A 144,179-nucleotide genomic window follows, 5' to 3' on the forward strand; every position below is an offset into this window, starting at 1 on the left:
AGTAAACTAGGCATCTTGGCTTTTTGAAAAGATAAAACAAGATGTTCGATCAGATGGCTGTAAGATATTGTAATGGATCTTTGAACACGTATATCACAGTTCCTGATGTGTTTGATGTTAATCTCTTGTTTGTTAAGTTTACTCTGGGTTGAATATGTTATTTAGCTGTCCTCTCCGTTTGAAGGTTTCAGGCTTATTTCACCTCTGACCACAACATCCCTTCTGACTCTGAAAAGATTCTTAGTTGACGATACATTTTAAATATGCTTTTTGTAACCTGTTTTAAGCATTTCCCAGTCGTGGGGGGATTCTGATTACCGTCAGATAGATTCAATGTGAAAGTACCGTAAAGCTGCAAAGTGTGTTGACAATTTGACTGAATTTATTACTGCCACTCTTCTAGCTGTTATCAACATTCTACATTTGGATGGTAAACACATTTGTTGATTAGCAAAGGACAAGCTAAAAGTAAAATCTAAAAAGTGTTGAAGTAAAATAGTTACTGATGTGCCTTGCAGATCTGTAAAGTGTAGTCATCACGTTAGGCATTACTAGTTATTGTTCCATTAAACGCCCAGTGAATACTGAGCTACACTCTAGTGACATCTGACCCTTCAAAGTAAAAAGTGGGTAATGTGAATGAGAGAGGATTTTCACAACTTGTTTGAAGAAGTAACGTTTCTTATTTCAGCACTAAATTTATGAATTGAATTCCCAGAACAGGATTAGTTTAGGTTAGTGTCCACAGAGTAAATAACACCATTGCTTCTGGCAGTTTAGAAATGAAAAAACTCAAATTTGAATTGGGTCAAATAATATTTTTAAATGGCTTGCATTCATTTGGCCAATTATTGTTTTTCTTAAATCCTTTGTGAAAACACTGTTTACAAACTCCCCCAGTTTAATACAACATGTCCCCTAAATGTCCCATCACACATATTTAGAAAACACTAGTATAAGACACTATGTGGCAGTGTTGCTCACAAATACACTGAACTGTTTGCTGCACAGTATGAGTGAGATATCTAACCTAACGTTTTCCATAAATTCTTCTATTAGAGTTAATTTAGTTTACTGAATAATTTAAATATGTTATCAATCTAACTAATAACTTGAGTTAATTTGAGTTTTTTTTTTATGTGATCACTGCACTTGGAGGTTCTGAGATTATCATTGTTTTTTAAAAATTGTAGATTTATTAAAATTGAGGTTAAAGAGTCAGTCTGCCAAAGTAGGACTGTAAAAGCTGCCATATATCCTACCTGAACACGGAAGTACCTGAAAAGAAATCAAACATGGATGACCTCACAATGGTCAAAGTCAGTCGTGAAGGTAATTAAATCCATAATTGAATACTCTTTTTGATATATTTTGCCTCTTCTGTCACACAGGTATACTGATTCCTATGTGTGAATCTGGTACATGTACTCTGAGGGAAGCCATCATCATTGGAAGCATACTTACAAAGTGCTCAATCCCTGTCCTCCACTCCAGGTAAAATTTCTTTTTACTGACATACACGCATCTGCAGGCGGATGTCAGCATCTTATTGTTAGATGTAGATTTGAGCCAGCAATCCTTGAATGCTCTAGTTTGTGGGGTGTTGGCAAGATACTTTAGGTTAAGATTGCATTACATACAAAATTGTACTTGTCTTTCAGTGCTGCAATGCTTAAGTTGGCAGAGATGGAGTACAACGGCGCCAACAGCATTTTCCTGCGCCTCTTGCTTGACAAGAAATACGCCCTGCCTTTCCGTGTCCTAGATGCCTTGGTGGCTCACTTCCTGTCTTTCCGCAATGAAAAACGTGTGCTTCCTGTGCTGTGGCATCAGAGTTTACTCACCCTGGCTCAGCGCTACAAGGCTGACCTGGCTTCCGAACAGAAGACGGCACTGCTGGAGCTGCTCAAGATACAATCGCACCCTCCGATCTCTATAGAGATTCGCAGAGAATTGCAAAATTCAGAGTCAAGAGATCTTGAAATTGGGCTCCCTGTTACTGTTGAGATGGACTGAGGAGAACGTCTTTATTCTTCCTAACCCTCGAAAAGACAGTTTCAAAGATGGTATTTTTCAGGAGCCGCAACTCTTTCCCCTATTTGGATAAATTTGCATATTTTAAAATCAGTTGTGATATAGTCGATGAAATTTCACATCAGGAATGTCTTTCCTGCAGTTGCAGTGCAGCAATTGCTTTGCAATACAAAGACTGATATTCGTGTTGGTTTGATTACAGCAATTTTGTTGTTCAAAAAACAACTGAGTCCATTAAAACATGGTCATTGAGAATGTGTTTTTTTTTTCAATTCATTTCTACTATTTATCTTTGTTTCCTTAAATGTTAAGGTGATACACAAGATAGATGGTGAGTTTTACAATAATTAACATTACTTTTCTGGCATCTTCATAGACGGAATACAAATGTATATTCTTGGTAGTTTTTTCCTGGAAATATATTTAGCCTCTCTTATGTCTGTTAATTCAAAAATTTGTTGAATTAGAAAATGTATACTCATTCATTAAACATTTTGAAAGTAATACAACAAACATAGCCTACTAATTTTAAACAAAAGCAAAACAATAAGCAAAAACCGAAAAATGAAAGTCAGTATTTTTAAGGAACCTCTTCTTTATGGGACAGTTCACCCAAATCATAGATCTATATATTTTTCTTCCTAGCACTTTTTTTGATCAATCAGTTTAATGTGAGCTGGCAGATTTTGTATCTATCAGCTGTGAAGATGTCGGCCTTTAGGCTATATTGAGGCTGTATTGAACTCTTAAGTATGCGTAATATCTGACATCTCTCTGGTCAATAGTTACTTATTTAGATCTAGAGTAATTAAACAGAGGTAACAGGAAAAATATGTAAATTTGATTTTCGGGTGAACTGTTCTTTGAATCGTTGTAAATGTAAAATTGACCCTTTAATGTGTTACTGATGCGTTCAAATTTAGCAGGTATTTATTTAGCTAACAAATGTAGTTTTCGTCGGCTGTCAGAAAATAAAGCTGAACTGATTCGGTCTTTTCTGATCCGACAATAGCAAACTAGATTAAGTTTTGATTTATTTTTGATAAACCTGAAAGAAACTGATAAAATTTAGTATGTAAAGAATACATCCGGTCAGCGTAATAGTTTGCTATTTTAAAAGGGACGCGTTTAAAGAGGGTTAGCATTGCTAGCTAACGTTAGCTCACTAACGCTGGTTAAGTGGACGCCATTTCCAACTGCTACTCTTGTTTAACTTCGTCGAATGGATCATTGTGAGGACAGACGGCTTCAAAGTGGACCCAATGACACAAACTCCGGTGATACGGAGACGGATGTGGTTCTCCGGGCGGGCAGCGACCAGCCCGTGACCGGGGACCTGCGGACGCTGCGCAACTTGACGGCCTTAGAGAAGACCAGTCAGGTGGCGCCATACTTTGAAAGAGTCCAGACGGACATCAAGCCGTACATGCGGAAGATCCTGGCCGTGTGGATGTTTCAGGTATGCAGGCCAGTCCAACTGAAAAACATCCGTCATCTAGCTGACTTGAAGTACAACTTGTGGCTGTTTTGTAGGTGTGCGAGGAGCAGAAATGTGAGGAGGAGGTGTTTCCGCTGGCAGTGCACTACCTGGACTGCTACCTGAGTAGGCTTGCTGTGGAAAAGTCCAACCTGCAGCTTTTAGGGGCTGTCTGTATGTTCCTGGCCTCCAAAATGAGAGAGACTGTCCACCTGACTGCCAGCAAGCTTTGCATCTACACAGACAACTCTGTTTCAATCTCAGACCTCCTGGTAACTTTGTTTTATCTTTGCAAAAACTACACATTGTATTGAGGATCAAATGATTGCATCATACCTTAACGTACAACTAAGTTCACTGTTCCCTCAGATGGCAGACATAGCTCTGTTGTAATGGTTTATAATTCAAAGTTTGAACATAAAGGCCTTTTGATGGTTGAGTGTGTTAAATTAAAGGGCCACGTGTGTTGCAGCAGTGGGAGGTGGCAGTGGTTTCCAGGTTGGACTGGTGTCTGGCGTCTGTGGTGTCGTCTGACTTCCTGGAGCCAGTGCTCCACGCTCTCCCCTTCCTTCGGCCCCAGCACCTTCCTATCATGCGCAAGCATGTTCACTCCTATATTGCTCTGGCAGCCACTGGTAAGTTACATAACTGGGTTCTAATATGTTTCTTTCCCAAATAAACACATCAGGACTGGATATGCTTTGGCAACGGATATGCATCATGCAAAAATATATTCTAACATTTTTTCTTGTGTTAAATGATTTCTGTACTCTATTCTGAAGCTTTTTTATTATTCCCGTGCAGTAAAAGAAGCAATTTTATATCCCTTGTTACTGAGCTCTAAACGTAACAGTGAAATTAAATGACTTTCCACAAGGTGAACAATGAACACAAAGCAGCCATAACTATGATTGCAATGTGTCAGCAGTTCATTTTGGAGACAAAGAGCTGAGTTTGTGTAATCCGGTATTGTCCACTGTGAAAGACCTCCGTCCGACCATTTAGCTGGCTGATTTCCCACGAATCTCTGTGGTGCTACCCGAGGCAACAGGTCACAGGGATACCATCAGTTTGTGCTGTTTTAGACAGCACACCATTACAGCCCATGCAATTAATACAATTCCTTGGCTTCCATTATTGTTACTCATTCAAAAAGGTGTCTCAGCATGGATTGAATGTCTGACTCTTTGTCTCAGCGTGTCTCCTGCCTGAAGCAATTAGGATATTCTACCAGCTTATCCTGTTTTGAGAAATGTCTGCTTTTGAGTGCTAGCTTTTGTGTCTGCAATAGTGGAATTGGCTTAATTGTCTACATCGAGTCTTTACTGACATTATCACTGTTGCAATAGGCTACAAGAAGTAAACTGTAAGTGGGCAAGCTTAATTAGGAGATCTGGTACTAGATAAGATTTTTTCCAATATTTTGAGGAAGTGATCTTTGTCTCTTATCGTCAGACTGCAGGTTTTCGGTGTTCTTGCCTTCCACCATTGCATCTGCCAGCGTGAGCATTGCCATGCAGAGGCTAAAGTTAATGGACGCTGCCGTCTCCTCGGATACGGTGATGACGTTTTTGGCCAACCTATTGGTCATTGATCTGGTAGGGGTAATGTTTAACTGCATTTTTTTATTTTATCTCTTTGACTTTGCACTGTTGTCAACATTGACTCGCGGGCATGTTTGTGATAATTTTCAAAGCTCCCTGTTTAAACAGTATTGAGCAAAAGAACAAACAGTCAGACGTACGTTTAGAAGAGCAACCATGCACATAATTGAGTCCCACTGATGAATTTATGGTTGTTTTCCCCTTAATCTGACCCTGAACAGAACTCTGTCCTCCTCTGCTATGACCAGTTAGGGAATGTGTTGGACCTCAGCCTGCCCTCTTCTTTCCAGGCCAGTGTTTGCAGATCAGGAGCACACAGGTCAGAGACCAGCTACACCCCTGCCGACGTTCAGGATGTTGAATTGACACCAGTGACATCTAAAAACACTCCTTACTGACATTAATGGCTAAACTGTAAATTGACAGCCGTTGAACAATGCCTTGCTCTTGGCAAATTAATTATTTGGGAGATCCCTCCGCGACATGCAAAAAGCCATTACAAACTGAGATTTGTTTTAAATATCCATCCTGTTGCTGCTCGTTGTAAAGTGTTATGCTTGGCAGCTTTAAAAGATAGGATATAATACATTAACTTTTGATATTGACAGTTGAATAGCACTAGATCCCATTTGCAATTTTTTGCACATTTTAAATGTTATATATTCTATTCATATGTATTGAGATAAATATATCTATATAGATATACCTGTATAAAAAAATCAATTATCTGGATTCCTTACATCATTTAAAATGGCTTTATCTGAACAGTTCTGATATGTTTGAATATACATTTTTGCATATTTAACACTTTACTGAATTCCCTGGCTTTAAACCAGTACCGTTAAAAGACATGACATTTGTATGTAGGTCATTAACAACATTAGCCAGCATTTAAGTTCTGTATTTTTTTTTATTTTTTATTTTCTTAGCCTGGTCATAACAGCATGGAAGATAACAATATGCCCTGTAACTTCAGCAAACATGATTTTTGTTGATGTTGCAGAAAAAAAAACATGAACACAGCCTGAAGTGATGAAATGCATTTCATATTGTACAAAAAAAATGAAATTCTACAATTTTACACCGCATCCTGTCATACTTGAATAATAAATTGTTTGCGACAGATTAGAAATTAATGACAAAACATTCAGTTGACATCGGCCTATTCTTCTTCTTTTGGTTTACTTTTGTCCATTTTTTAAAAATTCCTGATGAGCCCTATAATGTGGCAAGACCCCACAAACACCACAAGTAACTGTTTTTTGCAATTCCAGTTTTTTAACACCAGCATGGTTTTGCAGCCTTGGAACACCTTGTGCAACTTTCATTACAAGAACTCAAAACTTGATGACTGGTGTGGTTTGGATAGTCTGATGAAATGGCTTGATGTTCTACTTTAACGCCATCGTGACAATCCAATTAAGTAACTTCAGTGTGCAGCATGGCATTTCATAAAGCAGGAGTAAGAACTGGATAGCTTGTAAAACTTAATGATCATCATCGTCGTCTTTAGCATGTATGATTCTACTTTCAAACTTTTTAACTATTTAAATTTAGGTATGTCGTTTAAGGTCACCAGGTGCATTGTTCGCTTTCAAACGCACCTCACCGGTTTCCAAATTTGAATTTGTGACCTTCAAAAAGGCCTAATGAGCTCCACCTTTCCAGTGACACTGCCACCTGCACCTGTCCATGTGGATTAGTGCAGGCTGGAAAGCAAAATCAGGTTCTACTGGTTACGCTCGATGTGTCATATGTCAAGATCATTATTCAAGTCATTATCCAAACGAAGAATGAGTCATTTCAAGTGAAACAAAAATAAAACAAACAAAGAAACATTCTCTTGGCACTTTTTGCTGTTTTAAATATTAGAAAACGTACTCTTTGGTATCTGTGAAATGTCATTTTCCCCGACATCCTGAAGCACAATAAAAAGCGTAGTATACCTATACTAACATTTAACCTGTGCATTGTTACTTTTTTCCTAGATAAATATGAGACAGATGATCCGCTTCCGCACTGCTAGAATCTTAAAGAGCTGTTAAGTCATAAACACTTTATCAAACTGTCTGGTCGACAATAAAAGACACCAACTTCATGGCTATAAAGCCATGTTCAAACAACAGTCCTATTGGGACTGTAAATGTCAGTTTAGTTTATTGCCACTGAGCAATACGTTCAACAAACTTTACTTTGACATTGAAGACCAGAGTTTTGGTTTCAGGTTGACTTTAGATAATAAGCTTGCGTTAAATGAAGAGCTCCTATTGACCAACAGCAGCTATCTCTTCCTGAGGATCTTTGAAATGGACATTTTAAAACTACTGCATCATTTTTGTAAAAGACTGCAGTTTATTTTTAGCCCGTTAAACTGAAATTCAAATTATTCTTAGAGACATTTATCACCTAAAATACAATCTTGTAAAACAAGAAGCCTCCTGCTTTTTTGGTACTGTGCAGTTTCTTAAGTTCACCAAACTTATTATCACAACAGTGTGCTGGTTGTGTCACTTAATGCACTTTGGCAACATGTCTTCAGTTTGTGTCCTTCACCAATCGCAGGTCTTCAGCTTGCTGCAGAGCCTCTTATGACCATGGCCTGTTTGTAAGCCTCCGTTACATTATCACAGTCTGTGATAGAAAAGGAACTGTCAGCCACCCCTGACCTGTAGCAGTTCCAGGGCCTCAGCAGCCCATCCCCAAGGATCCCGCCTTCTGTGATGTCCAGCAGGTTGTCAGCAGACACGCTTCCTCTCATGCTAGACTTGACTGTTTTATCTATTTGTGCTGGAGGTCCTACATGGTCTGGCAGATCCAGCTGGTCAAAGGACTCGGAAGACAGAATACTGTCCTCGCTGATGGCCCCGCTCGGTCTTGGCCTGACGCCGCCGCAGGGTAAAGAAGCTGCCAGCTGGTCCAGAGAGCCAAACTCCTGCAGCCGACCTGAAGAGAACTTTCCATTGCGCTTCAAGATGCCTTTCCTATGAGTTGGTGCAGAAGGGCACTCTGTAGTTTGTGGAGCCCAGCCAGAGTCACTGTTTTCGGGAGAGGAGGAGTAGTACCCCGACTCCTGCTCTGATCGCTTCTTCAGGATACCTTTGCGAGGCAACAGAGCATCTGAAGGTGCGTTAGATGGTGCAGGCAAACCCAAAATGTTGTGTTGCTCCACTAAACCCACAGCAGGGACTTCACTCATTGCCTTGTGTTTCACACTGTTGCGTCTCTTCAAAATCCCTTTTGAGGGCCGACCGTCAGTGCTTACTTCATGACTGGTTTGGGAGACGTTATTTTCCTTTTGTGACCTTCGCAGGGACCGCTGCCGGACTACATCCCCTCCACCGCCCTGTGAGCGGAGCAGGCAGCGCACCTTGGAGCCGTTCTCCAGTAAAGGCCTTGATGTACGGCGCAGCCAACTACCAACAAGGGCCAGCCCGGCAGGATATGATGTTGATGGAGAGGCTGGTGGAGTTGTCTGCTCCACAGGAATGCTCTTCGTCTCAACCAGTAATGGCTGCTGGTAGCCCCAGTTGAGCCACCAGTGTCCTGCAATCTCCTCTATTGTGGCTCTGCGCTCTGGATTTACCATCAGCATCCAACGGATAAGCCCACATGCATCTGAGAGTGAGAGAAATAAAGACACAAACAGGATAACATTTACGCTTTTGCCAAACTAAATATATATATCAAAATAATATGTCAGAGAATAGTTGAGCTGAAAGACTCACCAGAGGGGTTGATGGGTTTACGATAGTTTCCAGTGCTTATCTGTTGGACCAATGCCTTGTGGTTGTTTCCATCAAATGGCATCGTACCATGAACCATAGTGTACAACAGCACACCAAGAGACCAAGTGTCCACCTCTGGCCCGCGGTATGGCCGTCCATTGACGATCTCTGGGGAAGCATACAGAGGGCTTCCACAGAAGGTTTGAAGTAACTCGTCACCATGAAAGAGGTTTGACAGCCCAAAGTCTGCGATCTGCAAGAACAACAAGTGGAAGTCAAGCTGAGCAACATTCAGATCTGCTGTATCATCAGATTACTGCAGAGAAGCAATAACCTCTGCAAAGATTCCTATATGCATCACTAAGTCCAGATTAGTCATAACCCATACGACTGTTATTTTAAAGATTGCAAGAAGCAATGTAATCATACATTACTTTTACAACCACCGTCTGCTTCCAATCATTATCCAAACCATACAAATATCAAATACCCTAAAACTCCAGACTTTATGCCAAAGAGCTGTGTGTGCGTGTACATGTTCCATATGCATACCTTCACATTGCCGTTGCCATCTAGTAAAATATTTTCCAGTTTCAGGTCCCGGTGCACTATTCCATTCTGACGGGGGTAAAACAATATGTGCTATTAAGCATAACAATTACACTTTACACCATTATGCATCAGTTTCCTGGAGGTAGTCTATATTTATCTATTATATAAAAGGATTAGTCTTTACTGGGTCAGAACACATTCTTTTACGAGTGCAGTTTTTTTCTAGTACGTCAGCTATGCCTCATTGTCCTCCTCTCTGTAGGGGGGCATGCCTTTGACCCGAGCAGTTTGAATGCGTTTTCAAACATGCAGGTTGACTATTACGTATTGGCACCACTTGGAGCAGTGGATACATTGATTGTAGGTTGTGTTATTTAGCATTCATTTATTGTAACGATGTAGTCAAGAAGCCATTGCGTTCAGTTCTTTAGAATTCTTCACTGCACCATACATAACCAATTTTTAAAGTGTTTCGATTGCCTCTTCCTGACTGCTGTCAACGTGGAAAATTAAATATTTAACGAGCATTAAAAGCATTAAAAAAAACAAACAGATGGTTAACACAGAATATGGCAGGGCAAGTCCCTCTGTAAATACAGCCCAGCAAACATTTTTAAAGGCGCTGCATTGTGCTGAACAGCAACACTAAAACAGTGTGCTATAAATGTTTGTAATTACACAGCAACAACTGAGTGTGTGTGTATCCTTCTATTCCATCACACCCTCATTAAAAGTGTGCGTTTATTGGGACGGCTGGCCTTTAGCCCCGACGCTAGCTCTCTACAGACCAACTGTTCAGAGCAGCAGGCTCACAGTGAATAATGCCCATTATGTAACTTTTGGGGTGCCAGCACTCTGGGAAAACAACGAGCGGAGCAGCTAGTATGAGTTGAGATCTGCGTCATTAGCCCTGACGTAGCAGCCATGAGTAAATGGGGCTGAGATACTCTACCATAGCTACAAAAAAAACAACCTTATGTCTTCTGTATGATGCCGTTGGATTGAGAGAGACTGCCTTACCTGGTGGCAGTAGTGCACAGCTGATACAATTTGTCTGAAGAAGTGCCTGGCCTCCCGTTCAGAGATGTTCTTCTTGTCACAGATGTAGTCGTACAGGTCCCCTCGGCTGGCGTACTCCATCACAATCACAATTTTGTCCTTGTTCTCGAATACTGCAAGACCAAAAAAGACATGACAACTTTTATTAAAAGGTTTTATATCCAACTAATCACCCAGAAAGAACTAAATTAGATCAGCTCTACTGTGCCTGCATGAAAACCGATTATATTATCGTCCTGTGTTCACGCAGATTAGATTAGGATAAACAGGGCCCCATGATGACCGTATTGCAAACATGCACTGAGGTGGATAAACACTGATGACCATCTCATCAGGCGTGAGGGACACTGGAAGACACAAGGCCCTGCACATTTTCGGGGTATGACAGGCCGTCAGAGCTTATGTAACATAACATCGTTTTTCAGCACAAAAGACTTGCGTGACCAAAATATGAATCGCCAAACAGAGGCCGATTGAGCGTTGTCTCTTTCCAGGTACCACTTTTCACTTTGCATGTCGGCGATTATGTCAGCTCTGAAAGGCGAACGACAAAAGTAAACACAAACAGACATTTTGAATACTGTACCTTCATATATGGTGATGATGTGCGGATGGCAGAGTGAGGACATGATCTCAATTTCTCTGCGAATATGAACCAGGTCTTGCTCATCCTTTATCTTTTCCTTTCTAATCGACTTTATGGCAACCTAAAAACAAAAGAAGGTTGACTTAATTCTTTTGTAAAGTGCGCTTAGAGACTTATCAAAAGAAGCTTGACAGTTGTGAGCAGAGTCAAATAGTTACTTTAAAGCAAGAAGGTAAGCTTAATGAACAGCAGTTGCTTCAGTGATAATTGCAGGACAATGGTAAATATTGAAACGCACTGGAACAGGAGAACCGGTTGAGATAAGTCTTTAAAAGTCAGTTAACCGACTCTTGTAATGTCAGTTATTTTCCCAGTTTGCCAACATTAGCTACCATAAGCCCTGGTTATACAAGACCAAGCGAGGCGGCAGCAAAGAAACCACTGAGTGTATTAAAATGTGCACGGGGCGGAGGGCGCGGGGGGGTACGACTTGTGATGAAACTTTTAATTTGAAAGAAAAATGTGTTAATCGTTTCAAGAGTTAAATAATCGTTCTATTGACAACACATTAATGACCAATAAATTAATATACTATATTATGTCTATTTAGCAGAACAAGTGAACAAAAAAAACAACCGAACATTAATAAGAATGTCCTTTCCTCTGACGTTTGTCTCATTGTGAGAGTAACAATGGGCAGTGAAGCGAACACTCTGCCATGTTGTTTCTAGCTGGTCAGAGGCATCGCCAGGTCAAGTATTGTCTGCTGTAAAGAAATCCGTTGGCTGCCGTTATGTCTGTGAGACCTGAGCAATAAGGAAATTGAAATATGAATACTATCTGTTGGGGACTTTTCACATACAAGCGTCGGACCAGTCTGAATACATGTCTTTATGTTCTGTTCGTCTATATGAAGCTCAGATGCCTGAGATTCCTCTGTGCACAGAGTGCGTCATCAGTCAACCCCAAGTTGAAGGGTGCTATGAGGCACCCGATAGCATTAGCTGGTGGGGTGTCTTCGTCTCTACTCCTCTCTAACCCTCAAGGCTACAGACACAGGGGAAGTGAGTAAAGCGGCGGGTTGTCATATCAGTTTCAACACACAACTGTCTCCCGTCATGAGTCACTGTCTGGCCTCTATGCTCCTCCGGGTCAACACTGCATTCACACTACACGGATTGATTCCGGGAACTGTGGCTTTCTGCGTTCGTTTGCATAGCTGTCAGATGGGCTGAACTCTCACTCGTAATGAGTTCACACCCCTGTGAGCTATCTGCTGGTGTGTGTAAAGCCTTTTTACTCAGTTTGTTCCACGCAATAGGCACCGAGGTTGAAATATCTGATATTTAACCTCAAGTTCCCCTTCAGGTGTTAATGTTTCATTGCCATCTGAAACACCAGACTTACATGGGACCCCTTTTGAGTGAAAAGCAAAAGTGGTGCGATGGAATAGTCTACACGCGACTTGACATTCCACAAAAACACAATATACCTTAAATGACCAAACATGTCAATATTGTTAACCTAAATGACCAAACAACATTAGGTTAGCCAACTTATTCATAACCGCATGAAAACTACTAGCTAGCTTTGAAACACTTATTCATTAAATACGAATGTATTCATTGTATTGATTAGCAGTTCTGTTTGTTTATGAAAGTTATACATTTTTTATGCTACAGTGACTTCTTATTAGTTCTTCTTAGTTGATTGCTTTTGACTCGGTCGACCCTTCAGTCAATGTGCTGAAACCAGCCTCCTAATGGGACTGTAATCAAACCTATGCATAATGAGAACAGCTGTGGTGCCACAACGCATGCAAGATGAAGCCATCCTTTGTGTTGGGTCACTCCCTGTGTCAGGTGACACATCTTTGTCCATTGTGTTGTCAATACCAACAGGCAGGTAGTTTCCATTGTATGCTCACTGCTGTTTGAGCTAAACTGAATTAAATACATACATTTGAAAAAATCTGTTTTTACATTTGAACATGGGTTTAAGGCACCATGAAGATGCCTGCAGGAATGAATTCAGACACCAATGCATACTCTTTAAAACGCCAAGTGTCACGTCAGACAGTGTCGGAGCAGAAATGGGTGTGTGGACAACAAGGCTGAACTTGTTTACTGCAGGTACAGAAGGGGAATTCCTGAATAACTTCCTTGACTTCCACTGTGTTATGACTTTCACTCATAACATCTATGATCTTTTAAAGCATTTCTGGTAAACATGGCATGGCAGTTGAGCCAGACTTACTGACAAAAAGGGAGTTCACTACTAGACCAAGTATCTGTGTTTATGTTTTCTGATGAATCACTATTTCTGAAGGAATCTATACCTGCATACAAACACCTGCACTACATCTACACAAAATGCAGTTCTACTCCAAGTGTGGGTTTTGTTTTTGACAACTGGCCTTTAGTGTATTGGTTAAATGTTGAATAAATTACATTATCGAAACAAGCAAAAAGCAGAAACATCTAGGCGGTGGAGAACACAGTTTGTAAAATGTGGACAAACATACACTCAGTTGTTAGTTTAGTAGGTGTACAACTTTGCAAACGGAATAAAGTCTAATGCAAGAGCCCTGCAGTTAACCTTTGTGAAGGTTATATGGTTTGTATCGCTTTTGTTAAAACTGTTTTAGAAAGTTGTTGATTCAACTTTATGGCCATTTTATAGGCTGTAGATTGTGGAGCAGTTAAATGGTATTGCATTACTTTCGATTTTTAGTCTATCAGCATTCATATAAACTGGTAAATAATCCATTTGCGGACATTTCATTTAGAATATAAACTACTAAAGGCATTGCCATTTGATCGTAAAATCATGTGCTCCTATTAAAATAGTTATCTCTGTCAAGCCTGTTAGTTGAGATACTGCACATTTTCATTTTAGGTCACAAGGAATCCACCTGAAAGGCCAGTGCGGTATCCCCCCTCCACCAAATTTAGACAGTAACCTAACTTTCCGGTTTTAAACTTCCTGCTGGGATAAAGTCCCTCAGTCTTTCCAAGGAAACACCTCTGCACACAATATTTTAAGCCAATAGGAGGAGACTTCGTAAAAAAGTCTTGTGTAAAGACTTACAGGAATCAATTTTAGCTTCAGTCTTTATAAAAGGATATTACATAAGTATTAATACTCTTGGATCGATAAACACATTCTTCATAGAAAAAGTTTCATCATAAGTGGGGAAAAACATAATTAGATACAGTAAGTGCTATATTTAAATTTAGTTTACAGAGAAGACTGCACTTTCCAACCCCGTCAGCAAACAAAGTGATACACCAATCTGAGACGGGTGGTGAGAATAAAATGCAATTCACAATAATTTAAAACAGTTTATTCAGTTATTTAACCAACTGCACAGACTGGACGTGATGTTCAGAAGACACACAAAGATAAGAGCAACCTAAAACAAACAGTGAACGTCTTCTGCTTAGTCAACTGATACACCAGCAACAGACACACTAACCTATTTTTACAATTTAGTAATTTAGGTTTATTAATTTCTTACAGAGACACACATGTGAGGCCAATCCTGAGAGGTAAGTGGCTCCGAATTAAAACCCGTATGTGGACTACCTGTGTGCAGACGGTCTCCTAAAAATAGCTCTCTATCTCTAAACAACAGGTGGCCGGTAGGTAGAGCCAACACAGATGTGGACACAGTTAATCGAGGCTCACAAATATAACGTGATAAAGGATTTTAGTATCGGTCCTTACCAGTCGGCCGGACCTTTCCTTGGCCTTCTTCACCTTGCCGTAGGTTCCTTTCCCGAGGGTCTCCAGGAACTCGTATCGGTGCTTCAGGTTGTGTTTGTGGTAGTGTCTCTTCACGGCTTGTCTTTTCACGGTCACCTGAGACGGAGCTTTCCCGACGGGAGGATTTTCTCCCGGTGAAACTGCCCCGGCAGACGGCCGTCGGTTTAACGAAAGACGGGAAACATTCACGCTCTGCATCCTCACACGACGTTGTTGTCCTTTTTGGCGTATTTTCTCACGCAGATAAAGTGCATTCCTCTGCGCGGAGCTCCGTTGCTGTTGGAGCAAAGTTGCTCCCAAAATGTGCTCAGATGCAATTGACATAAAAGTGTAAATATGAGCTGACTCCGGCTGTCTTACTACAACTAGTCGTTCAAGACAGAGAGCTAACGCGTGTCTATCTCCTCAGTTTTGCTGAGACCTTCCAGCAGCAGGTACACAACAGCCACACTCACAACTCAGCCAGCGGCCGGACACGTCAAGTAGTGGAGGGGGCGTGTCAGGTGCACAGAAGAGCGCTTGATTTGTGACACGAGACGGCGCCGTAAAGTGTAAGCCCATAATGGATTGAGATAATTAAGTTGTATTGTTACTTTCTTGTTGATGTTTGACCGTACTATAAGGTCATTGGTGTTTAGTAGTTGGTCAGCAAAGTTAGAACACATGATGCAGATCTCAGCTTTTGTTTTGTGTGACTGTTGGTAGAATCGGTGTGCACTGGTACTTACAACAAGCGCACCACAAAATGAAGTGTGGGGCAGATGTATTTTCTACAGCTTTGCAATATGTAGCCTAAAGATGTAATGTCATTTGGTAGTCTACACTAATGTACGACATTTAGATATGAGAGGTACTTGTACTTTACTTGAGTATGTCTATTTTTACTTGTACTCCAGGACAATTCAGAGGGAAATACAACTTTTTACTTCACTATTTTCATTTAACAGCTATAGTCACTTCAGGGTAATTTGACTTACAAAACGTATAAGCTTATATTATTTAAAGGAACAAATACATATAAAACAAATACATACAAAATCAAATTACCCCAAAGTAGTCTTATTTAAAAAATAAAACTTGCCCCACCATAATCAACTTTTCTAGCATGCTATTTACACATCAATAAATCCATCAGCGCTAACAATGAAATATATCACAGTATACCATTTTCAATCCATTGGTGTTGTGAATATTTTTTTTTTACCCGTGATACAATACGTTTTGCATGCTGCTGAGATGAATGCTATCAAGTTTTTGATTATTTTTATTTTTACACTGTGAATTAATTTACATAATAATAACAATTATGATGAACAGTTGACCCACATTATTTAATTACTCAGGCCTTTTTCCTCAATTATCTACTTGAAGAAAATACTGATTCATGAGCTGGAGCTACCTTTTTCAACCTAACCTAGTTATCTACCTCATTAAAAGCAACTGGAATAACAACAAAACAGTTGCATGCAATGTCAGAAAGGTCATTGGTGTCATCATGTGAAAGTACTTCAAACTAGATAACTATTATATAATTGTAATTTAGTTTATACAGACAACCAACTCCCTATTAACAAACATAGCATTATCCACATGTTTGTCGTCGGTGAGAATAAAAGGCTTGGATTATTTTATGGCCTATATGGGTTGCAGAGAAAAAGCATTTAAAATTCTAGCTGGATCTAGAATATGTCTTTGGGTTTTTAACCATTTGTCCAATTCGACCTAAATAGGCAGAGAGAAATACATTTTTAGAAAAGAGCATTATTAGTTTCAATACAAATTTAGGCCACTAGAGACCAGCAGGCATTCACCAATCAGTCACTATATGTGGACTGGCAGAAATCCTGAAAAAGCCAGTGTTTCTGTTCCAAGTGGAGCTTTGAACTGCATACTAATAATGAGCAAATTCTAGTGTGTTCAGCAATTAATATCCGAGGTGGACTGTAATATTAGTTCAGACTCAGCCAGTGAGTGTTTCTTGGTTAGGACAGGATGAGCAGACGCAATAGTTGACGGCTGAAATGAAATTGAACCTGCAGTTTAGATATGATTAAGAAAATAATATTACCTCGGCTAGGAGAAAAATGTGAGATCTAAGACTATTGAGAAAGTAAACCACAAAGATGTTGTTTATGTTATGTAATTAAGTATATCTGCCAGAAGATGGGACCCATTAGTCATGTGGAGTTCTATGGCTGAAAATGGTGTTTCCAACATAGATATCTTTATATCTCCTTTACAGGGGGGAACATTTTCCCATGTACTCTTCAATGCCATCGGAACTATTTGGATTCTAAAACGTTTAATCTAAATATTGAAGCACTGTTTCATCATGATTAACAGAAACACAATACAATTTGAATCATATGAAAATAAGATTGGGTAATACTTTGTAAGTCCCACAGATGGGAATTTGGCAATGTTTTAATGCAAACACCACCTTCAAACCGAGAGGCATTTTATTTAAATTGCATGTGGACCAAACTTGACAGCATTTATAATGTACATATAAAGTAATAGATGTTAAATTCTTTCAGAAAATAAACAATAGAACGACTGGCATAGTCATAATGAATCCTGATAATTAAACATATGAGTCAAAAGCTGACATGTTTCAGCTTAAAAATTATGAATTTGTTGCTGTGTGTCACAATTGTATCAAAGTTTCTATATGATACCGCACAACTTTATCATTTATAGTTAATTATTTTGCAGACCCTTTAATAAAGTGCCACAGTGTGCTACGGGTCCAGACCTGCAGTGAACCTGATTAGACTTCTTATGACCCCAGTAAGCCACAGAAATTACATTTACATGCTGATAATGTATAAAACCAACAGGATGGAGCATTCTTGTTCCTTTTCTATACATGTTTCATGAGAATTAATAATATTTGCTAACAAATTAGTTATCGCAGGGAACTAATAAGTTATTCAAGACTACCTAAAACTACTATTCTTTGTCCCCTAAGATTTATGATGGATGTCCATTACTGATATTATACTACTGTTTTCACAGGCTGAATAGTGTATCTGTGACAAGTAAACTGGTCTTTATGTGTAAAATCAGTTGGTTGCCTCTGTAACATTCTAAATCAAAATGATGAGATACTAAGTTCAAGTTTCATGTTGATACATATTGCCTGCTGTATCTTCACCTTCCAGTTATCTCTCTCACTGATTATACAATATTTAACACTGACAATGTTCAGCAGTATATATTTTCTCTTTTACATTGTACATAACCACCGTCATACCTTCCTTAAACATTTTGTATAGTTTGTTTATTTTGTATATATCACATGTTTACCCTTCTTTCTATCACTAGAGGACATTGGTCTATTATCCATTCTATACATTAGTGTATCATCATATGTCTCTATAAATGTACTGTTGCTACTGTTTTAAATAAACTGCATTTTTTCACTGATACTGTGTGTGATGAATAACATTTAATCTAAATTAATAATCAATCACAATTTTCAGAAAATAAGTTTTCAAAATGAGACGTCAAATTAACAACATTTAATGATTTCAATTATTATTATTATTTCTATTCTTGTCAACCCTTAACCCTCAATTTGTTTCTCTTTACTTGGTGAAATCAGTTTTCCAAATTGTGTCCATTGTAATTTGTTTGCGTTGGGAAACTTCCTAAAGTACATGAACAACCACCAACATTCTGGACAACAGCCAGCTATTGACGATCCAATTCCAATATTCCTACATTTCCCATGATGCCCTGTGTCATCCCGAACCCCGCCCTTTCCTCTCCCTAAACCCTGGCTGTGTCAACTTTCTGTTTTGCATTGATTTGATTGCTCCAGTCTCAGCGATGCGAGTTTGCCCGGACTGGACTCTCCTCTTCGTCTTCCTCATCATCGTCACCAAAAGAGAAAGTTAACTTACTTTAGTTGTGTCGCCGTCGCTCACTCCATGGTGGAAGATGTCCGCTGGCTTCTCCGGGCCTGACCCAGTTTAGGAAGAGCTTTTCCCCACGCAGCCTCATCAAGGAAACGCCAACTTGTTTTGTTGTCGCGCTCAGCTTGTCTTTTAGTTGGCAACTGTCAAAGTTGCACCCCACTTTAAACACGGAGCTGTATGGCTGTGAAACGGTGACCTGGATTGACGTGGAGGTGGTTGCTATGTCTGTTGAGCCAGGCCGAGGCGGGGACGGACAGGAGATGCCTTCTGGCTAGCAGCGCGGACGTTATCCGGACCACAGCCAGGTCGAACAACACACAATATTTAGCACGCTAGTCCGAATCGCATCATTGTGGTGTTATCTTTTTGCTGTTGTTGACAATCTGTTATCAGGTTGACAGTAAAGAAATATGCGGAGATAGCTGTTTTCTTTACTCTAACCGTTAAAATCTATCTTCGAGTCAACCGTTCAGTTAACTTGCACGCGAGGCTCGACATTATTAAGCTAGCTAGTCGGCTTCAACATCATAACAACTAACTTAAGTTTACTAAAGCCAAATGCCTGGCCTTTGCTCACGGACACGAACCACTACAGGGACCGCTGTCTGTCCAGCACAACACCATTCTTCGTGTTAAACTCCAAGTAAATTAACGCAGATGGGTGAACACACTTGACTAAGTAACGTTAGTACGCAAGGGGGGAAAAAAGGTGTGCAACAGGACATTTGAGAAGCTTAACCAAGACGTTACATTTGGGGTTTAAGCACCTGCTGAACCTTGAGAACCACCAAGAGGAGAAGACTGTTGACCATGGAGGGAAACGTACAACAACAGCAAAAAACGACACCTTTAGCCCGGGAACTGACGAGGATATTTAACAGCTACAACAAACACACCATACAACTGAAGAAAAACTTAAAGGAGACTAACGCGTTCTTCCAGGAAATAAGGCAAAACTACAGCAATGCTTGTGCATCAACCATGAGCTCGGATTCAGCTTCTTTTGAGGCAGGTAGGTTCCAACACACGCTGCAGCGACATCCCTGGGGTGCGACGAAATCAACCATTTTTAAAGCGTCCCATCTGTCTCCTATGGCTAAAAGAAAAGCCATGACGTTTCTGCTGCTAAGATATTTCTCTATCAACAAATAGAATCATTAATTCATTCGGGGTTGGGGAAACTAAAGGGATTAAACCCCCTTCTGAAAAGCATGAGTAGACTAAGTGCTCCAAATATGCTGAGAGATTTATACACTCTGCAGCTGACCAAGAGCCTGTAATTAATATCAGACATTGTACATTAGTTGTGTATCGTGTGAGTGCTTTGGTGACTATTTAGGTGAGTATTAAAATCTGTAAATCCTTTAAATGGATCATACCCCACCCCCCATAGATTTTGGATCTCACTTCTCCATTACAACCACCCCACGCTTTGAATGCTTTATAAAATGTGTATCACAACTCCACATATCCTAACATTTCATGAAAAATGATTTCACTGCACAGGAGTAATGGTATGAAATGCAATGTATCACATCTGCAGAAGTGGCTTCCTTAAGAGCCAGTGTGCTGTTTACAGAGATGGTTAAATGAACAATGTTAAGCCAAAGATTAGTTGTAATCATCAGGAAAAAAAAACCCCATAATGCTCCCTTTCATGGGCAAAGGTGAACACGTCTTCACCGGATATGTGAGCTTAATCTTTCAAATGTGCATTACATGATGCAGAGAGATCATTCAATAGTGCTTGATCTAATATGTTGGTAGAGATTATGCATCAGTATGCATTAACTGCCTATTTAGCCTATATACTGTGCAGGGGTCATGCAGTCAAATGTTCAGCACCTGTCTGTCTGAAACAATATGCTTTAGTTCGTCATGTTAGGTCAACGTGTGAATATTAGTAGAGGAATGGTTGATTAGAATAACAGTTACAGTAAAGCCATACGTTAGAAATAAATGCACTTGAAATAGGCCAATGCTGCTTTCTGTTCTCTTTGTTATATAACTGTTTTAGACTGTGACTCAGCATCACTTAGGATTAGGCCTGTATCTGATACCCTCAATAATAAGGTTGAATTGGTTCTTCTGTGTGTGTGCTCCACATCTTAGTGCTGGATCAGGAAATAATAGCCATGAGAATAATATCAGTCTATCAAATAAATACATCCCATGCATTGAGCGTTCTGTATATTCTGGAAATTATGCTACTGCAACGTATAGTGTGTCATTAAATATCTTATCTCTGCCTACAATCTCGACCAAGAATTCCACAAATAGCTCACTTGACGGGGTTGCTCAAGGTCCCTAAAAAGATCCACTTTCCAACATGATATACCTCTTTGTGTTCTGTCTGTTCCCTCAGGCCAGCTCAGCTGCATCTCTTTCCCCAGCCATGAGGAAGAGTTTCTGCGTAACACAGTGGGCGCTGCCCCGTACATCCTGGTACTAGGCCAGGACTGTGCCGCCCGCTACCAGCTGCTTAACTGCCTTCTGGGGGAGCGGTTGCTGCCACTGGGCCCTGAAGCCGGAGAGGCTTGTGAAGGAGTCCAGGGCACTGTCTGCAAGAGGCGGAAGCTGTGTTTCACCCATGGGAGACAGACACGGCTCAGCTTGGCACTGCCAGGCCAGTATGAGCTGGTGCACCAGCTGGCGGCTAACTGTGGTCGCTGGGACACGGTACCCCGGGAAGACCTGGAGATCCATGAGGAATGTGAGGACCCGGCTCACAGGCTAGCAGAGCTGGAGATCACTCTACATCACCCACTGCTACAGGTAGGCTGTAGATCACAGGCAGCAGATTCTGTGCGAAACCTATTGGATCAACTTTCCATGCAGTGTCCACTTATAGTCTAAATAAGGCATTTGATATGAAGATTAGTCATTACTTTTTCCCCTGGTCATGAACTTCTACATTTAAGTTCCCAGGCATTTACAGTAAGATAGAGCAATGTAGACTTGTTGCTCACTGCTGTATTTTTTTTAGGAGCTTGCATGAAAAGTGGATGTTGTTGATGTTGTTGTTTTATGGAAGAAAGCTCCGGAAAGCCCTCTGAAAGAACTTTTACCAGAACTGACTTGAGCAAAACTAAATTGATGACATCAAATGTTGGCATCAGGACATTACTAGTTTGTCTGATATCTTTTACATGGTGACCCATGGTATCCCATTCTGCAGTAAGTAGATTAAATTGCTATTAAATACACATAAGTGTTCTAAGATTTGACATTGTAAGATACTTTTTTGTTGTATATGCATACACACCCTTCCTGAGGCCAGTAGAGAGGATATCTCTGCAGACCAATGAGCAGCATTCAAATGAAAATGTGTACTTGGAGAGGAAACTTCAAGTGGACCTGAAGTCTTTGCATGGCCCTCCATTTACTTTTAACGTGTCTATGACTATCTTTTGACAAAAATGGATTAATTGAAATCAAAGCTATCGATTCAGAAAATTCACATTTTGATTTACAATTCTAATATGTTTTTTTAACATTTTTTTTAAATGAGGGTTGGCACAGTTTCAGGAATACTAATTGAGAAATGTTGAGTTTTGAATTACTGCTAGTTTTGTATAGGATTCTGATTTTGCCGGTCAGGTTGTGGTTTACTGTACCGGGCATCAACATGAAGAAGAAAATAAAACGGTCCTTTTTTGATATGATTGATCTAAACCTAATTTTATTTTGTCTGCTGGCATTTTCTCTTGTAGGACTAAACAAAAGGAAAGATGGATTGATTTTTTTCATCCTTGTCTCTGGCCTGAACTAGCCTTTGTGTTCACACGTGGTTTAGCTCACAAACCGATTACTTAGGAGAGCTGATTATTTTCTGTGTTGTACAGTCTTTTACTTTTCCTCATTTGTGCTACTTTTCAGAAATACATCTTCCCCAGTCACTATTCTCCCATTCAGGTTTTTTAATACAAAAACAGATTCACAGGTCACTGTGGTTATGTGAAAAAGGAAAACTATATAGTGGAACTGTGCTGGTATTCAACTTGTGCAAACCTGAAAACCACACAGTCTTGTGGGAGTGAATTGATCAGGCATGGTGTGAGGATTGTAGCCCTTCCCTATCATCATGTGTGACACGTGGAAATTAGTCTCTAATCCTTTAGACCAAGGCTCAGAAACAAGGCCTCGTTCTGCCTTGGGGCAGCCCACCAGCCCACCCCGTTACGTAATGCCACTGGTCTGGTGCGTTTCACATGACTAGGTCATGGTAAAAAAAAAAAAAAACTTCACTGTGATGAAGTTGCCATGGTTTCACCTGAATTCTGGGACACTGGTTGTTCATCTTGTTAGAAAAAACAATCTTGTGTTATTAATAGTAATAAAAGTAATACTTTTTTTACTTGTGTGAACTCTGCTATATGAAAAGACCCTTTCATCATTTTATTTCCTCAGCATCTTTCCTGAGAAAATCAACTTGTACTAATGTCGACACACATTTAAAAGAATAATGAATCCTCAGAAATCTGTGGCAAAAGCATTTGAAATTTGTGGCAGAAGCACTGCAGTCATTTTGTCTCAATCGTCTTGTGGAAAACTTAATTTGTGAGAATTTATATTAGTTCAAAATGTTTGACTATTGTTATTATATTTAAATGTGTGACTGAATATTTAAACATTGTTTGGTTAAAACACATGGTAAGGAATTTGCACTACTGTCTTCATTATCTTTAATATGTTGGTATTGTTGACCTAATTTATATTTTCAAAACCCTTTTCACTGCTGCATCGAGATCTCACAGTCTTATCGCGAAAACAGAAAAGTATAGTAGATGAACGCCTGCAAGGAAAATATAAGTGCTGGAAGTGAAGCAAGTCATTTCACACTGTTGTTCATTTTCACATGTGACTGAGAGGCGTGGGCTCTGCAGTCCCTTTTTTGGGGTCAAACAGTTGGTCACGCTTCACGTCAGAGGCGTTATTGTTCGGAGTAATAATACAAACATCACAGATGAGCAACAGAAAGACCAATTGTCATGTATTTCCAAGCTCAAATTAGATAATCTACAACACATTTTTGTATTTATCTATACTTTTGATAGTTTTATCACAAACTAAAGCATTGAGCCATTCCTCTTTAGGTTTCTGCTGAATGAATAAGACATTAACGTGTTTAAATTGGAGCTCACAAAGGTCCAGAATCTGTCTTCTCCCTGCGATATTCACACACTCATGCCATAATCACAGCAACCTGCTTTAGTGCCCAACTTGCTAATTATCCTTCTTCATCCCAGAGTTAACCCACGCTTCCCACCTTAACTTGAACACCCAGTGGACAAAAAGGGTGATATGCTATTGCCACGTTTAAAATGCTGTTGGTACATATTCGGTTATGTTTAAATTCTTGATTTCCAACATGACTGCTTGTCTTGACTGTTGCTTTGTTTAATGCTAACTCACACTGACACTGCTAATACTTCTAGTGCCTTTTTTAAAGCACTGTGCAAAATGGAACAACAAAATAGTTACTTCAAAATTGCCAACAAATACATTCTTGATAGGGTTTGTTCAACTGACTGTAATAAGTCAGTTAATACATTGTATTTCTTTTGATCAGTTGTGAACAAATGTTTGTAGGCTATCTTTGTTCTAAAGAGACTGCTTAGATGGGCTCTGCTCTGTTTCTTGGAGACAGGACTGACCGTCTCCTTTGTGTAGCTGTTGGTCATTTTTGCCTCTTTTCTCAGGCTGTGCCCCGCCCCCGTCATGGTCTCCCATGGTCTCTCAAGCCCTCTTCCGGACTATTTTTGTAAAAGTTGTTATTCATCAAGGGTTAAGAAAACCTATTACTTGTGTCATTTTCCTGCCCTGTCGCAGATATTCCCAGGACCACGACAAATATTGATGTGCCATTTGGTGTTCAGAATTAGAAGAAGCATGAGATACGTGTGGATTATGTGGAAGTGTGTTTTTTCTTCATTTTGCAGTGGAGGCTGAACATAAATGGCCTTATAAGCTGTGCTCCAAGTGTCTTAAACACTTTATGTAATGTGGACTGTCGTTTTCTTTACCTGGTATAAGCCGAATATTCACTCACCCTTTAGTCCTGTTTTTGGTCTACCCCAACTCTTGAAGTAAATGTCTGGCTCATTAACTAATAGTTAGCTCTGGATTTGTCCCCACAAGCAACACCTTTCACATGCACATACACATGTTATTAAATAAAAAGAAGAAGAGTAAAGCAACTAAATCTAGTGGTCTGAATAGCTGTATTTTAATAAGAGTAAATATGAAAATGTGTTTTTGTAAAATGTTGGTACACTGGCCTTTCTCACACAACCATATTTCCTAATTATGTCCTGTATTTACAGCAGTTAGCTTGACAGTGAATAAACATTTGTATGTTTTGTTGTATGTTTTGTCTTTAGGAAGCAAAGGTCATGGTGGTGCCTTGTCCGAGTGTCCAGAACATAGAAGAGGCCCTGGCTGACTGCACCCGCACTGTCATCCCCATCATCCTCTATGCCATCAATCAGGACTCCCTAAGCACAGACCATGTGGCTGAGCTATGGAAGGTCAAAGAGATGCTCTCCTTTCCTATCTGTTTTATTCGTATTCCTGACACGATACCAGCAGCCTCCCCTGAACCCGGCCGCCGTGCAGAGAGGGAAAAGGAGAGGGATAAGGAGAAGAGCGCCCTGCATAAGCAGCTGCTCTCCCTTGACTTCCTTAGTAGCCCAATAGGACACTGCTCCTGTGGCGCCCCTACACAGACAACCACCCCAGGTGCCAAGCCCCAGAGCGTGCTGGGAGAGGCTTTCGAAAGACTGCATCGGTTGCTGGTGCCTTTTACTCGCCAAGTGCTTCAAAACCAGCAAGTGGAGGCTGCAAACCTGCTTAATGGAGTTCATTGTCGCTGTCTAGATATTTTCATCAACCAGGTCAGAGAATGATGCACTTTAATCTGTGATTGAGTACTCCATACTCTTGACAGTTGTTGAACTTAGTTTACTTTGACCTTGTATCCCCATGAAAAATCCCCACCTGACTTTTATCTTCTCTGCTTTCCATCCCTGCAGGCCTTTGACATGCAGAGGGACCTGCAGATAACTCCCCGCAGGTTGGAATACACCCGGGAGAAAGAGGGGGAACTCTTCACCTCTCTGATGGCCATCGCTAACCGTAAACAGGAAGAGATGAAGGAGATGATCGTGGAAACGCTTGGCAGCATGAAAGAGCAGTTGCTGGAGGATGCTGCCAATCTGGAGTTTACAGGTTAGTGAATAAACACCCTGCATACGTGCCACAATGCAGGTTTTCTCTGCTGTGGTTTTGTCAAGACTTGTCATATTTGTTTACAAAGTTATTGTGTTATAAGTGGTGAGACTCACCAAAAATGATATGAGAAAAGTAAATAATGAATACATTTGCTCCTAAATTTAAACTTTCACCTAAACCAAAATGAACCACTGTTTCATAACACAGAGCGGGTTTGAGAAACATGTTGATTATTGCAACCTTTAAAGAATTGAGAGGTATTGAGGTAAATATTTCTGGGTAGGTCAAGCTTCTTTATATCACAATTATGGTTATAGTACTAAACACTACAAAAACAAAAGTAGTTCAAATGTGTGTTTTACAGCGTGCACATTATACTGTAAAGATCGAAAAGGCTCAAAATTATTATTTGGCACTGTTCCCCAACCAGATTCCTTCCATCTTTGTACTTTCAATCTGATTAGCTCTTTTTTGATGGAGTTTGTTCTCATGGATTGCAATAGATATTAGAATAATAAATAATGCTCTGAGATTATCAGCAGCTAGTTTATCTTGTCCTTTAGTTTGATCCATGGAGTAGTCAGTAAAAATTGGTTTGTACAATTCTGTGAGGTTGCCTCTGCTGCTGTCAGACTATTTATTAAATGCATGCGTTTAGAAAATAAGAACCATTAAGTTTTTGTTTGTTTATATCAAAAGTAGAAGTAAACTTGTGAAAATGTGTTCGGATTCAGTCCAGACGTGGACTGATTTTAGTGTGGGGAAAAATGTATTCCCTTTTCAGATAAGACCAAAAATGTGATCTGATCTATTAAATTATCTTAATTTGCTCTACTTGTGAGTTTAACTAAATTATAACCATGTAATTGGAACCATACTTTTATTTTGGATTATAGTGTCTTTGAGTACTTAGAAAAGTGCTTTAGAAAATTATATTATTATTATTATAGAAAGGGGGAAATGTGATTTTCTCTCATAGACCCCAGAAACCTTGTTTCTGTGGGTTCACATGGGCCTACTCGAAAAATGACTGCACGCGTGCCATGTTTTTCTTTCTCTCAAAATCTTCAACTTAATGAGAATTTTTTCCCTCTTCCTTTTTTTATTTTAAAAAAAGATGGCAGACTCGTGGTACCATTCAGATTATTTTATTTGAACCATTCTCTTTGTGTTATACCGTATACAACTGACTTGTCCTAACTGGCCAGGTTTTTCTTATCAGCAGCCTGAGTAACTCAAAGCGAGTTTCTTTATGGTCTTTAGACTCTAGTCAGACTTGCAGAGACTTTAGACCTGCAGAGACACGGTTTTGCACTTTCTCACTTAACTTGCCACTATCAGCCTTTGATAAGGATCGTCCGTAAAAACTGCAATAAGCTTTTTCCTGCTCCAGTCCATCGTTATTATATTGGCCTTTCATATATCCATTATCCACCAACCTCTAAAAGATGCAACCTTCCAAGTTTGAGCAGTATTCTTTTAATTCTGGCACCCAAAACACAGCAAGATGTACTTTACAGTGTGTGACTTTAGCGTACTGCTCTGAGGTAATTCCAGTTTGATGGCTTCAACATCAAGACTGTCTCATACTAATATGTGACATAATTTATTCATCAGGAATTCTGAGCTGTTGGCCACATGCACCACATATTTACTTGACAAACTATTTTCTTTCAACTGCAGACGTCATCGTAACAACTAATGGAGAGCCTGTTACGTCGAAGGAAATCAAGTCTTGCATCCACCAGATCCAGGAGCTGATAGTGGTTCGTTTGAATCAGGCCGTGGCCAATAAACTGATCAGCTCCGTGGACTACCTCAGGGAGAGCTTCGTAGGAACTCTGGAGCGATGTCTCAACAGTCTGGAGAAGTCACACATGGATTCCTCTGTCCACAATATCACTTCCAATCACCTCAAACAGGTAGGCAGTAATTTGTGAAAATCAGAAACCTTATTGATACTATTAATTATCATAATAATAATGATGATATTGATAGTAAATGTATTTTAGGAACGGTTATTTAAATAATTTTCTGACTGATCAGATTTGAGAGAAAATTTGAGGAACGTGTCACACAAGTCACCGGCCGTGTCTACTGTTCATTAAATCATTTAAACTTTAGTGTGCACAAGTCACCAACCACAGAGTCAAATATATGTATTTATTTATCAATTGTAGCCTTTATTAGATTTCGTCAACTCTGCTTGACTTCAGTGCCACAAGCCTTTAGGGCAGGGGTCACCAACCTTTTTGAAACCAAGAGCTACTTTAAGGGTACAAAATATTACGAAGGTCTACTTGTTTGATACAAACCTCCTGAACAACAAAGTTGCACAGATCACCTTTTAATCATAATCATATATGTGAAGTGACTGTCTGATCACAAATCAATGTTTATTATTCCTCACAATAATTATTAACAATTGTTCGACAACAATGATGGTACTTTGTTAGAAAAATTAAAATGAGGTTATATCCATGCAAAAAAATAACTAATATTGAGTTGCTACTAAATAGCTTATTGTTGGAAACAATAAGCTATTTTTTTGCAAAACAAAACAGAATGAGTGCAGATGTGTGAGCATCATGTTGTTCAGAATTAGTGGCTCAGTGAGCTGCTTCCCTTTACAAATCTTTTTAAAACAGGGTTTTAGATTTGATACGGCCGCAGCTCAGCTCAATGTTCAGATCTGTTTTCTGATGTGAGACGCAACAGCAGAAAAGACCTCACGGAGATCTCATAAAGATCGGCTTTTGGCAAAAGGCCAAATAATAATTGATAAATACGGACTTAAAGGAAACGTGGTGTTCATTTATTTTAATGACAACCAGAACGTGTGCAGGTTTTGTCACTGCAGTCCATTTTTGATAGTTTGACATAGAAATAGCTTAAAGCAGCAAATCCCATTGTGAAAAGCACGCAACATATTTTTCGCCTCTCTCTCTGTCCACTGTGTGCGTGCCCGTGTCTGTGCGCATCACATTGGGGCGGAACTGCGCCGCGCGATACAGAGAAGAGTTTTAACGCGACCATGTAGAGACCATGGCGAGTTGATAAAAATAAAAAAAAATTAGATTTTGTCTTTGTTGAAGAAGCTCATTTTCTTTCTCTATTTTTAGAACATGCCATGCGGGCGACTCACGTGGTCCCTGTTGGCACTGTGTTGGCTACCTTTGCTTTAGACCAACAGACGACATTCTGAGGAGGTGGATTTGCTGCATATTTACTTCCTCTTCTTATCTGCCACAGTTATTAAATGCTGCCTATCATGTGGAGGTCACCTTTCATTCAGGATCCTCTGTTTCAAGACTTTTCTGGGAGCAAATCAAACAGGTCGGTGTCTAATAAATTCAGCAATAGGCGTTTGAACCGCAAGGTGATCCGTGACTTCTGAAAAGGTGTTCTTACTCTGTGTCTCGCCCCTAGATAATCCACAGGATAACGTTTGTGAACCCTCCTGCCGTCACTTCAGAGTGGAAGCGGAAAGTGGCCCAGGACGCCATAGAAAGTCTCAGTGCTGCTAAACTGGCCAGAAGCATTTGCTCCCAGTTCAGAACCCGTCTGAACAGCTCCCACGAGGCCTTCGCAGCATCTCTGCGCCAGGTGACCTTTCTCTTTCTCTTTGCCCTTTTCTTTTTTTTCTCATCTTTCTCTCTCCAACCCTGTATCAATGCGCTTGATTCCTTTCTCACACTCATCTTGAATATAGAACTAAAAACATTAATTTTCACTTAACATATACTTTAATGCTTAAGTCTCTCACTGTCTGAGGTTTCCATCTAAAATACATTTTCAAGACCATTAGTGGATGTTATGTGAGGCTATGGTGGATAACATCTTCTCCATCTGAGCTGATTATAAATCCATGCACAAATTAGTGCAATATAATGTAGTTCGCTCTACAACTACTTCTTTGAGAGGACCTGCAATAGCACAATTGTAACTACTAAAGCCAAGATGTTTTCTTCGAGAGCTTTGCTCTCCAGCTCAGCTCTCTTCAAAGATGTAGCAGATGTTTTACCACATTGTTCTACTTCATCACTGCTGCACCAAACCGCCTGTCCATCTCATGCTCCCTTTTACCCTTGTGAACAAAACAAAGAAAAAAGATACTTTAATTTCCTCACTTGGAGCAGTGACTCACTCCCAACACGGAGGGCACAACTAATAATTTTCCAGCAGAAAATGACCCTGTTAAAGGACCTTTTATGGTCCACAAAACACATGTAGACTGGAGGGGCAGCTGAGCTAAGCCCTGCTATCCCTTTCTGAGTCGTCTAACGATTTGTCAAAACTTACTGAATGCCAACCAAAAGTTGCTTAACAACTGCAACTCCTTTAAAAAAAAAAAACTGTTGCTGAGATTCCTGGGCCAAACCCTAAAAGCCTCCTTCTTCAGCTTGATGACCTCCATTTGTGCCGGTGTACCGCAGCGTGTACTTGGGTTGCCACCACAACCGTCACTGATGAACTTCTGACCACAGCTCCTAGCAGCCGCCTCCACAATGAAGGCTTTGAACGTGGCCCACTCTGATTCCATGTCCCCAGCTGCCCCCAGAGTGCACAAACAGTTATTCTGACATTTAAGACATTACATAGAGGCGGGTATAGAAGGGGGCACTGTTTTTTCCCCCCTTTTGCCCGAGTGAGGTACACCAACTCTTTTGTGACTGATTCATATATGGTCTATGAATTGCACCTGGACTGGCCCATCCCCTTGTACTACTTTGCTTGGGGGAACCTACCTGGAGGTATTGTCCAGATAACACAGCTTCCGGGGTCACTTGTACAAACATATCCACCACAATAAAATAATTAATTCAAAATCTGTATTGACTAAATCAAATCGATTTCCATCTCTAAATGCCAGTGTGAGATACGGTAGGTCTTAAAGGTGGATGAAAAAACAGGGCTTTGTAAAAAGGTGACCACAAAACAATGTATGCAGCTATGGTGTATATATGTATTGACTCTCAAGCCGTGCACAGCTCGTGGTTCAGCAATTCATTCCCCTCCACTTGAATTGCTTTGCCTTTTAAGCCCCAGTGTGAAAATGGCTCTGACTCTGTCCTTGAAGTCTCCGACTCTGAGTAATCAGTTCAAGTTAAATTGCTCCGATGACAATTATCACATGACAGACAGTGTGGGTCACATCACTGACTACATTTCCGCGCTTGCTAACTCTTCACTCATACACATAATAATGTAGCCAGTTATATTGTGATTCTTTACGTTCAAGGCTTTTGCTAGAAAGAAATGTCCTAATTAAATTTTGTTTTTAGAGAGTGATATTGAGTGCAGGTCAAACATGTAAACTTCATAAAACATTACCATTGTTCTGTTCAATGTTTAACTTACCTGATAATGATTGAACAAATTCACAATACATGTATTGTTTGTTTCAAAAAGCTTCACAAACAAGTACAGATAAAAGAAAGCAGGAGAGCAATTACATACAAGATTACATTTAACTAATACAAGTGACAAGTAAAACAACATAACCAAAATAATGGATACAATTATACAAAAAGAAGAAAATAAAATAAGGAACAGATAAAATAATAGAGACAAGGATAAATAGCAAAAGTGAGTCTTGAGAGGTGATTTAAAAGACGTCAGTGAGTAATAACACTATCATTCGACAATATGCCAGACAACAGAACACAATCTTTAGATGTTGATTATTAAAAAACTAATAGTGACTCAATCTCACAAACTTTACAGCATGTTCTGATGTTTCAGCTGCGCACAAAGCAAACACCAGTGATGAGAACTCAACCCTGTACTGTCAGCCTCGGGTTAAAAATAAATATGAGATCCATTAAGGAGTAACTTTGTTTACCAGGCACTTCAACAAGTCTGATGAATGTCGACACGACCACAGAGGTTAGAATAACGAGCCTGTAGTCACAGAGAACCTGAGTGCAGTCAAAGTAGGAAAAGTAGGATGCGTGTGAAGTTTTTTGATCAACTGGTAAATGAAACCAGTCATTTGGCAGCAATTTTGGATGCTAACCAGGAGATATTATGTCATGTGTTGGTGTTTGAAGCTGGAAGAAGGGCACACTGGTCGGCTGGAGCGCACAGAGGACCTGTGGCTGCGCGTGAGGAAGGACCACGCCCCTCGGCTGGCCCGCCTGTCTCTGGAGAGCCGCTCCCTCAGGGACGTGCTGCTGCATGGTTAGTCACCACCAAATCATCCCATTGTTCACACCCAAAAAAAGAAATCCGATGCAAAAACATCTCTACATGCATAACAAAATAAAAAAATTGCCAAAGATTTAGTTTTCTTTTTTACCGTAAAAATAATGAGTGCGTTGTTTTATGACAGGCAAACCTAAACTCGGTCGAGAGTTGGGTCGGGGTCAGTACGGAGTTGTGTACCTGTGTGACAGTTGGGGAGGACACTACCCATGTGCCTTAAAGTCTGTGGTACCACCTGATGATAAACACTGGAACGACCTGGCTTTGGAGTTTCACTACACACTGTGAGTTTATGAGAGCGACTGGAAAAACATCACACACACAGACAGACTTGTGAAGACAGCTGCTTTGGCGTGATCACAACAGCAATCCTGTTTGTCTCAGAGTTATTTAATAGTTCACACCAAACTGCTGGTACAAATCTCAATACTCCTCACAGCTGAGGTGAGTATGGGAAATTCCAAAAACGCTGGAGCAGTTTCTGGAGCGGCAGCATTCATCAAGTGCAGAAATGTTTTCATTGGACATGACAGGTGCCTTATTATGAAGGCCTAACTCCACCCACCATATCAACGTTTTGACCGTTGAAGCCTCAAGGCTATTGTGTGCACGAGTCAACCTGTTGAACGAGTCTAATTAAGGAATGCAGGAAAACTTAATGTGGAAAAACAAGACGTACATAAAAAACTGACTTCAAGTTAGAGTGCGATTTTCATTTCCATTAATGTCTGTTTATTCTGAATCTATCGCTGCGGGAATAGTGATTGAGCCCAAGGCTCACTGATGAAAGTATTGCATAATTGATATTTGTAGTATTTTCTGTTCACTCAACGAGAAATTTAGATCAACCATGTGATCTAAATTTCAGGTCTCTACCCAAGCACGAGCGGCTTGTGGACCTGCACGGCTCTGTGATCGATCACACCTACGGAGATGGTTCCAGCATCGCGGTGCTGCTCATCATGGAGCGGCTGCACAGAGACCTCTATACCGGCTTGAAGGTGACTTGACAATGCAGAAACGTATATTTGATTTATCGGTCAAGTGTCATTCTTTACTTCCAGTTAAGTCCCCTCTCTCTCCTTTCCATCTCTACCAGGCCGGTTTATCCCTGAGGGAGAGACTTCAGATCGCCCTGGATGTGGTGGAGGGGATCCGCTTCCTGCACGGTCAGGGCCTCTTGCATCGAGACATCAAGCTAAAGAATGTTCTGGTGAGTTCTGTCTGTGTCTGTGTGTCTGTCTGTGGGTTACTCCAGGGATGCACTATACTCTGACCCAACAAGCACTTCCTACTCATAAGACGTCTCTTTTTTTTCCCAGCTGGACAAACAAAATCGTGCAAAGATCACTGATCTGGGCTTCTGTAAACCAGAGGCCATGATGTCCGGCAGCATCGTTGGAACGCCGATCCACATGGCTCCAGAGCTTTTTACAGGTACGATTACTGAGCAGTCATTCGGCGCATAATTTCATCATGAAATGACTCCTAAGGTACAATCAAATCTTTTTATACACACAGTGTTATCAGAACTGGGATTTGCCGTCACCTCTTTTGTCAAAATTGTACTTAAATTGCCAGCAGTCTTTTTAAGATTCCGTCTATTGTGACCCTTCTCTAACAGGAAAATATGATAACTCGGTTGATGTTTACGCCTTCGGGATCCTTTTCTGGTACCTCTGCACGGGTTCAGTTAAACTCCCAGAAGCCTTTGAGAAATGCTCCAGTAAGGACCAGCTGTGGAATAATGTTAAAAAAGGTAATGCACGCTTTCACACCTGCAGTTTGGTTTGTTTTTGGTATGGAGGTATGTAAATAAATATGTTGTTACCTTGTAGTTCTGGTGCAGTTTGTGTTCACAACGACATTTTTATACAAAAAAACAGTCGCAGTAAAACTGATGTTATACAAACTGATGGGAACTGGAATTGGAGCCTTTTGGAGATTTTGGGGGTATTATCTGGATCCATGCAGGGAAATTGTATTCCGGGGACACTCGAATGCTTCTCATGCGTTAATTTATGTTCTCTGATGTCGGTTACCCACAAGGAAATAACTGATTATGTGTATTAGTCAAGATCTCGTGCTATGACTAAGGACAAACGGGTAGAAAAAAGAATGAAGAGGAATAAAAAACAGTTGCCTCAAACAAAAATATGATGATTACTAAGGATCACTTTTATTTATTTTACTGCTCCAAATTTCTCTTACATCTATACTTCACCCACAAAATGACAATTTGTATAACAATTACTTGCCACGTGCTAACTTGAATTGTTGAAGATCGCATGAATGTTCTCAGACCGGCGTGCTACTGGTCAGCGTGAGTTTGCAGAGTTTTAAATAGTAAGGTTTTTAGCGAAGATGTGTTTGAGAAGTAGTGAGCCTACAACTAAATGGAGACTCATATTACACTGCACGAGTGCGAGTATAGTTCTGCTGTTATGAAAACGCGGCCCGTCTACTTCAATTCATCAACACTTTTCTCTGTTTTTTGATTCACCACGGAGGCATGCAAGAAAAACAAGTTTTCTTCAAGAATTCAAAGTCACATGGAGCAAATTATTGATTCCTTACGATGGTGTCCTTGATGATTCATGACCAGAAAAAAGATTTAAAAGTATTTTAACGTTGAAGTCATGTAAAAACCACATGCTGATTGTAAAACAATGTTTGAAAGCAGCGCAACGGTCGTCTCTATGACGTCGGGGCTTATTCACAACCTCAAATGTAATCAACCTGAGTCTGGTAAGAAGGTAAAAGACCTTCCCTGCTAGCGTGTCAGGCTTCGATGTTCACTCTCTGAGGACTGTCTGTTGTTTGTTGTGGTCTCTATGGTTCTGTCCATCGGCTCACTTGTGCCCATGTTGTCTCCAGGAGCCAGACCAGAGCGGTTGCCCACTTTTGATGAGGAATGCTGGCAGCTGATGGAGGCCTGCTGGAACGGGGATCCTTCCCAGAGGCCCATGCTCGGTATTGTGGAGCCAAGCCTGCAAAGCATCATGGTCCGGCTCTGCAACTGTGGCTCAGAACAGAGAAGCAGCAGCCTCGACAACTCGAACTGAAATGACTCCAGACAAACTAACAAATGTGTGACAGGGATTCTGATCAGGAAATTGTCTTTGTGGTATTTATGAAGTACGGAGATGAACAGGTCACAAATGAATAATGTTCGAATTGTCCTCATTTTGTTGGATTTACATTATTTATTGATAGTTGACAGATCTGAAGTTTGCAATTATGTGTTTTATTGTTTTGTGCATTTGTATACAAACGCTCCAACATGCTTCTGACGTAATTGCTGTGCTAATTGCTGCTTGGTCATAGAACTGTTAGTAGATGCAAATAGTTTTAAAAGTAGTCCATTCCCAGTGTTATAAAAAATATAAGTATAAAAAAATAATTTTAGATTGTATTTAAACTGAAAATGTCTGCATCTACACAAATACATCTTTTTTAAATAAAATTATCTGTTACATCTCAAGTATAACATATCAATGTTTTTTTGTAAATATGAGTAGTTAAAACATTGTTAACTTGCAACACCTCTTTACTGGTTGCATGTGTACACTAGATGTGTACCGGTTAAAACAATGAGCATTGATTTGTTGAGCAAAATACTATTTTTTTGTTTTTTTGTTTTTCTATCTTGTAAATTCTGTAGCGGATGTCCACCGAGTTTAGACAACTGAAATGTCTATGACATAACTAATAAACTTCTTTCAGGAGCTGCTTTCACGTTCTATAGGTCACTGTTAGAGGTCCCAACATTTACCATGTGCCTGGACAAATTGAGATATGGACTTGAGGTCATGTTTCACTATAAGACCGTGAAGGCGAAGTCTCTGACCCCGTCTGCGCTTACGATCAGCCAAATTCCTGAGACACGTCCACACAACCTTAATAAAACACTTCAAGAAACCTTTCCTCAATATCCAGGCCTATGCATAGTAGTTCCTTGTATTTATTATATAAATGTATATTGTGTGTGTGTGTGTGTGTGTGTGTGTGTGTGTGTGTGTGTGTGTGTGTGTGTGTGTGTGTGTGTGTGTGTAAAATACAAGGAACTACTAGGCCTGGATATTGTGTTTTATTTATATATATATATATATTTATATATATTTATATATATATATATATATATTTATGTATATATATATATATATATATATATATATATATATATATATATATATATATATATAATCACTTTTCTTCAACTGAAACTGCACAAATGGGAGGGCCAGGACAATATATATATATACATATATATATATATACATATATATATATATATATATATACATATATATATACATATATATATATATATACATATATATATATATACATATATATATATATATACATACATATATATATATATATACATATATATATATATATATATATATATATATATATACATACATATATATATATATATACACATACATATATATATATATATATATATATATATACACACACACACCACCGTTCAAAAGTTTGGGGTCACTTAGAAATGTCCTTATTTTTCAAAGAAAAACACTTATTTTAAATGAGGATAACATTAAATGAATCAGAAATACACTATACATTGTTAATGTGGTAAATGACTATTCTCGGTGGAAACGTCTGTTTTTTATCTCCATAGGTAAAGAGGCTCATTTCCAGCAGCTATCACTCCACTCCAGTGTTCTATTGGTACACTGTGTTTGCTAATCGCCTTAGAAGACTAATTGTGCAAGAAAAAACCTTGTGCAATTATGTTAGCACAGCTGATAACACTTCTGCTGGTGAGAGAAGCTATGAAACTGGCCTTCCTTTGAGCTAGTTTAGTATCTGGAGCGTGACATTTGTGGGTTTGATTATACTCTCAAAATGCATTTCCATTTTAAACTGCACACCCTTCCTCAAAGAGGTGAAGCAAGAAGACGTCAGTTTCTACACCTCTTTTCTTCATGCACTACTACTGGACATAGACACTGAAAGGTGGTTTACAAAACAAAACAAAAAATATTTTAATTTTATTTTGGAAGAAGTTTCAAGTAAAAACTTTGTATGTATCAATTCATGCACACATGTAGAGCGTTGTATCTCAGTAAGATGGCAAGTCTTAGAACAGCTTTTATACTGATCCATCTAGTTCAATACATACATTTTTCATTTGTTAAGAATTAATGATGACTTATTACTTATCAAGTTGTATCTAACATACTTTTACAGATAAAGACCAGTTGATTCATCAAAGATGAGAAAAATAGTAATGAAAGTAATCATTTTACACACTATAGCTTTCTTGAAATCTTGACTCCACATCAGAACCAGCTGGAGCTCAGAAAAGATAAAGACCAATGATGAAGTGATGAAGACCAATGAGCAGCTGTAGCGCCACCTAGTGAGTTTTTCATGCATCATCTCTCTCCTTGGTTAAATATGTCTGGCAATGTAAGCACCTTGTTGCTCGGCCTCCATTAGATGCATTGTTTTGGGTCTATCATTAGAACTGGTTAGGATTTTATGAATTACTTTAGTAGGATTTTTTATGCTTTACTTTACTAGGAGTATTTTATAGCATCTTTCCTGGCGTTCTATATAACCTTTTATATTAGTAATGACATACTATACTTTGACTTTTTATTATATTGCATGGCATTTATCTACTTTAACTTTATTAAATTTCTTGACATATTATACTAATACTTTTTAATGACATACTGAAACACAACTTTTGAAGACATTTTTTACGACCTCCTATACTATATGAAGCATAAATGTGAATATATGTACTTATAATAGATTCTTACAATACTAAACCTTTGCTTCAACCATCAGCTGCAAAACTAAAAAGTGTAATTACCTCAAGAGAACCCAAAGATGTAACCACGTCCCTTTTTATACTGAATCTTTGATTGTTTCACCTCCAGTAGTAGGATGTACATTTGATATCAGCAGAAAGCTGTGATACAAAACACACCACACAGTGAATTTCACTTGGCTTTGTAAAAACTTTAGGCAAGATGGAAATGGTAGAAAACATTTTAATCAGTAAAAACAGGAAGTGGCAGAGTAAAAGAGACAGTTCTCTGATGGGATACCAGAGTTGATATGATTGACCTGGTATGGCTGTTTCTTATGGCATCAAATACATTTAATTCATATAGTTGGTAAAATGACCTCCACAATTATCACATCATTTGACAGAAAGTAGTAACCAAGATAAAAGATATTTCCTCTCGAGGATCAAGAGTGATTACTAATTACAGGTTCTGAGTGTTGACATATTCACTTACATTTAAAGATTTGTCTTGATTCATTTACAGGCCACTCTGTACAGTAAAAATGGATTACAGCTCAAATATTATTACAGCACAATTTTGCATTATTTTACAAATCACAAAAGCTCCATAGCTAATCTATAAAATACAGCTGTTTAGTCACTGAACTCGAATGAATGCTTTTATCACTCCAGATAAAACGATGAAAAATGAGAGCGCTTTTAACGTCCATAAAAAAATGCACTCTCAGTGACTTACAAAAAAAAAAGAAATTCATCAAAAGTCCTTTGATTCATTTTTAGGTCTGCGCATGCAGCTTCACCCCTCGGAGGCCGAGTGGGCCGTCAGTCTGGCAGCTGTCGCCCTCATCTTTCATGAATGAGAAATAGCTTATACGCATCCGCTAACAGGCAGCGAGTCTTTCCTCCTCAATATGAAGTTCAGAAACCCAAGAAGAGCCTGCACCCGACCGCTCTGTGCCTCTTGGACATTTGAGACGTGTAAAGGAACTCAATAACCTGAGTCTGAAATCCTTAAACAAACACTCGAACAGTAACAAAAGCCGGCAAACCAGAAAGATGTCACAAAGTAGTTAATGCATGAAAAAGGGATTTCCCTGAATGTTTGCAAGTCTAAAACTAAATGACCCACTCCCCCCAAAAAACATGACCTATTATTGTTCCACGGTCTTCAAAACAACTTATGTATCCTGGAACAAATAAAACAAATTCCAAAAATAAAATAAAAAAATTGACCGCCAACAAATTTGGGCGGAAAATTAAAAAAAGTGCATTTCTTCAAGTATGTAAACAAAATGATTTCTTTTAAAGGGAGAGAGAGACTTGTTCTGTCGGTGTGCGTGAGCCTGGGCCAGTGCAGAGACTCCTGAGGTTTGGCACACATGGACACGCACAAATGCGCGCACACAAACTCACTCACACAAACACACATACACACGTACACACAGTCCTTCAGAGGATCATGATGACGAGGGGGGAATTCTTTCTTTTTCCATTTTTTTTGTTTATAAGTAGAAGTCCTTTGCTCCCGGTTTGCATTCTTTGTCGAGGAAGGAGGCTCTACGACCTGCAAAGACACACCCCTTCGTCAGCGCGGTCACATGGAGGTGTTGCGGTGGCTGTCGGGGATGAGGGGGGTGCATGGAGGTTTGACAACAACGACATGGAGAAGGAGGAGGTGGGTGGATTCAGGATGGATGGAGAGGAATGTGTTGGAGATTAATGCAGCACAACATGAGAATGAACACAAAAGACAAAGGAAATAAACACGTGAGGCGATGAAACACATAAACATACAAACACACTGTGAGAGGGTGACAGGTGTTAAAATTATGCACCAGGTTGAAGACCGTGATCCTGATTGTTTTGAATGAGGATCAACGCTTCATGGAATAAAATTAAAGTATAAAAATCTATGATTTTGGAAAGAGAGAAGGGGCAAAGAAGGTTAATTAGTTACCTACAAGTTATGTTTATATTAAAAGACGTGCTGTATTTCATTATTTAATTTCAAGAATTGAGCATCTTAAAGGGTGTTTTTTATATATATATATATATATATATATATATATATATATATATATATATATATATATATTTACACACACACATAGCTTTAACAGACTCATAAATATACACATGCATACAGTCGGTGCCTCCTGTGTCTTCAGCCAGTCTGGCTACTTTATGCTCACCACACATCATTAGCTGAGCTTCAATTTCATAGTGAGCCACCAATTTATTCATTTTGGACATCTGCAGCTTAAAGTGGGGGTAACTCCACCAGCAGTGCTAATTATTTATTCTTTTAAAACACTAAATGGTAACATTACAGTTGCATCAAAGTTTTAATAGCAGTGAAACAATGATAAGAAAGCTGGCGCTGCATGTCCACAACAAGGATGAAACAGCTGTTTCCGTGTGCTTCACGAGCAGCGAGTATAAAATAGAATCAGATGCAGATGACTGGATGGACCAGTTTAAGTAATAAATCCCACAATTTGTTCTTCAAATAGGTGTTCATGTCGTTCTAGCACTCTGAACTACATTGGGAGTCCCTTGTCTTGGTGCAGTGAAATCACAGTGCTCTTAACATTGTCTTCAGACTGTGGGTAATAGCATTACGGGTGCTGTTTTTATTTGGTTTATTAATAACATTTTAGAGTAATAGGTGGAAATGAGACAGACTACAAACAATGAAAACAACAATCACTGACGGCGGCACACATTGTGGTTTGACTCCGACAGAAGACGAAACACAAAATGACTTCTGCGACAACGATGGAGACGTTTACACGTAGAAAACAAGGCGTTTCTCTTGGATTTACTCTGAGTATCTAATAATGCTTTTCATCTTCCTCTGGCTATATTTGTGTTTTGTTAATACTCACTCTGATCCTGACGAGTCCCCGTCCACCGTCCCTGCCTTGATGCACACGGCGACTCCGTTCATCTGATCCGGCAGCCTGGCTTTAGCTCTGCCGGGTCGACTGTCACTCGAGGAGGATCCCTGCGGAGACGTCGTGCCGGATGCGTTTTCACAAAGTTCATTGTGGATGCGGTTGAGTCCATTTCGCTCTACAATAGGAGACAGCTGCTTCTTCTTTAGGATCCCTGCGAAGGATAAAAGTAAGATGAGATAGATGCGGAACAGATCTGAAAAAAAGTGAGTCATTCATGATAATTCCTGAAATTAAATGTATATAATAAAGTGGAATATGTTTTTGTAGTTTCACTACTGAGGTTTTCATGACCTACTGTACAATGACGTACTATACTATGCCTTTTAAATTAATTGACATACTACTAAAGTAGCATAATGGAGTCATACTAGATCTCTTTGTGACATATTTACAACAAACTATATTTAGACTTCATCATGACATTTGTTTTATGAAATATGTATGCTTTGATATCGTTCATATTTTAAGAGATATGATATTCAGACTTCTGATGACATTTTTTATTACTTTTTATAGTGTGATATTTTCATGATAAACAATACTATGACCTTTCTATGACATACTGTACTCCACTATGATTCTTAATGACATGTTGTACGACATAATGTTGTCATCAACACAAAGAGACGTAATATTGAAACATGACTAGACACAAGGTCATGATATTTTCTCAACAATATGTAAAAGAACAAACAGATGAAGTTGTACGTAATGACGAATCCCCTGCAGCTCTCAGTGTTGGGCCGCTGGACTCTACCTTTGTGATGATGGTTATAGATGTTTGGCAAACTGGGCAGCAGCACGTTCCGGGCGTCCTGCGTCTGCTCATCCGACAACGTCCGCATGTCGCAACAGAGACTTGGCTCTGGATTGGCCCGAGTGTCCGGCTTCATTCTGTCTGTACACGCAAGCTCGCTGTCACTCCCTGCCGCCGAGTAATCTCCTGGCCAGAGCATCTGACTCAAACTGTTGTCTGAGAAACAGAAACAAAGAATTCATGAAATGCGGTAACTCAGTTATTTTGAAATATTAAATACGAAATAGTTTATATCGTATGAACCTAATGAGGATTACGCTCCACCAGAGTACTAAATGAACATAAGTGGCGATACAATTATTGTTCCTGGTTTCGTGGTCCTTAGATTGAGTGTCATCAGCTTAGTCCTGTTTGTGCCACTCACGTGTTAGCATTACCTTCTAGCCACAGCGCTAAGCATGCTGCTGTTCTCAAAATATTTCTATAATCCTTAAACTATCTGGAGGAAAAATATTTCATCCATTACCAGGTAGCCAGACATGACGTGTATGCTATACCTCGTTTTTGAGAAACAGAAACACAATAATAGACATTATATTGTGATTAAATATAAGATACTGGAAAGAACTAAGAATAACTTCCAAAACTGTGCCTCACAGATTGATCAAAGATGCATGTCACTCTGGCTGCCTCTGAAATCTATTTGGAGACTAATACATTTTATGAAGTTTGAAAAAGTTGTTTTGTTGTGCCTCCGATTTCCATCCAGATGGTTTGAAGAGTCTTTGATGATTTTAGCAATACTTTCGGTAAATGTTTATGACATACGAGCGGCACAAAGTGGGGCTCAGAGGAGCATCTGTACCGGGTGCTTGTGGTCTCTTGGCCACATTAGACGCCATGTTTTCCCAGCATTCTTCCGGGGGGACTGGACCCTCCTCGTCATCGCTGTCAGAGGAGTGTGTAGAGGCATAGGAGCCGCTCTGGTCATCCTCCAGAGAAAGGTCGCTGTCTGAGTCGCTGTCATGATCTGCACACAGACAGAAGGGAGAGGTTTATGCAGTCTTAAGATCATTGCAGTTGAACTGAATAAGATACTGAATGAGAGTAATACCGTCCAGGTGCTCTTTACTTTCATGGAAGAGGGACGCGTGGTCGTTCAGAGCAATGTGCGCCTGACTGTTACTCAACCCGTCGTCCCTGAAAAGACCCAAGAAGTCTGTTTACAGCTGCTCCCATCACTGTCAATATAATACAGCGTATGTATCTTTATTTTTCTCATCACGTTTAATTACCTGAGCACAAACGGCACGTAGCTCTGCTGGCTCTTGCCGCTCTGCATGGTGCCGTTTAGAGACACGCTGGAGTCTCCAAAGGGAAGGTGGTACAATCTGCCGTCTATGTAGTTTGTGTTGCATTTGTAGCCCTGAAATCGACAAAAGATAGAGCGACAAAAGAAAGGTGAGTATAACTACTGAGTGTAACTATATAGAATGAACGGGGACTACGTTGTGTATGTGATGTTGTGCAGTTGATCTGCTCATAGAAACATACACTGTTGTTGTTGTTATCAACAATTGTTACAGTGAGAGGGGAATTTGAACTATTTTAACCAGCAGAGTAATATTAGTATATTATAGTATTTTACCTATAGCAACAGAGTGGCTCTGGGTTGTACTTAAAAAAAAAGTTTTTGGAAAACAATAGAGCTCTTTAACACAGAGGAACAAGAAATCTAAGGCTTTGGAGACACAAGAAGAACTTGTTAGTGGAACCAATTCATTTTTTTTTGGGAGGGGGGGGGTCAATATGAATACTACAGAATATCACCAGCCTTATCGTTTGAAGTGAAAAGAATATCTAAACATATTGCTATACTTCTTGTTGTTTATAATATAAAATATAATATGAATTATAATATCAACATCTTACCGACAGATGCAACTCAAGCTGTGTGTACATTTTAGAGAGTATTTGACTGAAAAGAGTAGTTTTTTAGAGTTTGTGACGAGGGACTCACAGAGGCCTTGGATTTGATCATGTGATCCGGACGCTTGCGGCTGCAGCAGTATTTCATAGCATTCCTTGCTTCTTTATTGAAGACGATGCGGAAGAAGAAAACAAATGGACCCTATGGTTGGGCAACAGCAGAGGGTCAGGAGAAGAAATACAGAAATCTACCATTTAAAGGGTTTTCAGGAATAACCGGGTGGCTCACCTGAACACAGTTGAACCCAGCGAACAGGTAGTGGAAGATTATCATGTCGCTGTTGACGGAGAGGAGCGCCAGAAAACATGTGACTGAAACCAGGAGGAGAACGCCACCTGAGGTCTTTAGGCCAGAGCTGCAGAATCACATGAGACCGTGGTAAGGTGCTGTGAGGAAGATTTCTACGCATTCATTGAGTTCAAACTGAGAAACAGAGCAGCACATTGTCTGAGGAAGAGCTGTGTGGAAACATGACCATGCTGTGAAATGCTGTAAAATGTAAAAGCGTGACAAATACCAGCGTAGCGCAAATTACATCAGGTCCAACTGAAAACTGTCCGTTGTGCAATGCATTGTTGTGTGACAATTATTTTCACAATAGATCAATTGTTTGGTCTATGAAATGTCAAAAGAATTTCACAATTATTATTATTTTTCACTCATCGATTAGTAGACTAATCAATAAGTCTTGTTTATCAATGTTAGCTTCTCTGTAATGTCGTCCGCCAACAGGAAAAGATTACTGAGCTCTTTTTGGAACAAATCAAAGGAACGGTTTGATTTGTTGTCATTATTAACCTTCTTTTAATGGAAGTTGGTCCAGTTTTACTGGTTTTGATTGGAAAGTTGAAAATTTCAGGCAAGGAATTCCCCTCCTCTGGTGCATGTCAACAGTGTTAAAATGTGATAAAACGTTGGGACACTCACACACGAGGCTCTTTCTTGTCGATGCTGTGGTGTCTCAGTGTGCAGGAGGCTCTGGACGACAGGATGTACAGGAAAACGTTCATCTGTGGACAAAATATCAAACTGCTTCACAACTTACAACATGGCAGGAGGTTTGTGAGAGTAAACATTAAGGGAATCTTTCCTGCCGAATATTTCCTAAACTGTTGAGTGAACGGAGAAGGCCGTGTTTTTCTGTCATAACATCTCTCGCCTCGCTCTGATGAGCTTATCATGAGTCACGTTCACGTTGAAGCGTGTTCAAAAAGGTCCCTTTTCAACAACAGTCTGGATCTCAGGGATCTGCAGGGACTCACCGACACCACCATGGCGATGGGTCCAGCAAAGCTCCAGATGAGGGTGTCGTACATAGACAGCCAACAGAAGTCTGGATTCCCGTAGCCTTCGGGGTCCAGTCCCACCGCCAGACCTGCAGACAAACCAGAGAGACAGACGGTAGCATCAACAACAGCTGCTGAGACACATTTACAGTATTATCAGTATGTTTGAGAGTGTGGAAACATTCTTCTGTCTCAAGTTATTTATCTAAAGTCGTCAGTTAGTTGGATTTTTTACTACAGATAGGCTGACAAGATAACATTTTACCGGAAGACATCTCACATTTTCCGACTGTCATTTTCAAAGCAGTATCAGGCATATCACTCTATACACCTCAATAAGACTGCTGGCGTGTTTAATAATAATTAATCGTCAGACAATTAAGCCCTGCTTTGAGTAAATAAAAAAATAAAAAGGGGAACACTTTATTCCTATATTTCAATTACATTGTATGTCTTAAAGTAGATGATCAGAACTGGCATGAAACTGGTGAGAATCAAGTTCGGGTCTGCAGCTAGAGAAGACACAGATGAGGGAGGGAACTTTCCAGGCGCCTCTCCTGTACAGCAGGTACATTTTTGTAAAAGTACGAGGGTTTAGACCTGTGATGAAGGCCGGCACTCCCCAGCCAATCAGGTAGTAGAATCTCATGGGTCCATAGTTGATGTCTCGCACTTCGCTGATCATGCGGTAGACGTGCAGACCCTCCAGGAAGAGCCAGGAGAAAGTGCAGAGATAGAAGAAGTGCAGCAGGATGGCGATGATTGTGCACACAAACTGCACGGACAAAAATAGGGAGACACAAAGAGGGATGGTTAAAATATGAAGAGATGATGGGGAATATTATAAATGAAGAAATGGAAAACAGAATTGATTACCGGGTTGTCGGCCTGGTTGATGCCCAGGATGAAGATGAGCTCGGAGAGGAAAAGAGCGACAGCTCCGTTGTTGATTATACTCGTCTTGTTGCACTGCATGGCTCTCAGACAGAGGAGGAAGATCGTGGTGAGGAAGAGGAAGCCCATCGTCACTCCCACTGTACTCCAGGTCAGGATTTTGATTGGCAGAATCTCTCCGTTCTGACCAAACGATTGAATGAAAGCTGTTTGAATGAACACAATGATATTTTGTGGTTTTAGTGAAGTTAGAGGTTTTCGCATCACTCACCTCTCTCCTGGAGATGTCCATGAGGACAGCGAAGCTGGTCATGTGATAACACTGACAGCTGATGTGGGTGTTGTTTCTGAAAACCACCTCACAGCCCTTCGCTGACCAGCCGCCATTCCCGGCCCTGACATAAAACACAAAGACCAGCAGAGAATATGAGAAAACCACAATGTAATGCTTCCTCACTAACTTGGAGTGCGCTGGTGTACTCACAGTATGTGGTGGTTCCAGAAAACACAGATGGGTTTAGAGCGCTCCTCGGTGGAGACCAGGCGGAACTGCACAGTGATGGGTTTGTCCAGCGTGTGCTGCAACAGCTCGTCGTTGTCGTGGACGGTGATACTGACCACCGGTGTGTTGATGACCGGACGTTTTGGCACCCTGAAGACAATGAAATGTGCACGATTGAAGGCATGAATAGGTTCCTCCCGAAGACTTGAATCTTAAAAAAAATTGTCAAAACTACAAAGTGTTCTATTTGAACACATTGGCACTAAAGTTATAAGTGTTACTCAGTGTTAGGGGCAATATACAGCAGTGGAATATTACATATTTGATCATTACAGCAACAGGAATGTGCATCTGGGACTAAAAATAAACTACAGTGCCCGTGTTAATAGTGTGGCTCGGTGATGTGACTATAATAGTTTTTGGATGACATAGAGGTCTATTGCGCGGCGGAATAACCTATAATACTTTTCTCCATACACAAATAATTCTTGGTTATTTTGGATAAAAGCTTTATTTTCAGTCAAGGATGTTAATCGACGACAACTTCTAGTAAAAAGCTACCGGCCTGATTTTGAAGGCGGTGCTTTATTAACCGTTCTTACCGCAGACTTCTCTTGTCTGGATCATAGCTCTCTGGTAGCAGCGAGGCCAGGCTGTGGAAGATGATCACGCTGGCAATGGCGTCCGGCTGACTGTCGTCTGGGTGGCGTTTCTTCCTGCTGGCTGAGCGGTTCTTTAGGGAGGACTCTGGAAAGACATCCAGGTGTCTGTGGCCCTTGGTGTCCACCGGTTGTTGGAAGACAGAATCGGGCAGCGTGACGGCCGTCTCAAGGTCTGCAGGACGAGGACCCCTCAGGGATTGGTACCGCGGGAGTCTGGCACCGGCAAAATTCATCTTTTTCAGACGATCCACAGAGATGACTGCGGAGAAAAACACACATGCAGAGAGCTCTGCTGCTGAAAACGGTCGCCTCCTTTACAGAACATTTCATTTAGCTGACGCTTTTATCCAAAGCAACTTACAATAAAAACTCAGAACAAGAAACAATAAAGTACAATTTCTTCAAGTAAGCCAAACTACAATGTACCATTTTAGTGCTACTAAGGGGCTACTTTCTTTATTCAAGGTGTTGTCGGAAAAAATGCCTTTAACCAGAGACTTGGAGCCCTCAAATCATATACATATGTTGTGTCAAAAGAATACGAATACTTTAAATATTTGTGGCTTAAGGATTATTCCTCGATATTTTGGAAGAACAAAGCCTAATTTGCTGAATGGTTAAAATTAACATCAGAAATTCTTCTTTTGAATCTCTGATTTAGACTAACAATTATCAAAGAAACCTCTTTTTTTAATTAATGTTAAAAAAGAAACGTAAAGGGATAATAATATTTTTACTATTCTTAATGGGAAAATATGCGCCCCATTTTTGTTTCATGGTGTATATTATTTGTACTTTACTTATTTGTGTTGTGTTTTATTAGCCCAAGTTTGTTCTGCTTTATGTTCTCAAATGACTTTGACAATGTTGTCATGATGAAAAACATTTAATAAACATACAAAAGAGCATATGCACTGCACTTTAATAACATTTTTGAAAATGAATCCCCAGTAGAGAAGCTGCAGAGCCTTTAGGTGTTGTGCTCCCAGGTAACACGCTCACCTATGTGTGGTGTGACGATGGTGAAGGGGCTGAGGTAGGTCTTCCTCATGTTCTTCGCCAGTGTGTTTGCGTATTCCTCGTAGTGGCGCAGCAGCGCCGCTGTCCCACCCTCCGAGTGCTGGATCAGCTCCCAGTGCGTCCGTGTTTCTGGGGACAGGATGGCGCTGCCCACACGGACCAGATTCTGTCAGAAAACAGCGAGAGTTTAGTGGAGAGTGAAGTGAGGTGTGATGTATTCTGCAGATACATCATGAAAGGCTGTGAAGTCTGGCTTGCTGTTAATGAACAAATTTAGTTCACTGCTCAAACTGCAACAATCTATCGTTCTTATTTAGTTTCAAGCTGCGTTATGGAGTTCACAGAGAGAGATAAACCCTCTATGGCTGTTCACCTCAGTGAAGTGGACGTCCTGCGTCGCTGTGAGGTTGAAGCCCTGCTGGTTGCTCTCGTGCTGCAGCAGACTCTGTGTGAGCCGATAAGCCACCTTCACATCGCTGCCGTAGTACTTCTCTGTGTGTAAGGTAGCATTGGCCAGCATGGCGGCCGTCTGCTGAACGTGTCCAGAGTCCAGGAGCGATGTGTTACGGGAAAACTTTTCAGACTGGAGGAAGGAAAGGATAATCATTTAGTACCGTATTGATGCTTCATTAGTAAAAATATATTTTTCAACTTGACTGAAATATCTAATTGCTGTAAAAAAAAAGAAGGAAAAAAAGATGCCCTAAGTGTTGTAATCGTCTTCTGCCTCCACATACTTGCAAACGATGCTATTTTATGTTATAAGACTGACAGGGTGAAGCTACACACCAGAGCTTTCAGCTTGCTGAAGGTGACAGAGGTGCAGTTGAAGAGATTGGGAGGCAGCCAGCCCTTGTGCTCGTCACAGTGCCGGATCGCTGTGCCTGAGAAGAGGGACAGAAAGTTATCACATAAGAGTTGAGGAATGGACCGCATGCCACAGAGGGCTCGAGGCAAGTTTCAAATATTGCCATTATTATATGATAATTTGATGAGCTGCCTGAAAAACCATCATACCGAGAGTTCCCTTGGGACAGTGAACTGCTGCAGGGAGCCCAAACTTAGTCCTGGGCCACCAGATCCCGGCCTCGATGGCCTGAGGGCAGCTGTCATAGATTACTGAGTGAGGTGGAGCGAGAAGGAGAGAGATGATGAGGATAAAAATTCAAAACTATTTAATATATTTAAAGCTATAATGAAGCAGGGATTATAAATGATAGTAACTTCACAGTAATCACATTTATTCTGACCTTCACAGCCGTTAGGAGAAACCTCGGCAAAGGGGTTATCGCAGCGGTCACACTGGCGTCCGATGACGCCGGGTTTACACTGACACTGGCCGCTCTCTCGGTCACACGCTCGGGAGAACGAGCCGATTGGGTAGCAGTCGCACAGCAGGCAGGTGTCACTGCCTTCAGGACGGTAGTGGTTGTCCTGGAAATGAGTTTGGAAGTTGTTGAATAATGATTTAACGAAAAAGCCTCCTTCAGCCTCACACATCTGTCCAACTGCTGCAGCTGCTTGTTTAAAAATTATAATAATTATGTCCTCCACCTATGTTGGCCTTGTCAAGCTTAAGGTTGTGTCCAAACGCTGGACGACACCCAGACTCTGAACAGAGGCCTGTTCCTCGTACGTGGTTCAACAAAGTCGAAATTCCACTTTAAAACACTTAAAATGAATGAGTTCATAGGTCCATTTTGAACGGCGGGAGATTGCTTGTACTACAACAAAAGTTAAGCTTTGAAAGCTCAGTCTGTTGTGATACCAACGTGTTTATCTTATGTCAGTGGGTTCACTTAATCTAAATTGGACAAAATAAACTTTTAATGAATTCAAAAAAGAAAAAAGAAAATCGAAGAGGACAAAAGTGTTGAAGAAAGGATTAACCTGATGAACAATGTTAGCTTCATGGAGAAAATTGAATTATAACATTTGTTGAGATCTGATTTATTGTGTACTGGAAATACTACCTATATACACAGAATACTTTGACAATTGTCGCGTGTTACCCACAGTTATTAGCAGGCTGCATGTTATTGACACACAGCTCTAAAGCTTTCAAACTATTTCCTTATTCATAAATTTCATTTAAATATTTTTTACAACTTTTATTTCATATTAGTTTTTTCAGCCCAACATCGTACTCCCTTGTTCTGCATGTATGCCTGTTTTTACTTGCCAGGTATTGAATTGCCTTTGATTATTCAATTGATATTGCATTTAATTAAATACGAAACAAAGAGATGAATCAAAGCTGCAGCTCGGCTCTCGCTCACCTTGCACCGACACTCTCCGCTCGTCTTGTTGCAGTCAGAGTTGAAGCCCTTATCGGTTTGACAGTCACAAGGGCCGCAGGTCTTGTGCCCCCACCAGCCTCTGGGACACGGCAAATCGGTCCTGTACACATCACACATAATCAATTTACCTGCAGAGTAATACAACAATACTACACAGGAAGAGCCACAATCGACACTCTAAAACATTCACAGTTTTACATAAACGTGGACAACATTTACTTTTTCTCGCAGTAATGGCCGAAGTAGTTGCTGGGACAGTCGCAGGTGTAACCATGAGAGGAGCTTGGCTTCCTGGTGCATTTGGACTCATGCTCACAGGGGTTTAGTGAGCACACATCAGTGCAGTTGCTGCCGTAGTAGCCTGTGAAACAAAAGGTGAAAAGACAAATAAGCTGCTGTGCTCTCACACCAAGGTGAACTGTGTCAAGTAGCGATAAGTAGAAAGTATTAAAGGATACTGGAACACTATCCTTGGTGTTGCTTTAATTAAATACGATGCATTTTGATTGAAACATTATTCTAGGCAGGTTGAAGCAATATTGACTCAGCGATCATGGTTTTGGGTTTGTGAACAGTAGGCAGACGAACCATTGAGGCAGGTGCAGGAGAAGCTGTCCCAGTCGTCGCTGCAGTAGCTGCTGACAGGACACGGGCTGGAGCTGCACGGGTCGGGCACGCTACAGCCCGGCTCCACATTCACCTTCCTCGCCTGAGACAGGCTGAGAGCCCCGCCCACACGCAGACCCTGCAGGCAAACAAACAAACAAGCATGTGTACGTAACCACAGCAACACAATGCGGTAATGCGTTTGCGAGAAACACTTTAATGATCAGAGTAAGTGAAAGGAATGTGCTGCAAAACACAGAGGTTGCTGTTTGGAGTGTGTCAGAACATTGTAAAGTGCCTGTCTGTGTTCGTTATGTGTGCTGTTAGTCTATCTGCACATCATAATCATCATAATCTGCACATCATAATCTAAAGAAGTTAAAACCTTTTTTTAAACACTGCTGACTGTGCAGGATTTTCATTTCAAGGGGATGAATCTAGAAGGTATAAAACAGCTCAAATCTGTCTGAAAAGTGTTTTAAATTTGTGTTTTTTTTATTATTGACGGATTTCAACAGATTTGTAATGATAATTTGCTGCTCCTTAAATTATTGTTATTAAAACAACATTTATTTGCTATCTACACTTTTGAATGTATAGATTTAATTCATCTAATGTGCGCATAAGTGGGTCTACAGAGGCGACGGACCTGTATACAGCCACGGAAGCCATGCTGAATTTTCCCATCAGGCCTTCCCAAACCACCAACGCTCACAGTCTTCAGCTTGGAGTCTCGAAGCTTCCCATCCACCTCCATACTGGCCTGAAAAGGTGCATGACATACTTCATAGCTGCTATACACTTCATTAATAGTGACCTAAGACAGCTAGGACACATCCACTCACCAGGTACAGCCCCTGATCTAAAGACAACACTGCTTTGTGGTGGCTCGCTGCTCCCCCCAGACTGCTGATATCCAGCTGCAAATGATGCCAGTCTCCATCATTCACCAGCACCTCCTCCACACGAGAGAGAGTTGAGTCTTCCCCTCTGTGCAGCCCCATCAACACGCTCCCCCCGCGCAGCTACAAAGGCAGGGAGAGAGCCGGGAAAAGGAAAGAAACAGCAGGAGGGAGATTGAACCAATGTTCAATAACAGAGGAGAGAAAAAAGACCACCAAAATCAGCAATGCATCACATGGTGAACAGAAACAGAGAGTTCTAACTTTCAAAGTTCAAACCTTGAATTGCTGGAAATAGATTATCGTACAGTTCTGCAACATCAAAGAGCCGCCACTCCAGAAAAGCTCAAAAATAGCCCAACACAGACGATACAATCAGAGTTTGATCATTTGGATTTTTGTCTCAACGTCCTCTGATATTCAGTGACGTGTTGCAACTTAGTTGGCCAACAGGTGGAGCCTCAATCCTAAAATGTTTGATCTGAAGGTGAGGACTACCTTCCTGCTCACACTACACACATACAATATAGGAATTATTCTTTTCACTCTGTGTTGAAGAACTAAAGTTATTGCTCTTTGCTGATGTAAATGACCATTGAGAGGAAATAACCAAGAAATTCTTCTATTCTTCTCATTAAAGTTTCTCCTTGAGGAGAAATTGACATTGCCGTGCATTGCAACATTTCGATGAGTGTAAAATGTGGAGATAAATGATGTATGAAGGAGGTCTTTGACTGTGTATCCATGTGCAGTGAGAAAAGGAGAAACTACATGTTGCTCTCACCTGCAGTGTGAGGTTGTGCTGCTGGCCGGCGGAGATATGCAGCAGCGTCGCGCTGGCCTGCCGTGTGCGGAACATGAGCTCCACGTGCCAGGGGACAGAGGACGCCGCCGCCGCCATGTTGTTCCACTGCAACAGACTGTTGCCCAGGAAACGCTGCGGGTTGGCCATAACTAGAGATCAGGAGCGAGGAGGAAATGGGAAGAAGTGAAGAAGATAAATGAGGAGAGAAAGTTTCGCAGTGAGTCATTACTGTCAACCAGCAAATCCAGCATGTTCTCTTCCGATCACTTCCAAGTTATCACAGATAAAAACTCCCTCTGTTTATCAGACAGTTGCTTCTTGTGTCTGAGATCAAATCAGGTGTTCCCAGAAAGATCGTTGGCTTTGCAAGCAAGTGTCTGTGCTGGAAATTCAAAGCAATATAAGACACAAGGACATTGAGATACACATTTAAAATAACAGTTGAACATATGTTTTTCTTCTTGTTCGTTCGGTAATTGTGATGTTTGAGCTTCACTGTGCAGAATGATGTCTGTACACAGTTTGACACGAGCAGGCTTTCACATTCATCTGCTGAAGGGGAAACGTTTCTCTGTGCTCCTCTAAAACCTGGAATTTAAGACAGACATCAGCCGTATTTAAGACAACTCACCACAGCTACTCGATATGTAAAACTCCAATTACACTAAGACTGAAACCTACCAGCACTTTTCCATTTGAAACATTTGCGTATTCACATATTGTGTATTTTTCAATGACGCAGGTAAAGTTATTAATATAGGTATGAATGTTAATTTTCAGAATTTTTAACAATGGATTTTTTCTTGTTGTGCTTAACGGGGATCTTTAATAACACCAATGACCACTCTAACTCTTTTAGTGAAGCAGTTGTTTTTTAATATCAAATCATTTAAAATACAGTTTATTTTGTGTAGTTTGAAAATCAAAAGGAAGTTATGGGGTTTGTGCACTCATGCTGAGAAGCTTCATGGCTCCTTCAAACGTGAAAGCAAAGTGACAGGAAAGGATGCTGAGCCTGCTGTGAAAGGTTTCCCTCTCATTACGCTGTCTGCGTACAAAGCGAAGAAAAGCACCTGATCGAAAGGATCGATTAGTGATGGCAATTACACCTGATGCACTGTGGCTGCCACTGTCGGCTGGAGAGACGAGTGAAATGCAAAGAGATAAACTGCAGTGCAATTTCAGTCAAAAGATTCCTATTTACTCAAAACGACACGAACAGTGCCCGATTATTTGATCTGTAAAAGTTCATACTGGAGATAAACCCCACCTCCTGTATAAGTGTGGCCAGAATACAGATCAGTATTTACACACACCATTTTATAATTTTCAGGACCAATTTTGCCTACCAAAGGACAAAAAAATATTTAAAAAACACCATCAGAATTTCACAAAGCTGAACATAAAAGATTTAAAATGCTTGTTGTGGGATGGTCTAAAACCCTCAAAATGTTGAGTTGACTAAGTGAGACAAAAGAAAAGCAGGAAATCTTCACATTTGAGAAGCTGGATCCACTCCCTTTATCAATTATCTTTTCTGCTTTACATTGTTCTCGCTGCATTTAAAAAAGACACTTGTGGTGTTGATGATTGCTCTGAGTTCTTGTTGATTATAATACGCTTATCAAAGTTCATTAAATTTCTTTCAGTAACATGCGCTCACACTGCATTGTGTCCCACTTCTTCTCTCCTATCTTTATCTTTTCCTCAGACTTTAAACTTTAACTTTCAACTAAACTTCTGCACTCTATGCAACACACTTGCCCTTATCTCGATGTCCATCTCTATTTCCTTTTCTATCTGATCTACAAAAGAAATTATCACCGACATAAATCTTTTTTTCCTCATTCTACGTCAAGACAAGAAGAAGAGTTTTACGTTGTCATTTACAGGGATCATTGTTCTTCCTCTGTCTCCTCTCAAATTGCTGTAAACCATAAATCAGCACAGATAACCGCTGCAGTGGATCAGGTGGGACAGAAACACTGACAACACCGGCACAGAAATATAAATAATGTACGGTTTGTCTTCAAAAGCCAAAAAGCAATTGGACTTTAATGGTTCAGCATCAACAAAGAAGAGAAGATTCAAGCTCAAACAGCTTGATTCTCCCAAAAGATACTGATTCTGGCATTAAAACTAATGCATGTTAACTGTGCAAGTCTGAAATAGAGTCAGATGTTCCCAAAAAACTGTGGCTGATTTGACAAACTCCAACAACTGCACTGCACACAGTAGCACCTGTTACTTTAAAATACAAATGCAGCCACTTCTGCTTAGAAGAGCCTCTGTTACTGTTTGGACTCTGGTTTTTTATTTATATTTGACCTGATGGATGACCGCTTCAGCTTCATACTTTATGATGAATTGAGTCTCACGTCATAAAGTCGAGGGACGGGCTCGGGCCAAAACGACAGATGTGTCTAAACAGCACTTTTTCTATGCACTCACCTCTTTCACAGTTTTGTCCACCAAACCCGAGTGGGCAGTCACAACTGAAGGAGCCCCACAGGTTCACACAGGTTCCTCCGTTGAGACACGGGTCATTGTTGCAGAAATGTCTCTTGGCGGAGCATCCTTGGAGGGAGAAAAATAAGAGGTTGATTTACTTGTTCCAACCTTATTATTTCATCAAAGAGTCAGAGGGTAATAAACTATTCATAGCAGCTACAACAATCATTTCCCACCGACTCTGCTTCCCTGCTGTGCTCATTATAGTCAGTTATTCTCTTTCTTTTTCTCTCTGACTTGTCTGGTCTAACAACAAGACATTGTTTGACTGTAAAACAGTCACCGGTTCAAGAGATAAAACAAAGGATAATCTTTTGGAGTCAAACAGCAGGTGAAAACGTACCTGACAGAGTGCCGTTGTTAGCGATGAAGCTAGCCATATCTATGTGCTGGTTGTCGATATGCAGGTTCTTCATGCAGCCCACGAACTGCCGGTTGCGAACAGGAAAGTCCTCTGGGAGTTTGGGAACCCCTCCGAGGAGCAGGGGTCCGGTCAGGTCCAGGGATCTGAAAACATAGAACGTGTGAACATTTACGCATCCAGGTTTTTTTTGCTCTGCCTTTACATCATCAACACATATGAAAAATTAATCACAGAGGGTTTTGCAGTGTTATTTTTCCCACTGGAGATGAAAACCGAAAAAATGATAAACATGCCAATGAAGGAAAAAAAGCAAAGCTGAGCTAACACCCTGGAGGTGTGGATCTTCATTTCAAAACAAGTTTACTTTCTCTCTTAATGAGCAAACCACGAAAAAAGTGATCAGTGACTGAAGTCAACACAGAGGTAATGAGGGAAGATGAGAGGTAAAGATCAAATGTTTTTTATGAAATGTCTGTTATCGTCCACGTCGCAACGACAGAACTGATAATCCTGTTGATGTCATTCTTGTCTGTGAACTCACTTTTTGGATCCTGATTGGCTGCCCTGAGCAGAGCAGGTGTAGTTTCTGATCATGTGACCAAACCGGAAGGCCACGGAGGCGTCACAGTTGTCCACCGTCACAACAACGACCTTCTGGTCCGAGGGGCCCTGCGGCAAACCGGCCTGGTTTAAGATCGGCTGTGGAGTGAGAGACAAACGCATGAATACCAAGATAAAGTATGGAGCGCCTTATGGAGGACCTTCCTTATGTTTTTGGAGAGGCTTTGCTCAAAACAATGAGGATTAAGAATGTATAGTAAAGGCCTTGTTGCCTGTGTTGTGTACACTGAAGTCTTTGTGTTAACTTGAGAACTTTCTCATGGTTATTTTTTTTTAAAATTTCTATCCAACTAAGGAAAAATTTAGTTTTTTACATCACAGAATATCACAGGTTTATGTTTTCATCAGTATACACAGCAGAAACTCTCGATTTAGATGGACAGAAAAACAAATGTATAAATGTCCTATAGTATCAAATTCATTTAAGATTTCACAGGTTTGTCAGCGTAAAGAGCAACAAAAAACTAGAAAACTCATTCCATGCTGCTAAGTATTTTGGTCACCAAGTATTTATAAATAAGATTCAGAAATAGGTTATTGTGAAAATATCTCATTATTCTGCTGAATTTAACACAGGATTAATCCATGAAGCAGTGCAGAAACTTCTGGGGAATCTCAGCCAGTGCTAAGCTTTATGAGCCCGATTAAAAACTGGAGCTTTGAAACTGGGAAACAACAACCAAATAAATGGTCTCGGTTCAATTCCAGTTCAGCTTTAGCTTGCTGTGGACGAACATTTATAATAATGATAATAATTCATATCATAACAGCTAGAGCTAAAATGTAGCGGCTGGCAAGCGCGCGCACACACACACACACACACACACACACACACACACACACACACACACACACACACACACACACACACACTCTGCAGGACATCATCCCCGTCGACAAAGGATCGTCTTCATTGTCTGAGAAATCAATGGGGGAAGCAGCAAAAGGAGGAGGGGACACGGGGGAGAGAATTATGATCCTGTCAATAAAAGGTCGTGACCTCTTTTCAAAATGGCCAGTTTCTCTGAGGTCACGTAGAGCTCATGTTAACCCTAAGTGTAGGTTCAAGCTGGTGTCGCGAGCAGTGACCGCTCCCCTCTCACGGCCGGCCGACTGGGCCGCCTGCAGGCGAGGACGGCCACTGAGCCGTCAGCTGGTTAGACAGGATTTAGCAGGAATAAGCTTGTCTCCTGTGTAGAGATGATATGAAGAGTTGGCTCATTGCTAAGGCCTTGAAAACACATCAAGTGGGTTTTCTTCCTCGCAGTTTAGTTCCACAAAGTTAAACTAAAATAGATCTCCATCACCGTCTGCAGGGGCATCAGGAATTATAATTTCACTGATAGGTTGTCTGATCCCTTGATTTAAAAGCTCATTCAAAACAACACCAGCTAAATATACTGTAGATCAGGTTGGCAGCTCTATCAGATGAATTTTAAGACAAAAGCGCATCAAGAAATACATTATGTACAAATATAATTTTCCCTGCACTTCTGCAATTAACTTTCTTGCGTAGATTAGATTAACTTTCTGAGGGCTTCTAATAATATGAGTGTAACTGAGAGGCTGCAGTCGGTTACATTCCTGCCCTCACTTTGCGTCTTGTGATCACAGTGTGATGAGTGTTCGTGATGTGAGACCAATAATAACCCCAAACCACCTGGTCTCACTTTATCATTCTTTTTGAAACACAAATATCAGTTCATTGATTTTAAAAATCTATTTCAATCCTTCTAACATGTGTTGAAATATACAACTACAACACTTATAAAGCATGAAAACAAAGAATTAAATACAAAGGATTGAGATGTGTCGCTCAGTAAAAAATGTGTTAGGAAAATAAAGATGCACGTTCAGACTGAGAAAAAACTATCAAGATGCTCATGGTTTTATTATAGGCCATTTTTGGGTTGGCCATAAAAAGTGAATTATGCTAGCAGCCAGCTCGCTCCTCAGTCTGCGGTTCAGTTGACTGAACGATGAAGACAAGTCCAATCTCTCTCGATCACAGTTTCCCAGATTCACAAGCCCACATGAAAGCTGTTGAGTCACATAAGTATTTTCAGAGACGCTCTATTGGCAGGGAGCTGTACAAAGATATCAGAAACATTCAACAAGTTTCCCAGTACAACTGGCCCTGTTGTCAAGCAATGTTCCCACAGGAAGTCTGATTATTTTCTTGACTGTGACACATTAACTCACCGTTCAACACTGAAATGTTAAGTAGACGGAAACAGAAGCTGAAGGTGTTGTTTTTCTTTTCAGTTGATGGTCTTTGAGGCCAATTTGTTACAAATTTGTTGATGATGAAACAAGTAAACATGCAGTGTGAATTGCCAAAGGTGAAATCACCCGACATGCTCTTTTCCACGGTTTTCCCTTCACTGTGAAAGCTCTGAAACAGGCAGCGCTCCAGATTGGACGCTCCTTTCACTGACCTCCGCTGTCATCAGTCACGGCTGTTGACTCTCGCATAATGACTGTCTGTCAGGACGTCTTGCTGCTGCACAAATCCACGTCCTGTCAGCGCTGATTGGAGAGCACATATTTGCTCAAGACCACATTAAAACACTGCTCTCACTGACCGTTACAGGGGATTATGGGAATATGAGTTCCCTGTCACCGAGGGGGGCAGAGGTTGCGCTGGAGGAGCATGGCAGCAAGCAGCACAAATATGGGATCTAAGATTGACTAGAAAAACCATAGCAACAAGAGGGTTGGCCCTGAAGCGCAAAGCCCGAGTCAATACTTCTCTGGGCTTTTCTTTACCCTCCTTTCGCTCTTCTTCTGCTCCGCTTTTCTGTCCTCGCTGGAGAACAGAGAGAGAGGGGCACCTTCCCCGGGGCCGCATCATTCACTGCCCATGGTCCCAAAGGAAGCAGAGCCCAACACAAAGGCAGCGGTCATTGCCATTCTCCACAGTCCCCCGCCATCCTGAAAGCCACATTTCAATCGAGAATGCCCCCCCACCTCATCCTGCCCCACCCCCCATGGACAGGGACGGGTCAGAGTGGGCCACTGTGGGATACCTCCAGAAGGAGGAGCCACGTTTCTACCTCAGCAGCTCACAGGATGAGGGACATTAGTGGAGGGCGGGAGGATTAGTTCAGGCACAGCCGGGGGTTGCCCCAGACACTTCTGGGACGTTTAGGGCTAAAAGTAAGATATGTATTCAATGAAATGAGTAAACTAGTTACATGTTATGATACAGGTACAAACCTATACAATCTAATATGATAATATAGATGATTCATTCACTGTTCATAATAATAGTTGTAATTGAATTTTGTCTATATAAATATATATATATATAAATTCATGAATGTATTGTATATGTGTATATATATATATATATATATATATATATATATATATATATATATATATATATATATGTATATATATATATATGTATATATATATATATATATATATATATATATATACATTACTATGTCTCTACTGCGGGACTAATAAAGGAATTTCAAATCTAATCTAAAAAGAATTCCTGTTGCTCACAATTATTAAAATCATACAGTTACGAAGCGTTTGTGTGATTATTTAATGCTTAATGGATCATCAATTAATTAAAGTTAACTTCATGCATTATGCGCCCAAATCAGCCTCAGAGCAGAACCAGGATTCATATTCTCACGCGAATATGAAGCAGTGTTTATCAAACTGGCCGTCGATGCAAACATCTACATGTTGCACAATTGAAAATGTCTCATTAATACAAAACATCTTCTTCGAACATGCAGCACACTTAAATATGTAGAAATACTGGGTCAGTGAAACGACAAAAGACAGTTTTGTAGCAAAATGATTAATGAGACTATAATGTCTTCTTGGCAGAGAAACAACTAGTTTTCACCCAAAAGTTGACAAGATTGCCCCCCTTCATCACTTCTTCTGGCTAAAATCTGACACGGCCGTGTTATCATAGACACTGAATAGAAAATGCAAGCAATGGGGGTGTTGCCTGGCAACATCTTTATGATGCAAAGTGACTTCCTCAATAGACTAAAATGTGACATCCTGTGTGTTGGTCCTGGGTGGTAAAGTACTGAGAGAGCAAAGACAACAGCTCCATACATTCCTCCACAGATTGAGTTGTTGAGATGTTCTTACACAGAAATGTATTAGTCAAAGCATATTTAGTCTGATCTGACCACGTCTGGAGAAACATTGACTTCCCACTCACTGGTGTTCATTCATTCCCCTCCATCCTCCATCCTCATCCTCCCTCCCCTTGTCTCTTCCTCCGTCAGTGTGTAGTTGGCATGTTGGATCCTTCTAGATCATCAGCACTCAAGAGGCAGTACATCTAACGTACACAACTAACTTGCATCCACGACAGTTCGTCCTTATGGACGTGCTAAAAACAAAGTGTTTTATTGAGAAAGCATGTCAGTAATCACCGCAGCTTTTTGTGTAATACATATGAACGGTTTGTCGTCTGTAGAAGATCAAACCAGTGACCTGATTTCACCCTGAATGTTTTCGGTAACCATGTCTGGTATTTTTAGCAGACTGATTTAACCGGAGGTATGTTAGCTATGGTGAAACAAAGAAAAAGAAGGAAATGAAAAACCTAATCAGAATAGATCACTCCTGAAATGCACTGGCTTTCTTAAAGCCAATTAGATGAGAAGACTGATAGCATTCTTGTATCTGTACGGTAAGTATACAGTGCCAACCTGCAGTCTGGTTAGCTTAGCTCAGCAAAAAGACTTGAAACGGGAAGAAACAGCTAGCTAGCTCCGTCTAAAAGCAACATATTCGGCACATGGCCCCGAGTAAGACCACAACGTGTCATTTTTCTATTTACAGTTTTTGCCATCTTAATAAACCAAAGAGATATAACATGTTATATGTGAGTTTTACTGGTGCTGGTAGATTCCTTTGATATCTCTGGACAGAGCCAAGCTAGCTGCGAGTTAAACTAACCGACCGATGTGAGACTGGTATCAATCTTATCACCTCATTATCTTCAAGAGAAAGACAAAGTACAGTTTCTAAATGTACTATTTATTTAACCAACAAACTTCCAAGTAAATTCCAACTAGATAAAGAGTTTGCACTATATATCTATTTATTTACTTAAAAAACAGAAGTATAGTATATAGTACATGCAAGGCAATGTTTTGGATGAAACTAAAATCCTCTATAAGAGTTTGACTGTCATCATGAACCAGGCTCATGAACACGTGGTATTTGAGGAGCACGTCGTCTGTTTGTTTGTTCCGTTCATACCTTGTTGTAGTAGTGGACCTCCACCACGTGCCACTGGCCGTCGCTGACTCCTCCGAGGATGTACGGCGAGACTGTGGTTTTGGTCTCACCTGGAAAACAACGAACGAGGTAAAAGACTGCTATGCACTCAAAATAGTATAACACTGAAAAAAATAAATGTTTAAAGTGAATCACAATGACAAATAAATAAATAACTGTCTCACCTGCAGAGAAGGTGAGCTGTATCTGCTCATTGATGATTTCCATGGCGAGGAAGTCGTGTTTCTCATTGAAGCGGCCGTTGTAGAGTAACAAACCGTTGGGCTCTTTGGTCGCAAATCTAAAAAAAACAGATAATATTTCAATTGAATTACATTTGTAACTACCTAATCCCATCACTACCTAGTTCCTGTAGAAAATAAAATCCATATTTATTCTATAAATTAAAGGTTAAGGCTGGTGATATTCTACATTGTTGTTATTGTCAACAAATTCCAGGCCAAAATAATTCATACTTCTTAATAACAAGAATAGTTGATGTAGTTAAAGCCTGATATAGCTTTTTCCTCTTTGCCTTTGACCTCAATATTTGTAAATGAATCAGGACATTGTAATTTACTTTTACTCAATTACACAAAGTATCTACTTGAGCACAGAAAGTGTATTAATCCACTGTGGAAAATAGTCCCAAATCAGTATTTACTCTTGTTCTATTAATGTTAGCTGAAAATGACCGTGCCCAGCTGTTTATGGAAATTAATGAGACTTAAAATTTTATTTTAAACATATTTCTAAAAATATATTGCGTCATTGGAACAAATGGGATTGGGACTGAGTGCAACAGACATGTAGAGGAGTTTTTGTTTTTGGTCTTTTCATGAAATTTTCTGAAATTAAGAAAAATATACTGTAACATTAGCCGTTAAACATTAGAATACCAAAAGACATACGTACTGACGTGGACTGTAAGAAAACATGCTTACCGTTAAAGAAAGAATGCAGTGACCTATTTATAAATATCCATACTATTCCGTCATATTCACCTTGCATACATTTCACACTGGCTACAGTAACACAGAGTGACGTGTCGCTCGCTATCATGAAGACGGGCTAAAGACCCAACAATGCAGAGGTTTGACAAAGATCACTGAACAGATAATGAGGTTAATCGTGAACACAAGGCCGAGTCAGGGGGAAGAGGGAAAAAAGTAATATTTGCAGCGTGGACAGAGTGAAGGAATACAGAATCTGCCTGCCATGAAAATACATCACACGGCCACATTACATGACACACTACAACACAGAGACAGAGAACTAGGGCAATGTCAGAGCAGCACGTGGGGGAATGCATTACTGCAAGTAAAGAAGGGGCACAAAAGAAGACGGTTCAGAGAGACGACAACGACAGATTCAACATATATTTCCTCATAGAGGAGAACACAGACAGCTGCCAGCGCCGTAACCACAGCCTCAGTTTCAGATTCCTGTTAGCAACCTAATGATGAAACCAAATCTCTCAGGGCCATCGTGTTGCATGATCCTCGCATATTAATGCACATTTCAGTATATCTGTGCACATGGTTCAAACTCGGGGACCAGATAGCCGACGGTGCCGCTCTCTATATGTGGGACCAAAGCATGTGGTGGAGCATATGGTTTAAAAATATCACGCTTTACCTGTCAACTGTGGTCTGTGGTGGTAAATCTGATCCTGTGGAAATGGGTCATTGGGATGTGGGAAACGGTGGTATGACAAAAAGGTTATTAATAAATCCAGCAATAACGACTGTGTTTATTCATTATCTGTCCCACGGGGGACCCAGCAATGAGTCTCATGTTCACGTCTGCCATCCGTGAGATATGTGTGGCTTACTGGCGTCCGTATTTTCTGGACATTTACTCCATTAACATGCAGCTTCCTTTTCTTAAAAAGGAAGAAAGAGTTCTTCAATATGGAAAACCACAAGGGTCGTGTGACTTTTACCCTAAATGGAGCTTTAGCTCTTTTTCTTTTTGAGGAAGTATGTTATTTATACATCAAATATCTATACATGCTCTCAGACAACATGAGCATCCGCCAACCCCCTTCTTTCAAACTTCAGGGTTTGAGGACATACTATGTATGATGCTATTTGTGCTGTATTCTTAAGCTAAAGAGGAGCCAGAGGGCACGGCACCACTGACCCGCTTACTGAGGAAAGCAATAATCACGACCTCAAAGGAAAGAGGATGCCGATGCTCCAGATGATAATAACAGCAGAGACAGAGCAGTCAGACGGTGTCTTTACATCCAGTGAAAAACACAGACTGTCATCTAGAATCATGATCTTAAGTCTCTAAACCTTCACTAGGCTTCCAGTCTTTGACGGATCGATTTAAAAGGCTTCTCCACATTGCCCCACTGAGCCCTCTGAACTATGAGAGTAATCAGCCGGAGCTAAATCCTGACTCAACTGGCCTCACTGCGTGTCACATTAGGCACCCATCAGTAAAAATAACAACCAGTCTGCCCTTATGTAGGGGACCGTGTCACGCTATGCTAACATGCTGCATTTGTGCAGTGAGGAGGAACAAAAAAAAGCACTTTATTTATTTTAAAGCCTAAAAGTGTGAAATGAAGAGATACACTATTTTGTAGATAATATACCTTATATGACTTGCTGGGAAAAAAAGAGAAGCCTTATTGAATTCATTATTTTAAGAATATGTTTTTGCTTTGAGGATGAAAGTGTCAGCAGGTTGATTCACTGCTTTCATTCAGATCAAAATGTCTTAACAATTACTGAAAGGATTCAGATTTTTGTAGACATGCATGTTCCCAAGAGACTTGACCGAATTTGACAATCCTCTGACTTTTCCTCAAACATGAGGTTTGTTGGTACTGTCATTACTGGGTGAATCTTAATTAAAACACGTTGTACCTTTCTGTGAAATCTCAGCCTTAATTGCGGAGCTCAACAGCCAGAGCTGTAATAAAAAGAGACCGAAAATTAACCGTCACTCAGGGAATTGGTTCCACATCCTGAGCCGTTCATCATAACAGAAGCTCTTTCTGGGGAAACCCGATCAGTGCAGGCTCAGGTAACAGAGCTACTTGCTGACCTCACCTGCCTCAGGCTCTTGGTATCGGCCCCTTTTACACAGCAGCCACTTCACAACTTCACAGCACAACTGCCGGTGAAATGAAGACTACTTTCAAAACTGGTTTGTGCAGTTTTCCATCAAAAAGAGCGTCATCTGAACCTTGTTTAAAGAAGGGCAGAGTCCATAAAGCTCACAAGGGGGATTTTATTTCACCGGCAGCCATTGTGAGTGTCAACTCCTAAACACGGCTAAGGTGACGGGTATCACAGTATCACAATGAGAAAAGCAAAATGGCAGTACATATTCCCTGTGATATCAATCCGAGAGGTGATACTTGTTGTCACTTGTTGTGACAGACATCAAACTGAATTTTATATCGTTGATTACATTTCATCACATGGAGAATTCATGCAGACTGGAGGCCCCACTGTTTTTGCATGTGTTCACGGCGCGTCTGCTCATTTTTATAGCTCCTCTCCCTCCACAAACCATCATCCAACACTCAACCGCACAGCTTCAGCTTCAATTTCTGGCACAAAGTAATACAGATATTTACCTACGGGACAACGATGTCAATGACTGACTGATGAAATGATGAAAACCCAGATATACTAAAACTAAAACTGACAACTTTTAAAACGAATCTGATAAAAATGTTGATGAGGTGCAGGTTTTTCTTTTTGTGCATTGTCGGAAAAAGAAGGAACCGTGGGCTCAGGTCTTTGCTATTTTTACTGAATGCTAATTGCGGCATGAGATGGCGCCTCCAGCTCTCAGAGAAAGTGCCAGCATTAGCAATGACATAGCTGTTCTCATCTCATCTCATCCTTCAGAGAAAAGCTCTGCACTGTCTCGTCTGAATTGAGATTTCTTTTCATTCTGGTAGTTAAATGAATAGTTTGATATGTTGGGAAAGAAGCTTAAACAATGTATTACCAAAGTAAATTAAAAAGCTTGTCGTGTCATGTCTGTAAGGTAAATATTTAGAGACAGTCAGCAGCCGGTTGGTATCATATGTTTTCGTACATCTTGTAAAGGCCTCAGATTTTAGATTATTATATAAAATTGCAAAAAAAATTTGTCCATAAGAAATACATTTTCTTAGGAATAAGAACAACAAAATATGAGCAGAAAATAAAAAAACAAACACTGAACATTTGGAGAGAAATAACACCAAAATGACCCTGAAATAATAACCTGAAGCCAACATTAATAATGAAGTTAGCAATAGCAATATTGCAGCTACAATGTTGCATACATTTATAATGACTGCACACTGCGATACACTAAAGACGACCTCGCTCGGACTTCACCTTAGTGAGGGAGAAATGCACAGACTCATGGTGACCAGTGACTCCGACTGCAATAGGATCAGACTTAGTCTTGGCTGCATGATTCACATCCTCATGTTATGCAAGTCTCTTCAGCTCACCTTTCAGACAATCTTTACTTCACAGTGCAGTTTGCACGGCTCTAATGTGCAGTGGTTCTGTATTTATGGCAAAGTGACTGTAATCGTACACCACCGTCGCTCTACAGAAGATGGCTTTTGTTCAGTGAGCACATTATTGCTAATAAACAGCATTATGGTTACATAAATGTGAGGTGCGGGGTTGGGGGGGGGGGGGGGAGCACACTTCAGTGGAGGGAATAGCTGGAGAGTTTGCAGAAGTAGGATGTGGGGGTGGAGGAAGAGTGAATCACAGATTACTGGAAAGCGATGGAGAAGCGCAGGTGGTTCAGGTGAGCTGCACCTCGGAGCAGGGAGGCGGAGGTGCTTACGTAAGAGAGAGGGTGAAGTGAAAGCGCTGGCGGAGGCCCTTGAAGGTCAGGAAGGAGTGCGGGGGGAAGTTGCGTGTGGTCATCTCACAGTAGGGCTTCTCGTAGCCGCCCGGCGGACACTCGCATTTAAAGCCGCCGACCAGCAGGTTGACACAAGAACCGCCGTTCTTGCAGACTCCCGGAGCACAGCGGCCCGAGCGGGATGACAGCTCGCAGCGCTCCCCTGGACACAGAGAGGTGGATGGGGAAGGAGGAAAGTGGAGAGAAATGAAGATTAATATTGTTTGTGACAAGCAGCATCCCTTCAGTCATCCCTGTGGCTTCCACATCGGGGGCATTATACTGCGCTATGCTTGCTTTCTGTCACTGCAGCGGCCCTATACGTGCCGTTACAGAGGTGTAACATCATCCACCTGAACATTACACAGCTCTACAGTTTAACACATACAGGAGTGGAGAAAAAATACTTTATAACATTGTTACCTCAGAAGAAAACTGACTTAGGAAGAGTAAGAATGATCAGTATCTCCCCTCGGTGTCACACCCCCTCCTCCCTTTGGGAATACGGTTGTAGCTTGTGCTGCATTTACATTCAGGGAGACAACTTGGTGTCTCAAAGCGAGTGAATTTATGCATTCAGACTCTGAAGCCGTCAAATGCAATCATTGCAATTTCTGCAGATGGTGTTGTTCATGATGATTACATTTACAGGCATTTGATGAGTTCCTTTCCAAAATACGATGTCAATCAGAAACAAGTAGTTGTGTGTTTCTCCTATCTGATAGATAGATAGATAGATGTATAGATAGATGGATGGATGGATGGATGGATGGATGGATGGATGGATGGATGGATGAATGGATAGATAGATAGATAGATAATTACTTTATTGATCCCTGAAGGGATGTACAGCAACATCACAGAAAAACAAAATATAAATAAATCTATTTGATCAGCTCTTCTTTAATGTCACATAGGTTGAGTAATGGGTCACAAATAGGGCTGCAGCTCCGTTTCATTATTAACCGCTTATCCAATTTAGGGGTTGCGGGGTGCTGAAGCTGATGCTAGTTGACAGGCAGGGGTTCAGTCTGGACAGGTCGCCATTGCAGGGCACATATAGAGACAGACAAACACTCACGCTTACATTCACATATACGGGCAATTTAGAGCCTCCAATTAACCTGAGCTGCATGACTTTGGACTGTAGGAGGAAGCCGGAGAACCCGGAGGGAACCCACACTGACACGGGGGGAACATGCAAACTCCACACAGAAGAATCGCCCGGGATTGGGATCCGAATCCGGGCCCCTCTTGCTGTGAGACGACTATGCTAGTCACTGCACCACCGTGTAGCCCAGGCTGCACAAAACTATTATTTTATAATTGATTGATCAGCAATGAGAACAAAAAAAAAGATATTCAGTTTACTTTTACAAAAGACAAATAAATGCACAACTGAGAAGCTTTCTGTTGATCATCCATCCATTTTCTGCCGCTTATCCGGGGTCGGGTTGCGGAGTCTGCAGGCCCAGCAGGCCGACCCAGGCTTCCCTCTCACCCGCAACATTTTCCAGCTCATCCTGGGGGACCCCGAGGCGTTCCCAGGCCAGCCGGGAGATATAATCCCTCCAGCGTGTCCTGGGTCTTCCCTAGGGTCTATTTATGATGCTAATGTTAGTATCCCGATACTGACATCTGTTCATTTAACGTTTTTTCTTACCAAAGAGAAAAGGCCTTATAATGAGACTCATGGAATAAATGCATAGTATATTGCACTAAGACATTGATGAGTTCAAATACATTTCTGCTGTACTGAGACATAAACAACATATTCATAGAGAAATGCACATTCCTAAAGGTTCACTCTATCTTCTGTGATAATTAACGTCTTTGGGTTTTGGTTTGATGGTTCTGACGCTTTATAGACAAAACAATTGATTGATAAACCGAAAAAAATTGTAGGTTATTATGAAGGTTATTCAATTGTAAAAAATGTCTCCCATTGAGCTGAGGTGCAGAATTAAGATAGATGACGATCGGTCACACCAGGCCAACCCAACAGTGATCAATTTGAAGGGGGAGTTCGGTACAGCAGCCAGACGTGCACAGACAATGAGACTGTGTCACTATCGGGCCTCGGCCCTCCTCGGCCCTGAAGCTCACAGGCCGTTTGTCTGGATCCTCTGGACGGGGAGGCTGCAGAAGTTGCTCAGGCGAGACTGTACACTCCCATGTGTGTGCTGGAATTTGTGTCAAAGCCACTCAGTCAGCAGAGAGGAAGACTACTGTAACACACGCACACACACACACACACACACACACACACACAGCCCACATCTTCATCCAACAGCACTGAGACACAGGCCTTTTATTTACTCTTTGACTATTAATCCTCTATTCACGGTGCACTGAAAGCAAGTTTCTTTGTTTGACCGATGTTGTTAAGTCAAGAGACTCTGGATGAGACATAGAAGTTACTGATAATGAAGCTAAACGTCTTTTGATTTAAAGAGATCATTTTGGATCCCAGAGACAAAAAAAACTTCATACAGAAGAGAGTGATTAAACGTTTAGCTGTAGTTTACCACAAAACCACACATAGTAATTAAAAAAGGCATTATAAATTGTTATTTTATGTTATAATTAGATGACATAACTGTTGGAAGAAAAACATATGCAAGCTTAATCAGTTACTGTTTCACTGCTGTATTCAGACTTCACATTGAACTGTCTCTGTTCAATATTAAACACAAACTCAGCATCTCTCCTGACAGCAGTGAGACTGGAGAATCTGTATGTTTCTATCTGAAAGAACGAGCAGTTCCTTTGTTATCGTATGACCATTTCTTGCAAACCACTCTGGAGGACGAGGGGAAAGGTTCACGGTTAGGCCGAAGACGTCATGAGGGTTTCTGTTCGTGGGTCATGATGAGTGTTTAAGAGCTGGTTCTCTGAGAGATCTTTGAGCAGTCTTGGATATGCGATTTGTCACGTTGTACTTCTGACTCTGCTCCTTCCTTGCAACGAATAAATGTTCCTGTTTTCATGATTTTACTCCAAGGTGTTAAGTGAATTTTTCTAACAACAACAAATAAATAATTTTCAGTTTGGTAATAACAAGGTTAAATAGTTGTGGGTTGCCAGGTTGTGTGCCCACGTTCTGCCAAGCTTGTTTTTCCTTGTTGGAGCTTTAGCTAATGAAGAACGCCTCCCTGAACTGTTGACCTGTTGGAGGAAAGCTGCAGAGCATCAAGGCAAAACACTGTGTTAAAGATTTACTAACATTTATAACGGCAGCATCAATGGCCTATTGTTAACCCTCTGAGACCGCAGACATTACTGTCTTCAGGAGGCTGCAGCGGGCAGAGTGAGCGGTATCACTTGAAACTAGATGACCTCATGGGTTCATTGGTACCAGCAGTGTCATGCAGCGTGTTGGGAAGAAGGCTAAAAAACACTCTGAAGTTAGGTGAAACTTTGGTGAGGGAAACTGGCATGGCATTTATTCAATAATAACAATAATGTGAAGCTTTTTTTGCAGTTTCCATAACAGAAGCTCTCATCATTCAATAGCAGAGAAATGCAATTTTTGCAGAAAACTCCAAATGTTAAATGTTTTCGATACTAAATCACAGCATGATTCTTTCATGGTGTTTATCTTGTCTTAATGTTATATTTTGGAGGGATTTTTAATATTTCTTTTAATTCTTGAGTGTCCAATAAATTTCAATGTAGCACCAAATCAAATGGTACCAATGCAAACACTGCTGCAACAACTTATGAGACTGTGAGACTTATGAGATAATATAAGTGGGGAATTGACATTTCCATCACATTGTTCTCACAAAGTATTAAAATTAATGACTAGAACAACTTGACACACTGCAACTCAAATTAATCTTCGGTTCCCAGCTGTCAAATCCTCTCTACCCTGCAGACAGAAACAGGTCTATGTGGGTCTCTCCGACTTAAACCCTCGACCTTTGATATATGAGGGTTTTATTATTGGGGGTTCCTTTGACTTGTATGCTCACTACAGCACATCCCAAATGTATTTTTTATATATGCTATAAAATGACTACTGATCTGTAAGACACCAATAACTTGTCTTTCAACCTGAAGCCCTCAGTGAGAACGTTATAAGTTTCTCCGACTCTAAAGTGGTAATAACACTTGTACCGTCAGTAATGTCAGGGCGCCCGTCTCTTCCAGAAGCAATAAAATGGAGCGTAACAGCAGCTCTCCGCTGTCAGCTCGTGATAATTTACTTCTGGCTGATGACAAACAGCTTTTGCTGGCCAGCCGGCATCAACATAAAGCCTTCCTGTTCCAGAGTTGTCTGCCTTGTTATTAATTAAGCAACTTGCTGTAGGCAATAAACTACTTGTGTTTCTTTCAGCGGCCACAGTGGTCAAACATTGCATCAGCAAACAGAGCTGTCACCACAACACTGTGCTTTATTGTGGAAAATACATATTTAACAGTACATTTCGTTGCAAATGTATACAGATCTGCCTCCCTGTTGCCCAACAAAATGCTTTTCAGTGTTCAGTTCCTCCCCTGTGGGATGTCTCCTCCACAACGGCTTCATGTTGCCAGGTGAGCGGCACAGCGGGGCGGGTAATGGGCTCACAGTCACAATCCTACAGAATATCCTGATCAATAATTCAAACATGTCTCCTCTGCTCTATTTACCCCCTCTATACGTCCATCCCAAAGCTCACACTGTGTTTGCTGCCAGCATGAATCATTAAGGCAGCAAATCACACAGAGATCCTGTTTTTATTTAGACAGGAAGAGACTCTTCAGCACTTTGCTCTTTCCATTTTGTTTATAAATGTGAGACTTGATTAAACCTAGACTGACTATATATGAACTGTATATAAAAAAGGCATTGACAGTGGACAAACATGTCATTTATGTGCAATGTAATTATAACACTGAATACAAATGTAGATATTTACACCTCTGACCACACATTAGTCTTGTTTTTCTCAAACATGCACAATGAAAAACAACAGATGATAATGTGTCTGCTAAATGAGTTTGTAGCATTTAATCATAAATTGATCACACACAGAAAAAAAAAGAAATGGAGACAATGTGACAAATAAGACTAATTAGTGGGTGATTTGCGAAATGAACAACATCCTGTAATTTAAGCCATTGCTGCAGAAAAGAACAATAAAAAACAACAGCTCCTATGTATCTGAGACCAGAAGACAATCAAAAGCCTTAAATAATCAACTTGAGAACAGAATGATCAGAATGACCCTCCAGACTCAACAACAACAACAACAACAACAACAACAACAACAACAACAACAACAACAAGATCAGGGAAGCTAAGAGCGAGATCCACTTTCACTACGGCACAGACTCAGTCTGTCAAACACAGATCAATAATTTAATGACCAGGAGGTCGGCGTGATGTTGAAAGAGCAACGACTCCGGACTGTGACGGTGAACGATGAGATGAGGTGATCAATGCTGAAATAGATACGTGACCTGGAGCGATATCTATGATCACATCTTCTAGCCACATCACTGTTATCTAGAGGATTGAACACACTCAAACACTTCAACACATTGCAATAACTATCCTGCACCTTTTTGATACATTTACATTTTGTATAGTATCTTTTCCTTCTATTTATGGATTATTTACTTTTTCTTTTCTATTAGTATGTTTATTTTATGTGTCAAACACCGAGGCAAATTATTTGTATGGGAAAACCTTTTGTCAATAAACCTGATTCTGTTTTATACCGTTATATTTTATTTTACGTCTTGTTTGATTTATTATTGTGTTATAAGCAAATTAATGAACTCATTACCGCAGAAGTTATGATATTGAAGCAAAGCAGCTTGACATGTCATCGGCTTTTTGTCGAGGAAACCAGTTGGAGGCTAACTTCTCTGTGGACCTACAAAAATACATCATCCCGGCACGACCTTTATCACTTGAACGGTATCGCACCAGACGTGAACGGTCCACATTCAGTTCAATTCCCCTCATTGTTACCTCAGTGCAATGTCACTTGTATAAAGAATATCTCATTGAGTTTCACACTCAAATGTGAGGCGAATACAGATTGTACATTTGAGAAAAAAAGACTGCAGTTGGTTCAGGAATGCTGGCTGACAATGTTTGTCTACTCATGTCATCTCCGAGGCAAATTATAGCGGCTTTCAGTGCTTGGCATGCGACCATTTAAATATCGGTGGGAGGTGATGTGAAAGAATTCACCAGCTCATGTGGCAAAAGCCCATTAAAACACCACAAATGAATTCTTGATAATCCAACAAAAGAAGGGACTTTCTTCTCACAAACACATGCATGAAAGTCTGATCCACTTATTTTCATACAGATGGAAAAACGTTGTTACTGTAAAACACACGACTTGAATTGCTCACGTCGTGTCTTTTACAGTCAGAAAAGGAGGATAACATCTTGTTGTTCAGCATCTACAGAATGACTCAGCCAAGCCAAATCTATATATATATATATATATATATATATATATATATATATATATATATATATATATATATATATATATATACATATATATATATATATATATAAAATAAAAAAATAAAAAGGAAAATATATATATATACATATATATATATATATATATTTATTTTTTTTCCTGCCACCATCTGGCAACGCCTACGGTCCAACAGTTACACACACGTCTATACACCATTAACACATAAACATTCCTCTGATTGTCCATCCAACTCTCTTACAAGCATGATCACAGCTTTTCAGCACTTAGCTATCCAACCGAATCACACAGAGTGAGCAATTTAGTGTACACACACACACACACACACACACACACACACACACACACACACACACACACACACACACACACACACACACACACACACACACACACACACACACACTCCCAGCACGGCTTGGAGTCTGCTGAACTCAACGCTCACTGAGGCAGAACAGTGGGAGTTGTAGATCACAGAGGAAAACACATCAAATGAAAACCTGAAGTCTGCACGACCTTGTGTGATCAGTCGGTCTGACAGCGGGATTCAAACTTCAAACTGATCGTAGATCATCTGCTACATAACCACGTTCACTCCCACGTAACTCGACGGGTCCTGCATAGTGGATCTAACGGCACCTGGATCTCTAAACCCTCGACTGATGGAGATATTAATGTGACTGATTGTGGTCTCTGCTGCAGGATGAAAATATGCCCACTTCACCCACTCACACGTTCGCTCTAAGTCTTTGCCGATTCACGTTAAAAGCACCTGCAGTTCAGCTCCAACACCCACAGCTGTGCACAGGAATATGTAAGTGTCACTCAACCTGGACTCTGAGTGACTGAGCCCACACGTTCAAATGCCTGACGCTATTTCAGTCTCCATAAACAGCGGCATAAATTGGTGAAAAAACCTTTTAATGTTTGACGAGGAATAATGGAAGCGATGCCATTACAGAGAGCACAAAGACGCCAGCGTGAATACATTTGTACTTTCTGCCTTCTCGTTTATATATCTATTTTAACAGGAGGCTTTTCTTTTTAAAGCAAAAGTGACTGTAGTTTTAGTTGAAGTGATGTTTTATCAACTATAAATGTGGAAATCTGATTTTACAGGAGAAAGTGAAGTGATGGTTCATCAGACTTCTGCTTTTAGATGAGATGAAGTCAACGCCGCTGAAAACCTTAAACGTCAAAATGCCTTAAATGTCAAAGTGCTGCCCCAACCACTATAAGATAATAAGAAAGTATTATTCACAACTATATGCCCTAACTCATAGCCTTTTATTAACATTTTCAATAATCTGTCATGGATGAAACACTCAGATCTTTAACTTCAGTAAAAGTGCCAAAACTACACTGTAGAAATACTCAGTTGAGTAAAAGTCCAACATTCAAAGTTTGACTTGAGTTGAACAAAAGAATTGTCTGCGGGAAAAAATAAGCTAAAAGTACACATTACTTCAGAAAGTTTTTAAATTTGGAATTAAAATGTGTAAGTAACACTTAAATTTAACTAAATGATATTATAATCTATATCAAATTAATACATCTGAATGTAATGTTTGACTGTTTTAACAACCAGTATGATAACTGTATTCATAATTCATAAACAATATGAATCTGTAAAGTAAATATTGACTCAAGCTGTCAAATAAATGTCGGGAAGTAAAAATGACGATATTTACATTAAATAGTAAAACTATAATGTAGCAAATAAAAATGAAATACCCAAGTACAAGTACCTTAAAACAGCACTTAACTACCGTGCTTTAAAAATGTACTTTTTGTTACTTAACGTCGTTGCATTTAATAAACCAAGTAGCTCTGTGCTTCAAAGACAAGATGAAACTCTAAATCACATTAAAAAGTCAGGGTTTGACCCACTTAACCTCTCAACAAAAAGATGGGGTAACTACCTAAATATGCAAACTGCATAAATCAGCATATTTTAATTTGCTTCCTCTTTAAACTCTTTTTCAACTTCTCCCTTTTCCCCTTAACCATAAAATGTGTGAGCAGACAGTCTTTAACCCTTTGAGGACATGAAACATTTCTGGAGACTGAATAACACGTTCTTTATCCAGCTGGTGATGCTGCTGCCAACAGTGATAAATTAACTCTCCATTATTGCTGCAAAGGGAAGCTTCAGTTCTCTCCATCCCAACATATTGTGTGCTTTGTGATATCTTTTCTCAGGTGATTTTTTTTTTACCGGAGGGCATTTTACAGCCAGGGGACGCTCTCCTTCTGTAGCCCTCTATGATTCATAATTTGTTCCCTTTTCCCACTCAGCGATACAAGTGCTGTGTTTTTCTTTTACAAAATAAAGATTCCTCTGAAATCCCCAGTCACCAAATAGACACCTGAGAGTACACAGAGGTGTGTTATATCATCTTTCTCCCTGTTCTTTGAAACACAGTCCACTCCTACAGCTCCGGGTGAAGTTTAGAGTGTAGGTGTGAATAACTGCGCAGGTATTACAGGTTATTCAACGGCAGCATGAGTAGCATAAAACAAGGTTCTTCATCATTTAGATTACATGTTACATGTTTTCATCTTGTAAAAAAAACAGATAAAAGATAAACAAATAACCTAGATGTATGTAGTGTTGAGTTTCAATTAAGGCAATTTACATTTAAAATGTATAGAATTGTATAGTAACTGTTTACTTCCGCTGTGGCCGACTGCAACAGTGACAACCAGATCAATAACTCATCACTCAGCCTTTGTGTGCAGAGCTCTGCTCATCAGCGTACAGGACCGTCTGCTTTTTCCCCCTTCATTTTTCTTTTTTTTTTTTAAGTGCCAGGTTCAATAAAGAGTTGAAGAGGGAGTGAATGGGACAGATGTAGACTTCAATGTCCCCATGGGATCTTTGTGAAGGGGAGAAGAAATTAACATTTTGAAGGCTACATGTGGACACAGCTCGGCAGAAATTGTGCCCTTTCACCTTCTAGTGGCAAGATGTTTGAAGACAGAACAATTATTCAGTGGGAACTCACGAGGGAGCAAAACCCCCTCAAACACTGATTGTCCAATCATAGCTCAGAAACTGTGGGCTAACCAGACACGGTAGGCTCCAGATTTCTTTAGAAAACACTGTGCATGTGCAATGTAAGGATTATCGAGGATACTACAACAATGTGTAGTGCAGAGAATAGACCCTTGAAAGTGCTTCAGATTGCTCAAAGAAGTTGTGTTCAAAGAAGACTCCCATTAAAATGAATGCATTTCATATGTATAAAAATGTAAAGCTGAAAAGCCAAATTATACCAGTCCGACATTTTTACTTCTTATACTTATAAGATTATGACAAAGCTCTACACTGCAATAGAAACATCGTGTGGCTCCTTTAGTTGCATGTCCTTGACATGCATCATTATGTGTCAGCTGGAGGCAAAAATCTCTCAGACAACTAACAAGGTGAGTGTTAACTCGCCAGCGAGCTGGTAACATCTGAATCAGAATCAGAACCATTTATCGCCGTGTATGTTTTCACACACAAGGATTTTTTGAATGAAGCAAAGGGATGAGACTGATTGAAAAAAGCAGCACTGCTTCATCAGTAATTATTAGATGTTTAGTGAGGGCGCTCACCTGTGTAGTCCTGCAGGCATTCGCAGGTGTAGCCTCCCTCTCGGCTGCGACACACACCGTGAGCTCCGCAGGGTTTCGAGTAGCAGAGGTCAATCTCCGTCTCGCAGTAGTCTCCCGTGAAGCCTGTGGGGCAGCGGCAGCGGAGCCCGGCGATGGGGTGGATGGGTCTGAACAGGATGGTGTCTGACGCAACGAACGGCGCCAAGCTGTCGAACTTCAGCACGGACACACACTTCATGTAGTTCTCACATGGCTCCCGAAGGCAGATGTTGTCGTCAAAGGGAAGAACTTCCTGCGAGGAGATCTTAGCGAGGAGGCTGCGGTTCAAGTACAGCCTCTCCTGCAGCTCCTCTGAGCCGAAGAACTCTCCTCCTCCACTTTCAACCGTCCTCACGGGCCGCTCCTCTGCGTGGCCGAGCCCCCCCGGCCGCTGGTGTCCCTCCCCCAACACGGGCACCGCCACGGACAAGCTGACGTTGAGGATGCGAGCGCTGACGTCTGTGTCGTCTTGGATGTTGAAGATGACCACGTCTTCGGGGGCGGCGGACAGGACGCGGGCCACGCCGTCCAGGAACTGGGCGAGCAGCAGGGAGAGGAAGCGCTCCTGGGAGGTGTTAGCCAGCCTCAATGTGATGCTGTTGGACAGCATTTCATCGGTGATGATGGTGACTTGGAGAAGACACTGGGCTGATACTGAGTGGACACCATCTGAGAAAGACCAGAGAGAAAAGTCAGACAACTTGACATCTTAATTCATATTTGAGGTGGTGACGATGGTGAACTGTTGATGATTGGGATGAAGATGTCCTCGAGGTTTTATGTTAAGTTGCTACTTGATGTATATTGTGATGGTGGATTTTTTTTGTTTTTTAACACATTAGAATTATATGTTTTATGTTGTTTCATTATATTATGTTTGTGACATAATTAAATGTGTTGTTCTGTATTGTGCTTCATTTTCACTGTCAGAAAACAATAAAGTTAACTTGAAGTTAAATGTTCTCACTAAAGTGAAAACACACAAGGACCTTTTTTTTCTTTTTTTACACAAGGACCTTCAAAACTTCATGATCACACACACACCTGTTTGTAACGAAAAATGATCTTTTCTTCTTACTTGTCTCTGCTGATTGAAATAAGATGCACCAGGCCGGATGAACGGACAATACTTGTTAGTGGGCTGAATACATTCTTGGTGTATCTGGTCTAGATTTATTGATAATAAGAAACATATGGAATATCACCAGACTCATCATTTAAATAGCAGCATGTTTTTTTATTTGATATTGTATTAAACGATGAGTTAATAAGAGACCGCAGACTGCAGCACCAACACACACAGCAGCTGCTGTAACAGTAAATGCAGGATTGATGCAGGTATGGGCACGGTGGAGGATTCATGCAACAGCTGCTCCTGTATCACTCGGTTCAGCTCAACACGGCTGTTACTGTAAAGCTGCAGCTCGTAATGAAGGAATAAACAGCCCCAAATTGTACATAAATTGACACTTTAATGAATATCAAAACTTCTTTTGCTCATATTCCTGGCTTGGACAAGTGTTTTTTCCTCATGTGCCAGAACAGATAACAGACGTATGCCAAGACTTAGTCTATGTTTTCTTTCAATACAGTCCAAGTTTCTAATCAGCGATTTCACGCCTCTATTCACGACTCCTTCCCTCTTTGCTTTGTCCGGAAGCAGAGACGCTACTTAATTATACATGCCACACTGAAAGCCTTAAGTCTCAAATTCAATGGTTACAGCATTTTTTTCAGCTCAGCAAATCTCGTCTTTTATCTCGTTGTTCCGATCCTGTTAATGTTTCATCTTCTATACATTCGGTCCTTTGGCTTTGACTGAAGACATGTCGTGTTTTGTCTGCTATTCTACAGTAGCTCTTGACTGTACAATACATGAATTCCCCCGTTAGGTCTTCATCCGCCGAGTCAGCCTCGTAATCTACATGTTGCTGTTGGTAATTAAAACCTAAATTATTCTGTTTCATTATGTTGCCTTAAGCTATGTGCCCCATTTACATCAACTCTGTTAAGCTTATTTTCCTGCTTGTTTTCTACTGTAACCACATTTACAATAAAAAGAAAACTGCTCTTCAGCTGAAAGCCACGGAGGCAGCAGCCGGAGCGCTGCTCACTGAGGAGGAAAATAATAATGAAAACCAACTCGATCCTAAACATCCTAACCATCCAATCAGCAAGAGCACAATGGGAAGTTTTTTATGCTGCTAACAAACAGACAACTGATGGATCTGAGTCCGCTTCCAGCAGACAGAGAAAGTCTGTAAGAAATGTACAACTTGACCTGGATCACTGAACCACAGATATGAAACTCTGCATTGTTCTCTGTCCGATGACAAGAAGTCGTCCTGTAGTCGCTTAACAAACTGTTTACTTTGGGTCTGTCTAAAGTGATGCGTCCCATTACCTGATTCTGACATTTCCTAATCCTAATATAGCCCAACATAGGACATTTGTATGGAACTATAGGAACTTTTTTAAAAGAACAGTAAAGTTGTATAAAACATTTCTTTGTATATTTGGTTTGCTTATTACCTGCAAACGATAACATCACCTTCAATTATAATTATGCTCCTTGTCCGTTTTGGTGCTGCTATTAGATACATACTACAAAACAAACACCGATGGCAGTCGGGAGGGAAAGTGTATGAATTAAATGTGAAGTGCATGTGAAGTAACAAAAGTACAAGTAGAGAAGAGCCAGAAAGAAGTCCATGAGCTGAATCCATTACGCAGAGGTAACTTGGTTAAGTTTGCCAACATCACCTTCCATACCAGACCTCGCTAGGCTGAGTAGTAGAATCCCTGAATACAATGAACTGAGAAATAGTGAGTTTTATTGCATATTAATTTAAGATATTTATTTATAATTGGAAGTTTTTGTAATTTCTCTGAAGCTATTTTCGTTCTAAGGTCACAGAGAAGCCGATGTCATTTTGTCCATGTCACCGCTGGCCGGCAGCTTTCTGTAGCCTGGAGAGCAAACTGAAAACGGGCTTGATGAAATCAAAAGTGTGACAAAAACAAGCCTCTCAGATAATCAATGGGACACTTTGTTTAGGGGCGTCTGGACGCCGGCCAGAGAGCCGAACCTGCGAGCAGGACTCGCACAAACAAACAGCACGGCTCAAAGTTACCAGATCCCTGTTTTGGCGCTAGGCGAGTTTAAACACAACGTGCCAGGGGAGGGGGAGGAAAGGGAAGAGAGGCGTATGGGGGTCGTAGAGGAAGAGAGACAGAAGCATGTTTGACACGGCTGTAATCCTTCTGCTTTCAGTTAAGCACTTCCAGCACAGTAATAATACAGGGCCTTAGCAGAGGAAGTGAGGATGAATCAAAGTACAGAGACTGTCACACTTTACTGTAAACACACACACACACACACAGACAAACAGCCACACACACCTGTGTACACAAGAAAGGATTTGCATATAAGAGGGGAGAACATAACAGGGAGCCACGACAAAGGCAGAGCAGTTCATAGTTCAGCCCTGTTCTTCAAGAAGAGGAGAATCCCGAGCGAAGTAATGCCATGATCCATTTCCTAGGCACTATTTATAACGTGTGTTTGAAGAACACTCCATTTTAATTAATTGTGCAATTCATGTAATTATGGATTAGAGTTAATATTTCTTTCAAGTCAAAATGGCCTTCCAGATTGTGAAAAAATAAAATAACATTTGAGAAGCGGATGAAGAATATTTTCCATTTCTGTTTCAAACAATTGATCAATTATTAATATTTTCTGTCTGATCATTTAATTGGCGTATTGCTTTGACTTTAATTACAACATTCACTTTGTGGATTATAATACTCTGGTATCATATTTGTGAATGACCAATCAGATTCAAACAGGGAGTGTAATGACCTTAAACAGACACACACACACACACACACACACACACACACACACACACACACACACACACACACACACACACACACACACACACACACACACACACACACAAAAGGCTTTTAAATCAAGGTAAGTTCAACATGCAGTTTCTGTCTGTCTGTGAAAACTGTTTTAATATAATGTCTCCAGGTTTCAACTGCTGAGCCTTTGGGAGACAAATATAATGCTGCAGTAACGCAGGGCGATTATTACACTTTCACATGATATTGACGGACGACAGTGAAATCCTTTCTAACCGGAAGAAACAAACCCAAAACAATCTAATCTCTCTCTCTCTCTCTCTCAAAGCCTTCTCTTGATCCATTCAGCTCATATTATAGCCGATACTCTGCAGCAACAGTAGCCAGAAAACACACAGCTCTCATAGAACAGGGGCTCTTAAAGGTTAGGCCAAGTATAAGGACAGACATCGCCTTAATTATGTCCTCTGCCAACCCGCATTCTTGGTCTGGAGCTCGGGCAGAGCTCCAGACGTAGACGCAGCGCTGGGAAACTGAGCGCGAGGAGAATCTCCTCTGAAAGGAACCAGACCATCCTTCAAAGAGGTCATTCTCCACGGAAGGATCCTCCGCTCAGGGACGGGAGGGTAAGCGGACAATTTGGGCCAAAAAGGAGGAAGAGAGGGATGCTTAGTTGGTGACGAGACAAGATGCCAGTTCTGAAGTGTGACACTACTCTCAGCCCAGAGCCCGACCCCCTCTGGGCCTCTGGGTGCCAGGAATGCTCTCAGCTAGGAAGTGGCGCCAGGGAAAAGATTAAACACACAGTGTGGCTGCAGGACTGCCAAGACTGTGTACAGCATTGTATGTGTGTGTGTGTGTGTGTGTGTGTGTGTGTGTGTGTGTGTGTGTGTGTGTGTGTGTGGGCGGTGATCCATACGTCAATACAGAAGAGTGTACATTAGAGCATTGGAGGTTTAGTCATCACTGAAGTTGAGACAAGTTTGTGATTAAAAGAAGAAAAAAAAGTCTGTATTAAAGACTCGGATCACTGATTCAAAAACCGCAACGGTCACGGATTTGTGTACGTTTTGTGCTTTTGAATCAGTTAGATGATTCATCAAAATGGGATCAGAAATGTATCATCAAATACACATATTAAAGATGTTTTTGAGGCTGTGGTTCATCTGATTTTACCTTTCAAGCTCAAATAATTTAGCACATAGAATACTCTGAAGGTTATTTTTTTTTTCATTTGAAATAAGATACAGATCCAAGAAATCCTACAAGCCATCTCTGATTACAAACTGTGGCATGTAAACAAGCTGAGTCATTACGATTTACATAAAACGAATCTCTCAGACACACAAAGGCCATGTTGCACTGCAGGTTGAGGCCTACACACACAACATAAATTATCAGCCAGGGGGGCTGAGAAGGGAAGGAGGACAGCTTTTTATCTCTGAAATATTAATGAAACCCAGTTTCAACCACCAAGAGAATTCCAAGCAACAAATACTCCACTGACACAATGTTATATACATGCAGAGAGCATCAAGGGTTAAGTGATTGCTATGAAGACAGTCAGTAAAACCAGGATATATGGATTGATGTTTAAAACCTACAAGGACTCTGAGAGGGTGCATGGTGATAATAAACTGCTGAGAGAGACAGAGAGAGAGAGAACTAATCGAGGAGACTGGCCTAATTAGACCACAAAGTTACCATCGAATCTCCCAGTTGAATCCCAGAAAATGTCAACAAAGTCATTGTGGATGAAGATCAGAAGGACTGCGTGACCAAATCACCGAGGACAGAGACATCACCCAACATCCCGACAGAAACCCTGACCTTCTCCCTCAGAGCTTTGCCTGTGACAGTTCACTGGTTATTTATGCTCTTCTGTCTCTGTTTATATTATATTGTTTTTTTTTGTGCTCTTTTTTAGAGAAAAGGAAAGACAGAAAGAGACAAGAGGACAGGAAAGAGGCAGAGGAGGCAACAAGCTACAATTTCTGTAAGTCTGAGCTCTCAATCCAGGATGGAGCCACCAAAGGACGCAGCTTCACCTTCAGAGGACTGAAGGTTAGTGGGCTGAACCAGCACCTCCTCTCAAGATCATTCTGCAGAGAATTGAACACAGCATCGGTGCAGGTTTCTGCTGCCGGCCACACAGAGAGAGACAAAGTACAGCCGCATTAAAATGGTCTTCATCAACTAAAAGCAGATATCTGCATTCAAATGAGAGGAAATGGAAAACAGCAGATTATTCAATCCATGACGCCCAGTTTATGCCCAGAGTTGTGATGTAAACAATGCACTGCTCAGAGGTACTTCAACAGGGCAGCTGCTCACAAAAACAAGACCTCAAACCCCGACTACTCCGCCTCCTAATGTGCAGGTTAAACACTCAGCCAATGAACGCACCTTCCAGTTATTGTGGGGAGTGGAAACACATTACAGACACTATAAAAATACAATTCATCATCATGACAGTGGAGAGACAATAAATAATCACACTCAACCAGCTCCTTCAAGCAGCTATTCATCAGATGTCCAACGGTTCCACGTAAAGAACGCCACAATCAAACAAAACCCGTTATTTCTGTGATCCGGAGCGGCCGACACTCCCTCGGAGGCCGCTGTGTGTTTCCCTGCATCAGTGTGTCGTGATGAGGGGGAACCTCCGGGTAGCAAGGTAATGAGGTTGAGCAGAGCCCGTCTTAGTTGTTCAGCGTCAGTACACTACAGTATGTGCAGCACGCACAGAGTACTCAGTACATCAAAGAGCGCAAAGCCGGGGTCACATTTCCAAGATCAATAGGGAGATCATAAATTAAAAATCACGTTGGAGGGATAAGGCCTGTGGATGTCTTTGCAGTTCACTCGCTTTACAGCTCCAACCAACGAGCCGCTCAGCAAAATGCTTTTAATGAGTTTATGATTCAGAAATGAGCACGCAAACTTCCTGTTTGGTTGTTTGTTTCAGGACAGATCAGTGAGATCTGGGTTCAAACAGCTTGAAGCTTTATTTAAAAAGCTCTAAAAAGACAAATTATACAAAAAAAACAAAAAAAAACTTTCGCTAACAGTGAAGAATAGACGCATTTATCAAGCCACGCACTCCGACTCACAGTGACGAGTCAGAGTAATCTTCAACAGCAGCTCAGAGCCCATCAGAGGCAGTAATTTACTCGACATCTGCCAAATTTTTTCTTTTTTAAATAATCCTGATATTTTCTGTCAATGATATGCAAAAACATATACAAATATATTTTCTTTAAAAGTTCCTATCCTTAATATCTCTAGTAGAATCTAACGTGCGATAAATCATAATGTAATTGAGAGAGAGATACTGTGAGAGTTGAAGGGAAGACGGAGGGAGACGGGATTCAAAGATGCTGCATGAGGTGAAAGGAACAGGTGTTTCTGAAGCAATTAAAGTACTTAAAAACAGAGTCTGCACAGCAATCTTGAAAACCATCAACTATCAGTCTGACGACGATAAGCCTCCGGGGGCAAAGGCTAATATGTCTAAATATATCTTTCTGCACTTGCACAGGAATACAGGACATGCCTTATATGATACGCGAGCGTCGAGCCGTGGAGTGTGTGTGTGTGTGTGTGTCGTAGCCTGCGAGACTGGAGATAGAAATGTATATCTGGATGAAGGCTGTCTAACATGGGTGCATGAAGAGAAAAGGATACGGCACTCAAGGCGGTCCCGGAAGTTGTTATCACATGATTTGGCCACGATGTAAAATTGGCTTCAAAGCCCTGAATTCTTACTTGCGGCTTGCTATTTTCGGGCCAAAACGTTCTCTTCGGTAGGCCGTCCATTTTTTGATTAGAAATTTAAAACGCAAGAATGGTGTTCGAGTTGGACGGCATTCATATGCAAATATGAAGGAGGCGGCTGCAGTTTCAGACTTTCAAAGTCTCTGGTCTAATGATATAATATATAACTCCATTAATAGGTAGGCAATCAAATGAACATGGCTCATGTGGGAACGAGAAGAAATCTGAATTGGAGCAGGAAGGACGCTGCTGCCCGTTGACGGAGTACATATAATAAACATAACAAGAAGCAGTTAGTATTGCAATGACAATTGCAGACAGTGTTTGCACAACAGGAGAACACAAACGGCCTTTTAAATGTTGAAATCAAATGTAGAGGGTGAGCTAAAACTACAATATTCTGAAACACCGTGTGCTTTTTGTAACTGGAAGAACAGTCGTCTCTGCAGTAGTTATTAACAGAAAGAAGCAGCGTTAACGAGCGACTCCAGTCTGAAGAGTCTGTCCCCAAGTATCATGTTTGCATATTGCTGACAAGCACCACACCACACAAGGTCACAGAGAGACCACACACACACACACACACACACACACACACACACACACACACACACACACACACACACACACACACACACACACACACACACACACACACACACACACCAAACAACCACAGAGTTGTGGCCTGAGAGTACGGTCCCTGTGGGGTCGACAACAGTACACAGTTTAATTTAATTGTTATGAAATACTCTGCCCTTGCAGCGTAAGAACCACACACATTGATCACTGGTGCTCTTCTGATGTTTGTGTCTGAGACGTGTGACTTTTTGAAGCTTTTGCCTTCAAAGTTCAGAGATCAGCAGCGCAGTTGTGTCGTCACTTTGACATGTTTATGACCAGTTTGAGATTAAACCTTACAGGTGCTGGGACCCGTCAGCTGAACTGTAAATCTGGTCGAGTGTGTAATGATACGAGGACGAAACCCTCGTTTAAAACTGCAGAAGACAACTGGAGCCACAGCTTCAAACACGCACTAACCTAAATAAAATGATGTAATGTTTGTGAAATACAAACTTTTCCCCTGGAGGTTCATTGAAGAAAAATTGTCAAAATACAATTACAAACGGAATAATATAACTAACTAAAGTCATTTTAAAATTGTATTGTTCTCGACTCCTTTGCGTTTTCATGTGAAATAACCTCCGGATTTAGTTCCACCTGATTGTGGACGTACAGGAACAGAAAGCACCCAGCAGGACAACATGTTTAATCCTCCTCTTCATCCAGTCAGCCAGCTGAGGTTCAATTAACACTCCAGTCAAGATGAAAGGAGAAAAAAAGACACTAATGAGGGCTGATGTGGGTTAAAGACCGAGGGAGGAGAAGTTTAGCATGATGTGGGAGCTCTATGGCTCGGTGTTTAAAATAGTCTGATATCTTTTAGATCGTATCAAATGCCTTCTTCATTAAAACCGAGCGCACTCTGGTTGGTGTCGGTTTTATTTAAAAGCTGGAACCTCAAGTCCTGTTGATCAGAAAGGAAGCTGTAAAATGTGGCCCGGGGTGTGTGGGGAAAGGAGGGGAGGGGGGTTGCTTGAATTAACCAGCGCTGAAAGGTGAAACACACTCAACTGCTGCCTGAAAGGAGACTGATGACTAGTTGGGGGCTGGATGCTGAGAGGCACAGGTTTTTCATCTCATTACCCCAAACCCCCCCTCGCCCCCCCACCACCCTTCTCCCCTATTCCTGACCCCCCACGAGACAAGCAACAGCCGACGCAGACGCCCCACCACCACCACGCTCTGCATAAAGCACTCCAACGACTCCCACCAGGCCTCCCACCTACAGCAGCACACATAATCAGAAATCAAGACCAAGGCTCAATCACCGCAACATGGTTTCCTGTGGATTTAAAAGAAAAACACACACAAAGGAAGTGAGTCCAAATTCCCCCTGCAAAGCCCGACTACTCACTTGACTCAATTGACTAGCCACCATCCAAATCTGATAACATTTACCGCAGTTATTCAGAACCACAATGTATTATTCAGAGTTAACCGCCATCACATTTGATTGAATCCATGCATCTTTAAATGCTAGAGTTCAAAGTCATCAACAATTTGCTGATGTTTATCAGGAAGAGGCGATCCATTTCAACTGGAACGGTGCCAAAAGTCGGATTTCCCACTCGGCGTGTCAGACGTACTCCACCAACTCTTAAAGGTTAGGGTTAGTATGATGTATAAACTACCAGTGTAATGTGTCAACTGGTATTAGTAACAATGGTCACCAATGTTTAACCTCATTGAGTTTTCCACCGTTGTACCAGAACCAGTCTCTCTGGTGTGACATCATTCCCAGCACTAAGCTAAAGAAATGAGGCATATTTATTACTTTTATACTCGTCTAGTCTACAATATGTTTTTGCAAGCTTTCAGTTTGGCTTTAAGAGTTGAATAACACAAAAAAATTGACTTTTTGAACAAAGGATAAAATGGGAGCTAAATCAACAATTAAATGGGACGCATTTCACTGCTTCTTAAAAATAAACCACAATATACACCACTTACTTTTATCCACTCTTATTTAAACACTATATTGTCTAGCTTTAGAAGCCACGGTTGTCGAGAAATGACTGGAGGGTAAAACATGAGACAATGTTAAACCTTCTCTAATCACCGAAAGAATTACTGCACAACTTCTGCTTGGGGGGAATCTCACAGCACAATGAATGCCACATTGAAGGTTTATTTGGGATAGAAGCTCCTCACCCACACCAGGTTGAAAACTGTGTTGTTGGTTTAATCGTTGTGAAAAAGCAGCAACACAAAATTAAACACGTCTGAACACCAACAGACTGCGAACAACAGAACTTCTCACAAGGAGGGAAGAGACAGCATGCTTGAACTCCCACGCAGCAGATCTGCTGCTTTCTGTGTCCCAGTGATGTTACATCAACACACAAATTACACAAAGCACCACAACGTGCACTTCCACTACGGCAAGAATGTGCGTGAATTTGTCTCACAGCATAAGAATGAAAGGGTTAAATAAATATTTATATGTCTCTGACCTTGTTTTGGAATAATGATAATGAATAAAGAAAAAATAATTATGCAGCTGGAGGATTCATCATCTTCTGCAGAGCAATTTGGCTTTAAAGGTAATCAAAAACAACAAAAGATCAGCTGTAATGATAACGACAACACGGCAACACCTAATTATTTACAGTGCCTGTGAAGTCAATAGTGAAAACTGCTGCTGTAGCTCAATGTCAACCCAAGGATGTCCATCCAGGGTCGTCTGAGCCAACCAGCAATCCCCGATTCCTCCATTCAGGAGGAAAGCTGACTGCGTCGTACTCATTTGTGAACCCCGACACAGCATCCCCGGGTGACATTTTCTGCTGTATCGGAAAACCCACAAGAAGAGGACATTCCTCAGATTCCTCCACTATAGTGAAGCAGCTTTAGAGCCACAGAAAAGGACTAAACTCCTCCAATCAGAGCATTTGCATATCAAAGGAAAACTGCTGTCAGCGCAGTAGTAAAGAGACATTAGCATGCAGAGATGTGACCGAGCATGAGGCCATTATTCAAACATACCAATAGCCATTTTATAGATATTGGACATAGCAACCAGCCGCACAATAACAACAATGTCATTTATTAGGAAGATTTAAAACAGAGCAGGCAACAACTCAAAGTCATGTTCCAGGTTGGAAACTAGTGCTAAAAAAACCTTCAAGGGCACTTATTTTAAGTTTTCCTGACAGTTAAATGTTTGAACGCTGTCACGAGTAAATTATTTTTGGAAAGGCAACAAATCATCAGGAGTGGTGAAAGTTAAAAATACAAAAAAAAAGGATCCACCTGCATCTGAGTAAAACATATAAATAGTCGCTCTCATTCATTGACTGCCAACAAACAGTGAAGCACAATAACACGACTGTAGCAGATCAGGAGGAAACCATCTGTTTCGTTATCCTGACGCCTTCCTGTCAGTATTAATATAAATCAGACGGTGATGACACATCTCAAACTGGTGCACGTCATGGTTCACCACCTCTACAGTCACACCTCTTTCCTCCAGTAATGTTGACAGTGAGCACAGCAGAGGAGAAGCATATGAAACCGGGTCGCTCTGAAATCTCAGCACTAAATGAATGCAATGTAGCGTAAAGGTAACGGCCTGTAACAGATCCGTCACATCTACTGTGTGAGAAGCACTTGTAGGACTTTCTGTCCTCCAGTGGAGGTCTGGAATACTTGCATTGTGTCAGTACAGACCAGTGGTGCCCAAACGTTTGCCCACAGCCCTGTGAGATGCACTCAAGTACAACAAAACCTAAATTCATCAAGACTTTTTCCAGTTTTTGGATTCTCTGTTTGTCGTGTAGGCTTGAGAAAACAATAATTCAAGGTAACACCGGGTGAGTTATTGACAACTTTTGGGGGTGAAGTATTCCTTTAAGCTGGACCTTATTAAACATGATTATTTATGTAGAATTGGATATTTTGAACAAACAATTAATAAAAGACAACTGTCAATATTTAGGTTTGCAATGTTGAAGTTTGCAATCACACTGCATTTGCAGCGGCCAAGATGGACATCAACCATGTCTAGCATCTAGTTTTCTCTTCACACTCTCAGTCGCATCAACTGGTGTTTCAGAAGTTACAGCAGACTTAATGTTTGGATTTATTCCTTTTATCAAATCATCATTTCTTTAATTCTCGAAATTAGTTAGAGCTGCTTCACAATGTTCCATGTAGCCCCGGAGGTCTAAGAGCCCCTGATCGGGAATCACTGTACTAGAGCTTCATCATCATCATCATCATCATCATCATCATCATCATCATCATGTGCTTAGTCAGTGATTGACTGAAGGCATCAGACTGTACAGTAAATAGGATAATTTACGGATGAATAGCAGGCCCGGTGAAACCGTCATAAAGACAACAACACTAGGATACAACAAGTGGACACAAAGACAGGAGGGGACGGCCCAGACAGGACCCACTCCCATTGTCTGCTGGGATAGCGAGGACAATGCAGGACAACGCTGAGATATATGCAAACACCACATGGCCTCACCCCAGCGATGCACTAACCTTAATCCCAAACACGATTTCCCCACCTAACATTATGGATGATGTCATCCTCCCCTTCCCTCCCCCCCAGCCCATCTCAGCTCCTCCGGACTTCAACGCGACCAAGCGAAGAGGCCGACAGGAGGATGTTCTGCTGCTGAGAAACAAGGCGGCGGAAGGAAATCGGATACCCTTTGAGCCCATCTGTGTCACAAATCAGAGCGCTTAAATGCGACACCATCATATCACAGAGAGCTTAAACTCTCAGGATCCTTCAAAACTAGGGGCCTCTGACATCTGTCACATGCAAGACTAGACTTTATCCTGCGCATGGAAAGTTTCTCTCTGCGGTCAGGTGTCGGCTGACTTGCTGCATGTCCTGTAAAAATGCTTGCGGAGTGAAAGCAGCCGGCAGGACAGGTCAGTGTGTCCCAGAGCATTACAGGTCCAAAGAAAGCCTCACATGCTTCACTGGAAAGAGGGAGAGGGGGACAGTCGCTCTTTAGAACTTTATGAGCCTCCCCTCCCCCCCATCTTCAATTTACAAAAGGGACCTTGCCCCTTGTCCCCACCCACAAGGAATTTCTCAGGCATTGCTAGGTTCACCATGACAACTGGGTGCTTAACAAAGCATTTCTCTTAGGCATTCTTCCTTTCACAGGGGAGAGAGGGGGACAACAGTCAAAGGAGGGAGAGACAGAGAGAGGTGGGGGGAGTAAAGAGGGAGGGTGGAGGATCTTAAAATGATGGGAGGGAACCATGGAGGTTGTAGGGGTGAGAGCTATAGACCCGGGTAGATAGGAGAAACACGGCGAATGGTGACAGGCACACAAAAAGAGGGAAAGAGAAACAGGATCAAGGTGATAGGTGATGTTAAAGAGAGGAAAGAGAAGAGAAACAGTGCTACAAACATTCCAAGCAAGCCTGCAAGTGTGACTAACGCCATCCTGGGAGGCGCACGAAGAATGAAAAGAGCGTATTACGGATGACTCCAGTCGCACTAAACACGGGCGAGCGTTTGCAAGCTGTGACTCTGAATCCTGTGAATCAACCACGAGGCAAACAGAAATACATCAACCATTAAGAACACAGAAATCCAAGGTGCTCCGCTAGAGTGAAAAAATAATATGATGGCGAGGAGGAAAGCAATCAGAGAGGTCCAGCTGTTGGAAGCCACACACACACACACACACACACACACACACACACACACTCACACACACACACACACACACACACACACACACACACACACGATGGGCTAGTGTTACAGAAGACAAACCCCTGAGAAAGTCCCTCTGCAGACGGCCTAAAGGTTTAATAGATTATAATGAAATTACACTGGCTGTGAATGTCTTGGCTCTTACTCTGATACAATAAGTAACGGAGCAGAGTCTCCGCCATTAAAATTCCAGTCTTGTAGCATAATCTCATGCGAAGATGGCAAAGGGCAAATAGCAAAGGGGGTCTAAGAAAATACATTACATAGAACTACATGGAATACTGGTATCTATCCTGTATCTGATTGCGGGGAAACTGACCATCTAAATAGTTATGAAAGTCACAAATAATAGCTGAGAAACCAACAACTTGATAATCGTATTCATTGTTAGGACTAGTTAGTTGGGCTGAATGCCAACACGTTTGGCTCAGGCGAGTTTGACAACTAAGTAGTTTAACCTTGGAGCATCCACAGCCGATTCAGACCTACACTTGGAACTTAAAAAAAATCTCTCTTCTCTCCCCCCAGTGACCAGAGCCAGAAAATATCTGCTGTCCACCATGTAATTTGAGCATCTATACAACCTGCAGTGTGATGTGAGCTGAATCAAACTGCCATCATTAGTTCTGGAGGCGTGTTTGTCTGCTAAGTCTCTGCATTGGTGTTTGCAAAGTAAGCATGCAGGGCACAGTATTGGCTTGGATTCAGAATTTGATTAAAACAAGGACAAAGTGTCCTCATGACAGTAATAATAATGTATACATTTCATATTTTTCACACAGGGGGTTCACATTTAAGTGTGTCACTCCTACACTCACTGTATTATGCAAACAGGATTTGACACATCAACATAATAATGACAAAACCACAAAAGACAACAAATTGACCTCAAATTCCAATTAAAAAGCATAAAGTGTTCAAAATGAAGGATAATGAAGGATTAGATATAGTTTCCATTCATAAATTAACATGGCTTTAAGGATAAAAGGAAAGCAGGGGGAAAAAATGATTTGCCATTAAATGCAAACACCTATTTATGCAAGCTCACGCTCGCCTAGAAGCAGTAGATCAGCCCGAGTATGTCAACACGGGTCTGACAGATCCCCGGATACACATGCAGCAAATCTAATCCGTCAGATGACAACCGGCATCTCAATTTTGCAGTGTGACCACAATTCTCTTTATAATACAGAAGTGACATGTGACACTTATTATTATCACATATGACCGTTTTGTTGTTGACATGTGAGAAATACGAGCTGCAATTCAACAGATCCCTAAAGTCTGGCATCAGTTTTAGTCACTTAGCACTGTAAGTTTATCGTTGTCCTTCCTCACATTTAGAAAGGAGACGGGCCCAACGCCGGCACCGCTGACTCGTTACATTAAATGGTCATAACCATGAATTCATGCATTGTACACAACCAATACACAATATGAAGCAACATTGTCAGATCTGTTTTAGTGAAACTGAATCATTTTTAGACCAAATTAAGATCACATTTTATCAGAAAACTAGTCACAGTGCAATGTAATGGATTATATTCCTGAATTCCACTTTAAGAAGATCATCATAATCTGTGGAATATTTAACAATTACCTTCTCAAAGCTATTGCATAAGACACACTTCAAACTTGAAGCAAAGTGTAGTTACATTTGAGCCGTTGCATCCATGTCAGTGTGAAGAGCAGTGCTCAGAAACCATGTTAATCACAGTCAAACCACACACAAAAGATCCCATCAAATATCGTCCATCATAAGGGGCCTCTTTAAAGGCAGCATAAAGAGAAAGATAATAGGAAGACTTGGGAGGTCCCTGGAGGGAGACTCCTTTGAAAATTGGGGTCAGCAGCATCTATTGGAGGAGCTCATCTTCTACCCCGTCTCCTTCTCCAGCAGTCCGTCTGCAAGCTCTTACAGTACGACTGTTTTCTCCAACATGCTCCCAGTTCACTCTACTGCAACTTTACCCTTCACCCCTTCCCCCGCTGTCCTCCTGCCTCCCTCCATCTCCTTCTGTCTCCTGCAGGGGTGCTGACACATAAACCCCAGCAGGTGCAGGACGCGCTGAGGAGACACAGCCTCTAATTGGTCCTTGGTGGAGTCACAGCTGTTGCCCCCAAACACGGCCTGGTATGAGCGCTAGCCCCTGAACCGACAGCCCACTATTGTTCTCCAGAGAGGAAGAACGCAGCTCCAATCCCTTATAACGACTGCTCACTCAATCCATACAGTATCTGCTATTCAGTGTCAACCAATGCGAAAACACTTCCACTTTTTCAGTTAATTCAAAGAAATCCTAAACTTCCTGCCGGCCTTTCATTCTCACCTTTCTTATCCGGTTTCATCTTAAACCAACCTCTTAATACTGTGCCCTGGTTCTGTTTCCCACTCTCTCAGACTGTGCCAAGGTCAAAGAGAAGGCAGATTTACAGCGGATCACAGTGCGCCAAATAAGCTCCAACAGAGGGTTAAACCCCCCCCCCCTCCAACACACACACACACACACACACACACACACACACACACACACTGTCTCTCAGTGGGTGTAATTCAAGATTCAAGTTCAGTCACATTTTTAGGGCAAATAAAACTCAGTAATTTGTGCTGGCATTTAAAATGAAAAGGTACAAGGAACACAGGCGGTTTAAGACGTGCAGGTTAGGACTCCAGCACCGAGCGTGAACAGAAAAGAAGTTACCTGGCTCCAAAACAGTGGACAAACCGGGAATTTAAATTGCAACAAACGCTTGTTATCTTTGCATACAGTGGCAAACCAGAATCCCCAGCCTCAAACACACTTGAGCTGTGAAAACTGAAAACTGTTAAATGTCTATGATTAGAACAAGAAAAAACAAGCCAGCGAAATAATACAATGCTTAAAGAACATCAACTTTTCATTTGGACTCTAAACATGTGATAGAAGTAGAACATAATATAATTAGGTGTTTCATTGTATGTGGGAGGGGTTTGATGGGCAATTATGGGGCACAGTCTGCCCAGTGCAGGGCGGATGCCACAGGATAGAGACGTGCTCAGACAAACACCGAATAAGATCTCCCCAGGAGACGGAATCAGGCTTGTGTAAACAAGAAAGGTCCTCAATGAGAGGAGAAGTCCAAGAAAATACACCGCCTCCGCCCGCATAAACCAAAATAAAACAATTTACCGAACAGACTTGGAATGCTTGAATACATTTTTGTGACTTGGTGCTCTGAGGGATCGTTTTGACGGGGGGAATATAGAGTGGCTTACAAATATCCTGCAATGAAAAGTAATCCTCCCTCATGAATATTTCTATTACAAGGAAATCACTCATGAACACTGAAGCAGGAAAGACACGGTTAAGTCATCACTTCCATTATCCAGTAAATTGAAGCGAAAAATGTAAATTAAGAGACATGTAATGATAATAGAGAAGGAACACTCCTTCTCCTCTCCCTGCACTGTGCATAGCTCACAGGGTGGAGTAATAACAAAGAGCAATTGAACAGTCTCACCTGACACTGAGATCCTCATGGAGGCCTCCAGGGGCCGGTTGTTATCCAGGGCCGGGCTCAGCTGGATCTCTCCCGTGCTTTGGTTCAGGAGGACCAAGTTCAGCTCGTTTCCCACATCGAAGCTGTAGTGGAGCTGGTCCGAGACGTCGGGGTCGTGTGCGGGGATGCGTCCGATCACTCCGGTGGGGAAGCTGCTCGATTTGTCCGTCACGTAGTTGTTGAAGATGATCTGGAAGTTTTTCAGCATGGGAACATTGTCGTTCTTGTCGACAAGTTTGATGTGGATTGTGGCGCGGCTGACCAGAGGCGCAGAGGTGGCCTGGACCACAATTACATACTCTGATCTCGTCTCATAGTCCAGGTCTATTAATGCAGTCAGTTCTCCAGAGAAGATGTCCAGCTGGAACACCTCTGGGATGTTTCCCTCCACTATCTGGTACATAATCTGTGCATTGCTGCCTTCATCTGGATCTGTGGCTAATATGTGTGCAACCACAATGCCTATGGGGCTGTTCTCCATGACCATGATGTCAAACTCATCCTTCTCAAACACAGGAGGGTTGTCGTTCACATCCAGGATTGTTACTTGGATGTTAACTGCCGTTTTCAGAGCAGGAACACCTTTGTCTATGGCAAACGCCTGCAGGCTGTAAACAGGCACATTCTCTCTGTCTAATCTGCGCAGTGTGCGGACAATGCCGGAGGTGGATTCAATTATGAAATCTCCTTCGCCGTCCTCGCCGCCCTGGAAAGTATAGAAGACGCGGCCGTTGAGCCCAGAGTCTCTATCGATGGCAGAGACCTGGACCACGCTGGTGAACACCGGCACGTCCTCCATGACAGAGCCCACGTAGTGGTCTCTGAGGAAGCGGGGGGAGTTGTCGTTGACGTCGTTCACCAGTATCTCCAAGTAGGTGGTGTCGGACTTCTGCGGGATGCCGTTATCTCGAGCAGTAATGGCTAGTGTATAGGAGACATGGTCCTCGTAGTCCAGCTCCGTCTGTGTGGTGACAGCTCCCGTGTCGGCGTCGATGTCAAACTGAGGGATGCTGTCATCCATGTAGTAGGTGATGCGCGCGTTCTCGCCCGTATCTTCATCGGTGGCACTTATTACCACAACAGTGGTGCCGACAGGCCTGTCCTCGTTGATGTTGACGGTGTAATGCGAGCTCTGGAACACGGGCCGGTGTGTGTTGGCGTCAGTGACGTTGACAAACACTTTAGAAGTGTCAAAGCGTGTGCCGTCACTCGCAGTGACAGTCAGGGCGTACTGGCGTTCCAGCTTGTAGTCTAAAGGCAGCGCCAGTGTGATGAGCCCCCCTCCGCTCTGACTGGTGATGGAGAATCTGTTGCGGGTGTTCCCGCTGGATATCTGATAGGTCACCACACTGTTGATGTCCTGGTCCACAGCAGACACAGTCACCACGCTGGTGCCCACGGCCGCATCCTCATTAAGTCGCATGTAATACCCCTTCTGAGTGAACTCTGGGTTGTTGTCGTTGACGTCTAGAATGGTCATGCTGATGCTGGCGGAGGAGGACATGGCAGGGTAGCCGTGATCTCGGGCCTCCACTCCAAAGTTGTAAAAATCGACACTCTCCCTGTCCAGCTCGGCTGCCACTACGATCCATCCTGTGCTGTTGTTGATGGTGAAGGGGAAGTTCGACGTGGTTTCGGTGAGCCGATACTCCAGCCTGGAGTTGTCGCCAGAGTCCGCATCCACGGCTTGGATGTGGATGATGGAGTAGCCCAGCGGCACGTTCTCCAGCACGGTGGCCTGGAACGGAGTGCTGACAAAAATGGGGGCGTTGTCGTTAACATCCAGCACCTGCACCGTAACCAAGCCGCTGATGTTGGAGAGCGGGGGGCGTCCTCCATCCTGAGCCCGGATTCTTAGAGTGTATTCTTTGTTCGCCTCGTAATCCAGCTGACTCACCAGGTCCATGTTACCTGTATGAGCATCAATATAAAACTGTCCCCTGGTGTTTCCGCTCATGATGCTGAAGTGAACGACGGCATTGCTCCCTCTGTCCTGGTCTGTGGCGGTGACCTGCAGGATCTCGGTGTTAGGGGTCATGTCCTCTGGCACCTGGACCACATAGCGTTTCTCACTGAACTGCGGTGCATTATCGTTGTCATCCTCAACCACAATGTGAACAGTAGCTGTGGCGCTGCGGGGCCCCGGGTCACGACCTTGGTCATTTGCCTCAACCAGCAGCATGTAGGCTTCCACCTCCTCTCTGTCTACCAGGCCTTTGGTGCGGATTACACCAGACCTGGAATCAATCTCAAACACGTCATTGGACCCGTTGCTGTTGATGATGCGGTAAAGGATGTTACCGTTAACAGGTGCATCCCCATCCGTGGCCCTCACAGTTAACACCTCATAGCTTATTTCTAGATTCTCCCTGATGTTTTCCTTGTAGTCCTGCTGCTCAAACACGGGGTCATGGTCATTGGTGTCTCTGACTGTGATAGTGAGGGTGGCCATGCCCGTACGCCGGGGCGAGCCGTGGTCGACTGCGGTCACGCGGAATACATGGGTGTCTTTAGTCTCCCGGTCCAGCACCTCTACTGTGCACACGGCACCGTTGGCCGGGTCCACAGCAAAGAGATTGTTGGACCGGCTATCAAAGAGAGCTTCTATAAAATACTCCAGCCGGCCCGCCTCGCCCTCATCCACATCCACTGCTTTTAAAACAACGACAGTAGTCCCAGCTGGCTTATTCTCTGCCACAGAGACCTGGTACATTGGAGGTTGAAACTGAGGGCTGCTGTTGATGCTTCTCCTCCTCCTGCTCACAATTCCTGAATCAGACCGAGCTGCCTTTTCCAGCAGCTTACCTATGTGGCCCTGCTTGAAGGGGCCCTGCCCTACACGCCAGTGGACAGAGATGGGGTTGACTTTAGCGCTCAGTCCCTCTCCTGTAAGCACATCGCAAAGCAGGTCGAGCTCCAGGAGCGTGTCCTGCCTCCAGCACAGCGTCTCGGACACAAACAAGTCGCCCTCGGAGAAATAAAAGTCGCGACTGTTGGTGACTTTGCAGCGCATCGGGGCTCCGGGTAGCAGACCCCCCACGGCAAATAACGCAGAGCCTGCTTGGTGGCAGTCTGAGCGGTGGTGGCTGTGGGTGCTCAACAAACTGAGCACCTCCATGTCCCACTGAGGTTTTCTTTTACGCTTGTTGGAACAGTTCCTACCGTGAACGTGCACGTCGTACTGGCTGGTGAGGAGATGCCTGTAGCCGGAGTCCGTGCAGTCCGCCACGGTGTACACGGTGAAGGGGTTGGAGCGCAGCAAGGCGCACTTTATCGAGTCCGAAACAAACACGATGCCCGCCGCTGCGTCCGTGCCCAGAAACCGCTCCGTGAATTTGGGAGCGAGGACCTGATCCAAAGTACAGCGCGCGCCTCGTTCCGCGCCGGCCACCAGCGTCCTTGGCCCCACATCCTCACTGATGTGAACAGTGTAACAACGCACCAGCGAAACCAGTTTACACCACCAGAAAATCCACAACAAATCCCATTTAACGAAGTACATCGCTCCTCAGTTTGTGTTCAACCGCGTCTCCGAGTGGGAATCCGTGCAGCTCCTTATTCCTTTAAACTTTCCGCCAATGAGTTTCCCTTTGTTGCAGAGGAGCCATGCTGTCAGCGGGCGCTTCTCTCCGTCACTCCGGCTGATTTCAAGAGGTAAGCCCGCAGTCACCTTGTCCGGAGCGGCTCTCTCTCTCTCTCTCTCTCTCTCTCTCTCTCTCTCTCTCTCTCTCTCTCTCTCTCTCTCTCTCTCTCTCTCTCTCTCTCTCTCTCTCTCTCTCTCTCTCTCTCTCTCTCTCTCTCTCTCTCTCTCTCTCTCTCTCTCTCTCTCTCTCTCTCTCTCTCTCTCTCTCTCTCTCTCTCTCTCTCTCTCTCTCTCTCTCTCTCTCTCTCTCTCTCTCTCTCTCTCTCTCTCTCTCTCTCTCTCTCTCTCTCTCTCTCTCTCTCTCTCTCGCCGGCAGCAACTACAGCAGCACCTCCACTCGATGCGCGCAACTCCGCTTGAATGGTGAAAATGGCTCCAGCTCCCCCTGCGCCTCGAGGCTCCTGATTATCATAAACGTGTGTGTGTGTGTGTGTGTGTGTGTGTGTGTGCGTGTGTGTGTGTGTGTGTGTGTGTGTGCGTGTGTGTGTGTGTGTGTGTGTGTGTGTGTGTGTGTGCGTGTGTGTGCACGAGAGCGAGAGCTCTTCGGGGTCTAAGGAGCTGACAGGTTACCCGGATAAATGGTCACCTCCTAAAAGCTTAATTCATTATCAGAAAACAACAAAAACAAGACGTTCATGTAGTTTTCTTGACACCAATGTATTCAATGACCTTATGTCTGACCACGTTTGAATAATGCATGTGTTAGCTTTTCATTGTTTTGGTTTTAACTTTGTTAATAGTCTAAGAACATCCAACACTTTAAATTGCAAAAAGAGAGCTTTGTGCTCTGAACCACGATTATTTCATCAATATGTTCATATGCTATAGCCACCACCTCTCACGAAGGGTTTACTTATTAACTGGCAGACATTCCTCACATGGTGAGCAGTGTTTAACCCAACACAATGAGTATGTGAACGTTATTCTTTCACCAGAATCCAGACTTCAGAAATCTTCGAAAAGAGCAGCTTTTAAATTTAGGACACGAATTTAAATTATTGTCAGTCCATCTGTTGTTTTCAGATGCTCACTTTTCTATTTTCAAAACGGAAGCTGTAAAAAAAACTAAATTATATTTTGAGGTAAACTCTGTTCGATTAAGATACATTATGAAATAAATCAGTTAACTGCAGACAATACAATATTTAACTGCTTTGAGTACAGACAGATGGACTCTTTGATAAAGACCACGTCACTCGGCTGATGTGCTGAACGTGACTGACACCAAGTGGACAAACGGAGGTCACACAGCCTGAGAGCTCTTTTCCAGCAGCAGCCATTATTCCTGCTTCTCATCGTCTCTACAACATGATGACATTGTGTTGAATGAGGCTCTTCAAACTCTGTAAAAATACATTTACTAGATGTCCATTGTGCATTGGTCTTATTATAAAAAAACAACTGGGAAAACAATCCAAACACGAGTTTAATTCATAGCTGTTCTGTCAGATAATCATTAGCAGATGGATTTTATGTCTCGTTGTCACTAATAGATTTTCATTCTTTTCTGGATACTTCATGTACTGTTCAATTAGCTGCCTGACAGTAAATAAAATACAACAATGCAAGACCAAAGTGGCAGACAAATGTGACCAATTAAATCATTAAAAATGATATGCTAAAGTAATGTTTTCTAAAGTGTGATAGGAATTACAATGGTATTTATTATACAAGTTGTCCGACTGTGTTTTATTTGAATACCATCACCCCCCTCCTCCTCTCCACCTCCCTCCCACAGTATAGAAATAGTTCCTAGATTTCAAGAGTTTAGAGACAGTTTTCTTGGCTGCACCTTAAAGACAATATAGGACAAAGAACAAATGTCAATACCTAAGAACCTAACATTTCCAAAAATGTCGTACAGGGGTCACAAATTGAAACCATTTTATGTGTCAGACATTAGAGCAGATATTTACAGTATCTCTGTTAAGAGGGGGAGAATATATTCAGGTCATTAAAGTAGCAATGACAAAATACAGAAGTCATCTGTTGCAAACCAAAAATCATGCATTTATATTTTTATAGTAGGTAAAAGTAGCCAACTAAAGTACTTTAAATAAAAGTAAATCGCACAATAACATCTCAGAAAGTTATAATTTTAGATTTATATTGATGAATTTTGTGGGATTAAATCACTTAAACGCTGCATGTTAATGGCATATTTTATTTACTTTATATGGTGCGTGTCGCTGGAGCCGTAGACCGGCTAAATATTAGCGTTGTGAAGATGTTTCCAGCATTTACATTTTAAAACATATATAACACAATATGAAGTTATAAAGATTTTATCAGGGTCCTAGATTTTCGAGAGATCATTTTCCAAAACATTTTCAGTGGTGATCTAGTCAGACAGGCCATGAACCCCTTTTTTCTTTTTAGGTGCATTTCTCCCTGAACACCAATATTACAAAAAGTAGCATAACTTTTGCCTCCTAAACTTCACATTACGTTACCGAAATGTAACATTTAGTTTGTCGACTTTCCTTTCATCGCCAACTCTTTTCAGTTCATCACACCATATTTTATCTCAATCAATTCATAACCACCTCCTGACAACCCCAACACATTTAAATCCTTCTCGCAGATATCCAGAGACGAATCGCAGCCCTGAAACCTCTGCAGGCACAACACACGTGCCAACAACTGAACATGCTGACCAACTTAACACCAACGATGCTGTCACCTGACGCATGTTCTCAGTGTTGACAACATAACAGCCCAATCAAAATACTCTCGTCCACAAACTATTTACAGGAGACTTAGTTGCTTTTAAATAGTTCATTAATGTTTACCGCTAATATTCATTATTTTATAAATGTTAGTATTACAATTGGGTTTTGCTACTTTATCTTATAAACAATTACATTGTTCTATTCAGCATATATATTCTGCTTCATAAGGAGATTCTTAGTAAAGTGATTAGTAATGCAGTTTGTTATGTTGTCAACCAGCTGTACTGTGCCTTACCTCACAAAATGAACAAACAAATAAGAGCAGCTTTTTACTGTTTTTATTGTTGCTGGAGGCTCTAATACAATATGAATCATAAGCTTTACAAAATAAAAACAAAACAAAAATACAACAAAAAGATTCCCCTCCAAAATGGAAACAGACAAAGGTTTCCACTGAGACACAATGACAAACTGTGACCCCCAACAATGACGTAATAGGTGAGGAGAGAGAAAAGTTGAATAAGCTGAACAGACGGGAGGCATGTCATGTTATACACAGTGTAGGGGGGGCTGGGTTGACGACGTGGGTGTAATCACCCGGTGATTATAACAGTCCATCCCCATGTTTGATAAGTCCACATTTCCACTCGCTGCAGCCCCACACAGGCTCACATGCACGCGGACAGAGTGGAATAAAGAGCAAAAAGCTTGTAACGCAAACCGAAGGCCGCCCTCGTGGTTACACAGTTTAACCATAAGACTGAAAGTTATACACCGACAGTAATAATTTTATACAAATATATCAGGGGGGTGTCGTACACAAAAGTAGGTGCTTGAGATAAATTTGATGTTCATAAAAAGGACGGCCCCGGCGAGCCTACAGCACGGCGCCCGGTTCCTCGACACAGAGGAAACGCTGGGCCAAAGTTGCTCATTTGAAACCGACCGCGGACACATTAGCTGTGAGAACATCAGGGATTATGACTACAATGACCCTCACACTGTAAGATTATCATTAACCATGGTAATACTATTATTATATTTATAACATGGAAGAGAAGAGAGGGGTGAAGAGAGAGAGGGAGCGTGAGTGAATGGCTTCATGGTAGATGAGATGCATGAAAACAAAACCAGACAGACAAAAAAAAACAAATAAAAAGCTATGCATTTTCTCCTTTTTTTGTTTTTCCACAAATAAACAAGAGTGCAGCACTGAAACAGGCTTGGAGGGAGAGAAGTAAATTAACAGAGAAAAGATGGCGGCGATGAGGCAGAGAGAGTGAGAGACAGAAGAGAGAAACATAAAACAGTAGCAACTCTAGCTGGTTTGTTTGCGTTTGAGTGCCTCCATCAGGTCGACCTTCAGAGCCTCCTGCTTTGACTTGTCAGCCAGAGTCTGAACGCTCCTGTGAGAGAGAAGACAGAGAGAAGAGAAACCATCAGCGTCTACCAGAGCACAATGGGAAAAAAACGGCGAGAGAGACTGGAAACGTTTTCCCAGCGAGACAGAAAACACTGTAAGCTCAAGAGCAAAGTCAGACACACGGCACAGCAACTCCTGTGTGGAGAGAAGATGAAGAATAATCATCACCATCACACACAGCACACTTTGATGTCAGGCAAATAAAAAACAACAGTTAGTTATCTGATGACATGCAGTTGGACCATGAGCTTCTCCTGCCCTCCAGCAGGATTCACAGTCCGTTACATTTTGTTGAAGTTATGTTAAGTTGAATAATTAATGGCAAATATAAAATCTAAATGTTTACACCATTTGCTTTAAAGAGAAAGAAAAAGACTTCTTTAAAAAAATGACTCATCCACTGTTTCCTTGAATTCTTGAAGGAAACTGTTTTTCTCGCATTGAGTCGCAGCCTTTAGCGACAGAAATATATCAAAACATCTGTTTACACACAACTGGTGTGTATAATCCAGCAATGCACACAATGTATGCATCTCCGTTAAAACCCAACAACTTTAAACACAATGAATGCCAAGCCAAATTATTTAAATCCATGGAGCCATCACTATTTTTAAAATGTTCTGTTAACTGTGGATGAATGCAACAAAACAATTCAAGAATTTATAGTACCACAGAGCAAGTAATTGATATATGAATGGACCGTTTCTAGGTAAAGTTTAAACCTTAAATCTATTTGAGTTTCTGAAGAAAGTCATTCTGTTAAACAGATGTTTCAGGTATCATAACAAAGCGGTGCTTTCACACTCACTCACTCCTCTGCACTCAGAATAAACACGCCTTTTAAGAAAACCTTATTTGGGCAACAAACTGCAAAACATCAGGGGTGGCGACTGCTTTGAATAATCCAACATGGTTTGTGCTCGTCTGTTAGACTACAAGGTAAACAACACACGCACAACATGGCTGCACAGCTGCTCAACACTGAGGAGCAGGGACATGTATTAATAATAAGCACACAGTCCCACATACACACTCCAGAGTCACCCGAGAGCACGAACCCTCACAAACACAAAATACATCGAGCCATCCGAGACCCGCGGGACTGGCGCTGATCCTGGAGGACACGCCGTCTCTCACGGCGGTTGCTAGACGACAGAACGCATCTCTTGGTATCCGCCATGTCCTCTGAGCTTGTTGGGAAGGAGGCTGAATAACGGCTTGAAGTTGGGCTTTGGTGAGGGAAACTGATAATAGATCATTATAAATGTTCTGTTTATGTTTAGTATTAATTCAGTTCTGGAATTTTATTTAGTTTTATTTGCTTTGGGGAGCAGTTTGTTTGAGTATAACCAAATCAATCACCGTTAATTAATCATGTATGAGCTGAAAGACTCAATAACATTCCTTTTAGTGTTGTTCAATTTATGACAATACCATGCAGTTTGAGGCAAAATCCATGCTGTTAGTTTGCGTGCAGTAGAAATGTTTTATTTTTTAACTATTCTGGGAAAAAAATATTTTTATATTTCTGAATATTGGAATGACGTGTGATGACATTAGTCCCGAGAGTAGACCTTTTTTTTTAACTTACCATCACTGATTAATAGATCTGCAGCAAATGTTTATATAATTATTATTCTCCATATATATTTATATTGTACTCACTCGTTAATTGTTAACGTTGATGCTGCATTTCTGTGTTGTATTATCTTTAATGTTTTTTAATATTTATCTTGCTTTTTGTATATCATAAGACGAGAGCAACCGGAGTCAAATTCACTTGTCTGTGTACACCAGCGTCGGGCCGTGGGATTCAGACCTAGGCTTTCAATGAGTGCTGTATAGTCCACATGAAAGGCGGACTGAGAGGAAAAAGTGTCCCTGGAGTTACTGTCACAGACCGACACACTGGCGTTCATATACTCCACCACCCGCTCCGCCACACGGCTTCACCTAAAACATACGGGGGGAGGGCACTGACCTGCGGCGCTGCTCCACATGATGAGAACAAAAAGAAAAGAAGACGCTGTGAGCAAGATGCGAGCCAGGCCGAGCTTTCACTGCGCCACAGGGTTTCAGATCCCTCTGACTCGCACGTGCGTTAGACTTCTTGGTCCGTGTTACAAGGTTGACGTGCACTAAGGACAGTGCGCACCGGTCGAGAGTCGCGCCGGGAGCAGGGGGCGCGTCCCTCTCCGGCGGGGAGAGAAGTCACAACAAGCACATAGTCCACGGCCCCGGGAAGCGGCGATGTCCGGGCTAGGGCTCTCTCAAGCACGCGGCCGGAGCCGCCGTGCCACCTTCGGCCCGAGCCTTTCCAAGCCGCTCTAGAGCATCACAGTGGAGGAAATGGGCCCAACGAGGGGCAGCACACCAAGGGGGGAGCTCAACCTGTCACGTCAACAACAACGCATGTTGTCCAAATCTATCAACAAAACCACCACACTGACCCTGCACAGTGCAGACATGACATTGCAGCACAGCTGCGCCGGCGACAACCTCTCCCTGAATCAAGGTGCACACCTTAGCGCAGGTAGAGGCCGCGTTGAGAAGCATCAGCACCCCCAGGTGCAGCAGCAACTACAGCTGTGTGGCTTGTTTATGATTAAATACGACAACAGATGTAAAAAAATTAATTAAAAAAAAACATAATCAGCATTTCACTTATCAGATGCACATAACCATCTATGGGAAAGGGGTCATCAGTAAGTCTTGAGATTCTAGGTGAGACGCTAGAGTCACTGATCAATCACAGCGCATGTTAATGGTCACGCGAGTCTTCAGAGAAAGCTTAGAAGCCGCTGGTGTACACACATGGCCAATAAAGCCAATTCTGATTCTGTATAAAATGACCTGTTGTGTTCAGGCTTTTATGATTTGTATAATTTTCTACTTTACTTTCACGGTTGGCTTGTTGTAGATAAAAACTGTATTTATACGGACAGAGTTACGGACAGAGTTATTTTGTACTTACCAATACACACTAAAATAAACACACCAAGACACACATGCCAAGCTGTACCTTTGACCCTAGTCAATGAAGATTTGACGCTGGGTGAGGACCTGCGACAGCTCCTTCTGGAGCTGCCGGTACTTTTGGTTATCAGGCAAAGACTCAATAGATCTGCAGTACAGAGGAGAGGCAGCAGGGAAGGAGAGGTGACGAGAGGGATTGACAGGAGGACAGAGGATGAGAAGAATGGCAGAAGAAATGTGGGGCAGAAGGCGATAAAAAAAAGGGTCATAGGAGAGGGATAGGGGAGGAGGAGGTGAAGAGAATACAGAAATAATACAACTGAAAAGAGGGGAAGCAAAGGTAGGTTTTAAATAAAATTTTAAATAACAAATGACAGAAATTGACAAAAGATGGAAGGAAGACAATAGCTGTTGGACAGGTCAGCCGTTGGAGTAAACTGACTCTTCTCACGGTGAGACTCGTAAAAGAGTTTCTGCAGACGCTGCTGACTGGAGATCCTGTAAAAGAAGAGCAGGTGGAAAGTCACTGAAGCAACTTGTGTAGTACCTTAGGCCGTTGACGATGTCCTTGGTCTTCCCAAAGTAGATTTCATTCAGCGTGGAGCGAATCTTGTTCTCCATATCCTGGAACACAAATCAAGACATTCTTAACTTTAAGTCCGTCTCTTTTCTCCGATTATCAACGAGTACATTTTTAGACAATTACCTCACTGACTAGATATGGAGGCGTGTGAACATGATGCACAGTGACACCGGCTTTTCTCCATTCGTGTTGCACAATTGTATTATATTATACTATACAGAGAGGGGTTTTTCTTACCCGTTATGATGCATTACAAATCAACATTACCACAAACCACAACATTCAAAATGATCATGAAGTTGAATCAGCGCCTCTAAAAAATATTTCTATAAATTAAATGCATTTCATCTGATTTTAATGTAGGAAATTGCAGATTGCATAGTTGTTGACCTATAAATGTAAAAGAAAAAGCCAGATAGAGTTTAATCACTCTTTAATTACCGCCCTTTCCTGAGTCGAGAATACAGAAGCAGTATGTTAATGTTATTGTTTCATAATCAGTTTCACACTCGTGTTTTTAAAACTACAGGACGGTTTCATCGACAGGACGGTGTGATTAGCGGCCCAAACATCCCTTTTTTTTTTACTGTGAGTGAAAATGACTCGAGTCATTTCACTGCAGGTGAGTTAAATCAGTCCAAAAAGTGAAACATGGAAAAATTCAGCAGATGTACTGACTTCGACAAGGCGGCCAATGTTGGCGATGTGGGGTGAGGACTCTCCGACCGTCTCATCTTTTTCCATCTGTGAAAAGATAAGGCGTTGAGTTCACGGGTGCTTACAGAGGTCGGCGGTGCGAGCAGTGGTTTCATGTTTAGTTCAACACGTACCTGTCTTGTAAGACTGCCGCCCAGGTTCATGGTGCCGGAGCCGGTCTTGGTTGTCTGGAGCCACAGCATGACGGTGGAGGTGAGTTTGTAGTGAGCAGTACGACCGCTGGACTTCTCCTGCTCGCACAACAGACAAAGGAATGAGACGATACTCCAGACTAAACTGGGAGGTTTTACACCGCAGTCTAAAGATTTCTGATACAAATCTCTTGCGTTTAATCAATGTCAAACGTCAGCTGCAGATGTCATGCACAGGTTGTCTTTGCCCGTTCTCACTGCCTCTGAGAAAACCAAAGGTTTCAATTAAAATGTTAACCTATTTCACATCAGCTGATTCTCACCTGCACCTCCACCACATGGATGGAGTCCCAACACCCCTTGATCTTCTTGGATCCATCCCCAGCCTTCTTAATGAGAATAACTCCAGCGAAGCCGTGATCCAAGTCCCAGAGGTACACAGAGGACACACCACCCTCAAAGTACCTGAAAAACACATCAGAGGTCACCAAAGGGCGAGACTGACCGTTTATTAAAACTTCCCATGAGATCGCTTCCTTGGAACTCACAGGTCTCTGTACTGGTCAAAGGCGTTATTGGCTTCGACCTCGAGTTTCCTCAGGCGAGCTGAAGGCATTGCACCGTCTTCAATAGGTGGTTCATACTTATTACTCCACGGGGATCTGGTGAATTAAGGACATTACAAAAACCCATTAAAAGATCTATTGAACAGATGAACTGCTCATAATGTAGTTAATGTTCCTTGTCCATGACTGAGGTGCAGTATTAAACTCCACCTGTAGGAGTCGCCGTCTCGATTGTAATCACAGAGCAGATAGTCTTTCCCCACCACCTTGTCCCGGGCAATCTTCAAGGGCTGGTCCACAGAGGAGAGGAGGTCTTCACACAGACTGGGCACCTGGACACAAACCAGAGAAAGCTCAACATCAGCAGATTGTTTTCCAGAGCAGCGCTATGATCAGCTACAAAACATTCCACAGAAGTTTGTCACACATCTTAACTACTCAGAGAAGTTATTAAAAGTGTTCTGTTTGTCTTGAGTGTCAGCAAGAAACTTAAGAGCGAGCTATTTTTGCCAATGCAGACTTCTTGTACGAGATGCCAAATTCTAAAATTTGCGGGGACTGAAGTAGAGTTCAAAAAGTAGCCTTGTATTTAATCCTCTCATTTTGCTCAAAAATTTACTGCAAGTTTATGTCTTTTCTTTCACCTTCGAGCTCCACGAGCAGAGGTTACTGAGGAGAGCTGTAATTAAATATCAATGAGAAACATAATACCTAAAAAGGATTCGTTGGTACAAATTACTTCTCACAGACTGACATGGACTCCCCTCTCTATGTCCTCCTAAATAAGAGTAAAGACACAAAGGAGGCACTGTTTCCTTAAAAAAAAAAAAAGAAATCCCCCCACCCCCAAACACACACCTGGCAGCCCAGACTGGATGAGACAAGGGAAAGAGGGGGGAACACAACCCAGTGGGACGAGTGTGGTAGGGAGAAAAGGGAGAGAAGTGGGACCAACAGGAAGGACTGAGGTGATTTCAGGTGATTCTGAGTCACCAGGAAGAGTTTGAGCAGAGTTGGTGGAGCCAAAAAGTGCCTAGCAGTGATTGACAGCTGCGATAATAATCGCTAACAACCGGACACAGTGAAATAGGTGAGGAGAGAGCCGATGCCCGGGTAGAGGGAGGTTAAAGGTGAGGGAGGAGGAAGGCGAGTAGGGGGTCTGGGTGGAAAGGAACACATAGGCCCACAACACAAGTTGTCATGCAAACAATGGCAAAAGTGTGATTTGATTTCTGTCTGATTGAGCTTAATTTGTCACAGTCAGCTGGCAATGCTGTGTTAAAACCCACAAAACTCGCCTCACAATTTCAAAATGTTTGTGTGTTGCACTGAAGATTTTCAATAAAAAACCTCTCCAGTGGTAGCTGCTCCATGCGGAAGGAGATGGAGACTGTCTTTGGCTTTAAGTCATGACTTGAATATTTATAATAAATAAAGTTGGCAGTTTGTGGGTCGGGACCCGTGTCCATATAAGTATTGACATATTTTAATATGTTTGGTCTGGTATATGGTCTAATGGCTTTGTTAAGAATATCGCTGCAAGTGTTACAAATATATATTGTGTACTTGTCTGCTTTGAGTCTGTTGTCATTATTTAAGTATAAAATAATGATGTTGAAATAACAGCCCTGCTTGAGAAATAAATGGAGCTTCCAACCATATTAATTCCTCAGACTTCTAAAGAATGTAGGTTATTATTATGGTGATTATTATTATTAATAATCATCATAATATTATGATTATTAATTAATAATCATAATAATACATTTGATATATAGCGCTTTTCAAAATACTCCAAAGCACTTTACAAACATTAAAATCATCATGAAAGAGCTATACAATCAAACAAAAGTGTGTATTGTATTAAATGTATGATATTTATTATCTAAAAAGGTAAACCAAAGATCTCAATTAAAAAAAGTGGCCATCCTCCATACGATGCTCTAACCTCCAGGTAGCTCTTAGTCACAAAAAGATTGGAGACCCCTAATTTATATATGAAAAAGTCTACTTTTGGAGGCTAGTGTGTGAATTAATTACTTGAAGAATAAAAAGCATGGACTATTTTACAATTGTATTCAGAATTTTTGAGGACAACCATCAGATTTTCAAAGTAAATTTTGGAAAACAAAAGTTTTTTACTGTGTCTCACTGTACGAGTTCATCACATTTAGATTTCATTGAAAGTCGATAAGTTCTTATATTGAATCATCACCCCGTTCTAGAGTTATGTGTGACATGGTGAGCCTCCAGTGAACATATAGCTACGGGGAAGTTGGCGACATCTTGACTCAATTATTGCATATTCATAGGTTTGTTTTTCTGGGGAAAAACATACCAGACACATTATTATACAAAACAGAGTATATTGTATATTTAATCTAAACACGTCTGGATAAGACTGTGCGTGTTTTCCTCTGAGGAGACAAAGCAAAGACAGTAACTCACCAGGTCAATGAGGTCACTGAGGTTTTTCTCGATCTGCTGAGGAGGCAGACGCCTCATCAGGTCCAGGGCACAGTCCAGCTGCTGGTCATTCTGAAGACAAAGAGACGATTATAACACTGTACTGTCAGATTACAGTTAAATACATCTGTTCATAGCTTCACAGCCCTGCAGCTTTCCTCCAGACTAAATCGTTTGTGTCACATTCAGTGTGTTACTGGATACTGGTATGTTTATATTTGCATCTAATTTACTTACAAAAACATTTATTTTATCTCCTTAAATGATGACAAATGACAAATCCTGAAACTAAAAGTGAGTGGTGACCCCATATGACCGTGTTTCAAACAACTGTTGTGTGTGAAATTTGTTGTTAGGCAATTTGACAGATGTAATATTCATATTTAGAAAGAACGAAGAAAAAATGAACTCCACAACATTAAAGAACTTTTTGGGAAAATGGTATCACTCTTGTCTCTAGATACAAAAAGTGACTTACTCATAAAGCGTTCTGTATTGTAAAACCATGTACGTCAAATATTGACTATTCAATAATTGAGAGTACTTCTTGTGCTGGCATTTTAACTGAGCGCAAAGTTACAACACTTAATTAGTTCAGTGTTTCTCACTACAGTTAAAGTAGAAACGTTTTCTTTTAATTGATGCGTTCACTTGGACTTCAGCATTATGTTTTTGCTGAGGATTAAGAAAGTTGTGTTCAAATCCAGAATCTTCCTGCCCCAACAACACAAAACACACACACACAAGGTTTCCACATCTCCTGAGGTGCCGTCTTGTCTTGAGCACATTATGAGGCTTCAGCCGTCCACTAGACAAAACAAGCGAGACTCTTCCATTTCAAGATACAACCTTTTGCGTAGAAAATGTCTTCTTTGAGATACTTTCCCGCTTCTGCAGCTCATCAAGTAAATACTGCCTGACAAAAACACAAGACTTTGTTCCAAGAAATATGTAGACTAACTCAAACTGTTAAGCTTCACAATAACTTAAACTTTTAAATATATTTTTATGCAGAATGAGGACTATTGATTTTGAAGAGGACTCAGTATTGCTTTGCTCTCTAAAAGAAAAAACAAAACAAGCTCCATCCCATCTCACAAACAGCACAACAATGAAGGCCTGTTACATTTTGTAAGAGGGTATAAGAAGAGTTGCTGTGCAGGAAATATCCACACCCTTGCAGGCAAACTTTGCTTGCACTGTGAAATTACAGACACATTTGAGCTCACTCGGCAGAACGGCACTCATGATTTGTCATGTGAGAATTTGCAAAGAAAAAAATTGTTTGAGATGAAATAGTAATTGGCGCCAAATACTTTTGTGATGTATGAAATTAAATAAGGTCAAATTTTGCTATCAAACTAACTAACATGTCCTTCAGCTGTCAAAAGATGCGTTCATTTGGCAGTGAGACGTGTGTCAAAGAGAACAGGTGGAATCAGCTTATCCTCAAAAGGTGGTGTGGCGGGAGGCATTTTCAATGAGGATGAGTTGTACTGAGATGAACAACAAATCAGTAAATGACAACACAACTGCAATTTAGGCAAAACTTAAATTGTATCTTTGGGTTTGTACATAGTCTTTATATAAGAAGAGAACGTAGTCATTGTGACGACAACCATTGGTTTCTGGACTGCTGTTATAAAGCCTTAAGTCCGGCGATTTCACCGTCACCATCTTGAATGGAAATACGTGCCTGGTAGCGGTGGCAACATGTCAAGCATACCCCGGTTTATGGTCTATTTGACTCTAAATGGGAGAATAATTGACTAACTGAACATCATCCTGTATTGTTTACTGAGGTAATAAATCCAGAGAGAATGCCAGTTTAAAGACACTTCTGCATCGGCATCACCAGAACCGGAAGTTGCCGTCTGGTTTTGTATGTTGCCAGTACAAGACAGTTGAGTGGCATCAGACAAGTAGAAAAGCCAAATATATACTTTTACAAGACTATGATATATTGATATAATACTAATACTACTACTAATAATGATCATGCTCTTAGTACTGAACATTAAGGCTGTGTGATATGGCCCAAAATTCATATCACTGTATTTTGTAAGATTCTGATGGTTTCACAGTATTTTTTTTTTTTTAGCCGCCGGCCAACTACACAGCAGTGTAGTCAGCTAGCCGTATTAAGCCGTAACAAGTGCCGGCAACAACATTATTTTTTAACAGGTTAATGTTGAAAGCGCAGCAGGATACTTATGTGTCATGGTTCAAACTTTAGTTGTGTATTCAACTTCATAACAACAATTGATAACCCACAACTAACGCTCTTTAACAGGGTTAAACACCACAACACAACACTTTGGGACACAATAGTTGGTAAAATTAATAATTATATATTTATAAAATTACAAAGTCAAATTGCATGCTGGTTATAGCTCGCACACAAAAAACTGGAAGAGTACATATTACTGTATTGGTATTGAGTAAACTGCCTGTGGCTCAAAAGTTAAATTAAAATCTTAAGTTATAAGTCTTAACCTTTCCCTCCATCAAACTGATGTAAGGTTACCATTAATGAATAATAAACTAATAAAGATTGAACCTCTCCGGAGAAATCGGAGCAGGCGAATCATTTAAAAAAGTCCTGCTGAGATCAGGCTGCTCTTGGCCGGCAGCAGTGCGCTGACGGCCCATGGCGACGAGGCTCATCGGTCCCACGAGCAGGACTTCAAACCGCCGGTAACTCTTTTAGTCGGCTGATTCTTGACAAACTGATAATATAAATCTAAAATTTCTGTAGATGCTTTTCATATTCATGTCTAGTGAAGTTCAGGTTAGGTTAGCGAGGTCAGTACAACACAGCTATGCAGCTCTAGTTGTGTCTAGAAATGTCTAGTTCTCAAGGGAACTTTGGTCACACGCCTGCACTCCTCAACACACACACCTGTTTATCAGTATATTGACATAAGAGAGAAGCAGACCGGACGTTGCACGTTCCTTTCTGTGAGAAGAGATGAGAACACAGAATTCTCCTCCTCTTGACAGTTTAGAGCCAATTAAATGTTACTTTTCTTATGATATGTTGATGACGGAAAACCGCGTATTAAAGAGCCGAACTTCCGGCTGTTCGGGGTGATGTCTTAGACGGTCAACCTGCGTTGACTGGACGACTCCCTGCCTTTGCAACTGCAGAGCTTGTTACTTTACCTGTGATCGAGGAAATAAATTATGAAAAAGAGAAGTTGGTCGAACTGAATTCTTCTGGAAGCTACAGCAGGCATCCAATAATTTTCACGCTAACAAAACCGACCACAGATTTGAAACTTAAACAACTAACTTCTTGCCAGAAAACATCCTCAAATTACATTTTGTGACTCAACAACAGTAGTATTCAGAGACTCCAGTTTTGATTTCTCATCCGCCATTGTTCTCCGTTTGCTCGTGCCAAAATGCATTCTGGGATATTGAGAAACGCGGAAGACAAGCCACACAAACAGCTGTTCGCCGCCCGGCAACTTGCATTTGCCAGCATGCAATTTGGCCTTGTAATTTTTCACCATGACTGAACTTAGAACCCTGACATGTAAGTAGCTTTGCTGCACACTCAGTGTTGAACTGTGAACAATAAAATGTGCTTACTGGCGCAGAACAACAACAGATGTTGTGTTATGACTGTATGTGAAAAATTCATACCGTACGGAATACTGAAACCGGTATACCGCACAGCCCTCCTCAAGATGATTTGTTTTCTCACTGCACAAAGCTGTCGATTCAAGTAAAGGACTCTTGACGTTTTAATGCATCCATTATGATCCTGTGAAAACTTCCCCGACTGTGGCAGCTGGGTTGTCTGGAGCAACACAAAGAACTCAAAACATCTGGTCGGACATCACTGACTGGGCTATCAATCTCTGATCCAATCTCTTCCACACAAACATCCTGACAGACCATAATATCTCACCATCTTCCCACACAGTGATCCCTGTCAAACACTGTGTTTGAAGAACAAGAACAAGCTGACAGAATCATAGCAGAACAAATTAACTGAACAAATGGCAGTTAGGGAGGCATACATTTCAGAGTTTCTCACAGGAAATTGGAAAAACATGGCCACATATGATTGTCAAACCAACTTCAGCCTGGTGGTGTACGACCCACAATAAATTGTCGAACACTAGCACCTGATGGCTGATCGTGTCTTATTGGGCAAACTCCCAACATTGTGACCTGAAGAGCTGCTTAATTACTGCAAAGCGAATGTACGATGCGACCGATCAATCAGTATTTTGAAACAATGACTATATGAATAAAGGAACTGAAGGTAGGTTTTATACAACTGTTAGAAATACTATAAAATGTGTGGTTTGCAACAAACACTAATAATTATAACTCACTATCATTACAATGATCTAACTTTTCCAGATAAACATTCCTGTAGGTTTTATCCTGGAGAAGACATTCCTTTTAAAAACAGTCTCTTTGTTGTGCTGCATTTTTAGGATAAACGAAATGTCAAATATTTCACTTTACGCAGTCACATCAATAAAGACTAAATGTATGTATTCATATTGACAACTGTTGAAGACACAGAAAAGACAGCTCAGCACTGCATGGCCCTCCCCTAGGGGTTTTCGTTTCTCTCCCTTAAGTATGCAGTGAGCAGCAGGATAGCAGTGAGCATGGAAGGACAGACCAGCCACGACATGAAACTCTAGGGAATGTACAAGCAGATGTAGGAAGTTGAGTAATACTAGAGGGAAAAACCCATTATTACGCTAACCCTAACAGGTAACTGTGTATATCTCATTAATTTTCATCCGAGCATTATCAGACAGTGTCATAAAAGCCACTACTACCGTAGTTATAACATTTTACAGTACCTGAATTTAGTTTAACTTCCCATATTGTATAAATGTGTTTACAAACGTATATCAATTTAAATTCATTATAAATGTCATAATCATTATGGAAAAATAAAAACAGCCCAAAAAAGAAATATTGTTTTGCCCAGCTACATTATTTGTTTTACTCATTTTTGTCACTTCCCTTTTAGATGTTGACAAAACTCTCCAACTTGGCTTATCTATCAAGTGATTCCTTTTAGGTGCAAAAGCTTAACAGAGTATATTCAACTGCTGGCAGGTTAAAGGACAATGACATGTTATAAAGTAGAGAACTCTTTTTCCATAAACATTTTTCTCAAAGATGACCCTGAACATAACAGAAATTCTAGGCAATAAATCCTGTGCCATTTCCTCTCCTCTGAGTTGCTTTTTGCCTGTCTTAAAATCTCTCTCAGCTGATGAATCAGTCCGCACCATCAGACACCTGCGCTCCTTGACACAGTGTTTACCAGCGCTCCTGTCTCTGTGTAAACACTAGCTCAGACCAACAACCCCCGGGGTCAGGGGAGGCGGTGAGGCTCAGCCAGCAGAACGGATGAAGTGAGGCCGATGAGATTGGGCGGCTAGGGAGGAAAACCAGCTGCTCTTCCAAACTTAGGCACAAGACATTTTTGCCTTCACTACAAAACATATTTTTTTTTAAAAGTACAAAATAATTCTCCATTATGCTAGAGTAGCTCAAGTCACATAATTTTTCGAACAATAATACATGATCAATTACAGTGATGTCACTGCCATATAAACGGATTAGACAGGAAAATGCTCAAAAACATAGAATGGGTAAACAATAATTGCTAATGTAATTTAATGGTTTAAGTTTAACATTTTCTATATTCAATTTTAGCAAAGTTAAGATCAAACTCGCAAGCCAGGAACGCCTTGAGGAGGTTGACAGCTTGTCATGGTTAGGAATAGGAGGAGCAAGGAGTCTTATTTTAGCTACAGGCAACCCGGCGCTTGACTATATTAGCCTGTGTGCGTGAGTGGTGCACGACTGTATGACCGTGTGTGTGTGTGTGTGTGTGTGTGTGTGTGTGTGTGTGTGTGTGTGTGTGTGTGTGTGTGGGGAGGGAGCTGGGTGTGCACACCTTATATTCAGACTCCTCACTAATACTGTACACGTACTTGTCTCAAATCCAAAACATCCTGTGCTAACTTTATGACTACGGAGCATCCAGCTTGGCTACCTGCTAGCTAACTAGTTAGTAGAAACAGCTGCTAGCTTCGCCACGGACCCAATTAATTCGTATTCGATACGGGGAAGTTTTTGCAAACACAGTAACTTAGATGTGTATCGGTGATTTATACACTTGAATCCCCTGCTGCTGCCTTCAGGTTACTATCTAGCGCCAGCTAGCGTTAGCTTAGCTTAGCACCCCTAGCCATTAGCAGCAGCCCCACCAGAACCCTGTCTCCGTCCCTCTCTCCTCCAGCTCTACCGCGGCCCTTACCATGTCTGCGGCGGTCTCAGCGGGGCAGGGGGCACGATTTTACCGATGACTGTACACCTTAGCTTTACTATGGTTCAACAAGTTACTCCTCGCGTCTGTTCTTGATGTGTTGTTTTTAGAGTCCCCCGCGGAAGATGTTTTGTTCGCCTCTCCCTCACTGAACCCAGCCCTGTCAGCGAAATTCACTTCCTCAACCGGGCTACAGGAAGGAGGAGGCTGCAGTCAGAAAACACAGGCCTCGGTTGCACATCCGGGTCACTCTGGGCTTTCTCTGCAGCAGCCAATGGCAAAGGAGCAAGAAAGGCATTGCCAAGTATGGAAAGAGAGGAGTGGTGCAGTAAATGTGCACTCAGGGAAGGCAGTAGATAGGCAAATACGCTTAGTTGTAAAACAACAACAACAATAACAACAACGTTGCTCTACTAACAATGACTGGAAACTGCTAATAATGTGACGTTTACAGAGTCCCTTTTACTCCTTTCATTCACTTTTATTAGAAATTATGACAAACTAAATTTAATTTAAAATCTAAATTAAATCTAAATTAAACTAAAACATTATTAAAACACAATGAAATCTTTGTAATGTAAAAGTATGTCTAGTACTGATTGCACTGTTATTCAATAGCCAACTCTTCCACCAGCCATTTAGTTAAATATATAATTATTTGTTGGTGTTCTCCCCCATAATTAACCAAATGCACAACTTGTACAATCTGAAGTAACATTTTTAATGTTTAACAGTTGTACATCACATGCGAGTGAACGTTGTCCCATACACTTATTCAAATAAGCAATGTAAATACTCCCTACTTACTCTGGATTTATGTCTTCTGCTTGATGATATATCAGGGATTAATGAGCAAAAGTATGTTTTATTATTATTATTATCTATAGATATTTCAGATTCATTAATTCAATTCTCCATAATGAAAGATACAATTTAATTGTTAAAATATGCATTCAGACCTGAAGCTACATGTGCATCTTGGATTGTTTCTAAATGGGCAACCTGCCTGTACATCTCTCCACCATCTGTATAATATTGACTAAGAGGAAATCAGCATCTTACAACATTTAGTCAGGATGCATCGAGGAATTTCATAAAAGGAGGAGTAATATAGCTAAAATTTTAAATATGTTTGCTACTATGGACACAATTGTGCGTTTTCAAAAATAAAGATGAAGGTGTGGCCTAAGTTTCTTCTCAAAATATATCACACCATATGTGTGAGGTAAAACATATTTAAAGAAAGAAGGTGCCATGTGTCAAATTATTAACACGTGCACAGCATTGAATTGGCTCTCATAGTTAGTTTTAAATAAAATAAAGTAAAGTAACATAAATTGATGGGGCCAATACATGTTATTTCTATCAAGTTTGTGAATGCATTTTTGTAACAGGAAGGTACCGTTTAGACTCTCTAACATATCAAGTTGTTATTCCCATCATGCCGAATTAAACTAATATGATTTATGAAAAAAGATATGTTTCGTCAAAGTTAACGTTATTTTAGGATATGAATAAAATACTGAAACAAACGGAAGGGCAAAGTAAAACAGTCAGTAAAAACCACAGGTAAAAACCGGGAACATGCGAGATCACGTGACTCAATATTTCTCTCGCGATATTTTGAGGAGCTTCCTCACAGCTGAAAAAATGGCAGACCAACACGGACGGAAATGGGACCGTTGTCTTGCTGATACAGTCGTGAAAACAGGTTAATGTCTTCTCACACAATTGCATATTATTATGTAACGCGTCTTTAAGGTATTCTGTAGTACTTTCCGCCTGGTAAATATGCCGTGCGACTTGCCAGTCAAGGTCCTTTTCTACGGGACGTCTGTCTGACCATCCTGGGGCACTTTGCTGAGGTCAATGGTAAACCTGTCCGCTGAAGGGGTGAAACTACCGTGTTTTGTTATTTGGGGGAAGTATTATATTGAAGAAGACCACGTTGCGTTGGGATACTAGCTGAGTTTTGATTAACGGATTGAGTGTGAGAACAAAGTCATCGGTAGAGTAACAGCGTATACGGATGGCATCGCGTTATCACAGCCGTAAAGGATCATTCCGTCCTCTTTCAGCCTGAGACCAATTATCTTGATTCAGGCCGCCTCATCTCTCTATCACCCTCTACGGAAATTCGCATTTCACAGTTAAATAGCAGCAAGGAGCATTGCACTCATACTCTCGGGCAGAATCATCCTGACCTGGTGATTTTTATCCTGTTTTATATGTGTGAAAGCAGCATAATGAAATCGAGTGGAAGGTGCCATTACATATCATCATGATCGTTGTATTCTAGATAATTATGAGCCATCTGTCACAGATGGCTCATAATCTCTGTTATAAGGCGATGGGTTCAGAGATTGGATGCTTCATAACTTCCTTCCTTCCAGCCTCAAGGCTTGTCTGGGAGGACATATGTTATTATTTTACAAAAGATTTCCCCTGTCAACAGGAAAAGGCAAAGTCAGGCGCTTCAGATTCAGCCACTCTGGAGAGACAATGCTGGCATGACATGGACTGAGGTGCCCTTTCAAAACGTCCCAGTTCAGTGTGGACGATCTCTTGTAGTTTCACTGGTGATGGGGCGACTGTGGCTCAGTGATAGACCAGGATTGTCCTTCGACCAAAGGATCAACAATTTGATTACCGGTTCCTCTCGCCCATGTCGATGTGTCCTTGGGCAAGATGCTTAACCCATATTTCCACCCGCAGGCGATGTATAAATGGCTAGCTAATCTTGATGGGCAGGTGGCACCATGCATAGCCTCTCCCATCTGTGTATGAATGGGTGAATGTAGTGACATGTAGTGGAAAAGCACTTTGAGAGGTCGGAAGACGAGGAATGCGCTATACGAGTACAGTCCATTTAATTGTGACCAGTCGCTGTTCTCAGTTGTATTCTGCAGACGTGTTTAAATTTACTGCCAAAATCATCTGCTAAGTATAACAAGGATTTGGAGGAAGTCAGTAAAATGAATAGATGTTTCCTGGATTAGAGGTTTCCTCCATTACTCTCACACTTTTCCTCCTCTTTTTTCCGTCCCTGATAAAACTACAAGCGTAACAGTGTGGAACAAATCACTATGGTTTTTTTTGCAGAGTTTGTGAGTTGTATATGAAACAGTGTTGGTGCAGCACTCAAATACTTAGACTGGCAAACAATCTGACCCAAAAGACACTTTATGACATCAACTTTGGCACAATGAAATATGTTTCCTGCTGGGAGGAAAAACCTCTGCATTGTGGCTTTTCTTTGAGCTCATTCTGTGTAGCAAAACTGTCGGCTCTGCCAAGGTGTCTCTGGTAGCCAGAGAAACTCTGCAGCATACATTTGGCTCAGGAGTTCATTTTTTTTGCTAGTTCTAACTTTCTGTGTTTGCTCAGAAAAACATAGTTTAGCATATTTTGTGAAGTATGGTGTAACTATGATTCCAAATTGTTCATTTTAGACAAACCATAAACTCGATAATCACATAAAAGGTTGGTATTCTCTCAGGGTGATGGGAATGTCGCTGGTCTAGGTCATAAACCATATTATTGGTTATACATATTTACATTTTCATTAGATGATGGCACTAGATGTAATTTCAGGGTAACAGTTATTGCAAATTATCCCCAGGGCACATACATGCTAAAGTCCGTAAGGAGAGCTGCACAATTAAAGTAACATTGTTTGTATTATTTCAGTTTATATAATGACTGTCACCATGTCATATTAAGTAAGATTACTCTTTCCACTCAAGCTGTGCAGATCCTGAACGTGTCAATTCACCACACAGAAACATCACAATCATTAGTGCTACGAAGAAATGTGCTGTCACGATCTTTTTAAACGTGCAAATGTGAGTATTATGTCTAAAGTTGGATTGTCTTTATTGATGTCATTTCCAAAGAAATGCAGTAACATTAACGAGCAGTAACATTAACTAGCTCTAGACTTCATTTTCTGGGAAACTTACTGAGTTTGTTAAGGGCTTGGGGGTTATACAGTTTATTCTACTGCAGCACAAATGTTTTTGTTATAAACCATCTCCCTTGGAGACATCCAGGCAAAGAGAGAGGACGCCAAAATTAGATGCTGATCAGCCCTCATATTTTGCCAATTCTTTTACTGTATTACTGCGAGTGGAAGATCAGCGGTTTCAAAACTGCTCTGCCTGAAGAGCAAAGAAAGATTGAGGCTGCAACAGACTGAAAACCTTCAATTTAACGAAATCTTTGCTTGAAATGGACGCAGAAGACAATAGTTTATTGTTGATCTGCTCTGATGGTGTGCAGGGTCCTTTGTGGTCTTGTTTGACATTTATAAGTTGTGCAAAAGAAATAGGTCACGCTACATAGCTTACTGAATTCAATTAAGAGTCGGTGGGGCCCAAATGGCAGTTTTTTTTTTAATGTGTTTTCTGTGCTGGCTGGCCTGCCATTGGGTGTGGTGTGGCCTGCAGCGAGGTGAAGCTAAGCGCACAAACACATTCCTCCTCAGGATCCCACTCCGGTCTGAGCATTTTAAACAACGTAGCCAACATTTGTGTCCCTGAGACTAACCTTCTGCTTGACCATACTGGGTCAACACATTGCTTACCTGCACATGTGTGCACTCTTCAACCCATTACCTCCTCTGCCCTCCACCTCAAGGACTCTGTTAAAACTTGTTCCCCCTCTCTCGCACCCCTTCTTTCTTGGGGGTTTGGGCTTTCTTGCTGCTTTTTGTCTCCCTCTCTTTTCCTAATGAGCAATGTCTTGCTAACGTATGCTATTTACCAACTCTTGCATCAGACATAATAGCAGCACCAATTTGACCTCATTACAAAAGCTTTACATGTCAGTCGTTTTTTATCGTGGATCAGGCGTGATCACATTACCTCAGTACTAAAGTTAAATCATTTTTGGATGTGTAGTTCAAGTCACTTTACTTATTATTTTTCTCCTCTTTGCAGTAACTGGTCTTGCTGTGGGTGTTGTGTTCTCTGTCCTTCTCTTTAAACGTAAGTGCTGTTTCCTAAGTTAGACTGGTAAATGCATTCGTCTTGTTTGGAAGCAGTTCTTTAAAACATAATTCACGGTAAATGTCTCCCCCCCCCCCACACACCAGGTCGCGCATGGCCTGTCTCACTTGGTTCAGGTTTGGGACTGGGAATGGGATACTCCAACTGCCAGCATGACTTTAGGTCACCATACCTGGTTCATGGCAACATGGTTAAGGTGAGTGCAGAGGGTGAAACGTATTGTTTGTCAGAGATTGGTGAAACAAAGAATATCATACTTTATGATTTGTGTGTGTGCTCATTTACAGGATCAGTAATGAAGGACTAAAGATGAGCAGGATTTACCATGGAATTATGCATCCGTGTTTGTGTTGCTGCTCTTTTCTGTCATGGCTCTAACGTCCAACGAGTCCCACATTGTGTCCATCAAATGCTAGTCAGTGTATATTTAATAAAGAGTTTATGGAAAACTTCATCTGTTTCTCCTTTTGTTTTTCTATGTGCATGTTTGAAGAGAATGAAATGTGGTTTGGGGTGGGAGGCAATTTTCTGTGTTAATGAGCTGGGAGACTTGAGCTCCTGCTGTTTTGGAATGAGGGCCAGGTTCAGCATCTGCAGCCCTGTTAGAGAGTTGGAGGATGAAAAGTTGCACCGAATGATGGAATAAAGAACATCCAGTTGGTGGGAGACTAACGCATGATGATGAAAGAGAGAAATTTATGTTTGCAAACGTGTGATAAGAACATTATCATTTTGTGTTTTTATAGATGTAGATTTCTTTCAAAACCATATTGTGTAGATAACAAGCCTGTTCTCCACTCATGCTAGATCATGAATTTCATGAATGCCATTTTCAGTATGCCATGATTTGTAGTCGTCTTTTAAATTGTGCGAGTTGGACAAGCGTGTTTGCTGTGACCATAAGTTTTCTTTCCAGAGTTGGAATAGCACACGTCTCCATATCAGGAAGAATCTCTTACGTCTTGTGTATTCGTTGGCCGTGAGTCTGTTTGGCGTGGTTGTTTTGAGTGTGATTGATCGCTTATGTGTGGTTGCATGGGCCTGCTAGGAGAGAAGAAAGATTGTTTGAATGAGCGTGTGCAGGCGCACACGTTTATCCAGACCCCTGGTGAAGCAGAATCTGTGGAATGCAGAGGAATGCTGTTTCTGGACTGGAGTCTGCTCTTATTACTAACAGGTGAGTTCTGCACTTTGCACTCTGAACATAACACATGGTTTACACTTTCAGATCAAAGAAAACACTGCATGCTTTCTCTAATACATACACTCCCCATTTTCCCTCTGCATCACACTAACAGTTTTCTCAGAAATTAAGCCATGTCACTCGTCCCCTGCCCATTAAAACATTTGTTTGCAAGTGAAGCATGAGACAGATAGGGGTGCCATCTGGACACAAGCCAGGCTGAACACCTGTCCACAGGTAGGATGAAGTGCAGAAATGGGCTGTGTGGGAGTGGGACCAGGGACACAGCCAAGGTTTAACAAGGCAGCCAAAACCCATCCATCCTGTCTGTGCCTGTCTATAAAATCTCAATGATGAATCCAAATGACCAGTTTAATCATTTAAAAAGGCTTCATGTTGAATCATAATTACGACTCTTTATTGCGCAAATCCAATTTGTTCACCTAATAGCTTAAAACTGTTAAGTCAGTGTTGGTGAATATAAGCCGTGTGCCGCTGCATGACTGCTGCTTGTAGCTGATACTACTGTACACAGATATATTACTGAAGTAAAAGATGTAATAACATGCTGTATAACTACTCTGTTAACGGTCTGGCATTGAAAATGTTATCAGCTATGTAGCCTGCTTTCTGGTATCAAAAATAAAAGTACGCAGAAATACAGCCCCTGTCATAAATTATATATATACATATATGTATATATATATATATGTATGTATATATGTATATATATATGTGTATGTATATATGTATATATATATGTGTATGTATATATGTATATATGTATGTGTATGTATATATGTATATATATATGTGTATATATATGTATGTATATATATATATGTGTATATATATGTATGTATATATATATATATATCTGTGTATATATATATATATATATATACATATATATATATATATATATATATATATATATATATATATATATATACATATATATATATATATATATATATATATATATATATATATACATATATATATATATATATATATATATATATATATATATATATATATATACATATATATACATATATTATGTGTGTATTCATTTGACCTTAAAATGCCTTGCAGCATTCGCTTTGCTTTGAGTCTTCAGTGGTTGACAGACCACAGAGGCCTTAATTAAATCAAGTTGTCATGAGCACATGATGTTGACATAATTTCAACTTATTAGGTTAAAGAAAATGGATCAAAGCAGCGGTCAGTCGAGTGCGGATCTGTTGTCCAGTTGTGTTGCATTATCACAGTTATTAGTGTTTCAATTTTAAAATTAAAAAAAACGTGTTACTGATATTGGCAGATTGCAAAGATAACGCAGGACACGATTTGTGTTCCCATTTGCCTTTTTGTCCTGCGAATCTGATCGAGGCGGTCTGGCCTCGTTCCTACTTTGGGGAACATTTGAAACCTTCCCATAAGCCCCCCCTCCTCACCCTACTCTTCCTCCGTTTTCTTCCAGAAACGGCACAGCAGGAACCCTGTCTGGGGTCTCAACCGCGCCTCACTCTTGCTACAGAGTTTTACAACAAAAGACAACAACTTGGAAAGGGGTTTTCAGCGGAGTTGCAAGGGAATGTAACATTGGACGGGAGAGAACAAAGGGGCGGTCCGAGCTGCTGGACTCGGGGATGAGACAGCGCGCATAAAGAACCCCGTCTCCCCATCCATCCCCGTCGGACGAACGCTTCTTTTTTTTCTTCTTTCCGGATGATGCAACTGGTTTATGACAGACTGGGTTTGGATGTATCCTCGCCGCTGACGAAGTGCTGTCATCTTCCTCACGTTATCAGCGGACACTGATATCCAACAGCAAACCGCATCCTCTGGTTTCCGCAGCCAGTGTCCAGGTTCGTGTCTGAGCTCCGCGGGTCGTTACGCATTGCTCCACAGGCGGCTCCTCGGGGTGGCTGAGCGCTGATAAGCGTCTCCACGATGACCTCTGTCGCGGCGCGTTACTTTACGTTACGGTAGTTTGAAACGTGTGGCTATTAGTCGCTTTGACTTGATATTGTCGTAAATCGGCCTCCGAGAACCGACGTTACTTTTCATCTGCTAGTTTTGCTGCGACACTTGTTTAAAATGACGGTGGCAACTTCTTCCACTTTCCGAAGTCCCTCGATGTAAAAAAAACAAACAACATGAATTTGCCGATGAACAACCGGGGAAATGACGTTACTTTAAAGTGTATTTACAAGGCGAGACCGATAATTAAAAGAAAGTCTGAAGAGAAGATTTATTGACATCTTTTCATCAACCACACAAACTGCGAGAGAGAGATTGTGGGTGACACACACGAGTCAAATTCACATCTAACCATTTTATCGGAATAACACGAGTTTGTAATCTCTACTGCATGAGAGCAGTAACTAACTCAATCATATAACTGGTTCGTTACTGTAACGCGTCATAACTCGCGCTTCATGTTCATGTTAACTCTTGTTCGGCTGTCATTGTTCTTCATTGTATTTTTATTTATGTGAGAATGAGAGCAACAACAAAATGTGTCATATTCCTGGTGTGTTCACATACCTACCTGGTCAATATCAGCATTACCACTTTTACATCATACAGTCTGTATGCTGTGTTTTAAGAAAGTCGTCGAAAGTCTGTAAAATAAATTAATATACATGTATATAGATTTTTTTTCAAAGAAAGTCCTCCCTTATCAAAAGAACACCCCATGGTGTAATATAGGGCCATCTGCAGATGTCCCTTTATCTTTTATATAATACACAATAGATAAGGATCATTCTTGAAGACAAAGTGTATTGTGTCAGAAACATATGGAAGTGCTGAAAGGTGTGTCTATGTGGGTGACCACCAAACAGTTTTTTTTTTAATAAGCAGCAGGAGAAAACGATTTTGTGGGCTGTAAATGACGTGACTGGTTGAGGCATTTTTAAAGGAGAGAGGACAGGCTATTAGAGTCAGGTGAAAGAAGCAGGCATATGCCTCCCTCCCCCATTGTATTGTCTTTTTTTGAACACTATGAACTCAATCTAGTGTTGTTTTCACCAGCTGGTGATTCAGATAATTAGGAGGTTGTTTCTTTTAATCATTCACATGAGTCAAACATGTGACTGCAGAATATATAAAGTAATGGGACCCCTGGGTTTCAAGCTGCTAATCAAATTGCCAATTCACATCTGGAGGGACGCTAAGGCCAAACTTCACATTAACTGTTAATCCAGGCCACATCCGACCCCGAAAAAACATCAAGAGATTTTGTGACTACCCTTTTGAATGTGTGTGTGGAACAAGATCAACAGAGCGGTGAATGCTGTGGTTTTCTGCTCCTCTAGGTGCAGTCATGTGGCAGAGGATTCAGATCTGTTGGGTACTGTTTGCACTGTATTCAGCGGCACCGCCTGCACACATCAACCGCCTGGCGCTGTTCCCTGACAAGAGCGCCTGGTGCGAAGCCAAGAACATCACACAGATAGTCGGGCACACGGGTTGTCAGCCTCGCTCTATTCAAAACAGGTCAGGATGAAGGCTCTCTCTGTCTTTGTCTGTCTGACAAGTTCTCTGCAGCTGAGACAAGTGAACAGGCTGATGCAGAAATGTATTTGAATTTCTTGTATTTTTCTGCCTTGCTGGTGTTTCAATTTAATTTAGTTCAAACAACTCGCGGACCCTCAACAATTGTGTGATATAGCTAATCCATCTATTTCACTTGAAGTGCGAAGAAATAAATGATTTTTATGACACTTTGTCGCACAAGTTTCAACTCTGCTTGTTTATTTGTACATACTTAAATGTAAATCAATTGAAAAACTACATTTAAATAAGAAATAGAAGATTGTTTAGAAAACTGCAGATGTTGATATTCAAGCCAAATGCTGCTGATAGAAATTATAATGTTTGTTATTTCAACAAATCTGAATGAAAAAGACCAAAACCAACAAAGCCCATCGGTTCTTATATGAGGACATACATCTTAAAATTGAGTTATGATTGTGTACCTTTTAGCAAACAATATTCAAACTGGAGTAAGTATTTGTTGCTCTAGTAAGTAAACATACAGGCCATTTTCATGTTAATGACATTCCGGAATCCAGACGTTCTGGAACCCGGAATCCAGTGCAACAAAAGTGACCAGTGATGTGTTTTTAAGAGTTTTCAGACACCAAAGGAGTAGAACGCTATATCACACTATAGCAACACTGAAAATACAATACAAAGTATCACTTTGTTGTTTGTTTCATTCTTTTAATGTTGCTTGTTGACAAATAGAATTCCACCCGACTTATTTTTCAGTGTGCTTGATCTGTAGTCAGTGAACAAAACATGCAACTGTAACACTGTCTGTGCCCCTGACAAGTAATTTCTCCACCGCCTTTGAGTTACTCGAAACAGTTCAGTAACAGTTTAGTTATTCTCGTAACCACAACTCAGGAAATACTTATATGTATTCCTCCCTAGGCTGCAGACCTCGCATGACATGTACATGTTTTGCACACTATTTTACATGTTTAACAAAATATTATTTGGAAAAAGACACTCATCTTAAAAATGTTCATGTTGCCCAGTAATTCACTTTACATTCATGAATAACAAGTCTCCATTTTGTGATTTTGTGTTTGCCCGAGGCGACCAGACATCCACAGCTATTGCTTTCACAGGCAGTTGAATCGTGTAATAATGCACTCTGTCCTCCTCACAGAGCTTGTCTGGGCCAGTGTTTCAGTTACAGTGTCCCCAACACGTTCCCACAGTCAACCGAGTCCCTGGTGCACTGTGACTCCTGCATGCCGGCCCAGACACAGTGGGAAGTGGTAAGATTTATGGCACATTAGCTCACATGAACTTGTCAAACCACAGGTTTGAAACATGAAAGAATCACTCTTTGTGTTCACTGGCGAACACAAAGCAGAGGAGAAAACTTGAAATGGAGAATTTAGTATAGAGTTGGTTTACAATTTCTGCAGTTCCCTCTGTGGGTACCTGAACTATAATCCTGTATCTTATAGTCCTAAAGAATGTTCATTGTCCATGTTAGCCATGAATCCAGTCTTTCGTCAACAAAGGCTTTGTAGTGAGGTGTATGTCGTTTGGAAAGCTGCCAGGTAGGCCAGAAGGGTGGGACTTCAGGTGAGGTCGCCTCATATTTCAGTGGAAAATATTGTAACTTTGGGAGTGCACTGTTGTTACCTGATAGATTTATTAATGTTCATACTATTTTTGTTGCTTGGGAAAATCTGGAGAACGTGCGTTTACAGTCTCAGATTACTTCTCACTATCTGGAAAAGGATGTTTTTGTCCGTGGTTATGATTGTTTTTGCAGGGCTTTAAGCAAAATTCAGTTTAAGACAAAACAAAGTCAGCTCTCACGAAAGAGGATACTGCTCCATGCTGGTTTGGCACTTGTGGTAGATCTTGATAAAACTGCTGAATTATCATTTTCAATGGATAATGGAAACCATGAGAGGAAGTTGCGTGCTGTCTTAAGAGCTTGTGCAAAATTGAGGTTTACAAGGTGCTCGTTTAGTTTATTTAATGGACAAGATCATTTTCTCAGCATGAAAATACAAAACCCTTGAATAAAGCAAAAATGCAACACTAAGGAGTAAGAATCTAACCAAATACACTCAAACACACCCATCATCCATCCACATATACAGTACCAGTATGCACATATTTTAAACATCAGATTTTCAAAATACGTATGCCATATGCCCTCAACTCTCTGAGCTAGAAATTATAATTCTTAAAAAAAAAGTTTTAGTTCTTTTGCCTTTAAAACAATGTTTTTGGTTGCATTTACTTTAATTGTTTATGGCAGGAAATATAGTATTGTTAGCATTGTGAGCACTTACGTCAACATATCATACAGGAAATACAAACAAATGATCATTATTGTATATCTGACTATCAATAGTCAAAGACATGAAAAACATGATGAAATATATGTATAAATATATGAAAAATAATGAGTAAAACTTTCTTATTACAAATATATATATATATATATATATATATATATATATATATATATATATATATATATATATATATATATATATATATATATATATATAAAGTGAAATATTTAAGACCATGGCCAAATATACAGTTCAGTTCCTGTTCATTGGGTTGCTGACTGTACAGTTTGACAAACCAGCAGAAAGGCAGCATCCATTAACTTTATAAAAAATAACACTCATCTCTCCCTTTCTATCTTTATGTCCATTTGTATGCAATAAATTGCATGTATCTATGTGTGAACAGGTGACTCTGGAGTGCCCCGGCAGTGAAGAGTCTCCTCATGTGGACAAGCTGGTTGAGAGAATCTTCCACTGTAGCTGCCAGTCCTGCAGTAAAGAAGGCGGCCAGGAGGGGGCGGTGATGCAGCTGTATTCAGCAGACAACGTCCTGGACGCTCCGTCTTTACCTGACACCCTCAGCGGTGTTCAGTCTCATCCTTTACCCCCTTCAGACACACACCTTAAGAAGCATGCTCACCCACACACAGACCATCACACACTACCACACACATCAGATGGAGGATAGGTACGACTTTCTTTTGACACTTTGCTCATCTTTCACGACCTCCACACTGCATCCTTTGTACCAATCTGTAGTATCGTAAAGGCACTTTGAAAATATGGCTTCAGTTCAGTCAAATTTCTCTAAAGACACACACACACACTCTCTCTCTCTCTCTCTCTCTCTCTCTCTCTCTCTCTCTCTCTCTCTCTCTCTCTCTCTCTCTCTCTCTCTCTCTCTCTCTCTCTTTCTCTCTCTCTCTCTCTCTCTCTCTCTCTCTCTGTCTCTCTCTCTTTCTCTCTCTCTCTCTCTCTCTCTCTCTCTCTCTCTCTCTCTCTCTCTCTCTCTCTCTCTCTCTCTCACAGAAAGTCATGCTATTAGATTACACTCTGTTGTATATAAACTCATACAGACACACCAGCTACTCTATGTATTCTTTTTGTTTATTTCTGACTGAACATGTAAATGTGTGCATCCAGACATGACATGTCTGTTAATAATCTGTAGTCTCATTATCCGCTTTAATGCAATAAATTCTATTGTTGTTATAACTGTTTGTCTTTTGTGTAATGCATAGTGCCAGTTAACGTTCTCCTTTTCGGTCACAGTGAGCAACCCAAGAAATGGAGTTTAAAAAGTTTTTTCTTTGCTGAACCAAAGAAAACACCCACAGCTTCCTTTCACTGTCTCTAAAACTGAAGTTGTTTTCTTTATTATTATGTGGCTGCTGTTTGAATTTGGGCCACGGAACATGGTGTTGTTTTCTCTGATCAACAAACTACAGTCGAGGACAAACATTTAATAGATGTTTTTACTGGAGCACTGAAGAAGTGCATGATGGGAAGAGACTGCCTGCTTGGCCTGAATACAAGCACACTGTGCCAGACAGTTTAATGAGATGCTGTGATGGAAAAGCCACAGAGAAAGTTTTACACATACTTTTACTTGTTTATCATGTGATTCATGATTTGTGTATATTTAAGAATAATACAGAATTTAAAAGATATGTCTCAAAGCAATGCTCCAATGCCCATCAAGAAGTTTTTTATTTATTCTTAGCGTGTCTGCAAAGTAAGAAATGAGGGGGGAAAACCCACTTTCCTCATGCTGTGCAAAAATGCCTTTAAAAGTACGGCGAAAGCGAATATCAGGTTACAGGTTTTGTATTTTGACAGACAGCATTGACTTGCCGAGCTGCTGCAGAGAGATAGTAATGAGAATGTATTACTCAAGAAACCTTGGAAGATATCCACTTGATGTAACTCAAACTGTTTTCCTCCTCTGTCCAACACCGTCGTGTTACTAAAGGATCTGTTTGCAGTAAGTATGGAGAGAAACAGCAACCAATAACTCTGCCAAGGTATGTGGGCATTTGAAAAAATGTGAATCCTGATTCAGAAGGGAATAAGTAACCTACAGAGTTTTCTTAATTTAGGTTCAAAATGGGATGATAATTGGCTTTGAATTGAATGTGGCTAATGGTAAGTCTAAAAAACATTTTAAAACTTGTTTTTAACTATTTAAAATAAAGATAACAATAGACCACAGAAACAATTATTTTACATGTCTGCCATTTCTGATTCATTCATCACAAAACTTCATGAACGTTTTCTGGAAAGCTGTATGAGTTTGCGTTCAACTTGAATTGATTTAGTTAATTGCTGATGATAATAAACATTATTTTTGCAAAAACATGGATATTGGTACAAGCATACAATTCAACACAAAGTTTCTCATAATACGTTTTAAAAGAGCAAGGACATTTTTTTAAATCTTATATTTAGTGCTGAATGACATAGTTGTTTCCAGTAGCAGATACATTTTTCCTATATAAATTCAGACTTATTGCAATCTGGACATTAATAGTGTACTTTATTGTGAAATACTGACCTGATGTCACTTGTAACAATAAATAATATGAACAATAGGAAGAAGATGTTCAGTTCAGTATGAACTTCAGTCCAGTCAGTGAAGGAAAGCTGGAGGACATTACGAGAGAACATTGTTTGAAGTGGCTGCCAAACGATTAAATACATCTGTGCTATTTAGTTTGAAAAGTTCACAGAGAGTCCAGCAGATGTCAGCAGATGTTACCAGTGCAGTCTGGAAAGGTTATATTTACTGTGCCTCTAAACTTACTTTTCCAATGCCTTAGAGCCAGACACCAAACACGCTGAGCCACCACATCTTACCCAGAGACTCTTTCCTCTCCTTCATCACACTCTCTGCAGCATCTTTCCTCCCCTTCATCAATCAATCCCTCATCACTATCTTTACTTCCCCAGACAGTATCTTTTCTTCCATTTCTCGTCAGCTCTGTCCCATATCATCTTGTATTTTTTCCCCTTGTTCTATGTAATTAAATCTGAACAGCGAAAGGTTGACTGTCTGTCTGTGCTGCAAAACAAATCGATCACTGCTTATCTCCAGGCCACACAGCTGATGCACTAAAGATTGGTGAACAGCAGACTGCACAGAGAAAAACTCAGAGGGATATTTCTGAACATATCTCATTTCATTGTGATATAGTGCCTTGTTTATCAAGCTTTAATTTACTGTGTTTTCCTGATTAAAACATGTATTCATTATTTTGTCTTGCACAGGCCTCCACATTTCTCATATACCGCCTGCAGATTGATCCTTATTTCTTTCCCAATAATACTGATACAGTTTTGGGGGATTTATTGGATTGAAGCTTATTTTATTAGATTATTGTATTTTTGTCATTATAGTTGGATAAGTCACAGAGGCACTATTTACAGTAGTGTGACCTTTATGATTTAAAGTGTAGACCAATTTTCTGGAGATGTTAACTAAACTCAAACACACTTATGTCACTTCATTGGACTGATAACATGAACAGATCCAGGCTACATCCGTTGTAATAATTCAGTACGGCCTATTTTAATTATTATTTCAACACACAAACACAACATACGACCAACAATTGCTATATAATTGGCTTAATGTTCAACTTTGATCTCATAATTTACATACCTCACCCGGCAGTGCGTCACTGTAGCATGTGAGAGGTGAGACCACTGGCGGTAAACAAGATGTGTAGCTCCTGTTTAACAGCTTTAACGTACTAAGAAGCGGTCCAGATTGTTTCAGGACATTTTACAACAATTTTGTAGAAATATTTATTTTAGTTTTTAAGAACTTATCAAAGACAGCTTGACAAGAGAAGTAGACTTGGTTGCCAGGTTGTAAAAATCCATTTATTTGGTTAGTGCTTATCCCTTATATGTAATAACAACTTTAAGAAATGTTGGTAATCCATACAAAACATTACATTCCTTTTTTCATGAAGTTTAGATTATATGTGTGTAAGTGATTGATTTCATGGGGTTTTACAACAATCCATCAAGTCAGCAGTAATAAGTTGATACATTAATTTTAATATGTATAGTATCTTCCACAACCTGGCAACCCCAAAGTTGCTCTTAATATTACATGTGTCTAAAAACCATTAGTTTCCCCATTGAAGCCAAGAGCTGACACATATAATGGCTTCTGCGTCGTCAGAAATAGAAGCATCTCCTATAAACCCAGCCGCGCCCTTTTGTGCTCCTTCTTTTCGTTTGTGTAGCAGTACCCGTAGAGATGCATTCACGAATGTCGTGTTAAATTGCTCAAAACTAAAATATTAGCATTTCAAAGTGTGCGAGACCGCGGGGGCGCGCACTGAACGATAGTGCGCGCGGCCCGAGACGCTCGCCCCCACAGACTCGCAGACGCTCCTCAAACAGCTTCACGGGATTCAACTCACAGGCGCTTCCCTCCGCTGCTGTTTAAAAAAACTATTATATACACATTCATTTATATAATTTTAAGGTAAAAGTAGGGGCTGCGAGTGGATAACCGGAAGAATAACTCAAACACAAACACACCGGTGGGATTACCGGGACACTTGGAGGTAGGCAACAATAATCTCCTTCATGTATAACGTGTTGTTTATTAGAGGATACATGTAGCTACTCTGTACATTCATTAATGCCTGTGACATTAGGGTTTAACAGTTTACAGGATAAACAGCAGAGTAATCAAGTCTAAACTAAAATACAAACAGAAACTACAGCGACAGAAATGTATCCATCAAGGTAAAGGACCGTCTCAAGCAGCAGGAATAAGGTGTTTAAACTGCTCTGAAAGGAGCAGGACGTTTGTCCCGTCCGGTGTGATGCTCCTGTTGTGCCTTCAGCTCAGCAGCAGGTCGTTCAGGGTTAACCTCTCAGGCGTCATCTTAACATGCATCGTATTAGCATACAGGTCGGGCTTCAGTGACGGAGCACTGATCGATCAGATCGACCGGAGGAGCGATGCGAAGATATAGGACCGTGTGTGTGTGTGTGTGTGTGTGTGTGTGTGTGTGTGTGTGTGTGTGTGTGTGTGTGTGTGTGTGTGTGTGTGTGTGTGTGTGTGTGCGTGTGTGTGTGTGTGTGTGTGTGTGAGCGTGCGTGTGTGTCTAATGAGTTATTGGCTGCCTGGATTGAAACAAGAAGAGGGCGGTGCTGGACAGGGCTCTCAGTTGGGTTTTTAAGTCAGCATGTGTGCAAAAATTGGATTAGAATAGATTCAATAATTAACGTGCTTTTGAATATGATTCGATATGAAAAAGTGACAAGGCATAAACTAATTTATCTTGCAAATATGTCTGACTACCTTTATTTTCCATGCAGACTTTATTACAGATTTTAAAAATATACACAATGCCATGTTTTGCAAGCATAATGTTAGATCATTAATAAAGTTAAAACATCAAAAAGTCCAGTTGGCTGTCTGAATCACAACAATTCACACTCAGTCGGCTTCAAACAGAGTCCACACTCTCTTTGTCTGTCTCTCTTCTCAGGATGTGTGGTATGGACGTGGACTTGGACGATGGCGGTTCAGGCGAGGAGGAGAAAGAGGAGGAGTTCTGGATCGGGGAGGGAGTGAAGATGCTGCCCCCTCCCGTGGCCCACAGTGAAGGCAACGCGTGGGGCAGCCGCCGGGGCAGGTTTGGCTGCGTGGCCTGCGGGGCAGCTCTCATTCTCTGGGACCTTTGTGTCATCCTAGCCAGTGTTTTGCTCCTGGCTCTGATCTTCTCTGTGGTGCTGCTGCCTGCAATGCTGCTGCTGTATGCTGGTTTCCTGTGTCACTCCAGGGTGAGCTATCACCCTGTTTTTTATTCTTTTGACAGCAAGTACAAGCTGAGAGTAAATGTTTAATGTTATTCTAGACCCTTGAGTCACTAGCATGATATGAGCAACAACATCAGAAGATACTGGGCTGAGATGAACCCTGATCATGGCACGATGTCCGGACTCTAACAGACACTGAGTTCTGTTATAGAGACAGGAATTGCTCAGTATTTTTGCAATGAAAAATAATAGGAGCAAAATTTGGGATATCTGCGTGGTGAACTTTTTTGCCACAACTTATATTCACAAAGACTTGTAGACTTGTAAGACAAGTAGACCACAGAGCCAATTAAACTGATTAAAACAATGTTGTAAGTAAACTGAACAAACTGGAATCACAATTTCTTTATGAACCTTTAGACTACAGTGTGTAAATGTATCTACTGCTACAGATATTTGGGACAAGATGTAAGGCATAAAAAAGAAAAGATTGTTTACTACATTGATTCTTTCCATCTATTCTTTTGATTCTATCTATCTATCTATCTATCTATCTATCTATCTATCTATCTATCTATCTATCTATCTATCCATCCATCCATCCATCCATCCATCCATCCATCCATCCATCCATCCATCCATCCATCCATCCATCCATCCATCCATCCATCCATCCATCTATCTATCTATCTATCTATCTATCTATCTATCTATCTATCTATCTATCTATCTATCTATCTATCTATCTATCTATCTATCTATCTATCTATCCATCCATCCATCTATCTATCTATCCATCCATCTATCTCTAATAATTTAATATAAATTTCTCTTGACATTCTGGATTGTTTTTTCAGTTCCTGAATGTGGAACCTTTTCTGCATATTTAGAGAATAATCAAAGCTGCTATAGACATTGGGTTTTATGATCACATTTATGAAATTATAATGCGGGAAATGTAGCTCGTAGCGACAATTCCAATTGAGTGTTTTCAGCCGCAGCAAGCAGCTTTATTCAGCAAAAAACCAAACCCATTGTTTACCCTGCACCAAATGACGGACAAACACATTTAGCTTCTAGCTAGAGAACATTGTGGCGCGTTAATCAGCTAAAGAGCCAGAAGTCTTTCTCAGGATATGATAAGCAAAGAAGAGTTAAAAGCAGAGTAAATATTGCATTTTGTTTGTAAATATTGCCTTTAATTCACCATGTGGATAATGAATGATAACGTTGCTCAATAACTGCTGGCTGTGTAAATAAGATTTGCTAACAAGTTCGACAACTTAAAATGTGATTTGTTCAGTGTTGTGTTTGCAGCTGGTCTCTGCTGCCCCCAAGTGGCTAAAAACAATATTTAGCAAAGTTTCGCTTTTGCAACATGACAGAATATTGACAAATCATTAACAATGAGGAATCTGCACGCTTCAGCTTTACTGGAATTTTAGGCAATTAATCTCATGTCATTTACTCTCATTGTGACCAAGAGAAAATCATACAATTAAAGCCTGATGGAAAGTCTATTTGGCCGCACTTATACACAATTTTCAAAAAGGTGTTCAGGCTAATTCCTCATGTAAGTATTGGTTTTTTAAAATAACTTAAATGAAGCTCTTCCAAAAAAAAAAAAAAAACTTTAATGCTGGAGCCTGTCAGATTGTGTTTTTTCACAAGAGCAGACAGATCACCAGTAAAATATGGTGAATCCGGGCATCATGCCAAATCATGCTGTGATTATCTACAGCTCTGACCTCGGCTCGCTAGACAGGTCACAACACCACAGCTCATCTTTGGTTCTTTCGGGCGGTTGCCTCTGTTTTGAATGATTTGGTTTCTGAAGGCACAGACGTTTGACGGAGCAGACAAATTAAGAATGTGCCAAGTTTGTGCATGCAACACAACTACAATCAGGATTAGGCCGGTGCAAATGTCAGTACAGCGCAAACAATTACAGACAATGTCACTCAGGGGCGACAGATTGAACAGGAAGAGAGCGTCCCACTGACAAGACAAGACTGTCATGTCTGATATAGTGCCAGCACCAGCTGTGCACAGACACACTGACAGCACGACAAGGTGGAAAATGACCACACTGAAAGCACAGTGTGCACTTAACAGATGTGTGTGTGTGTGTGTGTGTGTGTGTGTGTGTGTGTGTGTGTGTGTGTGTGTGTGTGTGTTCATGAGTGTGTTGAACACTGCTGTTGCTAGGGTGCATTCGTTGAGGGCGAAGCTCCTTTGAAAAAGCTTACAATAGGAGATCGTTTAGAAAAGAGCTTCAGCTGTAATGAAATCATTTTGAGTGTCGGGTATAATGTACTTGTATTTTACGTGTGTGTGTGTGTGTGTGTGTGTGTGTGTGTGTGTGTGTGTATAACTCTGTGTAATGTTCTTGCAAGCATTTAAGTGTGTAGTTCTGCAGCTGCCCTTTCCACATCTTACTTTAGTTTCCTTCTCTTTCTCTCTGGCTCCTCCTCTCTCTCGCTCAGCCTCACAAGGTGATTGACAGCTCGGAGGGTTACACACACAGCAATGAGACCCTCCTCATCTGAACGACAGAGGGAGGCTGGGACAAATTCTGTCACAGCCCACTACCCACACCGTCCCACTTCTGCACCCTGAGCATATGCAAACACGCACACATGCACATTCACATACACAATTATTACATCCTACCTATTTGCTTTTTAACAGAAGAGAAGGAGCACCTGCTGATGCCAAAATGTTTTCCACGTCCCCCTGAGCCCTCCTGTCTACTTTATGATCTCCCCTGTGTTTGGCCTCCTAGGTCCTTGACGCCCCCTCTGCCATCTGCCGTTATCTTGACGACAACAGCTGCTCCGCCCTCATCATCCTGGGTTTCGTGATGATGTCGCCGCTCGTGGTCGTGGCCGCTGCCATCTTCTGTGGGCTGCTCCGACGGTTTCGAATCATGCTGCTCATTCAGCCGATGACCCGCGCCTGGTACCGAGGGCGGCTGCTGGACTGGGCGGGTAGCGTCCACGCTTGGGTCTGATCAAGACGAAGCACGAGGCGCTGAAGGGCCGGTATGCTAACAGTCAGGGGTTCTGAGACGTTGGATTTGTTCAAAATCAACCAGAGAGATACAATTGGTAGACAAAATAACAGAAACGCCTCACAATGTAATCCATACAAAAGTCAGAGAAATGTTGACTAGATGCTAAGTTTTGTAGACAGAGTCTGGCCTTTTGGCAAATACACTTTTTTTGTATTCTTGCCGAGAGTTAGTTCATTTTTTGATACATTGGTCTCAGGCAGGTAGTCAGTGCTGTTGTCAAGAATCTCCCCATAAGACCTCAATGTATTGTTTTTACGCTTTTGTACAGATTGAACACTCTTGTTATTACTACGCTGCAGAGGTGCTGGTATAACTGGATGTTGTTGTCTTCAGACAGTCTGGTTCCCCCCCGTTTCCCGTCTTTATGCCATTAATGGGCCATGCGTTTTCGATCTCGGCCTTCAGTGTCGTGTTGTCCACATCAGGGGCGAACTGGGGGAAAAAGTGACCCAGGAGTTACTGTCAGACCGACCCACTCAATACACAGCGTGTTCATACAGACTTTCATGTCCGAATAGCAGACACTCACTCTGCTATACGGATGTTCTTTTTGCACTATTGCACCTAATATAGGACAAAATAAAAGATATATATTTTTTAAATGTTTCCTTAATTTTCTCTGCAACCCAGTGGCGGGCCGTAGATTTTCTGCATAACCCCTAACCGCTGAGTTTAAGTTCTTACGTAAACTTGCCGCGCCGACTGTAACGTTTTACTAAACCCTCAATAAGTACCCTTTACAACATTGAATTTCACTATCAGACGCATCCCCGTAACCGAAGGGCCTTGTGGCGGAGTGTAACAAATCAATAAAAATCAGTAATAATTTCCCTCTCCTAGTACTTGCAACGTCACAAACAACCAGATTTTTTATTCTTTCTTTTTCTGGCAGACGTTTCTGAGTCCTCTGACAAGAAAAAAGGTTCTCTATTAACAACAGACACTCCCTAGATAGAGCAATGTGCAATTACGCAGTGCTTCTGTTGTCCAAATCAACAACCAGTCACATTTAGTTATAACAAAACAATCCAACAAAACCGTTGCACTGAAGCACTGCACACACAAAACATCTCCGGTGCTGTGGCTAGTTTATGATTACATATGACTGCCGATGTGAAAACGTCAAAGAATACGCCCAGCTTGTCAAACTGAACATCTGACTTGTTGAAGTCCATGACAATTACCAACAGCGTCCACTCCCCGTGTAATTTAATCTGCAAAGGCTTGCTTGAACTGCTTTGCTTACATAGAGACATAGGGGAAAAAAATCTGATTGGATGAAACTATACAAGCTGCACTGAAAGCAGCAGTGCAGGCTGAAGGCAGAGCAACAGAGGAAGACAGGATCTGTGCAATGAGAAAACTAATCATAATACATGTATTGTATTTGTGAAAAACAATTAAATTATACAATTATACAAATCAATAGCTGTATAACTGTGTGATTCTGCAGGCCCTGATTGCCCACCACTGCTTTATTCCAAGCTAAGCTAAGCTAATCACATCCTGGCTTTGCCCCTATACTTAACGGACAGATATGAGAGTTGTGTTGTTCTTCTCATCAAAAACTCGGAATGAAAGAAAGTGTATTTTCTAAAATGTCTGATCATACCTTCAATTGTTGTGATGTCGTTTTACGGAGTTGCTTATTGAAAGGCGTCCTGATTATTTTGTATACCTCTTCTACATTTAAGGTAATTCATTACAAATACATCCAAAAATATTCTGCACTCATTTGATCAAAAGGAACAAAACACATCATAGAACAGTCCACAAAAAAATTTACTCCAATACTTTTTGTAAAATGAAGGATAAATGTAATATTTTCATACCAGTATTGCAATATTATGACGGCTTAAATGCAAGCAACACTCAAAAGAATTCAGTAATTTTCTTTTGACAAGGTAGCAGTTTCAAAAGAGAACACACCACAAACTGGTTCATCATGGTCTTGTTCAATTTGAGTTTGTGTATATAACTAAAATGTTTGTGATTTTGTATTGCCTGTTTGCTAACTATGTTCACGTTAGTGGGACTTTCTCAAAAATATATTGCTGTGAAGTTATTTGTGGTAATACATTAGAAGCCTCGCAAAAAGTCAAAACATAATTGAAAAGATTATATTAGTTGTTTTGAGTTGTTTAACTTGGTCAAATATATTGGATTCAAGTCCACGGCACCTTCAAACATTCACAACAGGGTGAATAATGTAACTGGACAAGTATTGGCTGTCAGGTGAATTAAATGGACAATAGTGTTTGTTTCATTGATGTAGCATCATTAGCAGTCGTGCAGGATCTTTTTATATCACATTGTGCCATAATAAAAAAACGACCTTCATTATAAAAACAATGGACGTTGACATTACGACAAAGTAGAGGCTCTTTGGTGGAAGCCATTTGTAAAAGTGAGATTTGAATCATCAGACTGGGAGCTTATTCAAATTTAAATGAATTTAAATTCATCAGTGACACATCCTTGTTATCTGCGTGTCCGTGTTCTGTGATTAAGTGTTCAGATTTTATGTTTGATTCCTCAAATGAAAGCCTTGAGTCATATGTCATGAGCAGCAGATATTACTTTTCCTCTGCCAATGTTATCAAACTGAACTGTCTGTTTAAATATATGTATTTGTTAATATCAGTCCTGTTATTAATCTTACATTATATATAAATTGTTTGTTAACAGTAATGAAGTCCTGTTAGTTACAGTATTTTTAGAGAACTGGGAATGAAAATGGTCTTGTTTATTTTTGCCTAGTTGTATGCTGGTAAATATTACACCTTCAATGATGTTTTGTCAAGCCAATGGTGTTTTTTATTGTTTAGCTTTTAACTTTAGTGCCATCAACAAAACAACAATAGGTTGTTATGTCAGACCTTACAACAATAAAAATAGGGCATTTCTTCTACTCAGTGTCCCTTTTGTGTCGTGACTTGTTTGTAAAGATTTATTGATTTGAGTCCAGTGAGTGATGACTTAACATTTACCCTCTCAAACATACATGCATAAAAACACACTAACGAGCAGTATGACCTCAATATGAAATAAAACAATGTAAGAAAGTTTCTGACACAACTTGACCCTTCACCCCTCCAGTTTATCTACTGTTAAAGTAGTTAAAAGAAAATGTTGCCTCAGAGGAAGTGGTTGTGCAGTCCTTATGGTTATGCATTTAGTCAATTAAAACACCATATTGTCAGATGCAGCATCCTTCTCTTGTTCAAAGAGCCCGCAGTGTTAATGTGTGATTGTTCTCAGTACACCAGCCCACATAGAATAGTTATGTTTACCGAGCAAATTCACAATGTCTGCTTTCCAATTGTATGTGTATTGTCAGGCTTTATCTTTTTCTGACAAGTATACAAAGGCAAAAGGTCAAATCTCTATAACTTGAGAAAAATGTGTTCACAGTATCAGAAACTGAATGACTTCAATGCCTCGTCAGAATCTTGTTTCCTTTTTATCCGAACTGGTAATAACGTTTTTTTTTTTTTAAATGTTAACTATATTCTTTTGAGGAAACGTTCTTGTACAGCTTGGTCATCAAATACTCCTGGTTGCATCACTGTGTTGCATCTTCTCATTGTGTGACACGGTTTATTAAGCTTCGAAGTAATCTTCTTCTGCGTGTATACTGTTCATTGCAAAGTGCCTGAAAATGTGGCTGAGCTATAGAGTGCTCCTCTGAGAGAAAGAGAGAGAGAGAGAGAGAGAGAGAGAGAGAGAGAGAGAGAGAGAGAGAGAGAGAGAGAGAGAGAGAGAGAGAGAGAAGAGAGAGAGAGAGAGAGAGAGAGAGAGAGAGAGAGAGAGAGAGAGAGAGAGAGAGAGAGAGGAGACTGAACTGTATTGTTTTTTTTAGGTAAAAGGAATATTGGCTTATAATATTGCAGCATTGCTCTCTGTTGTTAAGTGGTAGACAAGTGGAATAGAGGCAGAGCATATAGAGGATGGCGCAGACCAGAGATCTGAAAGCCAAAAACTTCAAGTGGCAGAGTTAGTGCTGGGTTGCTGGTATTGATGCCTTTTAAAACGGCATTATACTCTTGTCCATTTGAACTATAATTACAGATTAGTAAATCACAAAAAAGGCAGCAAATTTATTTTTAATAATGCCACTAGTTCATCATTATTCATTAGTTCCCTTTACACTGAGTCACTTAGTCTAATATTCATTATTTTACTATTTCCATTTGATCTCTTGAGTTTAAATACAAAAACAAAACAAAATAACTCAGAACACTTGATATTATTCAGTATATATCAAATGTTATATTCTACTGAAACCATGTGACATTAAGTCAACTTGTTAGTAAGCATGTTAGCATTCAGAAAAGAGTTCTAACTAATTGACTAGACTAATTGATACAAAATACTAAATTAACAGTTAAATGGAGTTAATTACAGGGAAATTGAGGGCTACCTGACTCCAGCCAACAGTTGTTCCCCTGCACAACGCCCCTACCGGCTACTGGCTATGTTAGCCCTCTGCACAACACACCCGCCTCCCTTCACCTCAGCCTGGACGTCTTCTCACCCAACTTATTTTTAATTTTTCTTTGGAGAATCTTTTTTAATAGTGTGTGTATGTATATATTATGTTGAGCTACTTGGACCCTGAATTTCCCTTCGGGGGATCAGTAAAGTAATTATCTATCTATTTATCTATATTGTTGAGATATTTCACTCAAAACCACAAATGTGAACTTCTTGATGGCGTTAGAGTAAAAGTTGAGAACATTAAAGTCAGGAAGATTCATTCGCTGGGGACCATAAGACACTTGCTGTCCTTACGAGAGGGATTGGTTGATGGCAAAAAAGATAAGGCCTGAAATAATTTTTGTGAGGGACAAATGCAGTTGATTGAGCCAAATTCCAAAAATGAAGGTATTCTTAATTTGTAATGCCTCACCAACTCTTTAGTTTTGAATCCATCACTGTGAAGGTCCTTCACACGGCTCTCATCACAGTGATGAAAACGTGAATATTCAATGTTTGGTTTCAAAGTGCACTCTGTAATGGATGCTTCTGTCTGCCTGAATGCCGCTTTTAAAAAGAGTCTTTTAGACAATATTTCAAAACAAACGTATCAATGAGGTGAATGCATATAAAGTCCTGACTGCAACTTTCATTCCAAGAAGCACAGTGAACCAAAGAAACAGATTGTCAGAGGTTACATGGTGATCTTTGTGACTATGCTTTAATATTATATACTATATTATTCCATACTATTCTATTCTATACTATTTTATTCTATACTATACTATTCTATTGTATAGTGTTCTATTTTATACTATACTTTTCTATACAATACTATATACTATTATGTACTATTGTATACTATTGTATTCTATACTATACTATTCTATACTATTCTATTCTATACAATACTATACTATTATATACTATACTACTGTTCTATACTATTCTATTCTATACTGTTCTATATTATTCTATTCTATACTATACTGTACTATTTTATACTCTAATATACTATTATATACTATTCTTTACTACACTATATTATTGTATACTATACTATTTTATACTCTAATATACTATTATATACTATTCTTTACTACACTATATTATTGTATACTATACTATTTTATACTCTAATATACTATTATATACTATTCTTTACTACACTATACTATTGTATACTATACTATACGATACTAGTCTAGACTATTCTTCACTATATTATACTGCTAAAATCGTTAGCACCTGTGAGTCTCAACATTTTATTGTTGTAGTCACAGTAAAAGTAAATGATGCCCTCTGGGTCATGATTATTTCTTTAATCTATATGGTGTTCCAACTTTCCCGCAGACTCCAATGAGTCGTCTCCATGACAACTTGGATTTTTTTAATGTATTTTCCATGGCAACCAAATCATAAATGGGTTTACTGATTATGTGTAATTTATAACTCCGGGAGCGGAAAACAGTTACGTTACCAGCATCAATACAATTGTATGTGTTAAAAAGCTTGTGGTTTGTGTGTGCGTGTGTGTGTGTGTGTGTGTGTGTGTGTGCGTGTGTGCGTGTGTGTGTGTGTGTGTGTGTGTGTGTGTGTGTGTGTGTGTATGTGTGTGTGTGTGTGTGTGTGTGTCGCTGGAACAAAGAGAACGAGGCCTTTGAGTGAAGATGTCACAGTGAACTGCAGAATGAAAAACAAGCAAGGGGCAGCTTTGTGTGACTTAGCCTCAAACAACTGTATTGCCTTAAAAAAAACAATTAAAGAAAGCAAAACACACACAATGTAACACACAATAACTGAAACACTGTGTGGCAACAGTGTTTTGGTTAATATTTGTTTTGTTTTGTCAGTGAAATAGTGAAGTATTACACAATGAGTTTTATTTTCTTAAATGGTTCATGTTATTAGATGAACAGCGTAGGATGCTTTTAGTCCTACAAATTACTACTATTATTATATTATTAAAGTCTATGAGCCCAACAGTATGAAAAGGATAGGCAATACAATGATGGATGTTTTGTGTAGATTAATTATCACTAAATCAAAGCTGGCAGACAGTTTTTAAAGAGTTTATCTACATGGATTTACATCCAGTAACCTTTAGGTGTAACTGTAACTTTAAATTACAAATAACGCTGTAGTTTGAATTCCAAAACATTAGGGCAGTAAATTATAATTTAAATTAAATGACTGACTGGACACATTTTGCTTTTTGGGTATTGTACACCATTGCCTACGACCAGCCTTCATTCACGACTTATGACAGAGCCAGGCTAGCTGTTTCCATCTGTGTCCAGTCTTAATGCTAAGCTAAGCTAAATGACCAATAATAATACAAATAATATGTAATAATATAAGAGTGGTATCGTCGCTTTCGATAAGGAAGCAAATAAATACATTTCTCAAAATGTATATACTCTGAAGTCACTATTACCTCACTTGTTTCATTCAGTTCCAATGTGAGGAGGACAGAGCCAAAACATTTAAAAACACACCACTGTCCAAAGAGATGAAACATATATAATGACAGAAAAAAACCTTTTGCAACGTTTTATGAAAACCACTTCATGACAGATAATGTAAACAAGAAAAGTGAAGTTTCTTAATTCAGTCAAAAGCAAAGTTGGGACCCCGAGATTACACTGTCAACAAATTAAGCTGCAGGACTACAACGTAAACACTGATTTCACTGACATCAACCAATAAGCTTCATCTCAGATATGCAGCAGGATTAGATGGAAAGGATATTACCTGTCAGTGATAACAGCAATGAGTTTGTCATGACTTGTCCATCCTTCTCAATATACTTCAATTTAAAAGGACCTGTATTTAACATCAATCTCAGATTGCGCAATCCTTCACAAGCTGGGTTGAGTGCAATTCTCATTGTTTGTCACTACTGTAATATTTGACACTTTTATTATATGTTCAGTCTTTCTATAAAAAAGGTTGTCACAAAATAGGTAGAACCTATTAAGTCTGGCCGATTGACATAAAACTGCAGTGAAAAAGCAGAGGGGAGGCCAACAGTACCTCTGCCTCAATGTGCGAGAGCCTACACGTCTATGCTTGTGCTGGTGATTTAAGCCGCTCTATTGGGTTCATATATTTGAAATCCTAACTCTGAGTTGACTCTTGATATAGCCGGGCCGGCCCCATTTAATGCATGTCAACGCATGTGAGCGTGCCCCATTGGCTAGCTTATGATTGCCACTCTGCATCACTCACCGTCCCGACCAACAGCGACCTACCTCCCGGTTACCCGCAGAGAACGCTGTCTGCAGTGGTTCCCCTTTTGCGTACTTTGCACTGTTAGCGTTGTTAGCACTGTTAGCTATGAATTGCCCTTGACAGGTTGAGAGCA

The 144,179-nt window shown here is 40.9% G+C and overlaps 8 protein-coding genes across 13 annotated transcripts in view; 5 read left to right on the forward strand and 3 right to left on the reverse strand.

Annotated features, from left to right (window-relative positions):
• bysl (bystin-like) overlaps positions 1 to 2,289 on the forward strand; it is a 4,236-nt gene extending 1,947 nt beyond the window's left edge. Inside the window, exons 6-7 of the mRNA XM_068594547.1 lie at positions 1,392 to 1,494; positions 1,662 to 2,289. Coding sequence (XP_068450648.1) covers positions 1,392 to 1,494; positions 1,662 to 2,016 — 458 coding nt within the window. The 3' untranslated portion in view covers positions 2,017 to 2,289. The remainder of the gene's footprint in view (positions 1 to 1,391; positions 1,495 to 1,661) is intronic.
• A 701-nt stretch (positions 2,290 to 2,990) lies between these two features.
• On the forward strand, positions 2,991 to 6,196 carry ccnd3 (cyclin D3). 3 transcript variants are annotated; one of them, XM_068593467.1, is made up of 5 exons: positions 2,991 to 3,493; positions 3,568 to 3,783; positions 3,984 to 4,146; positions 4,967 to 5,109; positions 5,337 to 6,196. In XM_068593467.1, exons 1-5 carry the CDS (start codon positions 3,257 to 3,259, stop codon positions 5,511 to 5,513), a joined length of 936 nt encoding a protein of 311 aa, XP_068449568.1. In that variant the 5' UTR covers positions 2,991 to 3,256; the 3' UTR covers positions 5,514 to 6,196. The 3 variants fall into 3 exon arrangements, with proteins under 3 accessions (XP_068449568.1, XP_068449569.1, XP_068449570.1); XM_068593468.1 differs by having other exon boundaries at positions 5,364 to 6,196; XM_068593469.1 differs by having other exon boundaries at positions 5,406 to 6,196.
• nuak2 (NUAK family, SNF1-like kinase, 2) lies at positions 6,017 to 15,225 on the reverse strand. Its single transcript, XM_068593466.1, has 6 exons — positions 14,767 to 15,225; positions 11,038 to 11,158; positions 10,413 to 10,564; positions 9,393 to 9,458; positions 8,841 to 9,093; positions 6,017 to 8,730 (listed from the first exon to the last, which is right to left on the reverse strand). The coding sequence occupies exons 1-6, from the start codon at positions 15,127 to 15,129 to the stop codon at positions 7,682 to 7,684; spliced, it is 2,004 nt and encodes a 667-aa protein (XP_068449567.1). The 5' UTR covers positions 15,130 to 15,225; the 3' UTR covers positions 6,017 to 7,681.
• A 3,365-nt stretch (positions 15,226 to 18,590) lies between these two features.
• dstyk (dual serine/threonine and tyrosine protein kinase) lies at positions 18,591 to 35,896 on the forward strand. 2 transcript variants are annotated; one of them, XM_068593465.1, is made up of 15 exons: positions 18,591 to 19,033; positions 19,671 to 19,740; positions 21,094 to 21,503; positions 25,112 to 25,624; positions 25,763 to 25,958; positions 27,645 to 27,883; positions 29,214 to 29,297; positions 29,391 to 29,567; positions 32,015 to 32,144; positions 32,296 to 32,452; positions 33,037 to 33,169; positions 33,268 to 33,381; positions 33,491 to 33,605; positions 33,793 to 33,927; positions 35,046 to 35,896. In XM_068593465.1, the coding sequence occupies exons 2-15, from the start codon at positions 19,710 to 19,712 to the stop codon at positions 35,231 to 35,233; spliced, it is 2,622 nt and encodes an 873-aa protein (XP_068449566.1). In that variant the 5' UTR covers positions 18,591 to 19,033; positions 19,671 to 19,709; the 3' UTR covers positions 35,234 to 35,896. The 2 variants fall into 2 exon arrangements, with proteins under 2 accessions (XP_068449566.1, XP_068449565.1); XM_068593464.1 differs by having other exon boundaries at positions 18,591 to 19,740.
• A 2,317-nt stretch (positions 35,897 to 38,213) lies between these two features.
• celsr2 (cadherin, EGF LAG seven-pass G-type receptor 2) lies at positions 38,214 to 97,600 on the reverse strand. 2 transcript variants are annotated; one of them, XM_068594301.1, is made up of 34 exons: positions 93,886 to 97,600; positions 76,374 to 77,081; positions 66,253 to 66,475; positions 61,611 to 61,726; positions 61,408 to 61,496; positions 56,072 to 56,229; positions 55,510 to 55,673; positions 55,107 to 55,232; positions 52,635 to 52,804; positions 51,794 to 51,973; positions 51,598 to 51,711; positions 50,931 to 51,087; positions 50,562 to 50,703; positions 50,322 to 50,442; positions 49,293 to 49,476; positions 49,060 to 49,161; positions 48,832 to 48,926; positions 48,416 to 48,625; positions 48,025 to 48,208; positions 46,963 to 47,281; positions 46,343 to 46,510; positions 46,130 to 46,253; positions 45,841 to 46,041; positions 45,565 to 45,739; positions 44,941 to 45,053; positions 44,606 to 44,688; positions 43,907 to 44,033; positions 43,709 to 43,819; positions 42,984 to 43,114; positions 42,803 to 42,888; positions 42,554 to 42,718; positions 41,689 to 41,904; positions 40,860 to 41,082; positions 38,214 to 39,535 (listed from the first exon to the last, which is right to left on the reverse strand). In XM_068594301.1, exons 1-34 carry the CDS (start codon positions 97,424 to 97,426, stop codon positions 39,529 to 39,531), a joined length of 9,033 nt encoding a protein of 3,010 aa, XP_068450402.1. In that variant the 5' UTR covers positions 97,427 to 97,600; the 3' UTR covers positions 38,214 to 39,528. The 2 variants fall into 2 exon arrangements, with proteins under 2 accessions (XP_068450402.1, XP_068450401.1); XM_068594300.1 differs by having other exon boundaries at positions 38,214 to 39,587.
• A 2,961-nt stretch (positions 97,601 to 100,561) lies between these two features.
• capzb (capping actin protein of muscle Z-line subunit beta) lies at positions 100,562 to 115,732 on the reverse strand. 2 transcript variants are annotated; one of them, XM_068593997.1, is made up of 10 exons: positions 115,415 to 115,732; positions 109,084 to 109,173; positions 106,846 to 106,967; positions 106,618 to 106,731; positions 106,393 to 106,534; positions 106,052 to 106,168; positions 105,900 to 105,965; positions 105,186 to 105,262; positions 104,685 to 104,786; positions 101,560 to 101,645 (listed from the first exon to the last, which is right to left on the reverse strand). In XM_068593997.1, the coding sequence occupies exons 1-9, from the start codon at positions 115,415 to 115,417 to the stop codon at positions 104,693 to 104,695; spliced, it is 825 nt and encodes a 274-aa protein (XP_068450098.1). In that variant the 5' UTR covers positions 115,418 to 115,732; the 3' UTR covers positions 101,560 to 101,645; positions 104,685 to 104,692. The 2 variants fall into 2 exon arrangements, with proteins under 2 accessions (XP_068450099.1, XP_068450098.1); XM_068593998.1 differs by lacking the exon at positions 104,685 to 104,786 and having other exon boundaries at positions 100,562 to 101,645; positions 115,415 to 115,729.
• A 7,371-nt stretch (positions 115,733 to 123,103) lies between these two features.
• Positions 123,104 to 128,538, forward strand: nbl1 (NBL1, DAN family BMP antagonist). The gene is made up of 4 exons (XM_068594704.1): positions 123,104 to 123,489; positions 124,945 to 125,125; positions 126,309 to 126,420; positions 127,874 to 128,538. The coding sequence occupies exons 2-4, from the start codon at positions 124,953 to 124,955 to the stop codon at positions 128,153 to 128,155; spliced, it is 567 nt and encodes a 188-aa protein (XP_068450805.1). The 5' UTR covers positions 123,104 to 123,489; positions 124,945 to 124,952; the 3' UTR covers positions 128,156 to 128,538.
• A 3,332-nt stretch (positions 128,539 to 131,870) lies between these two features.
• On the forward strand, positions 131,871 to 139,226 carry LOC137796554 (transmembrane protein 88-like). Its single transcript, XM_068594555.1, has 3 exons — positions 131,871 to 132,050; positions 132,987 to 133,281; positions 136,043 to 139,226. The coding sequence occupies exons 2-3, from the start codon at positions 132,988 to 132,990 to the stop codon at positions 136,268 to 136,270; spliced, it is 522 nt and encodes a 173-aa protein (XP_068450656.1). The 5' UTR covers positions 131,871 to 132,050; position 132,987; the 3' UTR covers positions 136,271 to 139,226.
• Positions 139,227 to 144,179: the final 4,953 nt, after the last annotated feature.

Source organism: Clinocottus analis, unplaced genomic scaffold (genome assembly GCF_023055335.1).
Source record: "Clinocottus analis isolate CAN_PGR_092001 unplaced genomic scaffold, fCliAna1.0.p SCAF_3, whole genome shotgun sequence".
In the NCBI taxonomy this organism is placed as follows: Eukaryota; Metazoa; Chordata; class Actinopteri; order Perciformes; family Cottidae; genus Clinocottus; species Clinocottus analis.

What these genes read in the sequence shown, in the direction of transcription:
- celsr2 (XM_068594300.1), bottom strand. Translation starts at nt 97,426, where the DNA reads ATGTACTTCGTTAAATGGGATTTGTTGTGGATTTTCTGGTGGTGTAAA. An exon ending in ACAGCTCACCTTCTCTGCAG is followed by an intron (nt 61,497 to 61,610) that starts GTGAGACAGTTA and finishes GTTGTTTTCCAG; the next exon opens with GTGAGACCAAAACCACAGTC. An exon ending in GCTTCCGTGGCTGTATACAG is followed by an intron (nt 51,088 to 51,597) that starts GTCCGTCGCCTC and finishes GTTTGCCTGCAG; the next exon opens with GGTCTGCGTGTGGGCGGGGC.
- nuak2 (XM_068593466.1), bottom strand. Translation starts at nt 15,129, where the DNA reads ATGTCAATTGCATCTGAGCACATTTTGGGAGCAACTTTGCTCCAACAG. An exon ending in CTGTGCACTACTGCCACCAG is followed by an intron (nt 9,459 to 10,412) that starts GTAAGGCAGTCT and finishes TACCCCCGTCAG; the next exon opens with AATGGAATAGTGCACCGGGA. An exon ending in ATGGCAACGGCAATGTGAAG is followed by an intron (nt 9,094 to 9,392) that starts GTATGCATATGG and finishes TTGTTCTTGCAG; the next exon opens with ATCGCAGACTTTGGGCTGTC.
- ccnd3 (XM_068593467.1), top strand. Translation starts at nt 3,257, where the DNA reads ATGGATCATTGTGAGGACAGACGGCTTCAAAGTGGACCCAATGACACA. An exon ending in TGGCCGTGTGGATGTTTCAG is followed by an intron (nt 3,494 to 3,567) that starts GTATGCAGGCCA and finishes GCTGTTTTGTAG; the next exon opens with GTGTGCGAGGAGCAGAAATG. An exon ending in ACCTATTGGTCATTGATCTG is followed by an intron (nt 5,110 to 5,336) that starts GTAGGGGTAATG and finishes GACCCTGAACAG; the next exon opens with AACTCTGTCCTCCTCTGCTA.
- nbl1 (XM_068594704.1), top strand. Translation starts at nt 124,953, where the DNA reads ATGTGGCAGAGGATTCAGATCTGTTGGGTACTGTTTGCACTGTATTCA. An exon ending in CCTCGCTCTATTCAAAACAG is followed by an intron (nt 125,126 to 126,308) that starts GTCAGGATGAAG and finishes TCCTCCTCACAG; the next exon opens with AGCTTGTCTGGGCCAGTGTT. An exon ending in CCCAGACACAGTGGGAAGTG is followed by an intron (nt 126,421 to 127,873) that starts GTAAGATTTATG and finishes ATGTGTGAACAG; the next exon opens with GTGACTCTGGAGTGCCCCGG.
- LOC137796554 (XM_068594555.1), top strand. Translation starts at nt 132,988, where the DNA reads ATGTGTGGTATGGACGTGGACTTGGACGATGGCGGTTCAGGCGAGGAG. An exon ending in GTTTCCTGTGTCACTCCAGG is followed by an intron (nt 133,282 to 136,042) that starts GTGAGCTATCAC and finishes TTGGCCTCCTAG; the next exon opens with GTCCTTGACGCCCCCTCTGC.
- capzb (XM_068593997.1), bottom strand. An exon ending in TCAGTGACCTCATTGACCTG is followed by an intron (nt 106,968 to 109,083) that starts GTGAGTTACTGT and finishes GTTTGTGTCCAG; the next exon opens with GTGCCCAGTCTGTGTGAAGA. An exon ending in TCCATGTGGTGGAGGTGCAG is followed by an intron (nt 106,169 to 106,392) that starts GTGAGAATCAGC and finishes TTGTGCGAGCAG; the next exon opens with GAGAAGTCCAGCGGTCGTAC.
- dstyk (XM_068593464.1), top strand. Translation starts at nt 19,539, where the DNA reads ATGGAGGGAAACGTACAACAACAGCAAAAAACGACACCTTTAGCCCGG. An exon ending in TGCCAATCTGGAGTTTACAG is followed by an intron (nt 25,959 to 27,644) that starts GTTAGTGAATAA and finishes TTTCAACTGCAG; the next exon opens with ACGTCATCGTAACAACTAAT. An exon ending in CTTCCAATCACCTCAAACAG is followed by an intron (nt 27,884 to 29,213) that starts GTAGGCAGTAAT and finishes TATCTGCCACAG; the next exon opens with TTATTAAATGCTGCCTATCA.